This window comes from Phyllobates terribilis, unplaced genomic scaffold (genome assembly GCF_046119375.1).
Source record: "Phyllobates terribilis strain yellow unplaced genomic scaffold, ASM4611937v1 Scaffold_3__8_contigs__length_932513732, whole genome shotgun sequence".
NCBI lineage: Eukaryota > Metazoa > Chordata > Amphibia > Anura > Dendrobatidae > Phyllobates > Phyllobates terribilis.
Window position 1 is genome coordinate 706,430,160 of NW_027362763.1, and position 144,179 is coordinate 706,574,338.

Genomic DNA, 144,179 nt, shown 5'->3' on the forward strand with positions numbered 1-144,179 from the left:
CAGTCTCACTGCTCTTACCGTAAAGAATACACAGTCTCACTGCTCTTACAGTAAAGAATACACAGTCTCACTGCTCTTACAGTAAAGAAATCCACAGTCTCACTGCTCATTAGAGATGAGCGTTGTTCGACTCGAACTGTTCGCCAATCTCAAATTCGAGCTGTTTTGGGCGGTGTTCGAGCCGTTCAGCGAACACGAACGATTTGAGAAAAATTCGGCTGTTCGAGGTTATGTTCAATAACTGTTCGTGCACCAAAATCATAACTGGATTTTTTCTCAGTAATGATGAAAATTAATGTTAATACGCAGTTTGAGTGTACAGCGGGGTGGGGGGAGGGGCAGCGGATGGATCTCTGCAGGAATAATGAAGATCTCCATTTTTTTTCTCTTTCCCGCATTTACAGTGGGGCGGTGCAGTCTGTCAGCCTATCAGCAGCGCACACACGGAGCGAAGTGCTTTTTTTCACACAAGCAAGGGCATGTGTCATTGGCAGTGTATGTCACATGTCCTTGCCCTATAAGACCCAGCCATTTTCCCCGTCGCCACCATTTTCTCACTGCTGCAGCTGCGTGTTAGACGGCACCGCTGTTGCTGTGTGCGCTATACCTTGTTAATTTCAAGCCAATTTTCGCACAAATCTACAGATAGCTTGGGAGTAGGGAATAGCTGTGATTGCAGTCCTTTTAAGGACTAGGTTACAGCATTTCCTACAACTTTTATCAGGCAGGTCTGTGCTCTTAAATAGATAGATTGTGGGAGTAAAGACTAATTGTAATTGCAGTCCTTTTCAGGACTAGGTTACATCAGTTCCTATCAGTTTTTGCCAGGCAGGTCTGTGCCAGTGCTGTGCAAGTTTTTTTCACAGCATTTGGCTGAATCTAGCAAAGCTAATCCTTTTTGGCCTATTGCAGAGTGTGTTAGTCAGTGGAGTAGCATATCTGTGTTGCAAGATATACCACCTGTGTATAGAATACCAATTTTTTTACTGCACCTAGTGAAGTAAAATCTTTTGGGCATAGCATCATTCTATTAGTCCATCTATACTGACCTCCATCAGGTTGCAAATTGAATATAATTTTTTTCTGCATCTAGCTCTGAAAAAATATTTGAGCTTCTAGCAGTGTGTGGGACTTGTTCTATTAGTCCATCTATACTGACCTCCATCAGGTTGCAAATTAAAAATAATTTTTATCTGCATCTACCTCTGAAAAAATATTTGGGCTTCTAGCTGTGTGTGGGACTTGTTCTATTAGTCCATCTATACTGACCTCCATCAGGTTGCAAACTGAATATAATTTTTTAATGCATCTAGCTCTGAAAAAATATTTGGGCTTCTAGCAGTGTGTGGGACTTGGTCTATTAGTCCATCTATACTGACCTCCATCAGGTTGCAAATTAAAAATAATTTTTATCTGCATCTAGCTCTGAAAAAATATTTGGCCTTCTAGCAGTGTGTGGGACTTTCTCTATTAGTCCATCTATACTGACCTCCATCAGGTTGCAAATTAAAAATAATTTTTTGTCTGCATCTAGCTCTGAAAAAATATTTGGGCTTCTAGCAGTGTGTGGGACTTTCTCTATTAGTCCATCTATACTGACCTCCATCAGGTTGCAAATTCAAAATAATTTTTTGTCTGCATCTAGCTCTGAAAAAATATTTGGCCTTCTAGCAGTGTGTGGGACTTTCTCTATTAGTCCATCTATACTGACCTCCATCAGGCTGCAAATTAAAAATAATTTTTATCTGCATCTACCTCTGAAAAAATATTTGGCCTTCTAGCTGTGTGTGGGACTTGTTCTATTAGTCCATCTATACTGACCTCCATCAGGTTGCAAACTGAATATAATTTTTTTCTGCATCTAGCTCTGAAAAAATATTTGGCCTTCTAGCAGTGTGTGGGACTTTCTCTATTAGTCCATCTATACTGACCTCCATCAGGTTGCAAATTAAAAATAATTTTTATCTGCATCTAGCTCTGAAAAAATATTTGGCCTTCTAGCAGTGTGTGGGACTTTCTCTATTAGTCCATCTATACTGACCTCCATCAGGTTGCAAATTAAAAATAATTTTTTGTCTGCATCTAGCTCTGAAAAAATATTTGGCCTTCTAGCAGTGTGTGGGACTTTCTCTATTAGTCCATCTATACTGACCTCCATCAGGTTGCAAATTCAAAATAATTTTTTGTCTGCATCTAGCTCTGAAAAAATATTTGGCCTTCTAGCAGTGTGTGGGACTTTCTCTATGAGTCCATCTATACTGACCTCCATCAGGTTGCAAACTGAATATAATTTTTTTCTGCATCTAGCTCTGAAAAAATATTTGGCCTTCTAGCAGTATGTGGGACTTTCTCTATTAGTCCATCTATACTGACCTCCATCAGGTTGCAAATTAAAAATAATTTATATCTGCATCTAGCTCTGAAAAAATATTTGGCCTTCTAGCAGTGTGTGGGACTTTCTCTATTAGTCCATCTATACTGACCTCCATCAGGTTGCAAATTAAAAATAATTTTTTGTCTGCATCTAGCTCTGAAAAAATATTTGGGCTTCTAGCAGTGTGTGGGACTTTCTCTATTAGTCCATCTATACTTACCTCCATCAGGTTGCAAACTGAATATATATTTTTTCTGCATCTACCTCTGAAAAAATATTGCGCTTCTAGCTGTGTGTGGGACTTGTTCTATTAATCCATCTATACAGACCTCCATCAGGTTGCAAACTGAATATAATTTTTTTCTGCATCTACCTCTGAAAAAATATTTGGCCTTCTAGCTGTGTGTGGGACTTGTTCTATTAGTCCATCTATACTGACCTCCATCAGGTTGCAAACTGAATATAATTTTTTTCTGCATCTAGCTCTGAAAAAATATTTGGCCTTCTAGCAGTGTGTGGGACTTGTTCTATTAGTCCACCTATACTGACCCCCATCAGGTTGCAAATTCAAAATAATTTTTTGTCTGCATCTAGCTCTGAAAAAATATTTGGCCTTCTAGCAGTGTGTGGGACTTTCTCTATTAGTCCATCTATGCTGACCTCCATCAGGTTGCAAACTGAATATATTTTTTTTCTGCATCTACCTCTGAAAAAATATTTGGGCTTCTAGCTGTGTGTGGGACTTGTTCTATTAGTCCATCTATACTGACCTCCATCAGGTTGCAAACTGAATACAATTTTTTTCTGCATCTAACCCAGCCAATAGTTTTGGCCTAATACCACAGTTTGGCCACTCAGCTCTGCTCGGTTCCCATCCATTGTTTTTTTGTGCAAACAACTCCAGAGTTGTGAATTAGTTAACCACCAAAATGAGTGGAAAAAGGCCTGCTGCTGGTGGAAAAGGGAATAGGCGTGTTGGGAAGGGGAAAAAAGGTTGTGTCCGTGGGGTAGGTGTTAAAGCAACAGTAACATCTGCAGAAGAAAGACCATCTTCCAGCCAAACTAAAATGTCTACTTCTTTTAGCGGACAATGTGATAAGATCCCTTTCTTACGGCCACGCCAATCGCTACAAATTCCAGATGAGGCACAAAAACAGCAGGTGCTTCAACGGATATCAAGTGCTCCTTTAAGTGGGCTCTCCTCCACATCAACTTCAACATCACAAATACTCCAGTCCTCAAAGGTGTCACCCCAATCGCACTTGCTTCCTCACAGCTCCCAAATCTCCAGCTGCCCGTCTGAGTATGAGGTAGAACAGATGGTTGAGTCTGCAGAGCTGTTTACTCATACTATAGCCTGGGAATCAGAGGTCGACTCCAGCGCTTCTGTGAATCCAGACGAGGAAATGATCTGCACTGATGCCCAGAATCTTTATGAGTCGGATCCAGGACCAGACGCAGAAGGTTCTGACCATAATGTAGACCCTCATTCCCAAACTGTAACTCCTGTTGGTGGAGACAATGAGGAAGACGATGATTAGACTCAAATACCTGATTGGAGAGACAACTTTAGTTTTTTGTCAGGGCAGGAACAGGTTGGCTCTGAGGACGACGGGTGTGATAACGCACAGGGTGATGATGATGAGGTTGGAGATCCCACTTACTGTCAACCCACAGTCAGCCAAGAGATGAGGTCAGCAGAGGAGGTGGAGGAAGATGCTAGTGACGACGAGGTCAGGTTGCGCCTTCCTGGACAGAGACGTAGTACTGGAAGCACGTCAACAACTGCATCCTCAAACACAACTCTGCCTCTCACCAAAAGTCGTGGTGGCTCTTCAGGTCGCATGGGTGCTAAGCCTTGCATAGCCTGGGCATTTTTTCAGATCGATAAAGATGACCCAACTCGTGTTATCTGTAACATTTGTCAGCAAAAGCTAAGTAGAGGCCAAAAAATACATAGTTTGAGTACTTCATGCATGAACCGGCACATGGACATGAAGCATAAGTTGCAGTGGGAAGCTCAGTGTGCTACAATGCGGCCTAGCCGGCCGGGCCAACCACCGTCTGCCATATCTTGTGCATCCGCGGCCTCTTCATCCTCTGTGACTGGGGGGACAGCAGTCACACCTGTTTTGGGGCGCAGACCTGCCACCTCTTTACCCGCAACAGCCAGCGTGATTGGCAGGTCATCATTTTCTTTGGAGGTGGTAACACCAGCTGGTGTTGAGCGCTGTCCGACATCAATAGCACCACCTTTGGATCAAGGCAACCTAACATGTCCGCCTGCATCTTCCTCACAGACTGGCAGTTTGCCGGGGACACCCTTATCAACCCCGTCTAAGCACAATAGCCAGCCCTCGGTCCCTCAGATGTGGACAAGTAAAAGACCATTTCCTCCTAGCCATGAGAAAGCTAAGAGGTTGAATTTCACCATCTGCAAGCTCTTGGCTACAGAAATGCTGCCTTTCCGCCTGGTGGACACAGAGGATTTTCGAGACCTTATGTCCGTCGCAGTGCCCCAGTACCAGATGCCCAGTCGGCACTACTTCTCAAAGAAAGGTGTGCCTGCGCTCCACCAGCATGTCGCACACAACATCACCGCTTCTTTGAGAAACTCTGTGTGTGACAGGGTGCATTTCACCACAGACACTTGGACGAGTAGGCATGGACAGGGGCGTTACATGTCGCTGACTGGGCACTGGGTAACTATGGTGACAGCAGGACAAGGGGCTGCTGTCCAAGTCTTGCCGTCCCCACGAGTTGTGCGTCAATCATCTTTATGTCAAAGTTCCTCCACTGCTTCTGCCTCCTCAACCTCCTCTCGGTCTTCCACCTGCACCCAAATCCTGTCTGGTCATGCCACAAGCTTTCTAACTGCGCAGAAGGGATCCTGCACACCTCCTTACTATGCTGGCAGTAGGGCTCAACGTCATCAGGCGGTTTTTACATTGAAATGTCTGGGAAATGTGAGTCACACAGCTGAGGAGTTGTGGTCAGCTCTGGAGAACCAATTTCATGAATGGTTGTGTCCACTGGACCTGAAACCAGGGAAGGCCGTGTGCGACAATGCTGCAAACCTGGGTGCGGCCCTTCGCCGGGGCAATGTCACACACGTGCCTTGTATGGCTCACGTGTTGAACCTGGTTGTCCAGCAATTTTTAGCCCACTATCCCAGACTAGATGGCCTTCTGCAGAGGGCACGGTCGCTGTGTGCTCACTTCCGCCGTTCGCATCCCGCAGCTCAGCGACTTACATCTCTACAGAAGTCGTTAGGCCTGCCACTTCACCGGCTAAAATGCGATGTGCCTACCCGGTGGAATTCAACTCTGCACATGTTGCAGCGACTGTGGCAGCACCGACAAGCCCTGGTGCAATACGTTCTGACGTATAGCCTGGGCCAACGAGATCCAGAGGTGGGGCAAATCACGCTGGAGGAGTGGTCTCAGATCAGGGACCTATGCACCCTTCTGCACAGTTTTGAAATGGCTACGAAGATGTTTAGTGCTGACGATGCCATTATCAGCATGACTATTCCGGTGATTTACATGCTGGAGCACATGTTAAACAGAATTCGGAGTCAGGTGGTGGCACAAGAGGAAGTAGAGGAGGAGGAGTTGTATGCGGAAGGGCTAACATCTGCAAGGTCCAGACGGTCGGCAGCACCAAGGCGGCAGGCATGTGAGGGTGGGGGAGATGGTTTTACCAGGGCGCATGGTAGCAGCCAAACTAGTGAGGAAGGTGCAGGAGCCCAGGAAGAAGTGGAGGACGAACTGATGGAAGACTCATCAGATGAGGGAGGCCTTGATCACATTTCTGTTGTGCGAGGTTGGGGGGAGAGGACAGAGGAAGGAAGCATGATTGTTACCTCGCCACCAACACAACAGGGACTTGGTGCTCCTGGATGCGCAACACACATGAGTGCCTTCTTGCTGCACTACCTGCAACATGACCCTCGAATTGTGAGAATTAGAAATAATCCTGACTACTGGGTTGCCACACTGTTAGATCCCCGATACAAAAGTAAATTTGCAGAAATTATTCCTGCCATAGAAAGGGATGCACGCATGCAGGAGTATCAGCAGAGACTGTTGCAGAATCTTACATGTGCTTTTCCACAAAACACCAGTGGTGCACGTAGTGAATCTCACAGTTCCAACTTGCCAACCGTGGGACCGTCAAGTGTTCAGCACTCAAACCGTAACAGAACCACAGTATCTGCTGGTAACATCAATTTTGCGGAATCATTTCACCACTTTTTTAGCCCATCCTTTGCAAGGCCACAGGAGACAAGAAGTCTGACACATAGTCAACGCCTAGAGACGATGGTACAGGAGTATCTCCAAGTAAACATTGAAGCCATGACTGTGTCACTGGACCCTTGCTCTTTTTGGGCTTCCAATCTGGATAAATGGCCGGAGCTAGCCACTTACGCCTTGGAGATCTTGTCATGCCCCGCAGCCAGCGTTCTGTCTGAACGTGTGTTCAGCGCTGCTGGTGGTGTGCTGACAGATAAGCGCACGCGGCTCTCCACTGATAATGTAGACAGACTCACGTTCATAAAGATGAACAAATCATGGATCCGAAACGACTTTTCTACCCCTGTGTCATCCTGGGGAGAGTAAAAGCTTGATGATTGGTTAAAATCACCCTACCAACCGTTTTAAGCTTTCAAATTACTAATCATGTTTATCTGTATCTTGGCTGGAAAATAATTTGGGCTTTGTAGCAGTGTGCAGCACTGATTCTATTAGGCCATCTATAATAAGCTCCACCAGATTTAAAATTACTAATCATGTTTATCTGTATCTTGACTGGAAAATAATTTGGGCTTTGTAGCAGTGTGCAGCACTGATCCTTTTAGGCCATCTATACTAAGCTCCACCAGATTTAAAATTAATAATAATTTTTAGCTGCATCTAGCCCGGAAAATAATTTTGGGGCTCCGAGATGCGCAAGACACATAAGTGCCTTCTTGCTGCACTACCTGCAACATGACCCTCATATTGTCAGAATTCGAAGTAATCATGACTACTGGGTTGCCACACTCTTAGATCCCCCAAACTTTTCGATCAACCTTTTCATTTTAATAAAGACCAAAAAAATGGTCATTTTTGAAATTATAAGCATTAGCAGGTTATTAGAAACTGAAATCAAACAGTTTTCAACTCAAAACTTTATTCTAGGTGATGTTACATTTTCACATAGGACCCCTTGTTCGAAAGGAGCTTCTGAACTCTCTCGTCCATTGAATTTGTCAGGTTTTGGATGGTTTCTGCTTCAATTGTTTTGCATGAGGACAGAATACCCTCCCAGAGCTGTTGCTTAGATGTGAACTGCCTCCCGCCATCATAGACACTCCTTTTGATGATGCTCCAGAGGTTCTGAATGGGGTAGAGGTCAGGGGAGCATGGGGGGTCACACCATAAGTTTGTCCCCTTTTATGCCCATATCAGCCAGAGATGCAGATGTGTTATGTGCAGCATGAGACGGTACATTATCATGCATAAAAATGATCTTGCTGTGGAATACACGGTTCTTCTTCTTGAACCATGGCAGGAAGTGCTGTTTGAGAAACTCCACATACATTATGGAGTTCATCTTTACCCCTTCAGGGATCCTAAAGGGGCCGACAATCTCTCTCCCCATGATTCCAGCCCAAAACATTACTCCACCTCCTCCTTGTTGGCGCTGTAGCTGTGTTTGCATGGGGTGTCCATCAACCAGCCATCCTCCACTCCATCCATCTGGACCATCGAGCGTTGCACGGCACTCATCCGTGAACAAAACAGTTTTGAAATCAGTCTTCATGTAATGTTTGGCACACTGGAGCCGTTTCTGCTTGTGTGAAGTGGATAGAGGAGGTCGACAGGATGGCGTATGCACAGCTGCAAACCTCTGAAGGACCCTGCATCTTGTTGTTCGGGGGACGTTGGAGGCACCAGCAGCTTCAAAAACTTGTCTGCTGCTATGACAAGGCTTTTTTGCCGCTGCTCTTTTAACCTGACGTAATTGCGTGTAGGAAAGAGTCCTCAATTTGCCCTTATCAGCACGCACACGTGTGTACTGTGAATCAGCTACATACTTCTTGATTGCCAAGACACTTCATCCTGATCATCGCACAATGTTGATTGTAGTCAAGCCTTGACCTAAACACTCCACAATTTGTTGCTTCTCAGCAGCCGACACATCCTTTTTCTTTCCCATTTTGGCAGAAAATGTAGGCTGCTTAATAATGTGAGACAGCCTTCTTAAGTAGTCTTGCCTTTCATTGGACACACCTGCCAAACTAATTAGCACAGGTGTCTGCAATTGCTTACAGTGATATAAAGAGCCCTGACACACATCACCATCAATGAGTTTAACTGACAAACAAACAAATTCTTCCCTTATCACTCCTAAACACTTTTTGCATAATAATTTGGAACACAGTGTACATGTGCTTTTCCACAAAACACCAGTGGTTCACGTAGTGAATCTTACAGTTCTAACTTGCCAACCGTGGTCTGTATGGAGTTGTTCAATAAAGGGCCCAAAATTAAGATAACATAGATGGGAGAGGTCTCTATGAATAGGAATTCCTAAGTATTTGATACCCTGTGAGGGCCAGGCAAAGGGAAAGTTGGACTGGATGGAATCCTATATGGATTTGGGGAGGGAGACATCGAGGGCCTCAGACTTCGCTGCATTGATTTTAAAATTTTACCATGTAACAAAGTGATCTATTTCAGCCATAACAGCATGGATGGATATATGTGATTGAGTGAAATATACTAGGACATCATCAGCAAATAGAGAGCACCTAATATTGGGGTTATGGCGAATTGATGAGAGCAGGTGCTCCGTCACTAGGATGTATAAGAGAGGGGACAGAGGACATCCCTGCCTTGTCCCATTGGTGATTGTGAAAGGTGATGAAAATGTTCTGATGCACCCCCTGGGCCTTGGGACACCCGGAGCCGGACCCTTTTTGGTGGATGCTGGTGGTTGTAGTCTTCGTGGCGGCGACCCGGTTCCGTGGCTCAGGGTGGTCAAACCAGTGGCGGAACTATTTATGTGGTTTTGATGTTTAAATGTCCGACTACGCAACCCGTGGATTGCGGTCAGAGTGAACCGCCGCTGCAGGGCAGACCGCTGAGGCTGGTGTTGTGGGTGCAGCAGAGCACAGCATAACTCCCCACGGGAGGAGTATAGCCTCAGGGCAGTGTATGCGGAGGATGGGGGTGATGGTGCAGGGCAGCAGCAGTAACGACACGGAGTCAGTGATGCAGTCCAGGGCCTTTACTCACAGTTCTTATTATCCAGACCACGTCTGCAGGTAACGGCTGCCCACGTCGTACTGTGCTCACCAGGTGAGGGGCTCAGACAACTCCCAGATAACTTTGGAGCGCTTCACAGGACCCCCTTTGTGTGTCCTTTGTCTGGCCTTTCTTACCAACCCTTCTGTCCGGCTGCCTCGGGCCTCCTCTTGGTAAACTTGGCGCCAGTTTCCCTGACCCTATGTGGTGCCTTCCTAGCGGGTGTAGCGAGGGGCTGCGCCACATAAAATGTCACAGCCTCCGGTTTCTAGCTGAGGGTCGTTTCCTGCCTCCACTAGTTTCGGGGACCGGTCTCCCCCTTTGGCCTGACCCCTCCACGCAGGTGGATTCGGGCGTGCGGTGGCGACTCGCCCGTCCGCACCCCTGGGATCCCTTCATTCCTCGTTCCTGGAGCCTTCTCCGCTCCTCTTCCTTCCTTCTCCCTCTTCCAGGCCTGGGCCTCTGTTACTAGGCCTGCCTCCGGAGCAGAGCTCATGCAGAGCCCCTGCTCCCTGCCACTTCTGCTCAGACTTCTCTGCACTGAACTAAGATGGTGCCCACCTTTTATACTACCTTCTCAATGCACCCAGGAACTGCTTCCTCCCTGCTCCTGCACTACAGGGTTCCCCTTCCTCAGTGTTCCGTCCCCCCACTCCAGCCAGGGACAGGGACTGTCGTGCCCATCTCAGAGGCATATTGGTCGCCCTGCCCCACGGCAATGTGGTGTAATGCATGCAGGTGTCGGGTCCTGATCCACACTCCATCCTTACCTGAGAGTGAGATATCACACCTCTGGGTGAGGTGCAATACCTCTGTAGCAACCAAGCCCTCGGGGTGCTACAGTTCCATTTATCTTCAGCCTAGGTGACGTATTGTGATACAGGGCCGTGATTTTGGCTATAAAAGGGTCCCCTAGACCCCTACCCCAAGCTTTTTAAGAGAATCATATATGGCGTGCCAGGAGACTCTATGGAATGCTTTCTCAGCATCCAACGAGAGTATCTAATTACAAATTTTTAACTGCATCTAGCCCAGGAAATACTTTGTGCCTAGTAGCAGTGTCTGCTAGTCAGCGGATTATCCCGGCTGTTAAGCAAGCTACACCACCTGTAGTTTGGACACTTAATTTTTTCAAAGGAAATGCTTCGGGACCACGGGATACTCAGTGAAGAGCATCAGGAGGAACCCCAAGGCATAGGGGCTGGGACTGGCAGTAGGATGCCTTGCGGTGGACAGCCGAGCTTGATCCTTATAAAAGCTTTTTAACTGCAGCAGCTTTAGTGGACGCTACTGGAGCTGGAATTACGCGGCTGCTGGCATGAGACTTGCCCTCCAATAGATTCTTGTAAATGGATTTAAAGTGTATTCATTCAAATTAGAGAGACCATTTAAATTAAAAAGCTTAGAGCTGCCTCCACCACAGGGGGGCTCGCTCGACCCACCAGCGGACAGGCACCAGTATTGGGAGAGGGGGCTGGCCGTCAGGGTTCACCGCGGCTCTGGCACAAACCCGGCGACACGGAGGTGGCACGGGCAGGAGCGGACTGAACGTGTCGGCTTCTCACTTTTTGGATTTTAGAAGGGCATGACATGCCTATATCTGTGTCTCCCCCTCCTTTTACTCCTCCACCTCTTTTCTTTTCGCATGACTATATGTACTTGTCACTTTTCCATGTGTTAGTTGTGTCTTCTGAGCAGTTTGTCAGCTTTTGGACACCTTTGAAGGTGTTTTCTATGTGTTTCTATGTGTTTTTGTTTGCCTGCCATTGGTTTTAACGGTGTTCGAAGGTGTTCGACGAACAGTTCGACGAACAGTTCGGCGAACACACGGGTGTTCGACGAACCGAACCGAACTCGAACACTACGGGGGTGGCTCAACACTACTGCTCATACAGTAAAGAATCCATAGTCTCACTGCTGTAACAGTAAAGAATACACAGTCTCACTGCTCTTACAGTAATGAATACACAGTCTCACTGCTCTTACAGTAAAGAAATCCACAGTCTCACTGCTCATACAGTAAAGAATCCACAGTCTCACTGCTTTTACAGTGAAGAATCCACAGTCTCACAGTTTTTACAGTGAAGAATCCACAGTCTCACTGCTCTTACCGTAAAGAATCCACAGTCTCACTGCTCTTACCGTAAAGAATACACAGTCTCACTGCTCTTACAGTAAATAAAAAATGTGACCAAGCAAAAGAAGACAAAAAAAAAAATACTTCAAAAGATAAAACTATTTGTCGTGTATTTAATATTTCTCTGTACACTTCAAGGTACTTTCTGGCCACATAAAAAAAAATATTTGGAAGTTTTTTGTTTTTTTCTGTTACCTGGGTTTTTCCAACTGTAAGTAAATACTATTAATTTAACATTTTAAGACACCTGCATGCTGTCAGTGAATAGAAAGCATTCCTTATGAAGCCGCCTGGTGAAAGATATTTTAGGTTGTAAGGTACTAGCGTGTACCTGTCCTGGTCTGCATTATTTTTTCATGATGTTTTTAATATTTTGGCTATAGAGTGTGTTAGTTTGTTACGTATCTAGAGTTGAATGTTAGTTTCTTAGTTGTTATTCAGTTTTACTCGTTTTCATGGCATTTGTATTTGATACTAGCAAAGATATATACATCTGTATGATCTGTCATAATTCACTGTCATAATCTGCAATTATGTTTTTCAGATAATTGTGATCAGACTTTCTTAACTTTGAGGAGATACATTTTGCCTTCAGATTATCCCAAAAGTATCTTCTTAATATGTGCTCTAGTGGCCTCTTGTGGAAGATGTGTGCGTTACTCTTTCTTTTTTTTTTTAAAGTGATAGGCCACTATATTTTGCTAGGGCCCTTTCACACTGCGTTCTTCGCCACGTTCAGGGGTTCCATTGGGGCTTATTTCTGAAACCCCCACAAAACGTGAATCGGATGTATGCGCCGACAGGGCCATTGACTATGATGGTGCTGACGGAGTCGATTTTGTGCTCTGTCATGCATCATTTTTCGGCGTACACACTGTAGGGATTTCGCTCTTTGGCAGCCGGTAGCTTACACACAGGAATCCAGTTCTGGTGTCAAACAGCGTGCAGTTTATTACAAAGTCCACAAATGTTCAAAGCACACACACAAATATAGCCTTCCTTTGGCATAAAACAGTTGTGACAAAAATAAACAAAAAACAATTCCCATAGCAGGTACAGGCTCACCCGTTTGCAAACCAGGTCCACACTTAGTCAGACTCTGGCAGAGACTGACCAGCATATCAGAGGTGTTTTCACATCTTCTCACAGACCATGAATAAAGCAGCTGAGCTGTCTTAAATGGGCCATTCACAGACCTAGAGGTAGAGATATGGGAACGGCCAGTCCCACCCAGCTTTAGTGACTGTTCTTAAAACCCGGACCCGTAATCCAGGCCCATTAAAAAACTCTCTCAACACTAACTGTCCTGGATCCAGCTTTTTCATGTTTACATCACCGAGGCTAACCACCTTGGGGACACATATCTCCCATCCAGTTCCTGGCCAACTGCAAGCCTAGAACACCTAATGGAGGCTGGCCCTCAGCCGTAGTAGACTCCACCAGCACCAATTTGGTCAATGGCCCCATCAGCGCAATTACGTTTTGAGGGACATTCAGACGTAAGCCCCAACAGGACCGACGAATATAGGACAAAGCGCAGTGTGAAAGCACTTTTACAGATTATAGGCATGTCAAGCTGGGGCAGTGCTGAGATACAATGGGTGAAGATATTGATTTCCTCACGTATGTACATATTGGACAATATCTAATATTGCATAAATTCGCTGTCACATTAGCTCTACACAGGCAGAAATAAATATCTTTGGATCAGTTACTCATAGCTCCCAATGGGGTTACTGGTTTTACATCCCCAAGAGTCTGAGAAAAATGAGAGCTAGATTTCAATTGGTCTGGACAACAGCTCCAATCTTCTCTTGCCTCAGTTTTGATATATTTAGGCCCCCTCCATTAATAAACCGACAACAAGGGCATGCCTAATATTGAGGCAGCCCATGAAACGGGATATGGAGCTCTTAAATGGTGCCTTGTTGGACCCATTCTCTTTGCTAATGAGTGGCAAGAACCTGTGCTGGACTCCACTACTCTACTCGTGAAGTACATGGTTAGCAAATAAAGGCCAAAAAAAACAAAAATCTAGCACCCTAATCGGCTGGGGTGCATTTTGATCTTTACAAATAGGAACCTTGCTCATCTTTGTACTGAACCTCCCCAAAAATTTAATTCTATGGTTTTTCATATCAGGACAGAATAAAAGAGCACCATGGTCACACACCCGCAAAGCAGCTCTAGTCCCTCTCTACGGAACTGACGGAGATAGCCAAGCTCAGCACTCTCACAACCATTAGCAAACTATGGGCACACACACAATCTACAGTTGTGGCCAAAATTTTGAGACTGACGCAAATTTTGGTTTTCACACAGTTTTCTGCCTCATTGTTTTTAATTATTTTAGTTGGATGTTTCTCTGGTTACAGAAGTACAATTATAAGGATTTCATAAGTTTTAAACTTTTATTGACAAATACATCAAGTTTATGCAAAGAATCAATATTTACAGTGTTGATCCTTATTTTTCATGACTTCTGCCATTCACGCCGGCAGCTGGATATCGGCTTCTGGCCAAAACCTAACTGATTACCCATTCTTGCCTAACCAGTGTGCTAGTTTCACTAGGTGAGGTGGATCCTCAAAGCCCAAGGTCCGGGTGGACACACCGGCCACGGGCATCTGGGCAGTAGACAATTGAAGTACATGGAAAATAGGTAGCAGAGGTATGGTAGACTGCAAACAGGTGCAGAGGTCCTGTAAGCTGCAGGTGGACACATAGCAGAAGTCCTGGAAGCCTCAGGTGGACACAGAGCAGAGGTCTTGGAAGCCTCATGTGGACACAGAGCAGAGGTCCTGGAAGTCCAGGAACAGGTAGCAGACAAAACTCTGAAGCAACTATTAAATCGTAATACCAAGACACAGTTGTGTGTCTTGGTAGGCCATATATAGGCCCAGACAGATGATCACATGGGATCACGCTGGACCATCTGCAAAGCTCAGTGTGTTGCAAAACAAAGTTCAGTGGACTGAGGTGAGGGGAGCACATCCCAGATCCGAAACAGGTGTGTAACACAGTGCTTGGAGTTTATCACAATTTCTGTATTTATGTTTCGTCCACGCACCCGCTTTTTCAGGATTGACCACAGGTTCTCAGTAGGATTGATATCTGGGGAGTTTCCTGGTCATGGATCCAAAATGTCAATGTTTTGTTCACCGAACCACTTAGTTATCAAGTTTGCCTTGTTACATGGTCTCCGAAATGCTGGATAAAACATTGCTCACCGTGGAATTGTTCTTGGTTTGTTGGTAAAAGTTGCTCTTGGAGGAGGATTAGATCCCATTCTTTATTCATGGTCGTGTTCTTAGGAAAAATTGTGGCTGAGCCTTCTCCATGGATGAAAAGTAACCGCACATGAATGGTCTCAGGGTGCTTTACTGTGGATAGAGGACACGCCAAATATCGGAGTTCATGAGGAGTAAGTGTAAATCATCAAGCAATCGATCTACTCGGATTGTAAATTGTAGTGTACCCTTCAAGATCTATTTCCTACACATTATATTAAAATCTAATATAATTGGTGGAGAAAGGTTGAACTTGATGGACCTAGGTCTTTTTTCCACCTATGTAACTATCTACCTATATGTACAATGGTAGTGGTATTTATACTTTTTTAACTATTCATCAAATCTCATCACCTCGTCTGTCCTTTCCTCCAGTAGTAAATTAATTTTACCTTACTACATACAAATAACACGTGAATAGTAAAATCTACATATCGCCCTGCACGAGGCCCTTGGCACAGGATGAACAGCTGCTGGGTAATGTTGGCATAGGAGAACCTGGAGAACCTCCAATGTCCATGGCGAAGCTCCAAAAATAATTGAGGAAATAAAACAAGAAGAACATCACCACCAACCAGAGACTCTATGTGAGGTCCCATTCAGATCCGGAATTGTCTTGTTAACACCTCTGCTCTCCATGTCCGACCCCACCCAAACCCTTAGATTTTCAACATCTTCTTCCCTGGCCACATCTGGGATCATTAAACAAATTCACTAGCCTCTAAAAGGGGATCACTTATTTTTGCAGATGCACTTGGTTACTTCACCTAAATCTGGTGTCTCCCTTCCCTAACATTCATTAATGAATCATATTTTTTAAGTCACTAGGAGACTTTTGTTACCGAGATTCTTCTGTCCTGAAAAAAAGTTTTTCATTAAAGGGATTTTCCACTTTTAGCAAAGACTTTTTGTGATGTTAAATAACAAAATCAGACAATACTCACCCGCTCCTGGTCCAGTGCTTTGGCTACGTCGCAGCTCCTGTCTCAGTGTTTTGGCGGCAGCGGTAACATCATGATGACAGCTACTCGGCTGAGGTTGACACCACAAGCTGCTGGAATCAGTGATTAGCTGCAGCAGTGATGTGTGCTGTCAATATGGCGTCAAAACTGCAGCAAAAGCGTTTAAGTCGGAGCAGCGGCAAAGAGCCGGACTATCTGATTTTGTTGTCAAGCAAAGTATGGATTCCACTTTTCTTAAAGTAGGAAACACCTGTAACCCGTTCACGACCTTTGACATATAGGTACATCAAAGGTCATGTCCCTGCTTTTGATGCAGACTCCAACGCTGAGCCCACATCTTTCCCTGCACATGACAGCTGATCTGATCAGTTGTCATTTGCCTCTATGCGAGATCCACCCGTGGCAGTTAACAAGTTAAATGCCGCTGTCAATCACTGACAGCGGCATTTAACATTCGCCAGACGGAACTGCGTCACAAGTCCCTCCCATTGGCACCCCTGTCGTGTGATTGCAGGGCGCCTATGGGTTGTCATGACAGACGGGGGTCTGCAGAAGACCCCCGTGCCTGTCATTGTGAATCTCCTATGAACGTCGCCCTGTGGCCGGCATTCATAGGAGATCATGATTTCTGCTACACATAGCAGTGCTGAAGCCCTGCTATGTATAGCACAGGCGATCGCTGTTTCAAGTCTCCTAAGGGAACTATTGAAGCAAGTAAAAAGTTTTAAAAAATATTTTTAAAAAAAGAAGTTAAAATACCTACCCCTTTTACCACATTGAAAATAAAACAATTAAAAAAATAAAAAATACACATATTTAGTATTGCTGCATTCAGAAATGTCCAATCTATCTAAATATAAATATATATAAATATAATATAAAATAAATTAATCAGATTGGTAAACGGCGTAACGAGAAAGAAATCAAAAAGCCAGAATTACCTTTTTTTGGCTGCTGCAACATTGCAATGAAATGCAATAACAGGCAATCAAAACATTGAATCTACCCCAAAATGTTATCAATAAAAATGTCAGCTCGGCGCACAATAAGCCCTCACCAAGAAAAACTGATTCTCTACGGGTCTCGGAAAATGACAACATAAGCACTTTTGTTTTCTTACAAATTTCGGATTTTTTTCACCACTTAAATAAATAAGAACCTATATATGTTTGGTATCTGCAAACTCATAATGACCTGGAGAATCATATTGTCAGGTCAGTTTTAGCATTTAGTGAACATAGTAAAGAAAAAAAAAAGAAAAAACAATTGTGGAATTGCACTTTTTTTGCAATTTCACCGCACTTTGAATTTTTTTTCCGTTCTGTTCAAAAGTACAACTTGTCCCGCAAAAAAAAACAAGACAGGAAAATAAAAAAGTTATGGCTCTGGGAAGAAGGGGAGCAAGAAACGAAAGCGCAAAAACGGAAAATCGCAAAGTCTTGAAAAGGTTAAATATGTGTTTATAAAAACTTTGCACTATTTGAATCTATTGTACTAGATTTTTGGTTTTTGAACCTGATTTTTATAGTTTTTTTTGTTCTGATGCAGCAATGATGCTTATACCAAGGCAGGAGTCTAATCCGATGGTCTAGAGAGCTATCTGGTGCCAGATGTTTCTTTTGGGATGGTGGTTTGGTATATTTAAAGGATGATTACCATGACAGTTCCTTATGTAAAGAACAAATATTATCACTGTTATGAGAGGAGACCCCTAAATGACAATGACGCGCCCCCTGGGCCATATTCTTTAGGGGAATACCCGGAGCCGGATCAGATGGGGGTTGTAGTCTCCGAGTGGCTGTGACCCGGTCCGTGCCCAGGGTGTCAAGCTCAGAGTATGTGGCAGTCCTACAGATGTTATAAAGTTCTTAATGTCGACTACGCCACCCGTTGTATTGCGGTCACTATGGCCGCCGCTGCAGCAGGGTCCGCTGAGGCTGATGGTGTTGGTGCAGCTTTTGGTAGTATAACCCCCAACGGGTGGGGTATAGCCTCAGGGGGTCAGGTGCAGAGGATGGGGGTTGTGGTGGTGCAGCATAGATGTTAAGTGAAGACAGAGTCGGGTTGTGCAGTTTAGGGTATTTACTCACTGCTGATGTTCCGGTCACTCTAGCTTCAAGTGACCACCCGAGCCGTGCTGCGTCCACCAGGTCCTGGATTCAGCAAACCCCCAAGCAAGTCCGGAGCGTGACCCTGAGCTCTCCTTCTGTCCTTTCCTCTGGCCGTCCCCACTAGTGATCCACCTAGGTCCAGCTCCCTCGGGCCTTCTGTTGGGAGACCCTTGGCCTTGGGTTCCCTGACCCTCCACGTGGTTTGCCTTCGGGGTGGATGTGGCGGGTGGCCGTGGCAGACGCTGCCCACGGCCTCCGGTCTCTGGCTAGGGTGTGCTTTTGCCCCCACCAGTTTGGGATCCGGTACCCTATTGCCGACTCTTCACCCGGGGATTGAATTTGGGTTCTCAGAGTCCTCTCTTTGTCCCCCTCTGGGTCTTTCCTTCTCTGCTCCTCTCTCTCTCTGCAGGCTCATCTGGACCTCTGCTTCTTACTCTGACAGACTGACCGACTGTGGCAGACTGACTCCTCTGCAAAGACTGACCCTGATCTTTGATGGTGCCCACCTTAAATACTCCCTCTATGTGTGAGCTCAGGTGACCAGCACCCAATGAGCTCCTATCTTTACCCAGGCTGCTCCCCCTATCTGCCCCTACACTACTGGGATGTACCACCCCCCTCCCACTCCAGCCAGGAACAGACTCGGTCGTACCTGCACATTTCTAAGTGGGAGTACCGTCGGCCTGCTCCTCGGAAATGGGATGTGTGTAGTGCATGCAGCCTACCGAGCTCAGGTCCACACTCCATCCTTACCCGGGAGTGGAATATCACACCTCTGGCTTGAGGTGTAATACCCCTGTAGCAGCCGAATCCTCAGGGTGCTACAACAACATCTAACAACATCTTATAAGGAGGGATGAACAGAGGCACGAACCCCAAAAATGTGGCCATGTCTAGGAAATACAATTCTACCTACCACTCAGAGCACAGCCCAGCAAGATAACCACTACGACTAACAGGTGACAAATATCCCCATGTGACTACAAAAAAAAAGAATATGCTAAGTTTTATATTATTCTCTCCTCTATTAAAGCCATATTCTGCAATAATCAAATTCATAAATATCTCAAAATATTGTAATCCTCTCACCTGGCAGAAGTGTAGGAAGACCATTGTATAAGTGATAACAATTCCAGATTTTGGCCAGATTGCGAAGAACAATATCACAAATTCTTTACCTTTGCACATCAGAATCTCCAAAATCAGAGGTCTGAAGCTTTTCTACTAACTTTAGTCTCATTTGAACCCCGTCTTACAGGATTTTTTTTGTTTCAGGTCTGAATTCACAAGCTGCACCCGTTGGCAGGAGAGCTCTCTGTTAACAGATGTTTCTCTTGGTGGGAGAACTTAAGAGAGATCCTGGAGATTCTCATGAAAGATCCTAAAATAAAGACAAGCCTATAACATTCGTCGTAAATGAGAACATGTAAGGGAATGAACAGGTTCATGAATATCAAAATGTGACCATGTCGAGCAAATTCAGTTCTACTTGCCAAATACAGTGCAGCTCAGCAAGGTGAAGACTAGGACTGGAAAAGACGGGAAGAAGGAACCAATGTGACCTCGGAAAAATAACAAACAGACTATTGTGAACTTTAATTCTCCATTATAGCCATTTCTTACCCTTAACAAATTCATAAATATCTTATAACATTGTATTCTTGAAAATAGAACAAGCAAAAAAACGATCAAACAGTCCAAATATATAACAAAATCTTTATTTAGAAAATGCAATACAGGTAAAAGGGGAAGAAAGTGCATATATGCAGTGCAACCTGTGCATGGAGCAATTGGAGATGGAGGAAGTACCTAAACATTGTAGAGTAAAAATACATTAGCACTAGGAAGTACCATAAAGAATATCCATACAATTAGAACTCAATTGTATCAAAGAGTACCAGGTGAGTATATGTGGCTAAGGTACACAGAATGTGTCAAAGTTTTCATTTTACCCATAGTATTTAGATAATGCCATACCTTAGACTGCCACAGCTCAAGAGGAGGGCTCCACACAACCAACGCGTCCGACCCGACGCGTGTTTCGGACCACCTTCTTCAGGGGGCATTGCACAAAACATTGTATTCTTACGTGGAGCTCAGGTAACAAGACCATGTTTGGCCACCTGCATTGCCAAGATGATGGCAAGGCCCGATGTCCAGAATACAGAGAAAAATATCATGAATTCTTTAACTTGATACTCTATGACACTATCTATCCAAAATGTATGCAATGTATAATCACAGCATTTCTGTTATGTGTGCATTTGCCCTGACAGTGGATATGGAAGATATGGGGCTATAGACTATAAATACGAGCATTGAGCAAAACGAATTGCAGGACCCTGGTCCAGGGGGCACGCCAGTAGTCAATAGCTGACAGTCCAGAGCCGTGCAAACCTCCTCCTACCACCAGCATCCCACTGATTAATAGGCCCAATGCTCTGACATGTCTACTAATCAGAAGAGGCACTGGGGATTCTTGCCCTGTAGGAGGAGGTTCTGGTGGCCAAGGACTTCCAGTATGTCAACTCAACTAGAGTCCTACAAATCTCGTTGCTCAACTCTAATGAATATCAATGAGCTGGAGATTATAAATCATCTGCCTGATGATGACTCCTACAGACAAAGCCATTCTGATGGCCGATATACTGAGAGCTGCAATAGGTCCTCTAAAGCAGGGTTCCCCAACTCCAGTCCTCAAGGCCCACCAACAGGTCATGTTTTCAGGATTTCCTTAGTATTACACAGGTGATAATTCCATCACCTGCACAGGCAATAATTCCATCACCTGTGCAATACTAAGGAAATCCTGAAAACATGACCTGTTGGTGGGCCTTGAGGACTGGAGTTGGGGAACCCTGCTCTAAAGGCTTAAAAAAACATTGAATATAGCTCCAAACCAAAATGCCAGGACCACTCCGAATCCTACAATATGGACTTAATGGTTAGATTAGCTGAAACATAAACAGATATATTAGATTCAACTCCTGTAGTAAACTTGATATATTCAGATAGTTCTGCGAGTATATAAACCATAGTTCATCTAGGCTTATGGCTATAGACTGCTCAGATCAGACACTCGGCAGTAGATATCCATCTCTGATTAGTTTTGCGCCATCAAACATTGGCTGCAATGTGTCTAAAAGGGTAGCACATATTTCTTGCAAGTGCGCTGGGTTACTTCATCCAAATCTGGTGTCTTCCTTCACATATATTTATTTATTAATCATGTTTTTGAAGCCATTAAGAAACTTTTTTTACAGTAAGTTTTGATTCCTGAAGAAAAGATTCTCATTAAGGAGGCTTTTCTTAAAACTCTGCACAATATTACTGAATTTTTATTTTGTTTTAGTGTCTGAATTCACATTTTTCTTAATTGCATAGGCAATGATGCCAAGGAGAATGCCTAATACGATGGCCAGGAAAGCCCTCAGGTACCAGTAGTTTCTCTTGTCCTCCATGGCCTTGAAATTGTTGGTGAATGTACGTGACCATTAAAGTTAAAGGTCCTAAAATAAAGAACAAATATCAGCCCCGACCCACAACATGAACCGAAAAATAAGAGCTCGTAACGATGTCTGCTCTAAAGGGATAAATGGGCATGAACCACAAAATATGTGACATTGTCTAGCAAATTAAGTTCTACTCACCAAATATAGTGCAGCCCAGCAAGATAACGACCAGGACTGGAGAGCGCGGGAAGAAGGTCCCCATGTGACTGCGGGAAAAAACAAGAATATTGGGAATTTTATATTATTCTCCATAACAGTCATATCTTACCTTTATCAAATTTATAAATATAAACTGCTCATAGAATGGTAGCTCCATGAACTCCTGTAATCTGATTTTTTTTCTTTTTTTGATATTCAAGGATCGTTTTTACGTGTCCGGATGTAGGTGTAGAAGGAATGATAAATGTCCTTTATTGGTAGCTGTGTCCCCTCCATGGCATGTGGAGGAAGGGGCTCTGGTGTCACCGGTGTGTCAGATGCAACAGAAGGTCACTTTGTTTGGCATTGCAGACGCCTTCTTAATCTGTCAGCTTGTAGGACCCAGCGGATACCTCCCTTCTGTTCTAATTGACACACCCTGGTCTGGGTGTTTAAAACCTCTCAGTCTGCTTCTGGGACTGGGTGATATTTCTATGTTTCTTGGATCTGGCTGGAGTACTAGCAGCTTCTTCTCTGATGCCTTTGGAAGACTGTTGGCATTTCTCCTCTGTTGCCTGCTCAAGCTAAGTTATCCCCTTTTGTTTGTCCCCTTGTTATCTTTAGTTTATAGTGGGGACTGACCAGTGCTCATCTCTCCTTTCCTATCCAGGGACTAGCTCTAGTGATATACAAGGTTTAGGTTTCCTGCTCAGCGATTGGTGTGGAACCAATATAGGGACAGTACAGGAGGCAGGGTGTTATTAGATCTGCCTAGAGGTCTACACTCCCCCTTTCCCTAGTGTCTCTGCTTCCTTCCCCTCATCCCTTCATGTTGCACTCAGTCAGGGCCGGCGTCAGCACCCGGCGTACCCGGGCAAGTGCCCAAACACCCGCCCGCCCACTCACTCACTGTCGGGGCCGGGCCCACACACCCACCCACCCACTCACTGTCGGGGCCGGGGTCACACACCCGCCCGCCCACTCACTGTCGGGGCCGGGCCCACACACCCACCCGCCCACTCACTGTCGGGGCCGGGCCCACACACCCACCCGCCCACTCACTGTCGGGGCCATGGCCGCATCTTCGGCACCTGTTCAGTGACGCAGGCGCTGCTTGATTGCCGGCACTCCCCCAGTCCCAGAAATGGCCGCGCGCTGTCAGGCTGTGTCTGCTAGTAATGACACGGCCGGGTCGACGGCACTGCACCTTTAATTTTGCTTGTGTGTCGCCCCTGCCGCGTCATTACTAGCAGACACAGTCGCACAGCGCGCAGCCATGTCTGGGGGAGTGCCATCAAACACCGTCGGAGCGGAGGTCCTGCACAGATGGGGGGGGGAGCGGCCCGGACCCGACCGCAAGTGGGCCCCTCTGATGGTCCAGGGCCATTAAGTCTGTGACACGCCGGGGGCCCTGCACTGCCCCATACCTGAGGAGCTGCTGGACATAACACTGGACCGGGGACAGGTGAGTGGGGCTTCCCCAATCCCCATATTAAAAATACTTGTAATGGGTCTGTGTGAGTGCATGTATGTGAATGTCAGTGTGTATGACTGTGTATATATATTTGTCTGTTTTATATATGTCTTTAAGAATTTGTGCAAAAATGTGTTTGTCTGTATGTGTACATATCTGTGTACCGTGTGTGCGTGCGTGTGTCTGCGTACCGTGTGTGTGCGTGTGTCTGCGTACCGTGTGTGTGCGTGTGTCTGCGTACCGTGTGTGTGTGTGTGTCTGCGTACCGTGTGTGTGCGTGTGTCTGCGTACCGTGTGCGTGCGTTTCTGCGTACCATGTGCGTGCGTGTGTCTGCGTACCGTGTGCGTGCGTGTGTCTGCGTACCGTGTGTGTGCGTGTGTCTGCGTACCGTGTGTGTGCGTGTGTCTGCGTACCGTGTGTGTGCGTGTGTCTGCGTACGTGTGCGTGTGTCTGCGTACCGTGTGCGTGCGTGTGTCTGCGTACCGTGTGCGTGCGTGTGTCTGCGTACCGTGCGTGCGTGTGTCTGCGTACCGTGTGTGCATGTCTGCGTACCGTGTGTGCGTGCATGTGTCTGCGTACCGTGTGTGCGTGCGCATGTCTGCATATGTGAAGGATGAGGTTGCAGGCTGGGCCCTGTGTACTATATATATATATTTCTCCGCCGTATCTGTGCATCATGAATCGTGTATGTGTTAAAAGGGTCCACTGAGACTCTTTCGCCCGGGGCCCAGAAAAACCTGGAGCCGGCCCTGCACTCAGTCTTTCCCACACTGTGCATGACAACTGGTCAGATGAGACCAAAGTAGAACTTTTTTGGCTAAATGCAAAACACTGTGTGGCGGAAAACTAACACTGCAGATTACCCTGAAAACACCATCCCCACCATCAAACATGGTGGTGGCAGGGACAGGGAAGCAGGTAAGAATAGATTTGAAGATAGATAGAGCTAAATACAGCGTAATACTGGATAAAAACCTGTTAGATCCTGCAAAAGACTTGAGACTGGGGCGTAGGTTCACCTTCCAGGAGGACACTGTCTGTAAACATCCTGCCAGAGCTACTAATGGATGGTTTAGATCAAAGCATATTCATGTGTGTGAATGGCCCAGTCACAGTCCAGACAAAAATCCCATTGTGAATCTGTGGCCATACAATCCCAATACAATTCATTTAAGTTTGTGGGGGGAAACATGAAAAAATGTGGAGAAGTACATGGGGTATGAATACTTTTTCAAGTATTTTTCTATCTATCTATCTATCTATCTATCTATCTATCTATCTATCTGTCTGTCTGTCTGTCTGTCTGTCTGTCTGTCTGTCTATCTATCTGTCTGTCTGTCTGTCTGTCTGTCTGTTTGTTTGTCTGCCTTCCCTGGGAACTTGTACTGCCTTTCAGCCCTGAAATTTGTAATTATACAGACCTATGGTACCCCTCTCTTCCTTCCTCAGATGGGGCTGTCTAGGGGGCTCTATCACAAATATTATCCAGCATCCATATTAAAGTGTGTGTAAGCCCCCCACTGTGCCTCCTTATAGTAATAATATTGAACCCCCTTCGGTACTCATCAAATAATAAAAATAAACTAATGCTCATGTTACCCTGCTCCCATGCTGAGCGGTGGTACAGTTCTCCTCACTGTAGTCTCTGGGCTGGGAGCAGCCTGTGATCTGCCTGAGTAAGTGGTGGAGCAAAGAGCCAATTGTTTAAAAAGTATATTAAAGGGTTTGTGCACACGTTCAGGATTTGTAGCAGAAAAATCTGCTGCAAATCTGTTGCAAATACCAATGCGTTGGCAGGAAAAACAGCATAAAATAGATGCGTTTTTGTATGATATTTTTATGCGTTTTTTTTGCATGAGTTTTTGATGGTTTTTTTTGCATGAGTTTTTGATGCGTTTTTTTACATGAGTTTTTGATGTTTTTTTTACATGAGTTTTTGATACATTTCTTCCATTCTTTAGTATGGGTGAATTCTGCCGCAGAAATCCTAAAATTACTGACATGTGTAAGGTTTAAATCTGCTACAAATTTGCAAGGAATAAATAAGCAATGTGTGCATTAGACTTCTGGAAACTCATTCTCTTTGCTGGTACTAGGAAATCCTTCATATTGTGTGACAAATCTGCGCAGAAAAAATGCGACAAAACTGCAATGTGTGCACAGACCCTAATAATGTAATGGACATATGTCGTTAAACAGCTGTAAATTGCAATTGCAAAACAATCAACACGTTTTCCCGCACTTTATATGTTTGCTGGTTACAATGTTTACTTGTTATAACAATACATTTAACAACAGAGGAAAGTATGACGAAACTGATACGAGCCTGGCATTCCTATGGGCAGGGCTCACGAAAACTATAATCTGTTCTGATTCTGGTTACCTTGGAGATTTATGTATGTAAACACTGCGCTCGCTGAGCAATAATTGCAAGCAAAGCAAATGCTGCTGAGTTGACATCACGAGAGGAGAGGAGGAAGCTGATTACATGTTGATCAACACTATAAATACTGTGGTTTCGTACATATATAATGGCCAGTGAGTTATATAAAAAGTCTACACACTCCTGTTAAAATGTCAGGTTTTGGTCATGTAAAAAAAATCACAGCAAGAATTTTTTCAGAACTTTTTCTATCTTTAATGTCACCCATAATCTGTACAAATTGATTGAGAAACAAACTAAAAACATTTTTAGGGAGAAAATAAAAACAACAAAGCTAAAATAATGTCATTGCATAAGTGTAAACACCCTCTTATAATTGGGGATGTGGTTGTGCTTAGAATTAGCCAATCACATTTACCCTCATGTTACATAATAGTCAGTCCAAAGCTGACGTTATTTACAGTGATTCTGATTAACCCCATATAAATCTTAGCAGTTCTAGGAGGATTTTTCTGACATTTTCTTAGTTACATTTTACAATGAAAGCCATGGTCCGTAAACAGCTTACAACACAGCAAAGGGATCTCATTGTTGAAAGTTATCTGTCAGAACAGGGTACAAAAATTTCCAAGGCATTAGGTATATCTGTCACGGATATGTCAGAAGTGACAGACCGTCGCCCTGCAGTTGGTTGCAGGAGATCTCTGCGTTTGGCATTACTGACATCTTCTTGACGAGAGGCTGTCTTTAGGACCCAGCGGCTACCTCCCTCTGGCTAATTAGCTCTCTGGCCTGGGTGTATAAATACCTGGTGTGTCTGAGAGGGAGGTGCCGGCTATATTCATTTGTTCTTGTGAGGTTTAGCAAGAGCAGTACTTCTTCCTCTCTGGAGCTTGAGACTGTGTGCACATTTGGAGTCGTCTAAAGCTAAGCAATTTCCCCCTGTTTGTCTACCCTTGTAGTCTATAGAGTTTAGTGGAGATCGACTAGTGCTCATCTCCTCCTATCCCTAGCTTTAGCCATACGCCAGGGAAAGACAGGACGAGGCATGCATGCGGTGATTACTAAAGAGGCAATATAGGGATTGGTAGTTGAGACAGGGTGACGCTAGACCAGACTTGGAGGTCTCCACTTCCCCCCTTTCCCTAGTGTCTGGGCTCTTTTTCCCTCTTCCTTCTGTGTTGCTCTAAGTCGCACACCTGGCGTGACAATATCATGCAGCACTGTGAGAACATCATCAAGAAGTGGCTGAGATTTGGATCAATATGACATTAGCTAGAACTGAATGTCCCTCAAAAATTGATGTAAAAGGAAGAATAAAATTGGTCCAGGAGGCTGCAAAGAGGCCTACAGCAACATTACAGGAGCTGCAGAAATTTATGGCAAGTGCTGGTTGTGCACTGCATGTGACAACAATATCCTGTATTCTTCATATGTCTGGCCAGTGAAGAACGGTGACAAGACGGAAACCATAATGAAGTCTGACAAAAATATATGGGAAAACATGTTATTGTCTGATGAGGCCAAGGTACAACTGTTTGGTTATAACCTCAAAAGGTTTGTTTGTCACAAGGTTAACACTGCACATCACCAAAAGAACACCATACCCACAGTGAAGCATGGAGGAGGCAGCATTATGCTTTGGGGCTCCTTTTCGGCAGCAGAAACTGGATTTTTAGTAAGGGTGGAGAGAGTTATGAACATTTCCAAATAGTAGTTAATTTTGCATTAAAACCTTCAGGCTTCTACTAAAAAGCTGAAGATGAAGAGGAATTTCACCTTTAATCTGTCATGGGTGTGTCAGATGTAACAGACAGTCTCTCTGCATCTGGCTGCAGAAGATCACTGCGTTTGGCATTGCAGATGCCTTGTTAATCCTTCTGACTTTGGGACCCAGTGGCAAACTCCCTCCTGTTCTGACACATCCTGGTCTCGGTGTTTATAAACTCTCAGTCTGCTTCAGGGAGTCGCCGGTGATATTCACATTTTCCCTTGTGAAGGCTTGGAGCTATAGCAGTTGGCTAGCTTCCTCTCTGGTGCCCTTGGAGGACGTTTGGTGTTATCTCTCTGGTGTCTGCTCAAGCTAAGTTTTCCCCCTTTGTTTGTCTCCCTTGTTGTCTTTAGTTTATAGTGGGGACTGACTAGTACTCACCCCCTCCCTATCAAGGTCCTAGCTCTAGGGATATACATGGCTTAGGTTTCCTGCTCAGCGATTGGTGTGGAACCAATATAGGGACGATAGGGTAGGCAGGGTGTTATTAGATCAGCCTAGGGGTCTCCACTCCCCATTTCCCTAGTGTCTGGGCTTCCTTCCTCTCATCTCTTCATGTTGCACTTAGTCTTTCCCACACTGTGCTTGACTTAAGCAGAGCAGCGACCCTAAACGACTTCTTCAGAGAAAGATGAAAGTTTTGTAAAGGCTCAGCCAGAGCCCAGACCTGAAGAGAGCTCTACATGCCCTATGCAAATGCCTAGATTCCCATCCCATAGAATCAGTTCTGTAATGTTGCAGCTTGAAGCTAAATTTTCATCAATTTCATCAACTACCACGGGCCTTTAATAATATTAATCTTTTCATATAGGCCAAATGGACCTTTGGACCCCCTAGGCTCCAGGGCCGGAGTGCGACTGCAATATGTGCACCCACTATAGTGACAACCCCTACTGCTCTAAGAGGGCTAGAAAGAATACGGAACAGATTGAAGGAAGTAACACAAGACTGCAGGGCCAGACTATACGCAGGGTTAGAATGTAACAAATATAGGTCTGAAAACAATCGGAAAACAATGTAGTGAATATGGGGAAATCTGTAAGAAGTCATGTACTTGTATGCATCTCCTTGGGGATTTTTTTAGGCAGCTACAAGGTAGAGCACCATTTGGAAGGTTGATTTAGAAACTCCAATGTTTCACACGTGTTTGTTCCTCTGTGAACTGTGTAAATTTTTTCTGTTTCATTTAACTTCCGTGTCTTTTTTTAGTTATATAAAATCCTCAGCAGACCTTTGCTTTATCCTGGGGGCAAAAAAAAAAACCGAGACAGTCTACCAGGGATGATGTTACATCACACAAGGAAGTTAAGAAGGAAAAACAGAGCATTTAGAAGAAGTTACTAGGCTGTATGTACACAATGTAAAAAACCCCTTAAGGTTTTCAAGGAATTGAGTCTACAATAAACCAGACTTTCTTCTTAACCCCTAAAGGCAAAGCCAAGATCTCAAGTCCTAAAATGGTTAAAATTGCAAAGTGCTTGTAAAAAGAAACAACTTTGCAATTTAGCTCTTATTACAAAATCTTCTTGTTATCCTATAGTTTACAGTTTTTTGTCTAGATTACCGGCCACCTTGCAGTCTCAGAGTGGCTGGTTACTTAGGAAAGTAGTGCAGGTTCTATGCTTCTGTCCCTTTGCACCAATCTGCTTCTACTAGCAGCAGGGGAGAAAATTCAGTTCAGACCAGTTGGAGCAGAAATGCCGCTGGTTCCAAACTGTCAATCTTCAGGAGCAAACCACCTCCAGCAGCAAGGAAGCCGGGAGGCAGTGGAGCAGTGTGATTCTGAAAACTAAAGATAAGAACAATCCTTAAAGGGAAATTGTCACCAGCTTTTCCCAATGTAAAGTACTGCCACCACCTTTCAAGCCTCTTCTACAGCATTCCAGAGTGCTGTATGTCTGTCCCCAATCCCCCTTGCAAGGCAAAATAAAGATCTTTCATGACATTCACAGACGGCATGGTCCGTCCGATGGGCGTCTCTGGTCTTGATCCAACCCCTCCTCTCCTCATCCTCATTCCCTACGTCATATGGATGACGCATGCTATGTCATCTACACGGTGTCCCCTATCGCACTCCTGCGCAGACGTACTTCTCTCTGACCTACCACATAAGGCTATGTATACATAGATTTTCTGAGCATTTTTGTTGGATTACATTGCCAAATTCTCATCAAAAACTGCTTCAAAAATGTATTATCCCTATACTGTGACAACTCTGTGTATATTATCCCTATACTGTGACATCACTGTATATATTATCCCTATACTGTGATATCACTGTGTGTATTATCTCTGTACTGTGACATCACTGTGTATATTATTCCTATACTGTGACATCACTGTGTATATTATCCCTGTACTGTGACATAACTGTGTATATTATTTCTGTACTGTGACATCACTGAGTATATTATACCTGTACTGTGACATCACTGTGTATATTATCTCTGTACTGTGACATCACTGTGTATATTATCCCTGTACTGTGACATCACTGTGTATATTATCTCTGTACTGTGACATCACTGTGTATATTATCCCTGTACTGTGACATCAGTGTGTATATTATCTCTGTACTGTGACATCAGTGTGTGTATTATCCTTGTACTGTGACATCACTGTGTATATTATCTCTGTACTGTGACATCACTGTGTATATTATCCCTGTACTGTGACATCACTGTGTGTATTATCTCTGTCCTGTGACATCATTGTGTATATTATCCCTGTACTGTGACATCACTGTGTGTATTATATCTGTACTGTGACATCACTGTGTGTATTATCCCTGTACTGTGACATCACTGTGTATATTATCTCTGTACTGTGACATCACTGTGTGTATTATCCCTGTACTGTGACATCACTGTGTTTATTATCTCTGTACTGTGACATCACTGTGTGTATTATCCCTCTACTGTGACATCACTGTGTTTATTATCTCTGTACTGTGACATCTCTGTGTTTATTACCCCTGTACTGTGACATCACTATGTTTATTATCTCTGTACTGTGACATCACTGTGTTTATTATCTCTGTACTGTGACTTCTCTGTGTATTATCTCTGTACTGTGACATCACTGTATTTATTATCCCTGGACTGTGACATCACTGTGTTTATTATCTCTGTACTGTGACATCTCTGTGTTTATTATCTCTGTACAGTGACATCAGTGTGTTTATTATCTCTGTACTGTGACAACACTGTGTATATTATCTCAGTACTATGACATCACTGTGTTTATTATCCCTGTACTGTGACATCACTGTGTTTATTATCCCTGTACTGTGACATCACTGTGTTTATTATCCCTGTACTGTGAAATCACTGTGTTTATTATCCCTGTACTGTGACATCACTGTGTTTATTATCTCTCTACTGTGACATCACGTTGTTTATTATCTCAATACTGTGACATCACAGTGTGCATTATCTCTGTATTTTGACATCAATGTGTATTATCTGTCTACTGTGACATCACTGTGTTTATTATCCCTGTACTGTGACATAACTGTGTTTTTTATCTCTACTCTGACATCACTGTGTGTATTATCCCTGTACTGTGACATCACTGTGTATATTATCTCTGTACTGTGACATCACTGTGTTTACTATCTGTGTACTTTGACATCACTGTGTTTATTATCCCTGTAATGTGACATAACTGTGCATATTATCTCTGTACTGTGACATCACTGTGTATATTATACCTGTACTGTGACATTACTGTGTATATTATCTCTGTACTGTGACATCACTGTGTATATTATCCCTGTACTGTGACATCACTGTGTATATTATCTCTGTACTGTGACATCATTGTGTATATTATCCCTGCACAGTGACATCACTGTGTCTATTATCTCTGTCCTGTGACATCACTGTGTATATTATCCCTGTACTGTGACATCACTGTGTGTATTATATCTGTACTGTGACATCACTGTGTGTATTATCCCTGTACTGTGACATCACTGTGTATATTATCTCTGTACTGTGACATCACTGTGTGTATTATCCCTGTACTGTGACATCACTGTGGTTATTATACCTGTACTGTAACATCACTGTGTGTATTATCCCTGTACTGTGACATCACTGTGTGTATTATTCCTGTACTGTGACATCACTGTGTTTATTATCTCTGTACTGTTATGTCACTGTGTTTACTATCCCTGTACTGTGACATCACTGTGTTTATTATCTCTGTACTGTGACATCACAGTGTGTATTATCCCTGTACTGTGACATCACTGTGTTTATTATCTCTGTACTGTGACATCACTGTGTGTATTATCCCTCTATTGTGACATCACTGTGTTTATTATCTCTGTACTGTGACATCTCTGTGTTTATTATCCCTGTACTGTGACATCACTATGTTTATTATCTCTGTACTGTGACATCACTGTGTTTATTATCTCTGTACTGTGACTTCACTGTGTATTATCTCTGTACTGTGACATCACTGTATTTTTTATCCCTGGACTGTGACATCACTGTGTTTACTATCTCTGTATTGTGACATCTCTGTGTTTATTATCTCTGTACAGTGACATCAGTGTGTTTATTATCTATGTACTGTGACATCACTGTGTATATTGTCTCTGTACTGTGACATCACTGTGTTTATTATCCCTGTACTGTGACATCACTGTGTTTATTATCCCTGTACTGTGACATCACTGTGTTTATTATCCCTGTACTGTGAAATCACTGTGTTTATTATCCCTGTACTGTGACATTACTGTGTATATTATCTCTGTACTGTGACATCACTGTGTATATTATCCCTGTACTGTGACATCACTGTGTATATTATCTCTGTACTGTGACATCATTGTGTATATTATCCCTGCACAGTGACATCACTGTGTCTATTATCTCTGTCCTGTGACATCACTGTGTATATTATCCCTGTACTGTGACATCACTGTGTGTATTATATCTGTACTGTGACATCACTGTGTGTATTATCCCTGTACTGTGACATCACTGTGTATATTATCTCTGTACTGTGACATCACTGTGTGTATTATCCCTGTACTGTGACATCACTGTGGTTATTATACCTGTACTGTAACATCACTGTGTGTATTATCCCTGTACTGTGACATCACTGTGTGTATTATTCCTGTACTGTGACATCACTGTGTTTATTATCTCTGTACTGTTATGTCACTGTGTTTACTATCCCTGTACTGTGACATCACTGTGTTTATTATCTCTGTACTGTGACATCACAGTGTGTATTATCCCTGTACTGTGACATCACTGTGTTTATTATCTCTGTACTGTGACATCACTGTGTGTATTATCCCTCTATTGTGACATCACTGTGTTTATTATCTCTGTACTGTGACATCTCTGTGTTTATTATCCCTGTACTGTGACATCACTATGTTTATTATCTCTGTACTGTGACATCACTGTGTTTATTATCTCTGTACTGTGACTTCACTGTGTATTATCTCTGTACTGTGACATCACTGTATTTTTTATCCCTGGACTGTGACATCACTGTGTTTACTATCTCTGTATTGTGACATCTCTGTGTTTATTATCTCTGTACAGTGACATCAGTGTGTTTATTATCTATGTACTGTGACATCACTGTGTATATTGTCTCTGTACTGTGACATCACTGTGTTTATTATCCCTGTACTGTGACATCACTGTGTTTATTATCCCTGTACTGTGACATCACTGTGTTTATTATCCCTGTACTGTGAAATCACTGTGTTTATTATCCCTGTACTGTGACATCACTGTGTTTATTATCTCTGTACTGTGACATCACTTTGTTTATTATCTCCATACTGTGACATCACAGTGTGTATTATCTCTGTATTTTGACATCAATGTGTATTATCTGTCTACTGTGACATCACTGTGTTTATTATCCCTGTACTGTGACATGACTGTGTTTTTTATCTCTACTCTGACATCACTGTATGCATTATCCCTGTACTGTGACATCACTGTGTATGTTATCTCTGTACTGTGACATCACTGTGTTTATTATCTGTGTACTGTGACATCACTGTGTTTATTTTCCCTGTACTGTGACATCACTGTGTTTATTATCCGTGTACTGTGACATCACTGTGTTTATTACCCTGTACTGTGACATCACATTTTTTATTATCCCTGTTCTGTGACATCACTGTGTGTATGATCCCTGTACTGTGACATCACTGTGTTTATTATGCCTGTACTGTGACATCACTATGTATATTATCCCTGTACCATGACATCGCTGTGTTTATTATCCCTATACTGTGACATCACTGTGCCTATCTCTGTACTGTGACATCACTGTGTGTATTATTCCTGTACTGTGACATTACTGTGTTTAGAATCTCTGTACTGTGACATCACTGTGATTATTATCCCTGTACTGTGACATCATTGTGTTTATTATCTCTGTACTGCGACATCACTGTGCTTATCTCTGTAATGTGACATCACTGTGTGTATTATTCCTGTACAGTTACATCACTGTGTGTATTATTCCTTTACTGTGACATCACTGTGTGTATTATCTCTGTACTGTGACATCACTGTGTTTATTATCCGTGTACTGTGACATTATTGTGTTTATTATCCCTGTACTGTGACATCACTGTGTTTATTATCTCTGTAATGAGACATCACTGTGTTTATTATCTCTGTACTGTGACATCACTATTTATTATCTATGTACTGTGAAATCACTGTTTATTATCCCTGTAATGTGACATCACTGTGTATTATCTCTGTACTGTGACATCACAGTGTGTATTATCCCTGTACTGTGACATCACTGTGTGTATTATCTCTGTACTGTGACATCACTGTGTGTATTATCCCTCTACTGTGTCATCACTGTGTTTATTATCTCTGTACTGTGACATCGCAGTGTTTATTTCCCCTGTACTGTGACATCACTGTGTTTATTATCTCTGTACTGTGACATCACTGTGTTTATTATCTCTGAACTGTGAATTCACTGTGTATTATCTCTGTACTGTGACATCACTAAGTGTATTATCCCTCTACTGTGACAACACTGTGTTTACTATCTCTGTACTGTGACATCACTATGTTTATTATCCCTGTACTGTGACATCACTGTGTTTATTATCTCTGTACTGTGACATCACTGTGGTTATTATCTCTGTTCTGTGACTTCACTGTGTATTATCTCTGTACTGTGACATCACTGTGTTTAATATCTCTGTACTGTGACATCAATGTGTATATTATCTCTGTACTGTGACATCACTGTGTTTATTATCTCTGTACTGTGATATCACTGTGTTTATTGTCCCTGTACTGTGACATCACTGTTTTTATTATCTCTGTTCAGTGACATCACTGTGATTATTATCCCTGTACTGTGGCATCACTGTGTTTATTATCCCTGTACTGTGACATCACTGTGTTTATTATCTCTGTACTGTGACATCACTTTGTTTATTATATCTGTACTGTGACATCACTGTGTGTATTATCTCTGTACTGTGACATCACTGTGTTTATTATCTCTGTACTGTGACATCACAGTGTGTATTATCTCTGTACTGTGACATCAATGTGTATTTTCTGTCTACTGTGACATCACTGTGTTTATTATCCCTGTACTGTGACATCACTGTGTTTATTTTCTCTGTACTGTGACATCACTGTGTGTATTATCCCTGTACTGTGACATCACTGTGTATATTATCTCTGTACTGTGACATCACTGTGTTTATAATCTCTGGACTGTGACATCACTGTTTAGTATCTTTGTACTGTGACATCACTGTGTGTATTATCCCTGTACTGTGACATCACTGTGTGTATTATCCCTGTACTGTGACATCACTGTGTATATTATTTCTGTACTGCGACATCACTGTTTATTATCTCTGTACTGTGACATCTCTGTGTATATTATCCATGTACTGTGACATCACTGTTTATTATCTCTTTACTGTGACATCACTATGTATATTATCCCTGTACTGTGACATCACTGTGTTTATTATCCCTATACTGTGACATCACTGTGCCTATCTCTGTACTGTGACATCACTGTGTGTATTATTGCTGTACTGTGACATCACTGTGTTTATAATCTCCGAACTCTGACATCACTGTGAATATAATCCCTGTACTGTGAAATCATTGTGTTTATTATCTCTGTACTGTGACATCACTGTGCTGTGACATCACTGTGTGTATTATTCCTGTACTGTGGCATCACTGTGTTTATTATCCGTGCACTGTAACATCATTGTGTGTATTATCCCTGTTCTGTGACATCACTGTGTTTATTATCTCTGTACTGTGACATCACTGTCTTTATTATCTCTGTACTGTGACATCACTGTTTATTATCTATTTACTGTAAAATCACTGTTTATTATCTCTTTACTGTGACATCAATATGTATATTATCCCTGAACTGTGACATCGCTGTGTTTATTACCTTATACTGTGGCATCACTGTGCCTATCTCTGTACTGTGACATCACTGTGTGTATTATTGCTGTACTGTGACATCACTGTATTTATAATCTCCGTACTGTGACATCACTGTGTTTATTATCCCTATACTGTGACATCACAGTGCTTATCTCTGTACTGTGACATCATTGTGTATTATTCCTGTACTGTGACACCACTGTGTTTATCATCCCTGTACTGTGACATCACTGTGCTGATTATCCCTGTACTGTGACATCACTGTGTTTATTATCCCTGTACTGTGACATCATTGTGTCTATTATCTCTGTACTGTAACATCACTGTGTTTATTATCTCTGTACTGTGACATCACTGTGTTTATTATACCTGTACTGTGACATCACTGTGTATATTATCCCTGTACTGTGACATCACTGTGTTTATTATCTCTGTACTGTGACATCACTGTGTTTATTATTGCTGTACTTTGACATCACTGTGTTTATTATCTCTGTACTGTGACATCACTGTGTTTATTATACCTGTACTGTGACATCACTGTGTATATTATCCCTGTACTGTGACATCACTGTGTTTATTATCTCTGTACTGTGACATCACTGTGTTTATTATTGCTGTACTTTGACATCACTGTGTTTATTATCTCTGTACTGTGACATCAAAGTGTGTATTATCCCAGTACTGTGACATCATTGTATCTATTATCTCTGTACTGTGACATCACTGTGTTTATTATCTCTGTACTGTGACATCACTGTGTCTATTTTCCCTGTTGTGTGACATCACTGTGTATTATCCCTCTACTGTGATATCACTGTGTTTATTATATCTGTTCTGTGACATCACTGTGTATTATCTCTGAACTGTGACAGCACAGTGTGTATTATCTCTGTACTGTTACATCATTGTGTTTGTTATCTCTGTACTGTGACATCACTGTGTTTATTATACCTGTACTGTGACATCACTGTGTTTATTATACTTCTACTGTGACATCACTGTGTATATTATCCCTGTACTGTGACATCAAAGTGTGTATTATCCCTGTACTGTGACATCACTGTGTATTATCTATGTACTGTGACACCACTGTGTATATTATCTCTGTACTGTGACATCACAGTGTCTATTATCCCTGTACTATGACATCACTTTGTTTATTATTTCTGTACTGTGAGATCACTGTTTGTATTATCCCTGTTCTGTGACACCACTGTGTTTAGTATGTCTGTACTGTGACATCACTGTGTTTATTATCCCTGTACTGTGACATCACTGTTTATTATCCCTGTACTGTCACATCACTGTGTTCATTATCTTTGTACTGTGACATCACTGAGTTTATTATCTCTGTACTGTGACTTCACTGTGCAGTATCTCTGTACTGTGACATCAGTGAGTTTATTATCCCTGTACTGTGACATCACTGAATTTATTTTCTCTGTACTGTGACATCACTGTGTTTATAATCCCTGCACTGTTACTTCACTGTGTTTATTATCCCTGTACTGTGACATTACTGTGTTTATTAACTCTGTACTGTGACATCACTTTGTTTATTATCTCCGTACTGTGACATCACAGTGTGTATTATCTCTGTACTTTGACATCACTGTGTATTATCTCTGTACTGTGACATCACTGTGTTTATTATTTCTGTACTGTGACAACACTGTGTTTAGTATCTCTGTACTGTGACATCACTGTGTTTATTATCCCCGTACTGTGACAACACTGTGTTTATTATCCCTGTACTGTGACATCACTGTGTGTATTATCTCTGTACTGTGACATCACTGTGTTTATTATCCGTGTACTGTGACATTATTGTGTTTATTATCCCTGTACTGTGACATCACTGTGTTTATTATCTCTGTAATGAGACATCACTGTGTTTATTATCTCTGTACTGTGACATCACTATTTATTATCTATGTACTGTGAAATCACTGTTTATTATCCCTGTAATGTGACATCACTGTGTATTATCTCTGTACTGTGACATCACAGTGTGTATTATCCCTGTACTGTGACATCACTGTGTGTATTATCTCTGTACTGTGACATCACTGTGTGTATTATCCCTCTACTGTGTCATCACTGTGTTTATTATCTCTGTACTGTGACATCGCAGTGTTTATTTCCCCTGTACTGTGACATCACTGTGTTTATTATCTCTGTACTGTGACATCACTGTGTTTATTATCTCTGAACTGTGAATTCACTGTGTATTATCTCTGTACTGTGACATCACTAAGTGTATTATCCCTCTACTGTGACAACACTGTGTTTACTATCTCTGTACTGTGACATCACTATGTTTATTATCCCTGTACTGTGACATCACTGTGTTTATTATCTCTGTACTGTGACATCACTGTGGTTATTATCTCTGTTCTGTGACTTCACTGTGTATTATCTCTGTACTGTGACATCACTGTGTTTAATATCTCTGTACTGTGACATCAATGTGTATATTATCTCTGTACTGTGACATCACTGTGTTTATTATCTCTGTACTGTGATAACACTGTGTTTATTGTCCCTGTACTGTGACATCACTGTTTTTATTATCTCTGTTCAGTGACATCACTGTGATTATTATCCCTGTACTGTGGCATCACTGTGTTTATTATCCCTGTACTGTGACATCACTGTGTTTATTATCTCTGTACTGTGACATCACTTTGTTTATTATATCTGTACTGTGACATCACTGTGTGTATTATCTCTGTACTGTGACATCACTGTGTTTATTATCTCTGTACTGTGACATCACAGTGTGTATTATCTCTGTACTGTGACATCAATGTGTATTTTCTGTCTACTGTGACATCACTGTGTTTATTATCCCTGTACTGTGACATCACTGTGTTTATTTTCTCTGTACTGTGACATCACTGTGTGTATTATCCCTGTACTGTGACATCACTGTGTATATTATCTCTGTACTGTGACATCACTGTGTTTATAATCTCTGGACTGTGACATCACTGTTTAGTATCTTTGTACTGTGACATCACTGTGTGTATTATCCCTGTACTGTGACATCACTGTGTGTATTATCCCTGTACTGTGACATCACTGTGTATATTATTTCTGTACTGCGACATCACTGTTTATTATCTCTGTACTGTGACATCTCTGTGTATATTATCCATGTACTGTGACATCACTGTTTATTATCTCTTTACTGTGACATCACTATGTATATTATCCCTGTACTGTGACATCACTGTGTTTATTATCCCTATACTGTGACATCACTGTGCCTATCTCTGTACTGTGACATCACTGTGTGTATTATTGCTGTACTGTGACATCACTGTGTTTATAATCTCCGAACTGTGACATCACTGTGAATATAATCCCTGTACTGTGAAATCATTGTGTTTATTATCTCTGTACTGTGACATCACTGTGCTGTGACATCACTGTGTGTATTATTCCTGTACTGTGGCATCACTGTGTTTATTATCCGTGCACTGTAACATCATTGTGTGTATTATCCCTGTTCTGTGACATCACTGTGTTTATTATCTCTGTACTGTGACATCACTGTCTTTATTATCTCTGTACTGTGACATCACTGTTTATTATCTATTTACTGTAAAATCACTGTTTATTATCTCTTTACTGTGACATCAATATGTATATTATCCCTGAACTGTGACATCGCTGTGTTTATTACCTTATACTGTGGCATCACTGTGCCTATCTCTGTACTGTGACATCACTGTGTGTATTATTGCTGTACTGTGACATCACTGTATTTATAATCTCCGTACTGTGACATCACTGTGTTTATTATCCCTATACTGTGACATCACAGTGCTTATCTCTGTACTGTGACATCATTGTGTATTATTCCTGTACTGTGACACCACTGTGTTTATCATCCCTGTACTGTGACATCACTGTGCTGATTATCCCTGTACTGTGACATCACTGTGTTTATTATCCCTGTACTGTGACATCATTGTGTCTATTATCTCTGTACTGTAACATCACTGTGTTTATTATCTCTGTACTGTGACATCACTGTGTTTATTATACCTGTACTGTGACATCACTGTGTATATTATCCCTGTACTGTGACATCACTGTGTTTATTATCTCTGTACTGTGACATCACTGTGTTTATTATTGCTGTACTTTGACATCACTGTGTTTATTATCTCTGTACTGTGACATCACTGTGTTTATTATACCTGTACTGTGACATCACTGTGTATATTATCCCTGTACTGTGACATCACTGTGTTTATTATCTCTGTACTGTGACATCACTGTGTTTATTATTGCTGTACTTTGACATCACTGTGTTTATTATCTCTGTACTGTGACATCAAAGTGTGTATTATCCCAGTACTGTGACATCATTGTATCTATTATCTCTGTACTGTGACATCACTGTGTTTATTATCTCTGTACTGTGACATCACTGTGTCTATTTTCCCTGTTGTGTGACATCACTGTGTATTATCCCTCTACTGTGATATCACTGTGTTTATTATATCTGTTCTGTGACATCACTGTGTATTATCTCTGAACTGTGACATCACAGTGTGTATTATCTCTGTACTGTTACATCATTGTGTTTGTTATCTCTGTACTGTGACATCACTGTGTTTATTATACCTGTACTGTGACATCACTGTGTTTATTATACTTCTACTGTGACATCACTGTGTATATTATCCCTGTAGTGTGACATCAAAGTGTGTATTATCCCTGTACTGTGACATCACTGTGTATTATCTATGTACTGTGACACCACTGTGTATATTATCTCTGTACTGTGACATCACAGTGTCTATTATCCCTGTACTATGACATCACTTTGTTTATTATTTCTGTACTGTGAGATCACTGTTTGTATTATCCCTGTTCTGTGACACCACTGTGTTTAGTATGTCTGTACTGTGACATCACTGTGTTTATTATCCCTGTACTGTGACATCACTGTTTATTATCCCTGTACTGTCACATCACTGTGTTCATTATCTTTGTACTGTGACATCACTGAGTTTATTATCTCTGTACTGTGACTTCACTGTGTAGTATCTCTGTACTGTGACATCAGTGAGTTTATTATCCCTGTACTGTGACATCACTGAATTTATTTTCTCTGTACTGTGACATCACTGTGTTTATAATCCCTGCACTGTTACTTCACTGTGTTTATTATCCCTGTACTGTGACATTACTGTGTTTATTAACTCTGTACTGTGACATCACTTTGTTTATTATCTCCGTACTGTGACATCACAGTGTGTATTATCTCTGTACTTTGACATCACTGTGTATTATCTCTGTACTGTGACATCACTGTGTTTATTATTTCTGTACTGTGACAACACTGTGTTTAGTATCTCTGTACTGTGACATCACTGTGTTTATTATCCCCGTACTGTGACAACACTGTGTTTATTATCCCTGTACTGTGACATCACTGTGTTTATTATCCCTGTTCTGTGACATCACTGTGTTTATTATCTCTGTACTGTGACATCACTTTGTTTATTATCTCCATACTGTGACATCACTGTGTATATTATCTCTGTACTGTGACATCACTGTGTTTATAATCTCTGTACTGTTACATCACTGTTTATTATCTCTGTACTGTGACATCACTGTGTGTATTATCCCTGTACTGTGACATCACTGTGTATATTATCTCTGTACTGTGACATCACTGTTTATTATCTCTGTACTGTGACATCACTGTGCATATTATCTATGTATTGTGACATCACTGTTTATTATCTCTTTACTGTGACATCAATATGTATATTATCCCTGAACTGTGACATCGCTGTGTTTATTACCTTATACTGTGACATCGCTGTGCCTATCTCTGTACTGTGACATCACTGTGTGTATTATTGCTGTACTGTGCCATCACTGTGTTTATAATCTCCGTACTGTGACATCATTGTGTCTATTATCCATGTACTATGACATCACTTTGTTTATTATTTCTGTACTGTGAGATCACTGTTTGTATTATCCCTGTACTGTGACAACACTGTGTTTATTATCCCTGTACTGTGACATCACTGTGTTTATTATCCCTGTTCTGTGACATCACTGTGTTTATTATCTCTGTACTGTGACATCACTTTGTTTATTATCTCCATACTGTGACATCACTGTGTATATTATCTCTGTACTGTGACATCACTGTGTTTATTATCTCTGTACTGTTACATCACTGTTTATTATCTATGTACTGTGACATCACTGTGTGTATCATCCCTGTACTGTGACATCACTGTGTATATTATCTCTGTACTGTAACTTCACTGTCTTTATTATCCCTGTACTGTGACATCACTGTTTATTATCCCTATACTGTGACATCACTGTGTTTATTATCTCTGTAATGTTACATCACTGTTTATTATCTCTGTACTGTGACATCACTGTGTGTATTATCCCTGTACTGTGACATCACTGTGTATATTATCTCTGTACTGTGACATCACTGTTAATTATCTCTGTACTGTGACATCACTGTGTATATTATCTATATATTGTGACATCACTGTTTATTATCTCTTTACTGTGACATAAAAATGTATATTATCCCTGAACTGTGATATCGCTGTGTTTATTACCTTATACTGTGACATCACTGTGCCTATCTCTGTACTGTGACATCACTGTGTGTATTATTGCTGTACTGTGACATCACTGTGTTTATAATCTCCGTACTGTGACATCACTGTGTCTATTATCCATGTACTATGACATCACTTTGTTTATTATTTCTGTACTGTGAGATCACTGTTTGTATTATCCCTGTACTGTGACAACACTGTGTTTATTATGTCTGTACTGTGACATCACTGTGTTTATTATCTCTGTACTGTAACTTCACTGTCTTTATTATCCCTGTACTGTGACATCACTGTTTATTATCCCTGTACTGTGACATCACTGTGTTCATTATCTTTGTACTGTGACATCACTGTGTTTATTATCTCTGTACTGTGACTTCACTGTGTAGTATCTCTGTACTGTGACATCACTGTGTTTATTATCCCTGTACTGTGACATCACTGAATTTATTTTCTCTGTACTGTGACATCACTTTGTTTATTATTACTGTACTGTTACATCACTGTATTTATTATCCCTGTACTGTGACATCACTGTGTTTATTAACTCTATACTGTGACAACACTTTGTTTATTATCTCCGTACTGTGACATCACAGTGTGTATTACCTCTGTACTGTGACATCACTGTGTTTATTATTTCTGTACTGTGACAACACTGTGTTTAGCATCTCTGTTCTGTGACATCCCTGTGTTTATTATCCCTGTACTGTGACATCACTGTGTTTATTATCCCAGTACTGTTACATCACTGTGTTTATTATCCCTGTTCTGTGACATCACTGTTTATTATCTCTGTACTGTGACATCACTTTGTTTATTATCTCCATACTGTGACATCACAGTGTGTATTATCTCTGTACTGTGACATCAATGTGTATTGTCTGTCTACTGTGACATCACTGTGTTCATTATCCCTGTACTGTGACATCACTGTGTTTATTATACTTGTACTGTGACATCACTGTGTATATTATCCCTGTACTGTGACATCACTGTGATTATTATTACTGTACTGTGACATCACTGTGTTTATTATCTCTGTACTGTGACATCAAAGTTTGTAATATCCCTGTACTGTGACATCACTGTGTATTATCTCTGTACTGTGACACCACTGTGTATATTATCTCTGTACTGTGACATCACTGTGTTTATTATCTCTGTACTGTGACATCACAGTGTCTATTATCCCTGTACTATGACATCACTTTGTTTATTATTTCTGTACTGTGAGATCACTGTTTGTATTATCCCTGTACTGTGACACCACTGTGTTTATTATGTCTGTACTGTGACATCACTGTGTTTATTATCCCTGTACTGTGACATCACTGTTTATTATCCCTGTACTGTGACATCACTGTGTTCATTATAATTGCACTGTGACATCACTAAGTTTATTATCTCTGTACTGTGACTTCACTGTGTAGTATCTCTGTACTGTGACAACACTGTCTTAGTATCTCTGTACTGTGACATCACTGAATTTATTTTCTCTGTACTGTGACATCACTGTGTTTATAATCCCTCTACTGTTACATCACTGTGTTTATTATCCCTGTACTGTGACATTACTGTGTTTATTATCTCTGTACTGTGACATCACTTTGTTTATTATCTCCGTACTGTGACATCACTGTGTATATTATCTCTGTACTGTGACATCACTGTGTGTATTATCCCTGAACTGTGACATCACTGTGTATATTATCTCTGTACTGTGACATCACTGTTTATTATCTCTGTACTGTGACATCACTGTGTATATTATCCATGTATTGTGACATCACTGTTTATTATCTCTTTACTGTGACATCACTATGTATATTATCCCTGAACAGTAACATCGCTGTGTTTATTACCTTATACTGAGACATCACTGTGCCTATCTCTGTACTGTGACATCACTGTGTTTATAATCTCCGTACTGTGACATTACTGTGTCTATTATCCCTTTACTATGACATCACTTTGTTTATTATTTCTGTACTGTGACATCACTGTTTGTATTATCCCTGTACTGTGACACCACTATGTTTATTATATCTGTACTGTGACATCACTGTGTTTATTATCTCTGAACTGTAACATCACTGTGTTTATTATCCCTGTACTGTGAAATCACTGTTTATTATCCCTGTACTGTGACATCACTGTGTTCATCATCTTTGTACTGTGACATCACTGTGTTTATTATCTCTGTACTGTGACTTCACTGAATTTATTTTCTCTGTTCTGTGACATCACTGTGTTTATTATCACTGTACTGTTACATCACTGTGTTTATTATCCCTGTACTGTGACATCACTGTGTTTATTAACTCTGTACTGTGACATCACTTTATTTATTATCTCTGTACTGTGACATCACAGTGTGTATTATCTCTGTACTGTGGCATCACTCTGTATTATCTCTGTACTGTGACATCACTGTGTTTATTATTTCTGTACTGTGACAACACTGTGTTTAGTATCTCTGTACTGTGACATCCCTGTGTTTATTATCCCTGTACTGTGACATCACTGTGTTTATTATCCCTGTACTGTGACATCACTGTGTTTATTATCCCTGTTCTGTGACATCACTGTGTTTATTATCTCTGTACTGTGACATTACTTTGTTTATTATCTCCATACTGTGACATCACAGTGTGTATTACCTCTGTACTGTGACATCACTGTGTGTATTATCCCTCTACTGTGTCATCACTGTGTTTATTATCTCTGTACTGTGACATCGCTGTGTTTATTTCCCCTGTACTGTGACATCACTGTGTTTATTATCTCTGTACTGTGACATCACTGTGTTTATTATCTCTGAACTGTGAATTCACTGTGTATTATCTCTGTACTGTGACATCACTAAGTGTATTATCCCTCTACTGTGACAACACTGTGTTTACTATCTCTGTACTGTGACATCACTATGTTTATTATCCCTGTACTGTGACATCACTGTGTTTATTATCTCTGTACTGTGACATGACTGTGGTTATTATCTCTGTTCTGTGACTTCACTGTGTATTATCTCTGTACTGTGACATCACTGTGTTTAATATCTCTGTACTGTGACATCAATGTGTATATTATCTCTGTACTGTGACATCACTGTGTTTATTATCTCTGTACTGTGATAACACTGTGTTTATTGTCCCTGTACTGTGACATCACTGTTTTTATTATCTCTGTTCAGTGACATCACTGTGATTATTATCCCTGTACTGTGGCATCACTGTGTTTATTATCCCTGTACTGTGACATCACTGTGTTTATTATCTCTGTACTATGACATCACTTTGTTTATTATATCTGTACTGTGACGTCACTGTGTGTATTATCTCTGTACTGTGACATCACTGTGTTTATTATCTCTGTACTGTGACATCATAGTGTGTATTATCTCTGTACTGTGACATCAATGTGTATTTTCTGTCTACTGTGACATCACTGTGTTTATTATCCCTGTACTGTGACATCACTGTGTTTATTTTCTCTGTACTGTGACATCACTGTGTGTATTATCCCTGTACTGTGACATCACTGTGTATATTATCTCTGTACTGTGACATCACTGTGTTTATAATCTCTGGACTGTGACATCACTGTTTAGTATCTTTGTACTGTGACATCACTGTGTGTATTATCCCTGTACTGTGACATCACTGTGTGTATTATCCCTGTACTGTGACATCACTGTGTATATTATTTCTGTACTGCGACATCACTGTTTATTATCTCTGTACTGTGACATCTCTGTGTATATTATCCATGTACTGTGACATCACTGTTTATTATCTCTTTACTGTGACATCACTGTGTATATTATCCCTGTACTGTGACATCACTGTGTTTATTATCCCTATACTGTGACATCACTGTGCCTATTTCTGTACTGTGACATCACTGTGTGTATTATTGCTGTACTGTGACATCACTGTGTTTATAATCTCCGTACTGTGACATCACTGTGAATATAATCCCTGTACTGTGAAATCATTGTGTTTATTATCTCTGTACTGTGACATCACTGTGCTGTGACATCACTGTGTGTATTATTCCTGTACTGTGGCATCACTGTGTTTATTATCCGTGCACTGTAACATCATTGTGTGTATTATCCCTGTTCTGTGACATCACTGTGTTTATTATCTCTGTACTGTGACATCACTGTCTTTATTATCTCTGTACTGTGACATCACTGTTTATTATCTATTTACTGTAAAATCACTGTTTATTATCTCTTTACTGTGACATCAATATCTATATTATCCCTGAACTGTGACATCGCTGTGTTTATTACCTTATACTGTGGCATCACTGTGCCTATCTCTGTACTGTGACATCACTGTGTGTATTATTGCTGCACTGTGACATCACTGTGTTTATAATCTCCGTACTGTGACATCACTGTGTTTATTATCCCTATACTGTGACATCACAGTGCTTATCTCTGTACTGTGACATCATTGTGTATTATTCCTGTACTGTGACACCACTGTGTTTATCATCCCTGTACTGTGACATCACTGTGCTGATTATCCCTGTACTGTGACATCACTGTGTTTATTATCCCTGTACTGTGACATCATTGTGTCTATTATCTCTGTACTGTAACATCACTGTGTTTATTATCTCTGTACTGTGACATCACTGTGTTTATTATACCTGTACTGTGACATCACTGTGTATATTATCCCTGTACTGTGACATCACTGTGTTTATTATCTCTGTACTGTGACATCACTGTGTTTATTATTGCTGTACTTTGACATCACTGTGTTTATTATCTCTGTACTGTGACATCAAAGTGTGTATTATCCCAGTACTGTGACATCATTGTATCTATTATCTCTGTACTGTGACATCACTGTGTTTATTATCTCTGTACTGTGACATCACAGTGTCTATTTTCCCTGTTGTGTGACATCACTGTGTATTATCCCTCTACTGTGATATCACTGTGTTTATTATATCTGTTCTGTGACATCACTGTGTATTATCTCTGAACTGTGACATCACAGTGTGTATTATCTCTGTACTGTTACATCATTGTGTTTGTTATCTCTGTACTGTGACATCACTGTGTTTATTATACCTGTACTGTGACATCACTGTGTTTATTATACTTGTACTGTGACATCACTGTGTATATTATCCCTGTACTGTGACATCAAAGTGTGTATTATCCCTGTACTGTGACATCACTGTGTATTATCTATGTACTGTGACACCACTGTGTATATTATCTCTGTACTGTGACATCACAGTGTCTATTATCCCTGTACTATGACATCACTTTGTTTATTATTTCTGTACTGTGAGATCACTGTTTGTATTATCCCTGTTCTGTGACACCACTGTGTTTAGTATGTCTGTACTGTGACATCACTGTGTTTATTATCCCTGTACTGTGACATCACTGTTTATTATCCCTGTACTGTCACATCACTGTGTTCATTATCTTTGTACTGTGACATCACTGAGTTTATTATCTCTGTACTGTGACTTCACTGTGTAGTATCTCTGTACTGTGACATCAGTGAGTTTATTATCCCTGTACTGTGACATCACTGAATTTATTTTCTCTGTACTGTGACATCACTGTGTTTATAATCCCTGTACTGTTACTTCACTGTGTTTATTATCCCTGTACTGTGACATTACTGTGTTTATTAACTCTGTACTGTGACATCACTTTGTTTATTATCTCCGTACTGTGACATCACAGTGTGTATTATCTCTGTACTTTGACATCACTGTGTATAATCTCTGTACTGTGACATCACTGTGTTTATTATTTCTGTACTGTGACAACACTGTGTTTAGTATCTCTGTACTGTGACATCACTATGTTTATTATCCCTGTACTGTGACATCACTGTGTTTATTATCCCCGTGCTGTGACAACACTGTGTTTATTATCCCTGTACTGTGACATCACTGTGTTTATTATCCCTGTTCTGTGACATCACTGTGTTTATTATCTCTGTACTGTGACATCACTTTGTTTATTATCTCCATACTGTGACATCACTGTGTATATTATCTCTGTACTGTGACATCACTGTGTTTATTATCTATGTACTGTTACATCACTGTTTATTATCTCTGTACTGTGACATCACTGTGTGTATTATCCCTGTACTGTGACATCACTGTGTATATTATCTCTGTACTGTGACATCACTGTTTATTATCTCTGTACTGTGACATCACTGTGCATATTATCTATGTATTGTGACATCACTGTTTATTATCTCTTTACTGTGACATCAATATGTATATTATCCCTGAACTGTGACATCGCTGTGTTTATTACCTTATACTGTGACATCACTGTGCCTATCTCTGTACTGTGACATCACTGTGTGTATTATTGCTGTACTGTGCCATCACTGTGTTTATAAACTCCGTACTGTGACATCATTGTGTCTATTATCCATGTACTATGACATCACTTTGTTTATTATTTCTGTACTGTGAGATCACTGTTTGTATTATCCCTGTACTGTGACAACACTGTGTTTATTATCCCTGTACTGTGACATCACTGTGTTTATTATCCCTGTTCTGTGACATCACTGTGTTTATTATCTCTGTACTGTGACATCACTTTGTTTATTATCTCCATACTGTGACATCACTGTGTATATTATCTCTGTACTGTGACATCACTGTGTTTATTATCTCTGTACTGTTACATCACTGTTTATTATCTCTGTACTGTGACATCACTGTGTGTATCATCCCTGTACTGTGACATCACTGTGTATATTATCTGTAACGGGTCTGGGAGGCGGAATCTCTGAGCTACTATACAAGGGGGCGGTCCTTGTAAGGGAGCGGGTGGCAATCAGGGATGACGGGCAGGCAGTCACAGCAGGTGACCGGGACAGTCTCTGAGTGGACGGGCTGGAGGTCACGGCAAGTGACCGGGGCAGTCTCTGGAAGAACGGGCAGGAGGTCACGGCAAGTGACCGGGGCAGTCTCTGGAAGAACGGGCAGGGAGTTACGGCAAGTGACCGGGGCAGTCTCTGGATGAACGGGCAGGGAGTTACGGCAAGTGACCGGGGCAGTCTCTGGGTAAAGGGTAGGTACGACCTGTGATGGCAGAGCCTCCGGGTAGGCTAGCAGGCAGATGGTAGATGTGTGCTCCCAGGTGAGCAAGCGAGAGTCTCTGGAATGGTAGGTGGTCACAGCACGTGACGGCGAAGCCTCCAGGTAGGCTAGCAGGCAGGTAACAGGTGGGCGCTCCCAGGTGAGCGGGCAGGAGTCTCTGGAAAGGCAGATGGTCACAGCACGTGACGGCGGAGCCTCCAGGTAGGCTAGCAGGCAGGTAACAGGTGTGCGCTCCCAGGTGAGCGGGCAAGCTGGTCCATAGACAGACTGACAGGAGTTGGAAGGCAGACCGTCGGACCTCAGGCTAGCAGGCAGGTGACTGGATATCAGGCAGGACAAAGGCAGCAAGCTGGCAGGAATCTGGCAGGTAACTGGCAGGTAACTGGCAACGGGACCTGAGGGCTGAAGCACAGGTGAGACACAGGTGCAAACAACATTGCTCGGGCACCTCCATTTTGGAGGAGGTGCCCTTTATATGGGAGGTCCTCCGGCAATTGGCCGGGGACTCCTTAGGACGGCGCGCGCGGTCCCTTTAAGAGACGGGGAGCGCGCGCGCGCGCGCCCTAAGCACACTGCCGGGGAAGGAGCGCGCGCCGGAAGCAGCGGGGAGAGCAGCGCTGGAGGACGCCGCGCCAGGAGCGGGGAGGTGAGAGGGACGGCGTCTCTGCCTAGAACGGGGCAGAGACGCCGATGCTACATTATCTCTGTACTGTAACTTCACTGTCTTTATTATCCCTGTACTGTGACATCACTGTTTATTATCCATGTACTGTGACATCACTGTGTTTATTATCTCTGTAATGTTACATCACTGTTTATTATCTCTGTACTGTGACATCACTGTGTGTATTATCCCTGTACTGTGACATCACTGTGTATATTATCTCTGTACTGTGACATCACTGTTAATTATCTCTGTACTGTGACATCACTGTGTATATTATCTATGTATTGTGACATCACTGTTTATTATCTCTTTACTGTGACATAAAAATGTATATTATCCCTGAACTGTGACATCGCTGTGTTTATTACCTTATACTGTGACATCACTGTGCCTATCTCTGTACTGTGACATCACTGTGTGTATTATTGCTGTACTGTGACATCACTGTGTTTATAATCTCCGTACTGTGACATCAATGTGTCTATTATCCATGTACTATGACATCACTTTGTTTATTATTTCTGTACTGTGAGATCACTGTTTGTATTATCCCTGTACTGTGACAACACTGTGTTTATTATGTCTGTACTGTGACATCACTGTGTTTATTATCTCTGTACTGTAACTTCACTGTCTTTATTATCCCTGTACTGTGACATCACTGTTTATTATCCCTGTACTGTGACATCACTGTGTTCATTATCTTTGTACTGTGACATCACTGTGTTTATTATCTCTGTACTGTGACTTCACTGTGTAGTATCTCTGTACTGTGACATCACTGTGTTTATTATCCCTGTACTGTGACATCACTGAATTTATTTTCTCTGTACTGTGACATCACTGTGTTTATTATTACTGTACTGTTACATCACTGTATTTATTATCCCTGTACTGTGACATCACTGTGTTTATTAACTCTGTACTGTGACAACACTTTGTTTATTATCTCCGTACTGTGACATCACAGTGTGTATTACCTCTGTACTGTGACATCACTGTGTTTATTATTTCTGTACTGTGACAACACTGTGTTTAGCATCTCTGTACTGTGACATCCCTGTGTTTATTATCCCTGTACTGTGACATCACTGTGTTTATTATCCCAGTACTGTTACATCACTGTGTTTATTATCCCTGTTCTGTGACATCACTGTTTATTATCTCTGTACTGTGACATCACTTTGTTTATTATCTCCATACTGTGACATCACAGTGTGTATTATCTCTGTACTGTGACATCAATGTGTATTGTCTGTCTACTGTGACATCACTGTGTTTATTATCCCTGTACTGTGACATCACTGTGTTTATTATACTTGTACTGTGACATCACTGTGTATATTATCCCTGTACTGTGACATCACTGTGATTATTATTGCTGTACTGTGACATCACTGTGTTTATTATCTCTGTACTGTGACATCAAAGTTTGTAATATCCCTGTACTGTGACATCACTGTGTATTATCTCTGTACTGTGACACCACTGTGTATATTATCTCTGTACTGTGACATCACTGTGTCTATTATCCCTGTACTATGACATCACTTTGTTTATTATTTCTGTACTGTGAGATCACTGTTTGTATTATCCCTGTACTGTGACACCACTGTGTTTATTATGTCTGTACTGTGACATCACTGTGTTTATTATCCCTGTACTGTGACATCACTGTTTATTATCCCTGTACTGTGACATCACTGTGTTCATTATAATTGCACTGTGACATCACTGAGTTTATTATCTCTGTACTGTGACTTCACTGTGTAGTATCTCTGTACTGTGACAACACTGTCTTAGTATCTCTGTACTGTGACATCACTGAATTTATTTTCTCTGTACTGTGACATCACTGTGTTTATAATCCCTCTACTGTTACATCACTGTGTTTATTATCCCTGTACTGTGACATTACTGTGTTTATTATCTCTGTACTGTGACATCACTTTGTTTATTATCTCCGTACTGTGACATCACTGTATATATTATCTCTGTACTGTGACATCACGGTGTGTATTATCCCTGTACTGTGACATCACTGTGTATATTATCTCTGTACTGTGACATTACTGTTTATTATCTCTGTACTGTGACATCACTGTGTATATTATCCATGTATTGTGACATCACTGTTTATTATCTCTTTATTGTGACATCACTATGTATATTATCCCTGAACAGTAACATCGCTGTGTTTATTACCTTATACTGTGACATCACTGTGCCTATCGCTGTACTGTGACATCACTGTGTTTATAATCTCCGTACTGTGACATTACTGTGTCTATTATCCCTGTACTATGACATCACTTTGTTTATTATTTCTGTACTGTGACATCACTGTTTGTATTATCCCTGTACTGTGACACCACTATGTTTATTATGTCTGTACTGTGACATCACTGTGTTTATTATCTCTGAACTGTAACATCACTGTGTTTATTATCCCTGTACTGTGAAATCACTGTTTATTATCCCTGTACTGTGACATCACTGTGTTCATCATCTTTGTACTGTGACATCACTGTGTTTATTATCTCTGTACTGTGACATCACTGAATTTATTTTCTCGGTACTGTGACATCACTGTGTTTATTATCACTGTACTGTTACATCACTGTGTTTATTATCCCTGTACTGTGACATCACTGTGTTTATTAACTCTATACTGTGACATCACTTTATTTATTATCTCTGTACTGTGACATCACAGTGTGTATTATCTCTGTACTGTGGCATCACTCTGTATTATCTCTGTACTGTGACATCACTGTGTTTATTATTTCTGTACTGTGACAACACTGTGTTTAGTATCTCTGTACTGTGACATCCCTGTGTTTATTATCCCTGTACTGTGACATCACTGTGTTTATTATCCCTGTACTGTGACATCACTGTGTTTATTATCCCTGTTCTGTGACATCACTGTGTTTATTATCTCTGTACTGTGACATTACTTTGTTTACTATCTCCATACTGTGACATCACAGTGTGTGTTATCTCTGTACTGTGACATCCATGTGTATTGTCTGTCTACTGTGACATCACTGTGTTTATTTTCTCTGTACTGTGACATCACTGTGTGTATTATCCCTGTACTGTGACATCACTGTGTATATTATCTCTGTATTGTGACATCACAGTGTTTATTATCTCTGTACTGTGACATCACTGTTTATTATCTCTGTACAGTGACATCACTGTTTATTATCCCTGTACTGTGACATCACTGTGTGTATTATCGCTGTACAGTGACATCACTGTGTATATTATCTCTGTACTGTGACATCACTGTTTATTATCTCTGTACTGTGACATCACTGTGTATATTTACCCTGTACTGTGACATCATTGTGTTTAGTATCTCTGTACTGTGACATCACTGTGTGTATTATCCCTGTACTGTGACATCACTGTGTTTATTATCTCTGTACTGTGACATCACAATGTGTATTATCTCTGTACTGTGACATCACAGTGTGTATTATCTCTGTACTCTGACATCAATGTGTATTATCTGTCTACTGTGTCAACACTGTGTTTATTATCCTTGTACTGTGACATCACTTTTTATTATCTCTGTACTGTGACATCACAGTGTGTATTATCCCTGTACTGTGACATCACTGTGTATTATCTCTGTACTGTGACATCAATGTTTATTATCTCTGTACTGTGACATCACTGTGTTTATTATCCCTGTACTGTGACATCACTGTGTTTATTATCCCTGTACTATGACATCACTGTGTTTATTATCCCTGTACTGTGACATCACTGTGTTTATCAGCTCTGTACTATGGCATCACTTTGTTTATTATCCCTGTACTGTGACATGACTGTGTATATTATCCCAGTACTGTGACATCACTGTGTATATTATCCCTGTACTGTGACATCACTGTGTTTATTATCTCTGTACTGTGACATCACAGTGTGTATTATCCCTGTACTGTGACATCGCTGTGTATTATCTCTGTACTGTGACATCACTGTGTTTATTATCCCTGTACTGTGACATCACTGTTTATTATCCCTGTACTGTCACATCTCTGTGTTCATTATCTTTGTACTGTGACATCACTGAGTTTATTATCTCTGTACTGTGACTTCACTGTGTAGTATCTCTGTACTGTGACATCAGTGAGTTTATTATCCCTGTACTGTGACATCACTGAATTTATTTTCTCTGTACTGTGACATCACTGTGTTTATAATCCCTGTACTGTTACTTCACTGTGTTTATTATCCCTGTACTGTGACATTACTGTGTTTATTAACTCTGTACTGTGACATCACTTTGTTTATTATCTCCGTACTGTGACATCACAGTGTGTATTATCTCTGTACTTTGACATCACTGTGTATTATCTCTGTACTGTGACATCACTGTGTTTATTATTTCTGTACTGTGACAACACTGTGTTTAGTATCTCTGTACTGTGACATCACTATGTTTATTATCCCTGTACTGTGACATCACTGTGTTTATTATCCCCGTACTGTGACAACACTGTGTTTATTATCCCTGTACTGTGACATCACTGTGTTTATTATCCCTGTTCTGTGACATCACTGTGTTTATTATCTCTGTACTGTGACATCACTTTGTTTATTATCTCCATACTGTGACATCACTGTGTATATTATCTCTGTACTGTGACATCACTGTGTTTATTATCTATGTACTGTTACATCACTGTTTATTATCTCTGTACTGTGACATCACTGTGTGTATTATCCCTGTACTGTGACATCACTGTGTATATTATCTCTGTACTGTGACATCACTGTTTATTATCTCTGTACTGTGACATCACTGTGCATATTTTCTATGTATTGTGACATCACTGTTTATTATCTCTTTACTGTGACATCAATATGTATATTATCCCTGAACTGTGACATCGCTGTGTTTATTACCTTATACTGTGACATCACTGTGCCTATCTCTGTACTGTGACATCACTGTGTGTATTATTGCTGTACTGTGCCATCACTGTGTTTATAATCTCCGTACTGTGACATCATTGTGTCTATTATCCATGTACTATGACATCACTTTGTTTATTATTTCTGTACTGTGAGATCACTGTTTGTATTATCCCTGTACTGTGACAACACTGTGTTTATTATCCCTGTACTGTGACATCACTGTGTTTATTATCCCTGTTCTGTGACATCACTGTGTTTATTATCTCTGTACTGTGACATCACTTTGTTTATTATCTCCATACTGTGATATCACTGTGTATATTATCTCTGTACTGTGACATCACTGTGTTTATTATCTCTGTACTGTTACATCACTGTTTATTATCTCTGTACTGTGACATCACTGTGTGTATCATCCCTGTACTGTGACATCACTGTGTATATTATCTGTAACGGGTCTGGGAGGCGGAACCTCTGAGCTACTATACAAGGGGGCGGTCCTTGTAAGGGAGCGGGTGGCAATCAGGGATGACGGGCAGGCAGTCACAGCAGGTGACCGGGACAGTCTCTGAGTGGACGGGCTGGAGGTCACGGCAAGTGACCGGGGCAGTCTCTGGAAGAACGGGCAGGAGGTCACGGCAAGTGACCGGGGCAATCTCTGGAAGAACGGGCAGGGAGTTACGGCAAGTGACCGGGGCAGTCTCTGGATGAACGGGCAGGGAGTTACGGCAAGTGACCGGGGCAGTCTCTGGGTAAAGGGTAGGTACGACCTGTGATGGCAGAGCCTCCGGGTAGGCTAGCAGGCAGATGGTAGATGTGTGCTCCCAGGTGAGCAAGCGAGAGTCTCTGGAATGGTAGGTGATCACAGCACGTGACGGCGAAGCCTCCAGGTAGGCTAGCAGGCAGGTAACAGGTGGGCGCTCCCAGGTGAGCGGGCAGGAGTCTCTGGAAAGGCAGATGGTCACAGCACGTGACGGCGGAGCCTCCAGGTAGGCTAGCAGGCAGGTAACAGGTGTGCGCTCCCAGGTGAGCGGGCAAGCTGGTCCATAGACAGACTGACAGGAGTTGGAAGGCAGACCGTCGGACCTCAGGCTAGCAGGCAGGTGACTGGATATCAGGCAGGACAAAGGCAGCAAGCTGGCAGGAATCTGGCAGGTAACTGGCAGGTAACTGGCAACGGGACCTGAGGGCTGAAGCACAGGTGAGACACAGGTGCAAACAACATTGCTCGGGCACCTCCATTTTGGAGGAGGTGCCCTTTATATGGGAGGTCCTCCGGCAATTGGCCGGGGACTCCTTTGGACGGCGCGCGCGGTCCCTTTAAGAGAGGGGGAGCGCGCGCGCGCGCGCCTTAAGCACACTGCCGGGGAAGGAGCGCGCGCCGGAAGCAGCGGGGAGAGCAGCGCTGGAGGACGCCGCACCAGGAGCGGGGAGGTGAGAGGGACGGCGTCTCTGCCTAGAACGGGGCAGAGACGCCGATGCTACATTATCTCTGTACTGTAACTTCACTGTCTTTATTATCCCTGTACTGTGACATCACGGTTTATTATCCCTGTACTGTGACATCACTGTGTTTATTATCTCTGTAATGTTACATCACTGTTTATTATCTCTGTACTGTGACATCACTGTGTGTATTATCCCTGTACTGTGACATCACTGTGTATATTATCTCTGTACTGTGACATCACTGTTAATTATCTCTGTACTGTGACATCACTGTGTATATTATCTATGTATTGTGACATCACTGTTTATTATCTCTTTACTGTGACATAAAAATGTATATTATCCCTGAACTGTGACATCGCTGTGTTTATTACCTTATACTGTGACATCACTGTGCCTATCTCTGTACTGTGACATCACTGTGTGTATTATTGCTGTACTGTGACATCACTGTGTTTATAATCTCCGTACTGTGACATCACTGTGTCTATTATCCATGTACTATGACATCACTTTGTTTATTATTTCTGTACAGTGAGATCACTATTTGTATTATCCCTGTACTGTGACAACACTGTGTTTATTATGTCTGTACTGTGACATCACTGTGTTTATTATCTCTGTACTGTAACTTCACTGTCTTTATTATCCCTGTACTGTGACATCACTGTTTATTATCCCTGTACTGTGACATCACTGTGTTCATTATCTTTGTACTGTGACATCACTGTGTTTATTATCTCTGTACTGTGACTTCACTGTGTAGTATCTCTGTACTGTGACATCACTGTGTTTATTATCCCTGTACTGTGACATCACTGAATTTATTTTCTCTGTACTGTGACATCACTGTGTTTATTATTACTGTACTGTTACATCACTGTATTTATTATCCCTGTACTGTGACATCACTGTGTTTATTAACTCTGTACTGTGACAACACTTTGTTTATTATCTCCGTACTGTGACATCACAGTGTGTATTACCTCTGTACTGTGACATCACTGTGTTTATTATTTCTGTACTGTGACAACACTGTGTTTAGCATCTCTGTACTGTGACATCCCTGTGTTTATTATCCCTGTACTGTGACATCACTGTGTTTATTATCCCAGTACTGTTACATCACTGTGTTTATTATCCCTGTTCTGTGACATCACTGTTTATTATCTCTGTACTGTGACATCACTTTGTTTATTATCTCCATACTGTGACATCACAGTGTGTATTATCTCTGTACTGTGACATCAATGTGTATTGTCTGTCTACTGTGACATCACTGTGTTTATTATCCCTATACTGTGACATCACTGTGTTTATTATACTTGTACTGTGACATCACTGTGTATATTATCCCTGTACTGTGACATCACTGTGATTATTATTGCTGTACTGTGACATCACTGTGTTTATTATCTCTGTACTGTGACATCAAAGTTTGTAATATCCCTGTACTGTGACATCACTGTGTATTATCTCTGTACTGTGACACCACTGTGTATATTATCTCTGTACTGTGACATCACTGTGTCTATTATCCCTGTACTATGACATCACTTTGTTTATTATTTCTGTACTGTGAGATCACTGTTTGTATTATCCCTGTACTGTGACACCACTGTGTTTATTATGTCTGTACTGTGACATCACTGTGTTTATTATCCCTGTACTGTGATATCACTGTTTATTATCCCTGTACTGTGACATCACTGTGTTCATTATAATTGCACTGTGACATCACTGAGTTTATTATCTCTGTACTGTGACTTCACTGTGTAGTATCTCTGTACTGTGACAACACTGTCTTAGTATCTCTGTACTGTGACATCACAGAATTTATTTTCTCTGTCCTGTGACATTACTGTGTTTATAATCCCTCTACTGTTACATCACTGTGTTTATTATCCCTGTACTGTGACATTACTGTGTTTATTATCTCTGTACTGTGACATCACTTTGTTTATTATCTCCGTACTGTGACATCACTGTGTATATTATCTCTGTACTCTGACATCACGGTGTGTATTATCCCTGTACTGTGACATCACTGTGTATATTATCTCTGTACTGTGACATTACTGTTTATTATCTCTGTACTGTGACATCACTGTGTATATTATCCATGTATTGTGACATCACTGTTTATTATCTCTTTACTGTGACATCACTATGTATATTATCCCTGAACAGTAACATCGCTGTGTTTATTACCTTATACTGTGACATCACTGTGCCTATCTCTGTACTGTGACATCACTGTGTTTATAATCTCCGTACTGTGACATTACTGTGTCTATTATCCCTGTACTATGACATCACTTTGTTTATTATTTCTGTACTGTGACATCACTGTTTGTATTATCCCTGTACTGTGACACCACTATGTTTATTATGTCTGTACTGTGACATCACTGTGTTTATTATCTCTGAACTGTAACATCACTGTGTTTATTATCCCTGTACTGTGAAATCACTGTTTATTATCACTGTACTGTGACATCACTGTGTTCATCATCTTTGTACTGTGACATCACTGTGTTTATTATCTCTGTACTGTGACATCACTGAATTTATTTTCTCTGTACTGTGACATCACTGTGTTTATTATCACTGTACTGTTACATCACTGTGTTTATTATCCCTGTACTGTGACATCACTGTGTTTATTAACTCCGTACTGTGACATCACTTTATTTATTATCTCTGTACTGTGACATCACAGTGTGTATTATCTCTGTACTGTGGCATCACTCTGTATTATCTCTATACTGTGACATCACTGTGTTTATTATTTCTGTACTGTGACAACACTGTGTTTAGTATCTCTGTACTGTGACATCCCTGTGTTTATTATCCCTGTACTGTGACATCACTGTGTTTATTATCCCTGTACTGTGACATCACTGTGTTTATTATCCCTGTTCTGTGACATCACTGTGTTTATTATCTCTGTACTGTGACATTACTTTGTTTATTATCTCCATACTGTGACATCACAGTGTGTGTTATCTCTGTACTGTGACATCCATGTGTATTGTCTGTCTACTGTGACATCACTGTGTTTATTTTCTCTGTACTGTGACATCACTGTGTGTATTATCCCTGTACTGTGACATCACTGTGTATATTATCTCTGTATTGTGACATCACAGTGTTTATTATCTCTGTACTGTGACATCACTGTTTATTATCTCTGTACAGTGACATCACTGTTTATTATCCCTGTACTGTGACATCACTGTGTGTATTATCGCTGTACAGTGACATCACTGTGTATATTATCTCTGTACTGTGACATCACTGTTTATTATCTCTGTACTGTGACATCACTGTGTATATTTACCCTGTACTGTGACATCATTGTGTTTAGTATCTCTGTACTGTGACATCACTGTGTGTATTATCCCTGTACTGTGACATCACTGTGTTTATTATCTCTGTACTGTGACATCACAATGTGTATTATCTCTGTACTGTGACATCACAGTGTGTATTATCTCTGTACTCTGACATCAATGTGTATTATCTGTCTACTGTGTCAACACTGTGTTTATTATCCTTGTACTGTGACATCACTTTTTATTATCTCTGTACTGTGACATCACAGTGTGTATTATCCCTGTACTGTGACATCACTGTGTATTATCTCTGTACTGTGACATCAATGTTTATTATCTCTGTACTGTGACATCACTGTGTTTATTATCCCTGTACTGTGACATCACTGTGTTTATTATCCCTGTACTATGACATCACTGTGTTTATTATCCCTGTACTGTGACATCACTGTGTTTATCAGCTCTGTACTATGGCATCACTTTGTTTATTATCCCTGTACTGTGACATGACTGTGTATATTATCCCAGTACTGTGACATCACTGTGTATATTATCCCTGTACTGTGACATCACTGTGTTTATTATCTCTGTACTGTGACATCACAGTGTGTATTATCCCTGTACTGTGACATCGCTGTGTATTATCTCTGTACTGTGACATCACTGTGTTTATTATCTCTGTACTGTGACATCACTGTGTGAATTGTCTCTGTACTGTGACATCACTGTGTTTATTATCTCTGTACTGAGACATCACTGTGTTTATTATCTCTGTACTGTGACATCACTGTGTTTATTATCTCTGTACTGTGACTTCACTGTGTATTATCTCTGTACTGTGACATCACTGTGTTTATTATCCCTGTACTGTGACATCACTGTGTTTATTATCTCTGTATTGTGACATCTCTGTGTTTATTATCTCTGTACATTGACATCAGTGTGTTTATTATCTCTGTACTGCGACATCACTGTGTATATTATCTCTGTACTGTGACATCACTGTTTTTATTATCCCTGTACTGTGACATCACTGTGTTTATTTACCCTGTACTGTGACATCACTGTGTTTAGTATCTCTGTACTGTGACATCACTGTGTGTATTATCCCTGTAATGTGACATCACTGTGTTTATTATCTCTGTACTGTGACATCACAATGTGTATTATCCCTGTACTGTGACATCACTGTGTTTATTTACCCTGTACTGTGACATCACTGTGTTTAGTATCTCTGTACTGTGACATCACTGTGTTTATTATCTCTGTACTGTGACATCACTGTGTTTATTATCTCTGTACTGTGACATCAATGTGTATTATCTGTCTACTGTGCAATCACTGTGTTTATTATTAGTGTTGAGCCACCCCCGTAGTGTTCGAGTTCGGTTCGGTTCGTCGAACACCCGTGTGTTCGCCGAACTGTTCGTCGAACTGTTCGTCGAACACCTTCGAACACCGTTAAAACCAATGGCAGGCAAACAAAAGCACATAGAAACACATAGAAAACACCTTCAAAGGTGTCCAAAAGCTGACAAACTGCTCAGAAGACATAACTAACACATGGAAAAGTGACAAGTACATATAGTCATGCGAAAATAAAAGAGGTGGAGGAGTAAAAGGAGGGGGAGACACAGATATAGGCATGTCATGCCCTTCTAAAATCCAAAAAGTGAGAAGCCGACACGGCCAGTCCGCTCCTGCCCGTGCCACCTCCGTGTCGCCGGGTTTGTGCCAGAGCCGCGGTGAACCCTGATGGCCAGCCCCCCTCTCCCAATACTGGTGCCTGTCCGCTGGTGGGTCGAGCGAGCCCCCCTGTGGTGGAGGCAGCTCTAAGCTTTTTAATTTAAATTGTCTCTCTAATTTGAATGAATACACTTTAAATCCATTTACAAGGATCTATTGGAGGGCAAGTCTCATGCCAGCAGCCGCGTAATTCCAGCTCCAGTAGCGTCCACTAAAGCTGCTGCAGTTAAAAAGCTTTTATAAGGATCGAGCTCGGCTGTCCACCGCAAGGCATCCTACTGCCAGTCCCAGCCCCTATGCCTTGGGGTGCCTCCTGATGCTCTTCACTGAGTATCCCGTGGTCCCGAAGCATTTCCTTTGAAAAAATGAAGTGTCCCAACTACAGGTGGTGTAGCTTGCTTAACAGCCGGGATAATCCGCTGACTAGCAGACCCTGCTACTAGGCACAAAGTATTTCCTGGGCTAGATGCAGTTAAAAATTTGTAATTAGATACTCTCGTTGGATGCTGAGAAAGCATTCCATAGAGTCTCCTGGCACGCCATATATGATTCTCTTAAAAAGCTTGGGGTAGGGGTCTAGGGGACCCTTTTATAGCCAAAATCACGGCCCTGTATCGCAATACGTCACCTAGGCTGAAGATAAATGGAACTGTAGCACCCTGAGGGCTCGGTTGCTACAGAGGTATTGCACCTCACCCAGAGGTGTGATATCTCACTCTCAGGTAAGGATGTAGTGTGGATCAGGACCCGACACCTGCATGCATTACACCACATTGCCGTGGGGCAGGGCGACCAATATGCCCCTGAGATGGGCACGACAGTCCCTGTCCCTGGCTGGAGTGGGGGGAGGGAACACTGAGGAAGGGGAACCCTGTAGTGCAGGAGCAGGGAGGAAGCAGTTCCTGGGTGCATTGAGAAGGGAGTATAAAAGGTGGGCACCATCTTAGTTCAGTGCAGAGAAGTCTGAGCAGAAGTGGCAGGGAGCAGGGGCTCTGCATGAGCTCTGCTCCGGAGGCGGGCCTAGTAACAGAGGCCCAGGCCTGGAAGAGGGAGAAGGAAGGAAGAGGAGCGGAGAAGGCTCCAGGAACGAGGAACGAAGGGATCTCAGGGGTGCGGACGGGCGAGTCGCCACCGCACGCCAGAATCCACCTGCGTGGAGGGGTCAGGCCAAAGGGGGAGACCGGTCCCCGAAACTAGTGGAGGCAGGAAACGACCTTCAGCTAGAAACAGGAGGCTGTGACATTTTATGTGGCGCAGCCCCTCGCTACACCCGCTAGCAAGGCACCACATAGGGTCAGGGAAACTGGCGCCAAGTTTACCAAGAGGAGGCCCGAGGCAGCCGGACAGAAGGGTTGGTAAGAAAGGCCAGACAAAGGACACACAAAGGGGGTCCTGTGAAGCGCTCCAAAGTTATCTGGGAGTTGTCTGAGCCCCTCACCTGGTGAGCACAGTACGACGTGGGCAGCCGTTACCTGCAGACGTGGTCTGGATAATAAGAACTGTGAGTAAAGGCCCTGGACTGCATCACTGACTCCGTGTCATTACTGCTGCTGCCCTGCACCATCACCCCCATCCTCCGCATACACTGCCCTGAGGCTATACTCCTCCCGTGGGGAGTTATGCTACGCTCTGCTGCACCCACAACACCAGCCTCAGCGGTCTGCCCTGGAGCGGCGGTTCACTCTGACCGCAATCCACGGGTGGCGTAGTCGGACATTTAAACATCAAAACCACATAAATAGTTCCGCCACTGGTTTGACCGCCCTGAGCCACGGAACCGGGTTGCCGCCACGGAGACTACAACCACCAGCATCCACCAAAAAGGGTCCGGCTCCGGGTGTCCCAAGGCCCAGGGGGTGCGTCAGAACATTTTCATCACCTTTCACAATCACCAATGGGACAAGGCAGGGATGTTCTCTGTCCCCTCTCTTATACATCCTAGTGACGGAGCACCTGCTCTCATCAATTTGCCATAACCCCAATATTAGGTGGATTGAGGTGGGAGGCACCGAGTACAAGTGCTCTCTATTTGCTGATGATGTCCTAGTATATATCACTCAATCACATATATCCATCCATGCTGTTATGGCTGAAATAGATCACTTTGTTACATGGTCAAATTTTAAAATCAATGCAGCGAAGTCTGAGGCCCTCGATGTCTCCCTCCCCAAATCCATATAGGATTCCATCCAGTCCAACTTTCCCTTTGCCTGGCCCTCACAGGGTATCAAATACTTAGGAATTCCTATTCATAGAGACCTCTCCCATCTATGTTATCTTAATTTTGGGCCCTTTATTGAACAACTCCATACAGACCACGGTTGGCAAGTTAGAACTGTAAGATTCACTACGTGAACCACTGGTGTTTTGTGGAAAAGCACATGTACACTGTGTTCCAAATTATTATGCAAAAAGTGTTTAGGAGTGATAAGGGAAGAATTTGTTTGTTTGTCAGTTAAACTCATTGATGGTGATGTGTGTCAGGGCTCTTTATATCACTGTAAGCAATTGCAGACACCAGTGCTAATTAGTTTGGCAGGTGTGTCCAATGAAAGGCAAGACTACTTAAGAAGGCTCTCTCACATTATTCAGCAGCCTACATTTTCTGCCAAAATGGGAAAGAAAAAGGATGTGTCGGCTGCTGAGAAGCAACAAATTGTGGAGTGTTTAGGTCAAGGCATGACTACAATCAACATTGTGCGATGATCAGGATGAAGTGTCTTGGCAATCAAGAAGTATGTAGCTGATTCACAGTACACACATGTGCGTGCTGATAAGGGCAAATTGAGGACTCTTTCCTACAGGCAATTACGTCAGGTTGAAAGAGCAGCGGCAAAAAAGCCTTGTCATAGCAGCAGACAAGTTTTTGAAGCTGCTTGTGCCTCCAACGTCCCCCGAACAACAAGATGCAGGGTCCTTCAGAGGTTTGCAGCTGTGCATACGCCATCCTGTCGACCTCCTCTATCCACTTCACACAAGCAGAAACGGCTCCAGTGGGCCAAACATTACATGAAGACTGATTTCAAAACTGTTTTGTTCACGGATGAGTGCCGTGCAGCGCTCGATGGTCCAGATGGATGGAGTGGAGGATGGCTGGTTGATGGACACCCCACGCAAACACGGCTACAGCGCCAACAAGGAGGAGGTGGAGTAATGTTTTGGGCTGGAATCATGGGGAGAGAGATTGTCGGCCCCTTTAGGATCCCTGAAGGCGCTAAAGATGAACTCCATAATGTATGTGGATTTTCTCAAACAGCACTTCCTGCCATGATTCAAGAAGAAGAACTGTGTATTTCACAGCAAGATCATTTTTCTGCATGATAATGCACCATCTCATGCAGCACATAAAACATCTGCATCTCTGGCTGATATGGGCATAAAAGGGGACAAACTTATGGTGTGACCCCCATGCTCCCCTGACCTCTACCCCATTCAGAACCTTTGGAGCATCATTAAAAGGAGTGTCTATGATGGCGGGAGGCAGTTCACATCTAAGCAACAGCTCTGGGAGGGTATTCTGTCCTCATGCAAAACAATTGAAGCAGAAACCATCCAAAACCTGACAAATTCAATGGACGAGAGAGTTCAGAAGCTCCTTTCGAACAAGGGGTCCTATGTGAAAATGTAACATCACCTAGAATAAAGTTTTGAGTTGAAAACTGTTTGATTTCAGTTTCTAACAACCTGCTAATGCTTATAATTTCAAAAATGACCATTTTTTTGGTCTTTATTAAAATGAAAAGGTTGATCGAAAAGTTTGGGGGATCTAAGAGTGTGGCAACCCAGTAGTCATGATTACTTCGAATTCTGACAATATGAGGGTCATGCTGCAGGTAGTGCAGCAAGAAGGCACTTATGTGTCTTGCGCATCTCGGAGCCCCAAAATTATTTTCCGGGCTAGATGCAGCTAAAAATTATTTTTAATTTTAAATCTGGTGGAGCTTATTATAGATGGCCTAATAGGATCAGTGCTGCACACTGCTACAAAGCCCAAATTATTTTCCAGTCAAGATACAGATAAACATGATTAGTAATTTGAAAGCTTAAAACGGTTGGTAGGGTGATTTTAAACAATCATCAAGCTTTTACTCTCCCCAGGATGACACAGGGGTAGAAAAGTCGTTTCGGATCCATGATTTGTTCATCTTTATGAACGTGAGTCTGTCTACATTATCAGTGGAGAGCCGCGTGCGCTTATCTGTCAGCACACCACCAGCAGCGCTGAACACACGTTCAGACAGAACGCTGGCTGCGGGGCATGACAAGATCTCCAAGGCGTAAGTGGCTAGCTCCGGCCATTTATCCAGATTGGAAGCCCAAAAAGAGCAAGGGTCCAGTGACACAGTCGTGGCTTCAATGTTTACTTGGAGATACTCCTGTACCATCGTCTCTAGGCGTTGACTATGTGTCAGACTTCTTGTCTCCTGTGGCCTTGCAAAGGATGGGCTAAAAAAGTGGTGAAATTATTCCGTAAAATTGATGTTACCACCAGATACTGTGGTTCTGTTACGGTTTGAATGCTGAACACTTGACGGTCCCACGGTTGGCAAGTTGGAACTGTGAGATTCACTACGTGCACCACTGGTATTTTGTGGAAAAGCACATGTAAGATTCTGCAACAGTCTCTGCTGATACTCCTGCATGCGTGCATCCCTTTCTATGGCAGGAATAATTTCTGCAAATTTACTTTTGTACCGGGGATCTAACAGTTTGGCAACCCAGTAGTCAGGATTATTTCTAATTCTCACAATTCGAGGGTCATGTTGCAGGTAGTGCAGCAAGAAGGCACTCATGTGTGTTGCGCATCCAGGAGCACCAAGTCCCTGTTGTGTTGGTGGCGAGGTAACAATCATGCTTCCTTCCTCTGTCCTCTCCCCCCAACCTCGCACAACAGAAATGTGATCAAGGTCTCCCTCATCTGATGAGTCTTCCATCAGTTCGTCCTCCACTTCTTCCTGGGCTCCTGCACCTTCCTCACTAGTTTGGCTGCTACCATGCACCCTGGTAAAACCATCTCCCCCACCCTCACATGCCTGCCGCCTTGGTGCTGCCGACCGTCTGGACCTTGCAGATGTTAGCCCTTCCGCATACAACTCCTCCTCCTCTACTTCCTCCACCTCCTCTTGTGCCACCACCTGACTCCGAATTCTGTTTAACATGTGCTCCAGCATGTAAATCACCGGAATAGTCATGCTGATAATGGCATCGTCAGCACTAAACATCTTCGTCGCCATTTCAAAACTGTGCAGAAGGGTGCATAGGTCCCTGATCTGAGACCACTCCTCCAGCGTGATTTGCCCCACCTCTGAATCTCGTTGGCCCAGGCTATACGTCAGAACGTATTGCACCAGGGCTTGTCGGTGCTGCCACAGTCGCTGCAACATGTGCAGAGTTGAATTCCACCGGGTAGGCACATCGCATTTTAGCCGGTGAAGTGGCAGGCCCAACGACTTCTGTAGAGATGTAAGTCGCTGAGCTGCGGGATGCGAACGGCGGAAGTGAGCACACAGCGACCGTGCCCTCTGCAGAAGGCCATCTAGTCTGGGATAGTGGGCTAAAAATTGCTGGACAACCAGGTTCAACACGTGAGCCATACAAGGCACGTGTGTGACATTGCCCCGGCGAAGGGCCGCACCCAGGTTTGCAGCATTGTCGCACACGGCCTTCCCTGGTTTCAGGTCCAGTGGAGACAACCATTCATGAAATTGGTTCTCCAGAGCTGACCACAACTCCTCAGCTGTGTGACTCACATTTCCCAGACATTTCAATGTAAAAACCGCCTGATGACGTTGAGCCCTACTGCCAGCATAGTAAGGAGGTGTGCAGGATCCCTTCTGCGCAGTTAGAAAGCTTGTGGCATGACCAGACAGGCTTTGGGTGCAGGTGGAAGACCGAGAGGAGGTTGAGGAGGCAGAAGCAGTGGAGGAACTTTGACATAAAGAGGATTGATGCACAACTCGTGGGGACGGCAAGACTTGGACAGCAGCCCCTTGTCCTGCTGTCACCATAGTTACCCAGTGCCCAGTCAGCGACATGTAACGCCCCTGTCCATGCCTACTCGTCCAAGTGTCTGTGGTGAAATGCACCCTGTCACACACAGAGTTTCTCAAAGAAGCGGTGATGTTGTGTGCGACATGCTGGTGGAGCGCAGGCACACCTTTCTTTGAGAAGTAGTGCCGACTGGGCATCTGGTACTGGGGCACTGCGACGGACATAAGGTCTCGAAAATCCTCTGTGTCCACCAGGCGGAAAGGCAGCATTTCTGTAGCCAAGAGCTTGCAGATGGTGAAATTCAACCTCTTAGCTTTCTCATGGCTAGGAGGAAATGGTCTTTTACTTGTCCACATCTGAGGGACCGAGGGCTGGCTATTGTGCTTAGACGGGGTTGATAAGGGTGTCCCCGGCAAACTGCCGGTCTGTGAGGAAGATGCAGGCGGACATGTTAGGTTGCCTTGATCCAAAGGTGGTGCTATCGATGTCGGACAGCGCTCAACACCAGCTGCTGTTACCACCTCCAAAGAAAATGATGACCTGCCAATCACGCTGGCTGTTGCGGGTAAAGAGGTGGCAGGTCTGCGCCCCAAAACAGGTGTGACTGCTGTCCCCCCAGTCACAGAGGATGAAGAGGCCGCGGATGCACAAGATATGGCAGACGGTGGTTGGCCCGGCCGGCTAGGCCGCATTGTAGCACACTGAGCTTCCCACTGCAACTTATGCTTCATGTCCATGTGCCGGTTCATGCATGAAGTACTCAAACTATGTATTTTTTGGCCTCTACTTAGCTTTTGCTGACAAATGTTACAGATAACACGAGTTGGGTCATCTTTATCGATCTGAAAAAATGCCCAGGCTATGCAAGGCTTAGCACCCATGCGACCTGAAGAGCCACCACGACTTGTGGTGAGAGGCAGAGTTGTGTTTGAGGATGCAGTTGTTGACGTGCTTCCAGTACTACGTCTCTGTCCAGGAAGGCGGAACCTGACCTCGTCGTCACTAGCATCTTCCTCCACCTCCTCTGCTGACCTCATCTCTTGGCTGACTGTGGGTTGACAGTAAGTGGGATCTCCAACCTCATCATCATCACCCTGTGTGTTATCACACCCGTCGTCCTCAGAGCCAACCTGTTCCTGCCCTGACAAAAAACTAAAGTTGTCGCTCCAATCAGGTATTTGAGTCTTATCATCGTCTTCCTCATTGTCTCCACCAACAGGAGTTACAGTTTGGGAATGAGGGTCTACATTATGGTCAGAACCTTCTGCGTCTGGTCCTGGATCCGACTCATAAAGATTCTGGGCATCAGTGCAGATCATTTCCTCGTCTGGATTCACAGAAGCGCTGGAGTCGACCTCTGATTCCCAGGCTATAGTATGAGTAAACAGCTCTGCAGACTCAACCATCTGTTCTACCTCATACTCAGACGGGCAGCTGGAGATTTGGGAGCTGTGAGGAAGCAAGTGCGATTTGGGTGACACCTTTGAGGACTGGAGTATTTGTGATGTTGAAGTTGATGTGGAGGAGAGCCCACTTAAAGGAGCACTTGATATCCGTTGAAGCACCTGCTGTTTTTGTGCCTCATCTGGAATTTGTAGCGATTGGCGTGGCCGTAAGAAAGGGATCTTATCACATTGTCCGCTAAAAGAAGTAGACATTTTAGTTTGGCTGGAAGATGGTCTTTCTTCTGCAGATGTTACTGTTGCTTTAACACCTACCCCACGGACACAACCTTTTTTCCCCTTCCCAACACGCCTATTCCCCTTTCCACCAGCAGCAGGCCTTTTTCCACTCATTTTGGTGGTTAACTAATTCACAACTCTGGAGTTGTTTGCACAAAAAAACAATGGATGGTAACCGAGCAGAGCTGAGTGGCCAAACTGTGGTATTAGGCCAAAACTATTGGCTGGGTTAGATGCAGAAAAAAATATATTCAGTTTGCAACCTGATGGAGGTCAGTATAGATTGACTAATAGAGAAAGTCCGACACACTGCTACAAGGCCAAATATTTTTTCAGAGGTAGATGCAGAAAAAAATTATATTCAGTTTGCAACCTGATGGAGGTCTGTATAGATGGATTAATAGAACAAGACCCACACACAGCTAGAAGCCCAATATTTTTTCAGAGGTAGATGCAGAAAAAAATATATTCAGTTTGCAACCTGATGGAGGTCAGTATAGATGGACTAATACAACAAGTCCCACACACAGCTAGAAGCCCAATATTTTTTCAGAGGTAGATGCAGAAAAAAATATATTCAGTTTGCAACCTGATGGAGGTCAGTATAGATGGACTAATACAACAAGTCCCACACACAGCTAGAAGCCCAAATATTTTTTCAGAGGTACTGTAGATGCAGATAAAAATTATTTTTAATTTGCAATCTGATGGAGGTCAGTATAGATGGACTAATACAACAAGTCCCACACACAGCTAGAAGCCCAAATATTTTTTCAGAGGTACTGTAGATGCAGATAAAAATTATTTTTAATTTGCAACCTGATGGAGGTCAGTATAGATGGACTAATAGAGAAAGTCCGACACACTGCTACAAGGCCAAATATTTTTTCAGAGGTAGATGCAGAAAAAAATTATATTCAGTTTGCAACCTGATGGAGGTCTGTATAGATGGACTAATACAACAAGTACCACACACAGCTAGAAGCCCAAATATTTTTTCAGAGGTACTGTAGATGCAGATACAAATTATTTTTAATTTGCAACCTGATGGAGGTCAGTATAGATGGACTAATACAACAAGTCCCATACACAGCTAGAAGCCCAAATATTTTTTCAGAGGTATTGTAGATGCAGATAAAAATTATTTTTAATTTGCAACCTGATGGAGGTCAGTATAGATGGACTAATACAACAACTCCCACACACAGCTAGAAGCCCAAATATTTTTTCAGAGGTACTGTAGATGCAGATACAAATTATTTTTAATTTGCAACCTGATGGAGGTCAGTATAGATGGACTAATACAACAAGTCCCACACACAGCTAGAAGCCCAAATATTTTTTCAGAGGTACTGTAGATGCAGATACAAATTATTTTTAATTTGCAACCTGATGGAGGTCAGTATAGATGGACTAATAGAGAAAGTCCGACACACTGCTAGAAGGCCAAATATTTTTTCAGAGCTAGATGCAGAAAAAAATTATATTCAGTTTGCAACCTGATGGAGGTCAGTATAGATGGATTAATAGAACAAGACCCACACACAGCTAGAAGCCCAAATATTTTTTCAGAGGTAGATGCAGAAAAAAATATATTCAGTTTGCAACCTGATGGAGGTCAGTATAGATGGACTAATACAACAAGTCCCACACACAGCTAGAAGGCCAAATATTTTTTCAGAGGTACTGTAGATGCAGATAAAAATTAGTTTTAATTTGCAACCTGATGGAGGTCAGTATAGATGGACTAATAGAATGATGCTATGCCCAAAAGATTTTACTTCACTAGGTGCAGTAAAAAAATTGGTATTCTATACACAGGTGGTATATCTTGCAGCACAGATAGGCTACTCCACTGACTAACACACTCTGCAATAGGCCAAAAAGGATTAGCTTTGCTAGATTCAGCCAAATGCTGTGAAAAAAACTTGCACAGCACTGACACAGACCTGCTTGGCAAAAACTGATAGGAACTGATGTAACCTAGTCCTGAAAAGGACTCCAATTACAATTAGTCTTTACTCCCACAACCTATCTATTTAAGAGCACAGACCTCCCTGATAAAAGTCGTAGGAAATGCTGTAACCTAGTCCTTAAAAGGACTGCAATCACAACTATTCCCTACTCCCAAGCTATCTGTATATTTGTGCGAAAATTGGCTTGAAATTAACAAGGTATAGCGCACACAGCAACAGCGGTGCCGTCTAACACGCAGCTGCAGCAGTGAGAAAATGGTGGCGACGGGGAAAATGGCTTGGTCTTATAGGGCAAGGACATGTGACATACACTGCCAATGACACATGCCCTTGCTTGTGTGAAAAAAAGCACTTCGCTCCGTGTGTGCGCTGCTGATAGGCTGACAGATTGCACCTCCCCACTGCAAATGCGGGAAAGAGAAAAAAAAATGGAGATCTTCATTGTTCCTGCAGAGATCCATCCCCTGCCCCTCCCCCCACCCCGCTGTACACTCAAACTGCGTATTAACATTAATTTTCATCATTACTGAGAAAAAATCCAGTTATGATTTTGGTGCACGAACAGTTATCGAACATAACCTCGAACAGCCGAATTTTTATCAAATTGTTCGTGTTCGCCGAACGGCTCGAACACCGTCCAAAACAGCTCGAATTTGAGATTGGCGAACAGTTCGAGTAGAACAACGCTCATCTCTATTTATTATCCCTCTACTGTGACATGACTGTGTTTTTTGTCTCTGAACTGTGACATGACTGTGTGTATTATCTCTTTACTGTGACATCACGGTGTATATTATCTCTGTACTGTGACATCACTGTATTTATTATCCCTGTACTATGACATCACTGTGTTTATTATCTCTGTACTGTGACATCACTTTGTTTATTATCTCCGTACTGTGACATCACAGTGTGCAATATCTCTGAACTGTGACATCAATGTGTAATATCCATCTACTGTGACATCACTGTGTTTATTATCCCTCTACTGTGACATCACTGTGTTTATCATCTCTGTACTATGGCATCACTTTATTTATTATCCCTGTACTGTGACATCACTGTGTATATTATCCCTGTACTGTGACGTCACTGTGTATATTATCCCTATACTGTGACACCACTGTGTTTATTATCTCTGTACTGTGACATCACTGTGTTTATTATCTCTGTACTGTGACATCACTGTATTTATTATCCCTGTACTGTGACATCACAGTGTTTATTATCTCTGTACTGTGACTTCACTGTGTAGTATCTCTGTACTGTGACATCACTGTGTTTATTATCCCTGTACTGTGACATCACTGTGTTTATTTTCTCTGTACTGTGACATCACTGTGTATATTATCTCTGTACTGTGACATCACTGTGTTTATTTTCTCTGTACTGTGACATCACTGTGTATATTATCTCTGTACTGTGACATCATTGTGTTTATTATCTCTGTACTGTGACATCACTGTGTGTATTATCTCTGTACTGTGACATCACTGTGTTTATTATCTCTGTACTGTGACATCACTCTGTTTATTATCCCTATACTGTAACATCACTGTGTTTTTTATCTCTGTGCTGTGACATCACTGTGTTTATTATCAATGTACTATGACATCACTGTGTTTGTTATCTCTGTACTTTGACATCACAGTGTTTATTATCCCTGTACTGTGACATCACTGTGTTTATTATCTCTGTACTGTGACATTACTTTGTGCATTATCCCTGTACTGTGACATCACTGTGTTTATTATCTCTGTACTGTGACATCACTGTGTTTATTATCTCTGTACTGTGACTTCACTGTGTATTATCTCTGTACTGTGACATCACTGTGTTTATTATCCCTGTACTGTGACATCACTGTGTTTATTATCTCTGTATTGTGACATCTCTGTGTTTATTATCTCTGTACAGTTACATCAGTGTGTTTATTATCTCTGTACTGCGACATCACTGTGTATATTATCTCTGTACTGTGACATCACTGTGTTTATTATCTCTGTATTGTGACATCTCTGTGTTTATAATCTCTGTACAGTGACATCACTTTGTTTATTATCTCCATACTATGACATCACAGTTTGTATTATCTCTGTACTGTGACATCACTGTGTTTATTATTTCTGTACTGTGACATCTCTGTGTTTACTATCTCTGTACTGTGACATCACTGTGTTTATTTACCCTGTACTGTGACATCACTGTGTTTAGTATCTCTGTACTGTGACATCACTGTGTGTATTATCCCTGTACTGTGACATCACTGTGTTTATTATCTCTGTACTGTAACATCACTGTGTTTATTATCTCTGTACTGTGACATCAAAGTGTGTATTATCCCTGTACTGTGACATCACTGTGTATTATCTCTGTACTGTGACATCACTGTTTATTATCTCTGTACTGTGACACCACTGTGTATATTATCTCTGTACTGTGACATCACTGTGTTTATTATCTCTGTACTGTGACATCACTGTGTTTATTATCTCTGCACTGGGACATCTCAGTGTCTATTATCAGCTGTACTATGAAATCACTGTTTTATTATTTCTGTACTGTGACATCACTGTTTGTATTATCCCTGTACTGTGACACAACTGTGTTTATTATCTCTGTACTGTGACATCACTGTGTTTATTATCTCTGTACTGTGACATCACTGTGTTTATTATCCCTGTACTGTGACATCACTGTGTTTATTATCCCTGTACTGTGACATCAATGTATTTATTTTCTCTGTACTGTGACATCACTGTGTATATTATCTCTGTACTGTGACATCACTGTGTTTGTTATCTTTGCACTGTGACATCACTGTGTATATTACCTCTGTACTGTGACATCACTGTGTTTATTATCCCTGTACTGTGACATCACTGTATTTATTTTCTGTGTACTGTGACATCACTGTGTTTATTATCCCTGTACTGTTACATCACTGTGTTTATTATCCCTGTACTGTGACATCACTGTGTTTATTAACTCTGTACTGTGACATCACTTTGTTTATTATCTCCGTACTGTGACATCACAGTGTGTATTATCTCTGTACTGTGACATCACTGTGTTTATTATCTCCGTACTGTGACATCACTGTATTTATTTACCCTGTACTGTGACATAACTGTGTTTAGTATCTCTGTACTGTGACATCACTGTGTGTATTATCCCTGTACTGTGACATCACTGTGTTTATTATCTCTCTACTGTGACATCACAATGTGTATTATCTCTGTACTGTGACATCACTGTGTTTATTGTCTCTCTACTGTGACATCACAATGTGTATTATCTCTGTACTGTGACATCACAGTGTGTATTATCTCTGTACTGTGACATCAATGTGTATTATCTGTCTACTGTGTCATCACTGTGTTTATTATCCCTGTACTGTGACGTCACTGTGTTTATTATCTCTGTACTGTGACATCACTGTGTGTATTATCTCTGTACTGTGACATCACTGTGTCTATTATCTCTGTACTGTGACATCACTGTGTTTATTATCTCTGTACTGTGACATCACTGTTTATTATCTCTGTACTGTGACATCACTGTGTTTATTATCCCTGTACTGTGACATCACTGTGTATATTATCTGTGAACTGTGGCATCACGGTGTTTGTTATCTCTGTTCTGTGACATCAATGTGTATATTATCCATGTACTGTGACATCACTGTGCCTATCTCTTTACTGTGACATCACTGTGTGTATTATTCCTGTACTGTGACATCACTGTGTTTTTAATGTCCGTGCTGTGACTTCACTGTGATTATTATCCCTGTACTGTGACATCACTGTGTTTATTATCCCTGTACTGTGACGTCACTGTGTATATTATCCCTGTACTGTGACATTGCTGTGTTTATTATCTCTGTACTGTGACAACACAGTGTCTATTATCCCTGTACTGTGACATCGCTGTGTATTATCTCTGTACTGTGACATCACTGTGTTTATTATCTCTGTACTGTGACATCACTGTGTGTATTATCTCTGTACTGTGACATCACTGTGTTTATTATCTCTGTACTGTGACATCATTGTGTTTATTATCCCTATACTGTAACATCACTGTGTTTATTATCTCTGTACTGTGATATAACAGTGTGTATTATCCCTGTACTGTGACAACACTGTGTTTATTATCTCTGTACTGTGACATCACTGTGTGTATTATCCCTCTACTGTGACATCACTGTGTTTATTATCTCTGTACTGTGACATCACTCTGTTTATTATCTCTGTACTGTGACATCACTGTGTATATTATCCATGTACTGTGACATCACTGTTTTTTATCTCTTTACTGTGACATCACTATGTATATTTTCCATGTACTGTGACATCACTGTGTTCATTATCTCTGTACTGTGACATCACTGTGCCTATCTCTGTACTGTGACATCACTGTGTGTATTATTCCTGTACTGTGACATCACTGTGTTTATAATCTCTGTTGTAGCGTCGGCTTCCCTGCCTCCTGCTAGGCAGGGGCGCCATTCCCCTCACCTCTCCGCTCCGTGCCCGGCGGCTTCCTTCCGCTCTGCTGGCAGCACGCTCTGCTTCCCGGCCCCTGCGCTTAGGGCGCGCGCGCATTCCCCCTCTCTTAAAGGGGCTGTGCGCGCCGTCCTAATGAGTCCCTGGCCAGTGGCCGGAGGACTTCACCATATATAAGGCACCTCCTCCAAATGGAGGTGCCCGAGCAGTGTTGTTGCAAAGCCTTTCAACTCTGCTTCAGCCCTCAGGTCCCGTTACCAGTTACCTGCCAGTCACCTGCCAGATTCCTGCTTGATACCTGCCTGATACCTGCCTGATATCTGCTTACCTGCTTGCTATCCTGTGGTCCGACAGTCTGCCTACCAGCACCTGCCAGTCTGTCTATGGATCAGTCCGCATGCGGACCAGGAAGTACCTGCCAGATACCTGCCTGATACCTGCCTGCCTGCTAGCCTACCTGGAGGCTTAGCCGTCACTTGCTGTGACCACCTGCCTGTCCAGAGACTCTTGCCCACTCACCTGGGAGCGCTCACCTGCTACCTGCCTGCTAGCCTACCTGGAGGCTTAGCCGTCACTTGCTGTGACCACCCGCCTGTCCAGAGACTCTTGCCCGCTCACCTGGGAGCGCTCACCTGCTACCTGCCTGCTAGCCTATCTGAGGCTTAGCCGTCACTTGCTGTGACCACCTGCCTGTCCTGAGACTCTTGCCCGCTCACCTGGGAGCGCTCACCTGCTACATGCCTGCTAGCCTACCTGGAGGCTCTGCCGTCACTTGCTGTGACCACCTGCCTGTCCAGAGACTCTTGCCCGCTCTCCTGGGAGCGCTCACCTGCTACCTGCCTGCTAGCCTACCTGGAGGCTCTGCCGTCACTTGCCGTGACCACCTACCAGTCCAGAGACTCTTGCCCGCTCACCTGGGAGCGCTCACCTGCTACCTGCCTGCTAGCCTATCTAGAGACTCTTCCCTGCTGTCACTTGCCGTGACCACCTGCCCGTCTGGAGACTCTTACCCTGCTGTCACTTGCCGTGACTACCTGCCCGCCTTCCCTGGGAGCCACCCGCTTCCTTACAAGGACTGCACCTTTGTATAGTTGCTCAGAGGTTCCACCTCACAGACCCGTTACATCTGTTCTGTGACATCACTGTGCTTATTATCCCTGTACTGTGACATCACTGTGTTTATTATCCCTGTACTGTGACATCATTGTGTTTATTATCTCTGTACTGTGACATCACTGTGCTTATCTCTGTACTGTGACATCACTATGTGTTTTTTTCATGTACTTTGACATCACTGTGTTTATTATCTCTGTACTGTGACATCACTGTGTGTATTATCTCTGTACTGTGACATCACTGTGTTTATTATATGTGCACTGTGACATCATTGTGTTTATTATCCCTGTACTGTGACATCACTGTGTTTATTATCTCTGTACTGTGACATCACTGTTTATTATCTATGTACTGTGAAATCACTGTGTTTATTATCCCTGTACTGTGACATCATTGTGTTTATTATCTCTGTACTGTGACATCACTGTGTATTATTCCTGTACTGTGACATCACTGTGTATTATCTCTCTACTGTGACATCACTGTGTTTATTATCCTGTACTGTGACATCACTGTGCTTATTATCTCTGTATTGTGACATCTCTGTGTTTATTATCTCTGTACAGTGACATCAGTGTATTTATTATCTCTTTACTGTGACATAACTGTGTATCGTATCTCTGTACTGTGACATCACTATGTTTATTATCCCTGTACTGTGACATCACTGTGTTTATTAACCCTGTACTGTGAAATCACTGTGTTTATTATCCCTGTACTCTGACATCACTGTGTTTATTACCTCTGTACTGTGACATCACTGTATATATAATCTCTGTACTGTGACATCACTGTCTTTATTATCCCTGTACTGTGACATCACTGTGTTTATTATCTCTGTACTGTGACATCACTGTGTTTATTATCCCTGTACAGTGACATCACTGTGTATTATCTCTGTACTGTGACATCACAGTGTGTATTATCTTTGCACTTTGACATCTATGTGTATTATCTGTCTACTGTGATATCACTGTGTTTATTATCCCTGTGCTGTGACATCACTGTGTTTATTATCTCTGTACTGTGACATCACTGTTTGTATTATCCCTGTACTGTGACACCACTGTGTTTATTATGTCTGTACTGTGACATCACTGTGTTTATTATCTCTGTACTGTGACATCACTGTTTATTATCTCTGTACTGTAACATCACTGTGTTTATTATCTCCGCACTGTGACATCACTGTGTATATTATCTCTGTACTGTGACATCACGGTGTTTATTATCTCTGCACTGTGACTTCACTGTGTAGTATCTCTGTACTGTGACATCACTGTGTTTATAATCCCTGTACTGTGACATCACTGAATTTATTTTCTTTGTACTGTGACATCACTGTGTTTATTATCCCTGTACAGTTACATCACTGTGTTTATTATCCCTGTACTGTGACATCACTGTGTTTATTAACTCTGTACTGTGACATCACTTTGTTTATTATCTCCATACTGTGACATCACAGTGTGTATTATCTCTGTACTGTGACATCAATGTGTATTATCTGTCTACTGTGACTTCACTGTGTTTATTATCACTGTACTGTAACATCACTGTGTATAATATCTCTGTACTGTGACATCACTGTTTATTATCTCTGTACTGTGACATCACTGTGTGTATTATCCCTGTACTGTGACATCACTGTGTATAATATCTCTGTACTGTGACATCACTGTTTATTATCTCTGTACTGTGACATCACTGTTTATTATCTCTGTACTGTGACATCACTGTGTGTATTATCCCTGTACTGTGACATCACTGTGTGTATTATCCCTGTACTGTGACATCACTGTGTATATTATCTCTGTGCTGTGACATCACTGTTTATTATCTCTGTACTGTGACATCACTGTGTATATTATCCATGTACTGTGACATCACTGTTTATTATCTCTTTACTGTGACATCACTCTGTATATTATCCCTGAACTGTGACATCGCTGTGTTTATTATCCTTATATTGTGACATCACTGTGCCTATCTCTGTACTGTGACATCACTGTGTGTATTATTGCTGTACTGTGACATCACTGTGTTTATAATCTCCGTACTGTGACATCACTGTGTCTATTATCCCTGTACTATGACATCACTTTGTTTATTATTTCTGTACTGTGAGATCACTGTTTGTATTATCCCTGTACTGTGACACCACTTTGTTTATTATGTCTGTACTATGACATCACCGTGTATATTATCTCTGTACTGTGACATCACTGTGTTTATTATCCCTGTACTGTGACATCACTGTTTATTATCCCTGTACTGTGACATCACTGTGTTCATTATCTTTGTACTGTGACATCACTGTGTTTATTATCTCTGTACTGTGACTTCACTGTGTAGTATCTCTGTGCTGTTACATCTCTGTGTTTATTATACCTGTACTGTGACATCACTGAATTTATTTTCTCTGTACTGTGACATCACTGTGTTTATTATCCCTATACTGTTACATCACTGTGTTTATTATCCCTGTACTGTGACATCACTGTGTTTATTAACTCTGTACTGTGACATCACTTTGTTTATTATCTCCGTACTGTGACTTCACAGTGTGTATTATCTCTGTACTGTGACATCACTGTGTATTATCTCTGTACTGTGACATCACTGAGTTTATTATTTCTGCACTGTGACAACACTGTGTTTAGTATCTGTGTACTGTGACATCACTGTGTTTATTATCCCTGTACTGTGACATCACTGTATTTATTATCCCTGTACTGTGACAACACTGTGTTTATTATCCCTGTACTGTGACATCACTGTGTTTATTATCTCTGTACTGTGACATCACTTTGTTTATTATCTCCATACTGTGACATCACAGTGTGTATTATCTCTGTACTGTGACATCAATGTGTATTATCTGTCTACTGTGACATCACTGTGTATATTATCCCTGTACTGTGACATCACTGTGTTTATTTTCTCTGTACTGTGACATCACTGTGTGTATTATCCCTGTACTGTGACATCACTGTGATTATTATCTCTGTACTGTGACATCACTGTGCTTATTATCTCTGTACTGTGACATCACTGTTTAATATCTCTGTATTGTGACATCACTGTGTGTATTATCTCTGTACTGTGACATCACTGTGTGTATTATCCCTGTACTGTGACATCACTGTGCATATTATCTTTGTACTGTGAAATCACTGTTTATTATATCTGTACTGTGACATCACTGTGTATATACCATGTACTGTGACATCACTGTTTATTTTCTCTTTACTGTGACATCCCTATGTATATTATCCCTGAACTGTGACATCGCTTTGTTTATTATCCTTATACTGTGACATCACTGTGCCTATCTCTGAACTGTGACATCACTGTGTGTATTTTTTCTGTACTGTGACATCACTGTGTTTATAATCTCCGTACTGTGACATAACTGTGATTATTATCCCTGTACTGTGACATCACTGTGTTTATCATAGCTGTACTGTGACATCATTGTGTTTATTATCTCTCTACTGTGACATCACTGTGTTTATTATCTCTGTACTGTGACATCACAGTGTGTATTATCCCTGTACTGTGACATCACTGTGTATTATCTCTGTACTGTGACATCAGTGTTTATTATCTCCGTACAGTGACATCACAGTGTGTATTATCTCTGTACTGTGACATCAATGTGTATTATTCGTCTACTGTGACATCACTTTGTTTATTATCCCTGTACTGTGACATCACTGTGTTTATCATCTCTGTACTATGGCATCACTTTGTTTATTATCCCTGTACTCTGACATCACTGTGTATATTATCCCTGTACTGTGACATCACAGTGTGTATTATCCCTGTACTGTGACATCGCTGTGTATTATCTCTGTACTGTGACATCACTGTGTTTATTATCTCTGTACTTTTGACATCACTGTTTGTATTATCTCTGTACTGTGACATCACTGTGTTTATTATCTCTGTACTGTGACATCACTGTGTTTATTATCTCTGTACTGCGACATCACTGTGTTTATTATCCCTATACTGTAACATCACTGTGTTTATTATCTCTGTACTGTGACATCACTATGTTTATTATTAATGTACTGTGACATCACTGTGTTTATTATTTCTGTACTGTGACATCACTGTGCTTAGTATCTCTGTACTGAAACATCACTGTGTTTATTTAATCTGTACTGTGACATCACTGTGTTTAGTTTCTCTGTACTGTGACATTTCTGTGTGTATTATCCCTGTACTGTGACATCAATGTGTTTATTATCTCTGTACTGTGACATCACAGTGTGTATTATCCCTGTACTGTGACATCACTGTGTTTACTATCTCTGTACTGTGACATTACTGTGTGTATTATCCCTGTACTGTGACATCACTGTGTTTAGTATCTCTGTACTGTGACATTTCTGTGTGTATTATCCCTGTACTGTGACATCAATGTGTTTATTATCTCTGTACTGTAATATCACTGTGTTTATTATCTCTGTACTGTGACATCACAGTGTGTATTATCCCTGTACTGTGACATCACTGTGTTTACTATCTCTGTACTGTGACATTACTGTGTGTATTATCCCTGTACTGTGACATAACTATTTTTATTATCCCTGTACTGTGACATCACTGTGTTTATTATCTCTGTATTGCGACATCTCTGTGTTTATTATCTCTGTACAGTGACATCACTGTGTATATTATCTCTGTACTGTGACATCACTGTGTTTATTATCCCTATACTGTGACATCACTGTTTTTTATCCCTGTACTGTGACATCACTTTGTTTATTATCTCCGTACTGTAACATCACAGTGTGTATTATCTCTGTACTGTGACATCACTGTGTTAATTATTTCTGTACTGTGACATCACTGTGTTTAGTATCTCTGTACTGTGACATCACTGTGTTTATTTACCCTGTACTGTGACATCACTGTGTTTAGTATCTCTGTACTGTGACATCACTGTGCGTATTATCACTGTACTGTGATATCACTGTGTTTATTATCTCTGTACTGTAACATCACTGTGTTTATTATCTCTGTACTGTGACATCAAAGTGTGTATTATCCCTGTACTGTGACATCACTGTGTATTATTTCTGTACTGTGACTCCACTGTGTATATTATCTCTGTACTGTGACATCACTTTGTTTATTATCTCTGTACTGTGACATCACTGTGTTTATTATCTCTGTACTGTGACATCACAGTGTCCATTATCCCTGTACTATGACATCACTGTGTTTATTATTTCTGTACTGTGACATCACTGTTTGTATTATCCCTGTACTGTGACACCACTGTGTTTATTATCTCTGTACTGTGACATCACTGTGTGTATTATTCCTCTACAGTGACATCACTGTGTTTATTATCTCTGTTCTGTGACATCACTGTGTTTATCATCCCTGTACTGTGACATCACTGTGTTTATTATCTCTGTACCGTGACATCACTGTGTTTACTATCTCTGTATTGTGACTTCACTGTGTATTATCTCTGTACTGTGACATCACTGTGTTTATTATCTCTGTATTGTGACATCTCTGTGTTTATTATCTGTGTACAGTGACATCAGTGTGTTTATTATCTCTGTACTGTGACATCACTGTGTATATTTTCTCTGTACTGTGACATCACTGTGTTTATTATCCCTGTACTGTGACATCACTGTTTTTATTAACCCTGTCCTGTGAAATCACTGAGTTTATTATCCCTGTACTGTGACATCACTGTGTTTATTATCTCTGTACTGTGACACCACTGTGTTTATTATCTCTGTACTGTGACATCACTTTGTTTATTATCTCCGTACTGTGACATCACAGTGTGTATTTTCTTTGTACTTTGACATCAATGTGTATTATCTGTCTACTGTGATATCACTGTGTTTATTATCCCTGTACTGTGACATCACTGTGTTTATTATCTCTGTACTGTGACATCACTGTGTGTATTATCCCTGTACTGTGACATCACTGTGGATATTATCTCTGTACTGTGACATCACTGTGTTTATTATCTCTGTACTGTGACATCACTGTTTATTATCTCTGTACTGTGACATCACTGTGTTTATTATCCCCGTACTGTGACATCACTGTGTATATTATCTCTGTACTGTGACATCACTGTGTATATTATTCATGTACTGTGACATCACTGTTTATTATCTCTTTGCTGTGACATCACTATGTATATTATCCCTGTACTGTGACATCACTGTGTTTATTATCCCTGTACTGTGACATCACTGTGCCTATCTCTGTACTGTGACAACACTGTGTGTATTATTCCTGTACTGTGACATCACTGTGATTTTATCTCTGTACTGTGACATCACTGTGTTTATTATCCCTGTACTGTGTCATCATTGTGTATATTATCCCTGTACTGTGACATCACTGTGTTTATTATCTCTGTACTGTGACAACACAGCGTGTATTATCCCTGTACTGTGACATCGCTGTGTATTTTCTCTGTACTGTGACATCACTGTGTGTATTATCTCTGTACTGTGACATCACTGTGCTTATTATCTCTGTACTGTGACATCACTGTGTTTATTATCTCTGTACTGTGACATCACTGTGTTTATTATCCATATACTGTAACATCACTGTGTTTATTATCTCTGTACTGTGATATCACAGTGTGTATTATCCCTGTACTGTGACAACACTGTGTTTATTATCTCTGTACTGTGATATCACTGTGTGTATTATCCCTCTACTGTGACATCACTGTGTTTATTATCTCTGTACTGTGACATCACTGTGTGTATTATCTCTGTACTGTGACATCACTGTGTTCATTATCCCTATACTGTAACATCACTGTGTTTATTATCTCTGTACTGTGATAACACAGTGTGTATTACCTCTGTACTGTGACAACACTGTGTTTATTATCTCTGTACTGTGACATCACTGTGTGTGTTATCCCTCTACTGTGACATCACTGTGTTTATTATCTCTGTACTGTGACATCACTGTGTTTATTATCTCTGTACTGTGACATCACTGTGTTCATTATCCCTATACTGTAACATCACTGTGTTTATTATCTCTGTACTGTGATATCACAGTGTGTATTATCTCTGTACTGTGACAACACTGTGTTTATTATCTCTGTACTGTGACATCACTGTGTGTGTTATCCCTCTACTGTGACATCACTGTGTTTATTATCTCTGTACTGTGACATCACTGTGTTTATTATCTCTGTACTGTGACATCACTGTGTATACTATCCATGTACTGTGACATCACTGTTTTTTATCTCTTTACTGTGACATCACTATGTATATTATCCCTGTACTGTGACATCACTGTGTTTATTATCCCTGTACTGTGACATCACTGTGCCTATCTCTGTACTGTGACATCACTGTGTGTATTATTCCTGTACTGTAACATCGCTGTGTTTATAATCTCTGTACAGTGACATCACTGTGATTATTATCCCTGTACTGTGACATCACTGTGTTTATTATCCCTGTACTGTGACATTATTGTGTTTATTATCTCTGTACTGTGACATCACTGTGCTTATTTCTGTACTGTGACATCACTATGTGTTTTTTTCCTGTACTTTGACATCACTGTGTTTATTATCTCTGTACTGTGACATCACTGTGTGTATTATCTCTATACTGTGACATCACTGTGTTTATTATATGTGCACTGTGACACCATTGTGTTTATTATCCCTGTACTGTGACATCACTGTGTTTATTATCTCTGTACTGTGACATCACTGTGTGTATTATCTCTGTACTGTGACATCACTGTTTATTATCTATGTACTGTGAAATCACTGTGATTATTATCCCTGTACTGTGACATCATTGTGTTTATTATCCCTCTACTGTGACATTACAGTGCTTTTCTCTGTACTGTGACGTCACTGTCGATTATTCCTGTACTGTGACATCACTGTGTTTATTATCCCTGTACTGTGACATCACTCTGTTTATTATCTCTGTACTGTAACATCACTGTGTTCATTATCTCTGTACTGTGACATCACAGTGTGTATTATCCTGTACTGTGACATCATTGTGTTTATTATCTCTGTGCTGTGACATCACTGTGTGTATTATCTCTGTTCTGTGACATCACTGTGTTTATTATCCCTGTACTGTGACATCACTGTGCTTATTATCTCTGTACCGTGACATCACTGTGCTTATTATCTCTGTATTGTGACTTCACTGTGTATTATCTCTGTATTGTGACATCACTGTGTTTATTATCCCTGTACTGTGACATCACCGTGCTTATTATCTCTGTATTGTGACATCTCTGTGTTTATTATCTGTGTACAGTGACATCAGTGTGTTTATTATCTCTGTACTGTGACATCACTGTGTATATTATCTCTGTACTGTGACATCACTGTGTTTATTATCCCTGTACTGTGACATCACTGTGTTTATTATCTCTGTACTGTGACATCACTTTGTTTATTATCTCCGTACTGTGACATCACAGTGTGTATTATCTTGGTACTTTGACATCAATGTGTATTATCTGTCTACTGTGATATCACGTGTGTTTATTATCCCTGTACTGTGACATCACTGTGTTTATTATCTCTGTACTGTGACATCACTGTGTTTATTATCCCTATACTGTAACATCACTGTGTTTATTATCTCTGTACTGTGATATCACAGTGTGTATTATCCCTGTACTGTGACAACACTGTGTTTATTATCTCTGTACTGTGATATCACTGTGTGTATTATCCCTCTACTGTGACATCACTGTGCTTACTATCTCTGTACTGTGACATCACTGTGTTTATTATCTCTGTACTGTGACATCACTGTGTATATTATCCATGCACTTTGACATCACTGTTTATTATCTCTTTACTGTGACATCACTATGTATATTATCCCTGTACTGTGACATCACTGTGTTTATTATCCCTGTACTGTGACATCACTGTGCCTATCTCTGTACTGTGACATCACTGTGATTACTATCCCTGTACTGTGACATCACTGTGTTTATTATCCCTGTACTGTGACATCATTGCGTTTATTATCTCTGTACTGTGACATCACTGTGCTTATTTCTGTACTGTGACATCACTGTGTTTTTTATATATGCACTGTGACATCATTGTGTTTATTATCCCTGTACTGTGACATCACTGTGTTTATTATCTCTGTACTGTGACATCACTGTGTTTATTATCTCTGTACTGTGACATCACTGTTTATTATCTATGTACTGTGAAATCACTGTGTTTATTATCCCTGTACTGTGACATCATTGCGTTTATTAACCCTGTACTGTGACATTACAGTGCTTATCTCTGTACTGTGACATCACTGTGTATTATTCCTGTACTGTGACATCACTGTGTTTATTATCTCTGTACTGTGACATCACTGTGTTTATTATCCCTGTACTGTGACATTACAGTGCTTATCTCTGTTCTGTGACATCACTGTGTATTATTCCTGTACTTTGACATCACTCTGTTTATTATCCGTGTACTGTGACATCACTGTTTGTTATCTCTGTACTGTAACATCACTGTGTTCATTATCTCTGTACTGTGACATCACAGTGTGTATTATCCCTGTACTGTGACATCACTGTGTTTATTATCTTTGTACTGTGACATCACTGTGTATATTATCCTTCTACTGTGACATCACTGTGTTTATTGTCTCCGTTCCGTGACATCACTGTGTTTATTATCCCTGTACTGTGACATCACTGTGTTTATTATCTCTGTACTGTGACATCACTGTTTATTATCTCTGTATTGTGACTTCACTGTGTATTATCTCCCTACTGTGACATCACTGTGTTTATTGTCTCTGTACTGTAACATCACTGTGTTTATTATCTCTGTACTGTGATATCACAGTGTGTATTATCCCTGTACTGTGACAACACTGTGTTTATTATCTCTGTACTGTGACATCACTGTGTGTGTTATCCCTCTACTGTGACATCACTGTGTTTATTATCTCTGTACTGTGACATCACTGTGTTTATTATCTCTGTACTATGACATCACTGTGTATATTATCCATGTACTGTGACATCACTGTCTTTTATCTCTTTACTGTGACATCACTATGTATATTATCCCTGTACTCTGACATCACTGTGTTTATTATCCCTGTACTGTGACATCACTGTGCCTATCTCTGTACTGTGACATCACTGTGTGTATTATTCCTGTACTGTAACATCGCTGTGTTTATAATCTCTGTACTGTGACATTACTGTGATTATTATCCCTGTACTGTGACATCACTGTGTTTATTATCCCTGTACTGTGACATTATTGTGTTTATTATCTCTGTACTGTGACGTCTGTTATGTTCTGCTACCAGAGCTAAGGAAATAGAGGAGATCTGTCCCTACGATAGAACTCAGCTTGATCCCTACGATGTAACAGGGAACCTGATCCTGCGATCAGACCTGCTAAAGTCCTCAGCTAGTCTGTACGGAGACCTATAGATGTGGGGAAGGAATCCCTACAAGTACTAGGGACTGGGAGCAAAATGGACACCTCCTAACAGAAATAGTAGCAGACAGACGAACAAACAAAATATATAGAACACAGAGGTCCGAAGACCAAGCAAACTAACAGAGTTAGATACTGAGCACAGGCTAGCTAAAGAGTAGTAATACAATGAAGTCCAGCAAAGCCAGAAGGGCGGAGCAGGACTAAATAGGCCAACAAGGTCATGTGACCAGCAATAGAAAAAACCTAAGAGCAAGGTTCTAGCAGTACCCCCCCTTCTAAGAGGATCCTCCGGATCCCCTAGGACCAGGCTTATCAGGAAATCTCCTGTGAAACGCTCTGATAAGTCTGGACGCGGAAACATCATCCGACCTCACCCATGAGTTATCCTCGGGTCCGAAACCTTTCCAGGCCACGAGATACTGCAAACTACCTCTATACCATCTAGAATTAAGGATGCGAGAAATTTCATATTCCCCGTCCTCCACCACCGGAGGAACAGAGGCAGAGGCGTCACAATCCGACATAACAGCTTTTTTCAACAGAGAGACATGAAACACCGGATTAATCCTCCAACCTAACAGCAGATTGGTTGACAACCTGAAGCACCTTAAAGGGCCCTACAAACTTGGGACCCAATTTCTTAGAAGGAATCCTCAACCGCAGATTCCTAAAGGACAACCAAACCATGTCACCAACAGCGAACAAAACCTCCTGTCGTTTCCTATCAAAGTAGTCTTTAGATTTTCTGTTAGCCTCCTGAAGATTACCACGCACATCCGTCCAAACTCTCTCCAAATCGCCGGAAAAATTCTCCTCCTCAGGCACGGCAGATACCAACTTGGAGAACGACCCAAACGACGGATGTCTCCCAGAACAACAAAAAAAAGGCGAACAACCAGCAGAAGAAGATGTATGATTGTTCAGAGCAAATTCAGCAAGTGGCAGAAAGTCAGACCACCCCTCTTGATTGTCTGCCACAAAACAACGCAAGAACTGCTCAACATCCTGGTTTTTCCTTTCTGTCTGGCCATTAGATTCAGGATGATATCCGGATGAGAACGACAAATGAACTCCCAACCTGTCACAAAAGGCGCGCCAAAAACGAGCCACGAACTGAGGTCCCCTATCAGAAACAATGTCAGTAGGAACGCCATGAAGTCTGACAATTTCCTTGACAAAGGCCTTAGCGAGAGTCTTAGCGCAGGGCAGTTTGACGAAGGGAACCAAGTGACACATCTTGCTAAAACGGTCCACGACCACCCAGATAACAGTAAAACCCTCAGAGGGGGGAAGGTCAGTTATAAAGTCCATAGCCAAATGTGTCCAAGGAGCACTGGGAACCTCCAGAGGGCAAAGTAACCCCGCAGCAGGAGTATGTGAGGACTTAGATCTAGCACATATAGTACATTGACGCACCCACTTAATGACTTCCTTCTGCCATCCAGGCCACCAAAAACTGCGACCCACCAGTCTCTTGGTCTCAGAGATTCCGGGATGACCTGCCAACCGAGATTCGTGACACTCAACAAACAAATCTCTCCTAAAGGTCCCAGGCACAAACAACCTCCCATGGGGAGTGTTAGATGGGGCATTCTCCTGTGCTTTAAGAATCTCATCTTCCAAAACGGAGTCCAAAGCAGCTATCACAACACCTTCTTGTAAAATGTTCTCCTCTTTCTCAGCACCGACTATGGGAGAAAAACTGCGAGACAAGGCATCCGCCTTAACATTCTTAGTACCTGGGATGTAAGTAACGGAAAAATTAAACCGCGAGAAAAACAGTGCCCACCTAGCCTAACGGGCATTCAGGCGCTTGGCAGCATCAAGATATATCAGATTTTTATGATCCGTAAAAACCTGAACGGGAAATTCAGCACCTTCCAAGAGGTGGCGCCAGTGTTCAAATGCGAGTTTAATAGCCAATAATTCCCGATTACCAATATCGTAATTCAGTTCAGTCTCCGAAAAATTTTTTGAAAAAAAGGCACAGGGATGTACTCCATCCCCGTTATCCTGAGACAATACTGCGCCAACCCCCACAGAGGAAGCATCAACCTCAACCAAAAACGGCTTAGTCACATCAGGCTGCATAAGGATGGGAGCAGAGGTGAACCTCTCCTTGAGATACACAAAAGCTTCAATGGCCTCAGCAGTCCACTGAACCGCATCAGCACCTTTCCTGGTGAGATCGGTCAGAGGTTTGACAATAATAGAAAAATTTTTAATGAATTTTCTATAATAATTGGCGAAACCCAAAAACCTCTGTATCGATTTCAAACCAATAGGCCTAGGCCATTCCTGCACAGCTTGAACTTTCACCGGGTCCATCTCAAAACCTTCGCTGGAGATAATGTAGCCCAAAAAACTAATTCTCTGTACAGCGAACTCACATTTCTCCAGTTTAGCAAAAAGCGAATTGTCAATTAATAACTGTAATACTTCACGTACACTCCGCCAATGAGATTCCAGATCCGGCGAATAAATCAAAATGTCATCCAAATACACAACCACATTTTTGCCGATCAAAGGTCTAAGGATGTCATTAATAAGATTCTGAAAAAATGCAGGAGCATTAGTAAGACCAAAAGGCATAACCAAATTCTCAAAATGACCCACAGGAGTATTAAAAGCAGTCTTCCATTCGTCACCCTCCTTCATGCGCAACAGATTGTATGCCCCCCGAAGGTCAATTTTAGAGAACCACTTGGCCCCCACTAACTGGTTAAACAGATCAGGAATCAATGGCAGTGGGTAAGGATTGCGTACAGTAATTTTGTTAATCTCACGAAAATCCAGACAAGGACGTAAACCGCCGTCCTTTTTTTTTACAAAAAAAAATCCAACCGCCACAGGAGACTTAGAGGGCCTAATGTGACCGGCGGCCAAACTTGTCTGTATGTATTCCTCCAAAGCCTTTCTCTCAGGAATAGTAAGGTTAAATAAACGACTTTTAGGAAGAGTCGCTCCAGGGACAAATTCAATAGTACAATCATAGTCTCTATGGGGAGGCAAAACCTGCTATTCCTTCTCAGAAAAAACTCTCCAAAAATCCTGAATAGGAACAGGCAATTCCCCCCTATCCACAGCTGCAATACGCCCGTTACAACACTTGTCATAACATTTATGGCTCCAGGATTTAATTTCATTGGTAGACCAATCCAGTACAGGATTGTGCAATTTTAACCAGGGCAATCCCAACACCACCGGAGAAGGCAAGTTATTCAAAACTACCAAATCCAATTTCTCATGGTGAACACCATTAATAGTGAGAGGAAATTCACAGACCTTGAGAGTAACATTCTTCAAAGGAGAGCCATCCACAGAAACCACAGCAATGGGGGATGACAAAGGTTCGGGTTTTAAATTGAGTTTTTCCAAGAATCCCCCATCAATTACATTCAGAGTAGACCCACAATCGACAAACACCCGAAATTCCATTGATTTATCCTGAGCAATAGTGGAAGCAGCTAAAAATACACCCTTGGAATTTAAACAGGCAATACGGGCATGACTGACCATTTTTTTTTCTTTCTTCATACGAAGCACACAGCTTTTAATGAAATGACCAGAATTTCCGCAATAGAAACACAAACCTTCAGAAAATCTGCGGTCCTTTTCTTGAGAGCGAGGTGCCATCGCTTCAATCTCCATCGGCTCTCCACTGTTAGTACACACATTCTCATGACCAGAAACTGACATAGCAGAGGATTTGCTCTCATTAACCCTTGCACGCAGTCTCCTATCCACCCGTATAGCTAATTGCATAGCCTGTTGCAAATGTGGCACCCCAGGGTTCTGGTTACCACAGTAATAGCAATATTACGTCTGTGAGCAGGTGGGAGGTCTCCTGGTCAGGAACCCTAAGCATGCCACACCTCCTGCCCAGTCCTGGGAGGGGAAGAACTTCCCCTATATAAACTGGGGCTGAGGTGGGGTTAGAGAGGAGAAGAGAAGAAGAGGAGTCCCAGACAGAGACACAGTCTGGTCTGGAGTGGAGCAGATACAGGGAGAGCAAGATCAGGAGCTCTGTGGGAGCAGTGATAAAAGGGGTCAGGGACTGGAAGCTGTAGAGCTCGTCCTGACTGAAGAGATCTCACCGGACACGGAGTCCGAGGCTGTGGGGACTGTTCCATGCCCAACAGCAGAAACCATCCGGCAGGGGATTTCAGGTCCTCTGGCCAAGAAACCCGAAGGCACGGTCACACGCAAGGGACCAGCACCGCCGTCGTGGAGCGGAGGCTACCAGAAGGCCCCGAGTCACCGGCCATATGGGTGAGCACCACACGGTACACTCAGGGACGTGGGCTACTTTTACCCGCTTCTAGCAAGGTAGCCAGGAAGAGTACAATTAGTTGGGGAGGCCTACAACTCCGCTTGGCCAGGGGAGATCCTATCTGCTCACGGACTGACCAGGCCCCGATTGCTAGCCAGTACTCCCGGGAGGGTCTACCTTTGCCACCAGTAAAGACCCTGAACTACACCGCACCGTCTCTGAGTGGTTCCTGGTGCCTGCGTGCAATTCTGCTATCCCCATCATCCACGTCTGCTGCCCTGAGGCCATACCCCTCCCGTTGGGGGTTATACTACCCACGCTGCACAACTGTACCACCGGCCTCAGCGGTCTGCCCTGCAGCGGCGGCTTCATAACCGCATTCAACGGGTGGCGTAGTCGAACACTATAACAACTTCTGCTAAATTCCGCCACTTAGTTTGACACCCTGGGCACGGACCGGGTCACCGCCACGAGGACTACTAACCCCGACAGATCCGGCTCCGGGTATTCCCTGATCATGGCCCAGGGGGCGCGTCAACTTTTGGCGTAGTCGGCAGGATTTCCGTGCCCGCAACCACCGGGTACTGCGTGCCTGAAAAAGACTGTTAAACTTACCTGTGGTGAAGATTCCCGCCATCCGTGGAGTTTTCCCGCCATCCGACGCCATCTTTTGCCTTCTTCCCGCCATCCGTGGAGTTTTCCCGCCATCCGACGCCATCTTTTGCCTTCTTCCCGCCATCCGTGGAGTTTTCCCGCCATTGGACGCCATCTCGAGGACGCCGCGCGGGAAGAAGAGGGGCGTGGACTCCGAAAGCGTGCGAGAACTGAAGCCCCGCCTCACGTCCGGACGTTGCGTAAGGTCCTGGAAGGAGCCCAGCAGACGCCGACGTCACAGGAGCGCGACGGAAGGTCCTCAACCCTGACGATCCACTGCGGAGCCGCGGCCTACGGAAGAGGATCATCGCAAGGTAGGCCACGGTCCACTAGGGGGGAGGAGGATGTCGGATACGGAGGAGAGCTTCACTGCCACAGCCACCGCCAGCACCACCGCTGCTGCGGTCATGCCTTTCACCATGCCCTACATCCCGGGGGCAGCCTGGCTACCCCAGTACTCAGGGGAGTCACATACCCTAAATGACTTCAGAGAAAGGCTGGATAGCCTCTTCCAGGTGTACCCCCTCACAGAAGAGCAAAAAGTGAGCATCCTGGTGGCTCAATTAACAGGGGCAGCCCAAAGGGAGGTAAAGTCCTGGCCACTTGGGAGGAGGAGGACTGCCGCAGAGATACTAGCCCGGCTGAAGGACACCTTTGATACCCGTACCTCAGCCGAGATCAAGCTTAGATTCTACGGGTACAAGCAGCGAGCACATGAGAATATAAGGGACTATGCACTAAACCTACAAGAGGCCCTGAGAGCCATTAAGCAGGCCGACCCTGACGGCGTGGGAAACGAAGACAAGCTGTTGACTGAACAATTTATAGAGGTCTACATTGCAATGCCCACCGAACCCAGTTGCGGGTAATGGCCTTACAGGACCCTCATCTGGACTTTGCACAGTTCAAGGACAGAGCCATCCGGGTGCTCCGAGAACCGGCACCAGGTGGCGCTGTGACCCACAAACGCCCTGCTACCATTTACCACCAGGAGACGGCGCCCTTGTCGGCAGGGCCTGTGGGAGCTGATGTGCAGGCTTTAAACAATGACCCGGCTACAGACCTGCACCATCAGGTCCAAGAGCTAACTAAAAGCGTTGCCGCGCTAACCCGAACTGTGCAGTCTTTACAGGTTTCTACTCCAGGGAAGATCCAGCTGGCATCCGGACCGGAGGATATCCCGTGGCGCCGACCAAGGAGGACCCCACCGGCCAGAGGAAGACCCAGCGACCGATACAACGAGGACGGACAACCCATCTGCCGCCGCTGCAATCAACCCGGACATATGGCAAGGTACTGTCCTTTAAACTGGCACAACCTGGGGTAGAGGGCCAACCCCTAGGAATAAGATCACCAGGCCCATCGAACTGGCGTGACAAATACGTGGGAGGACGTCCAGTCTTGCCTGTGGTACTGGATGGCATTCCTATGAGTGCCCTACTTGACACCGGGTCACAGGTCACCACCATCCCGTATGTGCTCTTCAAGCAGTACTGGAATGACTCGGATATAACTCGCTACCCAGACGACGACTTGAGTATCATCGCCAGCAATGGTCAGCCCGTGCCACAGATCGGATTTAAAGAGATGACCATTAAGATCGGTAAAGTCGAACTGGCAGCACAGGGACTGATCATTGTAGACATTGACAAGCGCGAGAGTCACCCAAAGATAACTCTAGGAACTAATGTGATTGAAAATTGTCTTGCAGAGGTGATTCTCATTTTACAGCAGGTTGCCAAGAACGCCAGCTCCGGCCAGCAGCGAGTGCTCCAAAAAGAGATCCGGGCACTGATGCGACGGCAACAGGTGAAACTCTCCGGTGGTGAGATTGGTAGCGTGAGAATGTGTGACCCTTTCCCTATTGCCATGCCCCCGAAAAGTGAAATGATGATTTGGTGCCGGGCAGCTATTGGTCTGAGAGCTAGAGATTACCAGGCAATGGTAGAACTAGTCTACTCAGACAGTAGGCCCACCATTTTGACGGCACGGGGGGTGGTTGATGTACGCCATGGGAGGGTGCCCGTTCGCATAATAAATATCGGGAAGAGGGAAGTGTACCTGCCCCGGTATGCTACACTAGCCAAATTGTATACCATCAACCAAAATTCTGTACAGTCCGTGGAACCCTTGCCTCCATCTCATCCAGAGGAAGGTAACGGCTCTAAGCAACAAACGGAGGACTGGTGTCAGCAACTGCATTTGGGTACTGACTCCACACCTGCTCACCAAAAGCAGGGAGTCTACCGGGTGATCCAGGAATACGAGAGAGTGTTCAGTAAACACCCGCTGGACTTCGGGCGAGTAAAGGGAGTGGAACATCACATCACCACGGGAGATCATCCTCCCATAAAGGAAAGGTATTGTCCCGTACCCCCTGGGCAGCTCCACTAGTCTTGGTTAAAAAGAAAGACAACACCATGAGAATGTGTGTAGATTACCGGAAAATCAACCGTATCACACACAAAGATGCGTACCCCTTACCAAGGATAGAGGAGTCTTTGGCTGCTTTAAAATTTGCTAACTTCTTCTCCACTTTGGATCTCACTAGCGGGTACTGGCAGGTTCCTGTCGCAGAGGCGGACCGGGAGAAGACCGCATTCACTACCCCGATGGGACTTAGCGAGTTTACCTGCATGCCGTTCGGACTCTGCAACGCACCAGGAACCTTCCAACGATTGATGGAATGCTGTCTGGGACACCGGAACTTTGAGACGGTCCTGCTGTACCTGGACGATGTTATAGTTTATTCCAAAACCTACGAGGACCACCTGAAACACCTGGCGGAAGTGTTTGAAGCCCTGGCAAACTACGGTCTGAAGGTGAAACCGTCGAAGTGTCACCTGCTAAAACCAAAAGTGCAGTACCTGGGACACGTGGTGAGTGCTGACGGAGTGGCTCCCGACCCTGATAAGATCACCGCGATTAAGGAATGGCCAAGACCCTCCAGCGTAAAGGAAGTGCGGCAGTTCCTCGGGTTGGTAGGCTACTACCGAAGATTCATTCCCGGTTTCACCAAAAAGGCAGCTCCTATGCAGGACCTCCTGATAGGCCAGTCCAGGAAGGCCAAGAACCAGAAGCCGCCCTTCAGATGGGAGAAGTCGGAAGAAGAGTCCTTCCGCCAGCTGAAGATGGCCCTCACGGGGGATGAAATCCTGGCGTACCCTGATTACAGCCAGCCCTTTATCCTCTACACCGACGCAAGTAACATCGGGCTAGGAGCCGTACTGTCCCAGATCCAGCAGGGGAGAGAACGGGTAATTGCTTACGCCAGCCGAAAACTGCGACCCACCGAAAGAAACCCTGAGAATTACAGCTCATTCAAGCTAGAGTTCCTGGCAGTGGTGTGGGCAGTCACCGAACGCTTTAAGCACTACCTCGCCTCTTCCCGGTTCACCGTGTACACGGATAACAACCCGTTGACACACCTGGACACTGCAAGACTCGGTGCCCTGGAGCAGAGATGGATGGCCCGCCTGTCCAACTATGAGTTCACGATCAAATACCGGGCAGGACGCTCCAATACCAACGCGGATGACTTGTCCAGAATGCCAAACCTACCGGATGTAGGGGAAGATCCAGAGGAACTGGAAGAAGTTGAACTCCCCGCGTTTCACCGTCATGGGACTACCCAGTATTCCCACCGTGTAAGGGGTAAGCAATCCACTACGTTCAACCCCTTACCTCATTACAACTGGGCGGAAACGCAAGACAGTGACCCCGCCGTCCGACTAGTGAAGGAGATGCTGACTCAGCCAGATGCCCGCCTTGACCCAGACGCTCCGGAGGAGACCAAGCAACTGTGGGCTGAGAAGAGTCGACTGTTTCTTTACAAGGGGAAGTTGTGCCGCAGAATGGTTAACTCCCGGACGCATGAACTGATCTGGCAAGTAGTGGTGCCAAGAAGAGACGCGGCTATGGTACTGGAGGCATACCATGACGGAGCTGGGCACTTCGGATGGAAGAAGCTGGAGTTCCTGCTGCGCGGGCGGTTCCACTGGGTAGGCATGAGAGGGACCATCGAGAGGTGGTGCAGAGACTGTGGCCCATGCAACCTAAGAAGGAAGGACCGTGCCAGCCAGAAGACTCCCCTGCAGTCCATCGTCACCAGGCAGCCGTTGGAACTGGTAGCCTTGGACCATGTAAAACTGACCCCCAGCAGAAGTGGCTACGTCTATGCGTTAACCATCGTGGATCACTACTCCCGGTTCTTGGTTGTAGTCCCCGTCAAGGACTTAACGGCTCAAACAGCAGCTAGAGCCTTCCAGCAGCACTTCTGTCGTCCACACGGATACCCAGAGCAGGTGCTGACGGACCAAGGACCTGCCTTTGAAGCGGAAGTCTTCCAGGAGTTCTGCACTCTGTATGGCTGCCGGAAGATAAGAACAACACCCTATCATCCGCAAACCAATGGACTTTGCGAGAAGATGAACCAGGTGGTGATAGACCTTCTGAAAACATTGCCCCTGGAAGAACGCAGTCTGTGGCCTGAGAAACTGCCTGATCTGGTGGACCTATACAACCACATCCCTGTAGGTTCTACCAACTGTACCCCGGCTTACCTAATGAGAGCAAGACCTGGTAAGCTGCCTGTTGATCTGGATATGGGAGTCCTGACACCCGAGGACACTTCACCAGAAGCAGACTGGGACACAGAGAGGCAGCAGCAGTACCGGAAAGTACAGGAGAGCGTTGAGCGAAGTCTCCGTCAAGCAAGAGAAAGACAGGAGAAGACTTACAACCAGTGTGCTCCCGCTGTTCCCCTGGTACCTGGAGAGCAGGTCTTGAAGAGGAAAAGACGGCTCCACAAGTTGGACGACCAGTGGGAGAAGGACCCGTACACCGTACTGCCATCAAGCCATGAAAACCCAAAAATCTGCACAATCAGTAAGGATGGAGGAGAAACCACAGCCATTGTCTCCCGAGATCACCTGAAGAAGTGTCCTGAGCAGCTACGAAACCCTGAAGAAGATCAAGAAAACCCTCGACCCGCAGAGGAAAGGGAAGAGATGGTCAGTACTGTACTCGGAGACTTCCCTCGGTCTTGGACACAAGTAAATGGCGCTGTTGTGGTACCCGTCCTCACCTTCCTCCAGCCAGCATCCCAAGTGCCTACGGAAAAACAGGTAGAGCTGGAAGAGCAGCCGGTCCAGGAGGCAGAAGACCCCACACAAGCAGACCAGGAGAATCGACCCTCTGCTTATAGTGAGCCTGCCGTGCCCCTAGTGAGCCAAAGAGTCCGTAGACAGCTGCCCAGCTTACCTTTGACAGCTCCTACACCCTGTAGCTCAGGATCGGTCAGTAAGCTCCGTAGGTCTACTAGGGCCAATAGAGGCCAGTTGCCCGTACGTTGGATGATCTAAAGTGTTCAGACTGTCTTATTGGTATTTACCTGTTTACTGTTGCTTGTAAATAATTATGTTTTTCCAGTTATTTTATAGGTGTCTTATGTGGATTAACCGGAACTCTCTTGTATATATGTTTGGAGCGTAACCCAGGAACGGACTAAAGACTGTTAAAGACTCGGGGCAGGACAGACCCCTACCTGGTTACGGCTCCCCGTTCTTTGGTGAAATGGACACCCTTTTTGCTTCAAAAATTGCACCCGGTTGCGGACATTCCGTGACCACCCTAACGTGTTTTTCCTTATTGTATTGTTCCTGTTTATACCCTGTTATGTTTTCAAAAAATATGTTTAGTCCCGGAGTACTAAATTTTACTAGGGGGGAATGTGGCACCCCAGGGTTCTGGTTACCACAGTAATAGCAATATTACGTCTGTGAGCAGGTGGGAGGTCTCCTGGTCAGGAACCCTAAGCATGCCACACCTCCTGCCCAGTCCTGGGAGGGGAAGAACTTCCCCTATATAAACTGGGGCTGAGGTGGGGTTAGAGAGGAGAAGAGAAGAAGAGGAGTCCCAGACAGAGACACAGTCTGGTCTGGAGTGGAGCAGATACAGGGAGAGCAAGATCAGGAGCTCTGTGGGAGCAGTGATAAAAGGGGTCAGGGACTGGAAGCTGTAGAGCTCGTCCTGACTGAAGAGATCTCACCGGACACGGAGTCCGAGGCTGTGGGGACTGTTCCATGCCCAACAGCAGAAACCGTCCGGCAGGGGATTTCAGGTCCTCTGGCCAAGAAACCCGAAGGCACGGTCACACGCAAGGGACCAGCACCGCCGTCGTGGAGCGGAGGCTACCAGAAGGCCCCGAGTCACCGGCCATACGGGTGAGCACCACACGGTACACTCAGGGACGTGTGCTACTTTTACCCGCTTCTAGCAAGGTAGCCAGGAAGAGTACAATTAGTTGGGGAGGCCTACAACTCCGCTTGGCCAGGGGAGATCCTATCTGCTCACGGACTGACCAGGCCCCGATTGCTAGCCAGTACTCCCGGGAGGGTCTACCTTTGCCACCAGTAAAGACCCTGAACTACACCGCACCGTCTCTGAGTGGTTCCTGGTGCCTGCGTGCAATTCTGCTATCCCCATCATCCACGTCTGCTGCCCTGAGGCCATACCCCTCCCGTTGGGGGTTATACTACCCACGCTGCACAACTGTACCACCGGCCTCAGCGGTCTGCCCTGCAGCGGCGGCTTCATAACCGCATTCAACGGGTGGCGTAGTCGAACACTATAACAACTTCTGCTAAATTCCGCCACTTAGTTTGACACCCTGGGCACGGACCGGGTCACCGCCACGAGGACTACTAACCCCGACAGATCCGGCTCCGGGTATTCCCCACGTGCGCAACGCTACACAACACAGGCCCAGGGGGCGCGTCACAAATCTTCAGGTGTGGGATAAGCAATTAGCAGGTCTTTAACCCTTTCACTAAGCCCAGCAAGAAACAGACTCTTCAGAGCAGAATCGTTCCACCCTATTTGAGTAGACCACCGACGGAAATGAGTACAATATTTTTCCACATTACCTGATCCCTGTCTCAAACGTCTCAACTCAGTCTCAGCAGATGAGACACGGTCAGGATCATCATATAATAGCCCCAAAGCAGAAAAAAAACTATCCACTGATCTAAAGCATGTATCACTAGGTTGCAAAGAAAAGGCCCACTCCTGAGGCTCTTTGCGCAAAAGTGACATTATGAACCCTATGCGCTGGGATTCATCCCCAGAGGACCTGGGTCTCAAACGAAAATACAATAAGCAAGCATTTTTAAATGAAAAAAATTCTTGGTGTTCACCAAAAAATAAATCAGGCAAACGTACCTTAGGCTCCAAGAAATGTGCTCCAGGACAGTTACTCACGTGCTGATGGAGCTCGGCCACCTCCAGAGAGAGTTCCTGCAGGCGTTTATCCAAATCCAGAACCGACACCATGATGGAACAGAAAAATCTTTCCTTAGAGAATTTGCAGGCTGGACTTACTGTTATGTTCTGCTACCAGAGCTAAGGAAAGAGAGGAGATCTGTCCCTACGATAGAACTCAGCTTGATCCTAACGATGTAACAGGGAACCTGATCCTGCGATCAGACCTGCTAAAGTCCTCAGCTAGTCTGTACGGAGACCTATAGATGTGGGGAAGGAATCCCTACAAGTACTAGGGACTGGGAGCAAAATGGACACCTCCTAACAGAAATAGTAGCAGACAGACGAACAAACAAAATATATAGAACACAGAGGTCCGAAGACCAAACAAACTAACAGAGTTAGATACTGAGCACAGGCTAGCTAAAGAGTAGTAATACAATGAAGTCCAGCAAAGCCAGAAGGGCGGAGCAGGACTAAATAGGCCAACAAGGTCATGTGACCAGCAATAGAAAAAACCTAAGAGCAAGGTTCTAACAACATCACTGTGCTTATCTCTGTACTGTGACATCACTATGTGTTTTTTTCCTGTACTTTGACATCACTGTGTTTATTATCTCTGTACTGTGACATCACTGTGTGTATTATCTCTGTACTGTGACATCACTGTGTTTATTATATGTGCACTGTGACATCATTGTGTTTATTATCCCTGTACTGTGACATCACTGTGTTTATTATCTCTGTACTGTGACATCACTGTGTTTATTATCTCTGTACTGTGACATCACTGTTTATTATCTATGTACTGTGAAATCACTGTAATTATTATCCCTGTACTGTGACATCATTGTGTTTATTATCCCTCTACTGTGACATTACAGTGCTTATCTCTGTACTGTGACATCACTGTCGATTATTCCTGTACTGTGACATCACTGTGTTTATTATCCCTGTACTGTGACATCACTGTGTTTATTATCTCTGTACTGTAACATCACTGTGTTCATTATCTCTGTACTGTGACATCACAGTGTGTATTATCCCTGTACTGTGACATCATTGTGTTTATTATCTCTGTGCTGTGACATCACTGTGTGTATTATCCCTGTACTGTGACATCACTGTGTTTATTATCTCTGTTCTGTGACATCACTGTGTTTATTATCCCTGTACTGTGACATCACTGTGCTTATTATCTCTGTACCGAGACATCACTGTGCTTATTATCTCTGTATTGTGACTTCACTGTGTATTATCTCTGTATTGTGACATCACTGTGTTTATTATCCCTGTACTGTGACATCACTGTGCTTATTATCTCTGTATTGTGACATCTCTGTGTTTATTATCTGTGTACAGTGACATCAGTGTGTTTATTATCTCTGTACTGTGACATCACTGTGTATATTATCTCTGTACTGTGACATCACTGTGTTTATTATCCCTGTACTGTGACATCACTGTGTTTATTATCTCTGTACTGTGACATCACTTTGTTTATTATCTCCGTACTGTGACATCACAGTGTGTATTATCTTTGTACTTTGACATCAATGTGTATTATCTGTCTACTGTGATAACACCTGTGTTTATTATCCCTGTACTGTGACATCACTGTGTTTATTATCTCTGTACTGTGACATCACTGTGTGTATTATCCCTGTACTGTGACATCACTGTGTATATTATCTCTGTACTGTGACATCACTGTGTTTATTATCTCTGTACTGTGACATCACTGTTTATTATCTCTGCACTGTGACATCACTTTGTTTATTATCCCCGTACTGTGACATCACTGTGTATATTATCTCTGTACTGTGACATCACGGTGTTTATTATCTCTGTACTGTGACATCACTGTGTATATTATCCATGTACTGTGACATCACTGTTTATTATGTCTTTGCTGTGACATCACTATGTATATTATCCCTGTACTGTGACATCACTGTGTTTATTATCCCTGTACTGTGACATCACTGTGCCTATCTCTGTACTGTGACATCACTGTGTGCATTATTCCTGTACTGTGACATCACTGTGATTTTATCCCTGTACTGTGACATCACTGTGTTTATTATCCCTGTACTGTGTCATCACTGTGTATATTATCCCTGTACTGTGACATCACTGTGTTTATTATCTCTGTACTGTGACAACACAGCGTGTATTATCCCTGTACTGTGACATCGCTGTGTATTTTCTCTGTACTGTGACATCACTGTGTTTATTATCTCTGTACTGTGACATCACTGTGTTTATTATCCCTATACTGTAACATCACTGTGTTTATTATCTCTGTACTGTGATATCACAGTGTGTATTATCCCTGTACTGTGACAACACTGTGTTTATTGTCTCTGTACTGTGATATCACTGTGTGTATTATCCCTCTACTGTGACATCACTGTGCTTACTATCTCTGTACTGTGACATCACTGTGTTTATTATCTCTGTACTGTGACATCACTGTGTATATTATCCATGTACTTTGACATCACTGTTTATTATCTCTTTACTGTGACATCACTATGTATATTATCCCTGTACTGTGACATCACTGTGTTTATTATCCCTGTACTGTGACATCACTGTGCCTATCTCTGTACTGTGACATCACTGTGATTACTATCCTTGTACTGTGACATCACTGTGTTTATTATCCCTGTACTGTGACATCATTGCGTTTATTATCTCTGTACTGTGACAGCACTGTGCTTATTTCTGTACTGTGACATCAGTATGTGTATTTTTCCTGTACTGTGACATCACTGTGTCTATTATCTCTGTACTGTGACATCACTGTGTGTATTATCTCTGTACTGTGACATCACTGTGTTTTTTATATATGCACTGTGACATCATTGTGTTTATTATCCCTGTACTGTGACATCACTGTGTTTATTATCTCTGTACTGTGACATCACTGTGTTTATTATCTCTGTACTGTGACATCACTGTTAATTATCTATGTACTGTGAAATCACTGTGTTTATTATCCCTGTACTGTGACATCATTGCGTTTATTATCCCTGTACTGTGACATTACAGTGCTTATCTCTGTACTGTGACATCACTGTGTATTATTCCTGTACTGTGACATCACTGTGTTTATTATCTTTGTACTGTGACATCACTGTGTATATTATCCCTCTACTGTGACATCACTGTGTTTATTGTCTCCGTTCCGTGACATCACTGTGTTTATTATCCCTGTACTGTGACATCACTGTGTTTATTATCTCTGTACTGTGACATCACTGTTTATTATCTCTGTATTGTGCCTTCACTGTGTATTATCTCCCTACTGTGACATCACTGTGTTTATTATCTCTGTACTGTAACATCACTGTGTTTATTATCTCTGTACTGTGATATCACAGTGTGTATTATCCCTGTACTGTGACAACACTGTGTTTATTATCTCTGTACTGTGACATCACTGTGTGTGTTATCCCTCTACTGTGACATCACTGTGATTATTATCTCTGTACTGTGACATCACTGTGTTTATTATCTCTGTACTATGACATCACTGTGTATATTATCCATGTACTGTGACATCACTATTTTTTATCTCTTTACTGTGACATCACTATGTATATTATCCCTGTACTCTGACATCACTGTGTTTATTATCCCTGTACTGTGACATCACTGTGCCTATCTCTGTACTGTGACATCACTGTGTGTATTATTCCTGTACTGCAACATCGCTGTGTTTATAATCTCTGTACTGTGACATCACTGTGATTATTATCCCTGTACTGTGACATCACTGTGTTTATTATCCCTGTACTGTGACATTATTGTGTTTATTATCTCTGTACTGTGACATCACTGTGCTTATCTCTGTACTGTGACATCACTGTGTTTATTATCCCTGTACTGTGACATTACAGTGCTTATCTCTGTTCTGTGACATCACTGTGTATTATTCCTGTACTTTGACATCACTCTGTTTATTATCCCTGTACTGTGACATCACTGTTTATTATCTCTGTACTGTAACATCACTGTGTTCATTATCTCTGTACTGTGACATCACAGTGTGTATTATCCCTGTACTGTGACATCACTGTGTTTATTATCTTTGTACTGTGACATCACTGTGTATATTATCCCTCTACTGTTACATCACTGTGTTTATTGTCTCCGTTCCGTGACATCACTGTGTTTATTATCCCTGTACTGTGACATCACTGTGTTTATTATCTCTGTACTGTGACATCACTGTTTATTATCTCTGTATTGTGACTTCACTGTGTATTATCTCCCTACTGTGACATCACTGTGTTTATTATCTCTGTACTGTAACATCACTGTGTTTATTATCTCTGTACTGTGATATCACAGTGTGTATTATCCCTGTACTGTGACAACACTGTGTTTATTATCTCTGTACTGTGAGATCACTGTGTGTGTTATCCCTCTACTGTGACATCACTGTGTTTATTATCTCTGTACTGTGACATCACTGTGTTTATTATCTCTGTACTACGACATCACTGTGTATATTATCCATGTACTGTGACATCACTGTTTTTTATCTCTTTACTGTGACATCACTATGTATATTATCCCTGTACTCTGACATCACTGTGTTTATTATCCCTGTACTGTGACATCACTGTGCCTATCTCTGTACTGTGAAGTCACTGTGATTATTATCCCTGTACTGTGACATCACTGTGTTTATTATCCCTGTACTGTGACATTATTGTGTTTATTATCTCTGTACTGTGACATCACTGTGCTTATCTCTGTACTGTGACATCACTATGTGTTTTTTCCTGTACTTTGACATCACTGTGTTTATTATCTCTGTACTGTGACATCACTGTGTGTATTATCTCTGTACTGTGACATCACTGTGTTTATTATATGTGCACTGTGACATCATTGTGTTTATTATCCCTGTACTGTGACATCACTGTGTTTATTATCTCTGTACTGTGACATCACTGTGTTTATTATCTCTCTACTGTGACATCACTGTTTATTATCTATGTACTGTGAAATCACTGTGCTTATTATCCCTGTACTGTGACATGGTTGTGTTTATTATCCCTGTACTGTGACATTACAGTGCTTATCTCTGTACTGTGACATCACTGTCGATTATTCCTGTACTGTGACATCACTGTGTTTATTATCCCTGTACTGTGACATCACTGTGTTTATTATCTCATTATCTCTGTACTGTAACATCACTGTGTTCATTATCTCTGTACTGTGACATCACAGTGTGTATTATTCCTGTACTGTCACATCACTGTGTTTATTATTTCTGTACTGTGACATCACTGTGTGTATTATCCCTCTACTGTGACATCACTGTGTTTATTATCTCTGTTCTATGACATCACTGTGTTTATTATCCCTGTACTGTGACATCACTGTGTTTATTATCTCTATACCGTGACATCACTGTGTTTATTTTCTCTGTATTGTGACTTCACTGTGTATTATCTCTGTACTGTGACATCACTGTGTTTATTATCCCTGTACTGTGACATCACTGTGCTTATTATCTCTGTATTGTGACATCTCTGTGTTTATTATCTGTGTATAGTGACATCAGTGTGTTTATTATCTCTGTACTGTGACATCACTGTGTATATTATCTCTGTACTGTGACATCACTGTGTTTATTATCCCTGTACTGTGACATCACTGTGTTTATTAACCCTGTACTGTGAAATCACTGTGTTTATTATCCCTGTACTGTGACATCACTGTGTTTATTATCTCTGTACTGTGACATCACTGTGTTTATTATCTCTGTACTATGACATCACTTTGTTTATTATCTCCGTACTGTGACATCACAGTGTGTATTATCTTTGTACTTTGACATCAATGTGTATTATCTGTCTACTGTGATATCACTGTGTTTATTATCCCTGTACTGTGACATCACTGTGTATATTATCTCTGTACTGTGACATCACTGTGTTTATTATCTCTGTACTGTGACATCACTGTTTATTATCTCTGTACTGTGACATCACTGTGTTTATTATCCCCGTACTGTGACAACACTGTGTATATTATCTCTGTACTGTGACATCACGGTGTTTATTATCTCTGTACTGTGACATCACTGTGTATATTATCCATGTACTGTGACATCACTGTTTATTATCTCTTTGCTGTGACATCACTATGTATATTATCCCTGTACTGTCACATCACTGTGTTTATTATCCCTGTACTGTGACATCACTGTGCCTATCTCTGTACTGTGACATCACTGTGTGTATTATTCCTGTACTGTGACATCACTGTGATTTTATCCCTGTACTGTGACATCACTGTGTTTATTATCTCTGTACTTTGTCATCACTGTGTATATTATCCCTGTACTGTGACATCACTGTGTTTATTATCTCTGTACTGTGACAACACAGCGTGTATTATCCCTGTACTGTGACATCGCTGTGTATTTTCTCTGTACTGTGACATCACTGTGTGTATTATCTCTGTACTGTGACATCACTATGTTTATTATCTCTGTACTGTGACATCACTGTGTTTATTATCCCTATACTGTAACATCACTGTGTTTATTATCTCTGTACTGTGATATCACAGTGTGTATTATCCCTGTACTGTGACAACACTGTGTTTATTATCTCTGTACTGTGATATCACTGTGTGTGTTATCCCTCTACTGTGACATCACTGTGTTTATTAGAGATGAGCGTTGTTCTACTCGAACTGTTCGCCAATCTCAAATTCTAGCTGTTTTGGGCGGTGTTCGAGCCGTTCGGCGAACACGAACGATTTGAGAAAAATTCGGTTGTTCGAGGTTATGTTCGATAACTGTTCGTGCACCAAAATCATAACTGGATTTTTTCTCAGTAATGATGAAAATTAATGTTAATACGCAGTTTGAGTGTACAGCGGGGTGGGGGGAGGGGCAGGGGATGGATCTCTGCAGGAATAATGAAGAACTCCATTTTTTTTTCTCTTTCCCGCATTTACAGTGGGGAGGTGCAATCTGTCAGCCTATCAGCAGCGCACACACGGAGCGAAGTGCTTTTTTTCACACAAGCAAGGGCATGTGTCATTGGCAGTGTATGTCACATGTCCTTGCCCTATAAGACCCAGCCATTTTCCCTGTCGCCACCATTTTCTCACTGCTGCAGCTGCGTGTTAGACGGCACCGCTGTTGCTGTGTGCGCTATACCTTGTTAATTTCAAGCCAATTTTCGCACAAATCTACAGATAGCTTGGGAGTAGGGAATAGTTGTGATTGCAGTCCTTTTAAGGACTAGGTTACAGCATTTCCTACGACTTTTATCAGGCAGGTCTGTGCTCTTAAATAGATAGATTGTGGGAGTAAAGACTAATTGTAATTGCAGTCCTTTTCAGGACTAGGTTACATCAGTTCCTATCAGTTTTTGCCAGGCAGGTCTGTGCCAGTGCTGTGCAAGTTTTTTTCAGAGCATTTGGCTGAATCTAGCAAAGGTAATCCTTTTTGGCCTATTGCAGAGTGTGTTAGTCAGTGGAGTAGCCTATCTGTGTTGCAAGACATACCACCTGTGTATAGAATACCAATTTTTTTACTGCACCTAGTGAAGTAAAATCTTTTGGGCATAGCATCATTCTATTAGTCCATCTATACTGACCTCCATCAGGATGCAAATTGAATATAAATTTTTTCTGCATCTAGCTCTGAAAAAATATTTGGGCTTCTAGCAGTCTGTGGGACTTGTTCTATTAGTCCATCTATACTGACCTCCATCAGGTTGCAAACTGAATATAATTTTTTTCTGCATCTAGCTCTGAAAAAATATTTAGCCTTCTAGCAGTGTGTGGGACTTGTTCTATTAGTCCATATATACTGATCTCCATCACGTTGAAAATTCAAAATAATTTTTTGTCTGCATCTAGCTCTGAAAAAATATTTGGCGTTCTAGCAGTGTGTGGGACTTTCTCTATTAGTCCATCTATACTGAACTCTATCAGGCTGCAAATTAAAAATAATTTTTATCTGCATCTACCACTGAAAAAATATTTGGCCTTCTAGCTGTGTGTGGGACTTGTTCTATTAGTCCATCTATACTGACCTCCATCAGGTTGCAAACTGAATATAATTTTTTTCTGCATCTAGCTCTGAAAAAATATTTTGCCTTCTAGCAGTGTGTGGGACTTTCTCTATTAGTCCATCTATACTGACCTCCATCAGGTTGCAAATTAAAAATAATTTATATCTGCATCTAGCTCTGAAAAAATATTTGGCCTTCTAGCAGTGTGTGGGACTTTCTCTATTAGTTCATCTATACTGACCTCCATCAGGTTGCAAATTAAAAATAATTTTTTGTCTGCATCTAGCTCTGAAAAAATATTTGGCCTTCTAGCAGTGTGTGGGACTTTCTCTATTAGTCCATCTATACTAACCTCCATCAGGCTGCAAATTAAAAATAATTTTTATCTGCATCTACCTCTGAAAAAATATTTGGCCTTCTAGCAGTGTGTGGGACTTGTTCTATTAGTCCATCTATACTGACCTCCATCAGGTTGCAAATTGAATATCATTTTTTTCTGCATCTACTTCTGAAAAAATGTTTGGGCTTCTAGCAGTGTGTGGGACTTGGTCTATTAGTCCATCTATACTGATCTCTATCAGGTTGCAAATTAAAAATAATTTTTATCTGCATCTAGCTCTGAAAAAATATTTGGGCTTCTAGCTGTGTGTGGGACTTGTTCTATTAGTCCATCTATACTGACCTCCATCAGGTTGCAAACTGAATATAATTTTTTTCTGCATCTAGCTCTGAAAAAATATTTGGCCTTCTAGCAGTGTGTGGGACTTTCTCTATTAGTCCATCTATACTGACCTCCATCAGGTTGCAAATTAAAAATAATTTATATCTGCATCTAGCTCTGAAAAAATATTTGGCCTTCTAGCAGTGTGTGGGACTTTCTCTATTAGTCCATCTATACTGACCTCCATCAGGTTGCAAATTAAAAATAATTTTTTGTCTGCATCTAGCTCTGAAAAAATATTTGGCCTTCTAGCAGTGTGTGGGACTTTCTCTATTAGTCCATCTATACTGACCTCCATCAGGCTGCAAATTAAAAATAATTTTTATCTGCATCTACCTCTGAAAAAATATTTGGCCTTCTAGCAGTGTGTGGGACTTGTTCTATTAGTCCATCTATACTGACCTCCATCAGGTTGCAAATTGAATATCATTTTTTTCTGCATCTACTTCTGAAAAAATGTTTGGGCTTCTAGCAGTGTGTGGGACTTGGTCTATTAGTCCATCTATACTGATCTCCATCAGGTTGCAAATTAAAAATAATTTTTATCTGCATCTAGCTCTGAAAAAATATTTGGGCTTCTAGCTGTGTGTGGGACTTGTTCTATTAGTCCATCTATACTTACCTCCATCAGGTTGCAAACTGAATATCATTTTTTTCTGCATCTACCTCAGAAAAAAAATTTGGGCTTCTAGCAGTGTGTGGGACTTGTTCTATTAGTCCATCTATACTGACCTCCATCAGGTTGCAAATTGAATATCATTTTTTTCTGCATCTACTTCTGAAAAAATATTTGGGCTTCTAGCAGTGTGTGGGACTTGGTCTATTAGTCCATCTACACTGACCTCCATCAGGTTGCAAATTAAAAATAATTTTTATCTGCATCTAGCTCTGAAAAAATATTTGGGCTTCTAGCAGTGTGTGGGACTTGGACTATTAGTCCATCTATACTGATCTCCATCAGGTTGCAAATTAAAAATAATTTTTATCTGCATCTAGCTCTGAAAAAGTATTTGGGCTTCTAGCAGTGTGTGGGACTTGGTCTATTAGTCCATCTATACTGACCTCCATCAGGTTGCAAATTGAATATAATTTTTTTCTGCATCTAGCTCTGAAAAAATATTTGGGCTTCTAGCAGTGTGTGGGACTTGTTCTATTAGTCCATCTATACTAACCTACACCAGGTTGCAAATTCAATATAATTTTATTCTGCATCTAGCTCTGAAAAAATATTTGGCCTTCTAGCAGTGTGTGGGACTTTCTCTATTATTCCATCTATACTAACCTCCATCAGGCTGCAAATTAAAAATAATTTTTATCTGCATCTACCTCTGAAAAAATATTTGGCCTTCTAGCAGTGTGTGGGACTTGTTCTATTAGTCCATCTATACTGACCTCCATCAGGTTGCAAATTGAATATCATTTTTTTCTGCATCTACTTCTGAAAAAATGTTTGGGCTTCTAGCAGTGTGTGGGACTTGGTCTATTAGTCCATCTATACTGATCTCTATCAGGTTGCAAATTAAAAATAATTTTTATCTGCATCTAGCTCTGAAAAAATATTTGGGCTTCTAGCTGTGTGTGGGACTTGTTCTATTAGTCCATCTATACTGACCTCCATCAGGTTGCAAACTGAATATAAATTTTTTCTGCATCTAGCTCTGAAAAAATATTTGGCCTTCTAGCAGTGTGTGGGACTTTCTCTATTAGTCCATCTATACTGACCTCCATCAGGTTGCAAATTAAAAATAATTTATATCTGCATCTAGCTCTGAAAAAATATTTGGCCTTCTAGCAGTGTGTGGGACTTTCTCTATTAGTCCATCCATACTGACCTCCATCAGGTTGCAAATTAAAAATAATTTTTTGTCTGCATCTAGTTCTGAAAAAATATTTGGCCTTCTAGCAGTGTGTGGGACTTTCTCTATTAGTCCATCTATACTGACCTCCATCAGGCTGCAAATTAAAAATAATTTTTATCTGCATCTACCTCTGAAAAAATATTTGGCCTTCTAGCAGTGTGTGGGACTTGTTCTATTAGTCCATCTATACTGACCTCCATCAGGTTACAAATTGAATATCATTTTTTTCTGCATCTACTTCTGAAAAAATGTTTGGGCTTCTAGCAGTGTGTGGGACTTGGTCTATTAGTCCATCTATACTGATCTCCATCAGGTTGCAAATTAAAAATAATTTTTATCTGCATCTAGCTCTGAAAAAATATTTGGGCTTCTAGCTGTGTGTGGGACTTGTTCTATTAGTCCATCTATACTGACCTCCATCAGGTTGCAAACTGAATATCATTTTTTTCTGCATCTACCTCAGAAAAAAAATTTGGGCTTCTAGCAGTGTGTGGGACTTGTTCTATTAGTCCATCTATACTGACCTCCATCAGGTTGCAAATTGAATATCATTTTTTTCTGCATCTACTTCTGAAAAAATATTTGGGCTTCTAGCAGTGTGTGGGACATGGTCTATTAGTCCATCTACACTGACCTCCATCAGGTTGCAAATTAAAAATAATTTTTATCTGCATCTAGCTCTGAAAAAATATTTGGGCTTCTAGCAGTGTGTGGGACTTGGACTATTAGTCCATCTATACTGATCTCCATCAGGTTGCAAATTAAAAATAATTTTTATCTGCATCTAGCTCTGAAAAAGTATTTGGGCTTCTAGCAGTGTGTGGGACTTGGTCTATTAGTCCATCTATACTGACCTCCATCAGGTTGCAAATTGAATATAATTTTTTTCTGCATCTAGCTCTGAAAAAATATTTGGGCTTCTAGCAGTGTGTGGGACTTGTTCTATTAGTCCATCTATACTAACCTACACCAGGTTGCAAATTCAATATAATTTTATTCTGCATCTAGCTCTGAAAAAATATTTGGCCTTCTAGCAGTGTGTGGGACTTGTTCTATTAGTCCATCTATACTGACCTCCATCAGGTTGCAAATTGAATATCATTTTTTTCTGCATCTACTTCTGAAAAAATGTTTGGGCTTCTAGCAGTGTGTGGGACTTGGTCTATTAGTCCATCTATACTGATCTCCATCAGGTTGCAAATTAAAAATAATTTTTATCTGCATCTAGCTCTGAAAAAATATTTGGGCTTCTAGCTGTGTGTGGGACTTGTTCTATTAGTCCATCTATACTGACCTCCATCAGGTTGCAAACTGAATATCATTTTTTTCTGCATCTACCTCAGAAAAAAAATTTGGGCTTCTAGCAGTGTGTGGGACTTGTTCTATTAGTCCATCTATACTGACCTCCATCAGGTTGCAAATTGAATATCATTTTTTTCTGCATCTAGCTCTGAAAAAATATTTGGGCTTCTAGCAGTGAGTGGGACTTGTTCTATTAGTCCATCTATACTGACCTCCATCAGGCTGCAAATTGAATATAATTTTTTTCTGCATCTAGCTCTGAAAAAATATTTGGGCTTCTAGCAGTGTGTGGGACTGGGTCTATTAGTTCATCTATACTGACCTCCATCAGGTTGCAAATTAAAAATAATTTTTATCTGCATCTAGCTCTGAAAAAATATTTGGGCTTCTAGCAGTGTGTGGGACTCATTGTATTAGGCCATCTATACCAAGCTCCACCAGCTTTGAAATTAATAATAATTTTTAGCTGCATCTAGCCCTGAAAATAATTTTTCCAAATAGTGGTAGCAATAGAAATATGGGCCGCGCGTGCCTGGCTAACAAAAATATACGCTTCATAACACAAAACACCAGCCTAGCGCACTGCATTAATAAGATGGCATCATCGTCTCTCCCAGTGCTAGGCCTACTATGCAGGCTAGCATTCCTGTGCCTAAAACACAATGTATGGGTCCGCGCTAGCCACTATGCTGAGGGGTATAAAGCTGCTGCTAATGCTTTATAACAATTCAATTGGCAGATTTTCACAGAGCTCTTCCACAACGCCCACCCATCGGGCAACAGTTGCCCACCCTCCCTATGGGATCTAGTGGCGAATAGTTGATGCCATTAATCAGAGCGTCAGTTGCCCCGTCAACGTGGCAAGCATACGGTAAGGCATGGGAAGAGTGGACATGTGGCACCCCAGGGGTCTGGTTTTCCACAGTAATGTAATGTTATGTCTGAGAGCAGGTGGGAGGTCCTTTGGTCAGGGATCCTGTGCATGCCACACCTCCTGCCCAGTCTTGGGAGGGGAAGAACTTCCCCTGTATAAACCCGGGGCTGAGGCAGGGTGAGTTAGACAAGGAGAGTGGAGACAAGAAGCAGCATAGGAAACATCAGAGTTACAAGGAGTCAGGGGCTGGCAGCTGCAGAGCTCGCCCTGACTAAGAAGATTCTTTACCGGACCCGGAGTCCGAGGCTGTGGGGACTAACTCCTACCCAGCAGCAGAATCCGTCAGGCAGGGGATTTCAGGTCCTCTGGCCCAGAAGCCCGAAGGCACGGTCACACGCGTGGGACCAGCACCGCCATCGTGGAGCGGAAGCCATTAGAAGGCCCCGAGTCACCGGCCATACGGGTGAGCACCACACGGTACACTCAGGGACGTGGGCTACTTACATCAGCTTCTAGCAAGGTAGCCAGAAGAGTACAGTCAGTTTGGGAGGCCTACAACTACGCCTGGCCAGGGGAGATCCCATCTGCTCAAAGACTGACCAGGCCCCGTTTGCTAGCAAGTACTCCGGGAGGGTCTGTCGTTGTTACCAGTAAAGACCCTGAACTACACCGTACCGTCTCTGAGTGGTTCCTGCTACCCCCATCATCCACGTCGGCTGCCCTGAGGCCATACCCCTCCCGTTGGGGGTTATACTATCACGCTGCACAATCCTACCACCGGCCTCAGCGGTCTGCCCTGCAGCAGCAGCTTCCTGGCTGCACTCAACGGGTGGCGTAGTCATCAACTATTTACTACTAATAGACTGCCGTCTAGTTTGACTCCCTGGGCACGGACCGGGTCACCGCCACGAGACTACGACCCTCCACTGATCCGGCTCCGGGTAGGCTCCCGCGTGCGCAACGCAGCGCGACACAGGCCCAGGGGCGCGTCAACTTTGGCGTAGTCGGCAGGATTTCGTGCCCGCAACCACCGGGTACTGCGTGCCTGAAAAGCAAAGACTGTTCAAACTTACCAGTGGTGAAGATTCCCGTTATCCGTGGAGGTTTCCCGCCATCCGGCGCCATCTTCTACCTTCTTCCCGCCATCCGCGGAGTTTTCCCGCCATTGGACGCCATCTTGAGGACGCCGCGCGGGAAGAAGAGGGGCGTGGACTCCGAAAGCGCGCGAGAACTGAAGCCCCGCCTCACGTCCGGACGTTGCGTAAGGTCCTGGAAGGAGCCCAGCAGACGCCGACGTCACAGGAGCGCGACGGAAGGTCCTCAACCCTGACGATCCACTGCGGAGCCGCGGCCTACGGAAGAGGATCATCGCAAGGTAGGCCACGGTCCACTAGGGGGGAGGAAGATGTCGGATACGGAGGAGAGCTTCACTGCCTCAACCCCCGCCAGCGCTACCGCTGCTGCAGTTATGCCCTTCACCATGCCCTATATCCCGGGAGCAGCTTGGCTACCCCAGTACTCAGGGGAGTCACATACCCTGCATGACTTTAGAGAAAAGCTGGATAGCCTCTTCCAGGTGTACCCCCTCACAGAAGAGCAAAAAGTGAGCATCCTGGTGGCCCAACTAACCGGGGCAGCCAAAAGGGAAGTAAAATCCTGGCCACCTGGGAGGAAGACTGTCGCAGGGATACTAACCCGGCTGAAGGACACCTTTGATACCCGCACCTCAGCCGAGATTAAGCTTAGATTCTACGGGTGCAAGCAGCGAGCGCATGAGAGTATAAGGGACTATGCACTAAACCTACAAGAGGCCCTGAGGGCCATAAAGCAGACCGACCCTGATGGGGTGGGAAACGAGGACAGGCTATTGACTGAACAATTTATAGAGGGTTTATATTGCAATGCCCACCGAACCCAGTTGCGGGCAATGGCCTTACAGGATCCCCATCTGGACTTTGCACAGTTCAAGGATAGAGCTATCCGGGTGCTCCGAGAACCAGCACCGGGTGGCGTTGTTACCCACAGGCGCCCAGCTATCACTTACCACCAGGAGGCGGCGCCCTTGTCGGCAGGGCCTGTGGGAGCTGATGCGCAGGCATTGGACAATGACCCGGCTCCAGACCTACACCATCAGGTCCAAGAGCTAGCTAAGAGCGTTGCTGCGCTAACCCGAACTGTGCAGTCTTTACAGGTTTCCACCCCAGGGAAGATCCAGCTGGCATCCGGACCGGAGGACATCCCGTGGCGTCGACCAAGGAGGACCCCACCGGCCAGAGGAAGACCCAGTGACCGATACAGCGAGGACGGACGACCCATCTGCCGCCGCTGCAATCAACCCGGACATATGGAAAGGTACTGTTCTTTAAACGGGCACAACCTGGGGTAGAGGGCCAACCCCCAGGAAAAAGATCACCAGGCCCATCAAACTGGCGCGACAGATATGTGGGAGGACGTCCAGTCTTGCCTGTGGTACTGGATGGCATTCCCATGAGTGCCCTACTGGATACCGGGTCACAGGTCACCACCATCCCGTACGTGCTCTTCAAGCAGTACTGGAATGACTCGGATATTACCCGCTACCCTGACGACGACTTGAGTATCATCGCCAGCAATGGCCAGCCCGTGCCACAGATCGGATTTAAAGAGGTGACCCTCAAAATCGGTAGAGTCGAACTGGCCGCACAGGGACTGATCATTGTAGATATTGATAAACATGAGAGTCACCCAAAAATAACTCTAGGAACTAACGTAATTGAAAATTGTCTTGCAGAGGTGATTTTCCTTTTACAGCAGGTTGCCAAGAATGCCAGCTCCGGCGAGCAGCGGGTGCTCCAGAAAGAGATCCGGGCACTGATGCAACGGCAACAAGTGGAACTCTCCGGCGGTGAGATTGGTAGCGTAAGAATGTGTGACCCTTTTCCTATTGCCATGCCCCCAAAAAGTGAAATGATGATTTGGTGCCGGGCAGCTATTGGTCTGAGAGGTAGAGATTACCAGGCAATGGTAGAACCAGTTTACTCAGACAGTAGGCCCACCATTTTGACAGCACGGGGGGTCGTCAATGTACGCCATGGGAGGGTGCCCGTTCGCATAATAAATATCGGGGAGAGGGAAGTGTACCTGCCCCGGTATGCCACGCTAGCCAAATTATATATCACTAATCAAAATTCTATACAATCTGTGGAACCCTTGCCTCCATCTCACCCGGAGGAAGGTAACGGCTCTAAGAAAGACATGGAGGACTGGTGTCAGCAACTACATCTGGGTACTGACTCCACTCCCTCACATCAGAAACAAGGAGTCTATCGGGTGGTTCAAGAGTATGAGAGAGTGTTTAGTAAACACCCGTTAGACTTCGGGCGAGTCAAGGGGGTAGAACATCGCATCCCCACGGGAGATCATCCTCCCATAAAAGAGAGGTATCGACCCGTACCCCCTGCACATTACCAACACGCCAAGGGGATGCTTAGAGACATGAAGGAGGCTGGGGTAATCCGGGATAGTTGTAGCCCCTGGGCAGCCCCATTAGTTTTAGTCAAAAAGAAAGACAACACCATGAGGATGTGTGTAGATTACCGGAAAATCAACTGTATCACACACAAGGATGCGTACCCCTTACCAAGGATAGAGGAGTCATTGGCTGCTTTAAGATCTGCTAACTTCTTCTCTACCTTGGATCTCACTAGCGGGTACTGGCAGGTTCCTGTAGCAGAGGCGGACCGGGAGAAGACCGCATTCACCACCCCGATGGGACTTAGCGAGTTCACCTGCATGCCGTTCGGACTCTGCAATGCACCAGGAACCTTCCAACGCCTAATGGAGTGTTGTCTGGGCCACAGAAACTTCGAGACGGTCCTGTTGTACCTGGACGATGTCATCGTATATTCCAAGACGTATGAGGACCACCTGAAACACCTGGCGGAAGTGTTCGAGGCTCTGGCGAGTTACGGCCTAAAGGTGAAACCCTCCAAGTGTCACCTCCTGAAACCAAAGGTGCAGTACCTGGGACACGTAGTGAGCGCTGACGGAGTGGCTCCCGACCCTGATAAAATCACCGCAATTAAGGAATGGCCAAGCCCCTCCAGCGTAAAAGAAGTGCGGCAGTTCCTCGGGTTGGTAGGCTACTACCGAAGGTTTATTCCCGGTTTCACCAAAAAGGCAGCACCTATGCAGGACCTCCTGATAGGCCAGTCCCGGAAGGCCAAGAACCAGAAGCCGCCCTTCAAATGGGAAGAGCTGGAAGAAGAGTCCTTCCGCCAGCTGAAGATGGCCCTCACGGGGGACGAAATCCTGGCGTACCCGGATTATAGCCAGCCCTTTATCCTCTACACCGACGCCAGTAACATCGGGCTAGGAGCCGTACTGTCCCAGATCCAGCAGGGGAAGGAACGAGTAATCGCCTACGCCAGCCGAAAACTGCGACCCACCGAAAGGAACCCCGAGAATTACAGCTCATTTAAGTTAGAGTTCCTGGCCGTAGTATGGGCAATCACTGAGCGCTTTAAGCTTTACCTCGCTTCTTCCCGGTTCACCGTGTACACGGATAACAACCCGCTGACACACCTGGACACGGCAAGACTCGGTGCCCTGGAGCAGAGGTGGATGGCCCGTCTGTCCAACTACGAGTTCACAATTAAATACCGGGCAGGACGCTCCAATACCAACGCGGACGCCCTGTCCAGGATGCCCAACCTGCCGGACGGAGGAGAAGATCCGGAGGGACTGGAAGAAGTTGAACTCCCTGCGTTCCACCGTCATGGGACTATTCAGTATTCCCACCGGGTAAGGAGTAAGCAGGCTGCTACGTTGAACCCCTTACCCCACTACAACTGGGCGGAAACGCAAGACAGCGACCCTGCCGTCCGACTGGTGAAGGAGATGCTGACTCGGCCGGAGGCTCGCCTTGAACCAGACGCTCCGGAGGAAGCCAAACAACTATGGGCGGAGAAGAGTCGACTATTCCTTTACAAGGGGAAGTTGTGCCGCAGAATGGTCAACTCCCGGACGCATGAACTACTCTGGCAAGTAGTGGTGCCACGAAGAGACGCAGCCATGGTGATGGAGGCATACCACGACAGAGCTGGACACTTCGGGTGGAAAAAGCTGGAGTTCCTGCTGCGCGAGCGGTTCCACTGGGTAGGCATGAGGGGAACCATCGAGAAGTGGTGCAGAGACTGTGGCCCGTGCAATCTGAGAAGGAAGGACCGGGCCAGCCAGAAGACTCCCCTGCAGTCCATCGTCACCCGGCAACCGTTGGAACTGGTAGCCTTGGATCATGTAAAACTGACCCCAAGCAGAAGTGGCTACGTCTACGCGTTAACCATCGTGGATCATTACTCCCGGTTCTTGGTTGTCGTCCCCGTCAAGGACTTAACGGCTCAAACAGCAGCTAGAGCCTTCCAGCAGCACTTCTGCCGTCCACACGGGTACCCGGACCAAGTGCTGACGGACCAGGGACCTGCCTTTGAAGCGGAGGTCTTCCAGGAATTCTGCAATCTGTATGGCTGCCGGAAGATAAGGACGACACCCTACCATCCGCAAACTAATGGACTTTGTGAAAAAATGAACCAGGTGGTAATGGATCTTCTAAAAACATTGCCCCTGGAAGAACGCAGTCTGTGGCCTGAGAAGTTGCCCGATCTGGTGGACCTATACAACCACATCCCCGTAGGTTCCACCAACTGTACCCCGGCTTACCTAATGAGGGCGAGACCTGGTAAGTTACCTGTTGACCTGGAAATGGGAGTCCTGACACCTGAGGACACTTCACCAGAAACAGACTGGGACACAGAGAGGCAGCAGCAGTACCGGAGAGTACAAGAGAGCGTGGAGCGAAGTCTCTGTCAGGCTAGGGAAAGACAAGAGAAGACTTACAACCAGTATGCTCCCGCTGTTCCCCTGGTACCCGGAGAGCAGGTCTTGAAGAGGAAAAGACGGCTCCACAAGTTGGATGACCAGTGGGAGAAGGACCCGTACACCGTACTGCCTTCAAGCCACGAGAACCCGAAGGTCTGTACCATCAGTAAAGACGGAGGGGAAACCACAGCCATTGTATCCCGGGACCACCTGAAGAAGTGTCCCGAACAACTGAGGAACCCTGAAGAGGAACAAGAAGACCATCGACCCGTGGGAGAAAGGGAAGATATGGTTAGTACCGTGCTCGGGGACTTCCCTCGGTCTTGGACTCAAGTCAATGGTGCAGTTGTGGTACCCGTACTCACCTTCCTCCAACCATCATCCCAAGAACCTACGGAGCAACGGGTAGAGCTGGAAGAACAGCCGGTCCAGGAGGCAGAAGACTCCACACGAGTAGAACAGGAGAATCAACCCTCTGCTTATAGTGAGCCTGCCGTACCCCTAGTGAGACAAAGAGCCGGTAGACAGCTGCCCAGTTTACCCTTGACAGCTCCTACACCCTGTAGTTCAGGGCCAGACAGTCAGCTCCGTAGGTCCACTAGGGCCACTAGAGGCCAGTTACCCGCACGCTGGAGAATTTGAAGTGTAAAAATAGTTTTATTTATGTTTATCTGTGTATTGTTGCTTGTGTATAATTTTGTGTTTCCAGTTGTTTTTAGGAAACCTTGGTGGATTTACCGGGAATCCTTGTATATAGTTGGAGCGTAACCCAGGATGGACTAGAGACTGTTAAGGACTCGGGGTAGGACAGACCCCTACCTGGTTACGTCTCCCTGTGTTGGTGAAATGGACACCTTTGCTTTTCTTCAAAGACTGCATCCGGTTGCGGACACGCCGTAACCATCTTATGTGTTTTTCTTATAGTATTGTTATTGTTATACTTTGTTATGTTTTTCTAAATGTGTTTAGTCCCGGAGTACTAAATTTCACTAGGGGGGAATGTGGCACCCCAGGGGTCTGGTTTTCCACAGTAATGTAATGTTATGTCTGAGAGCAGGTGGGAGGTCCTTTGGTCAGGGATCCTGTGCATGCCACACCTCCTGCCCAGTCTTGGGAGGGGAAGAACTTCCCCTGTATAAACCCGGGGCTGAGGCAGGGTGAGTTAGACAAGGAGAGTGGAGACAAGAAGCAGCATAGGAAACAGCAGAGTTACAAGGAGTCAGGGGCTGGCAGCTGCAGAGCTCGCCCTGACTAAGAAGATTCTTTACCGGACCCGGAGTCCGAGGCTGTGGGGACTAACTCCTACCCAGCAGCAGAATCCGTCAGGCAGGGGATTTCAGGTCCTCTGGCCCAGAAGCCCGAAGGCACGGTCACACGCGTGGGACCAGCACCGCCATCGTGGAGCGGAAGCCATTAGAAGGCCCCGAGTCACCGGCCATACGGGTGAGCACCACACGGTACACTCAGGGACGTGGGCTACTTACATCAGCTTCTAGCAAGGTAGCCAGAAGAGTACAGTCAGTTTGGGAGGCCTACAACTACGCCTGGCCAGGGGAGATCCCATCTGCTCAAAGACTGACCAGGCCCCGTTTGCTAGCAAGTACTCCGGGAGGGTCTGTCGTTGTTACCAGTAAAGACCCTGAACTACACCGTACCGTCTCTGAGTGGTTCCTGCTACCCCCATCATCCACGTCGGCTGCCCTGAGGCCATACCCCTCCCGTTGGGGGTTATACTATCACGCTGCACAATCCTACCACCGGCCTCAGCGGTCTGCCCTGCAGCAGCAGCTTCCTGGCTGCACTCAACGGGTGGCGTAGTCATCAACTATTTACTACTAATAGACTGCCGTCTAGTTTGACTCCCTGGGCACGGACCGGGTCACCGCCACGAGACTACGACCCTCCACTGATCCGGCTCCGGGTAGGCTCCCGCGTGCGCAACGCAGCGCGACACAGGCCCAGGGGCGCGTCAGACACGACTAGTAGCAGACAGACGGGTTGACCAATGTGAACAAGCCAGATCACAAGTCACCATAGAATTTCTCCACCAGCTAATGATGAGGGGCATATCAGGAGCGTCAGCGCAGCGGTGTCTGACCGGAGTAGCATTTCACTTCCAACTACTGAATTGGGGAGATGTGACAAAGATTCATCATCAGACAATCCATAAAAGGGTGGAAAAGGGGTCAGCCAAGTCAGGAATGTAGACGTCCCGTCCCGTGTCACTAAAACTGATTTCTCACATCATATCCCTAACACCATTAACATGACACTCACAATTTGAAGCAACACTAATGTCTACTGCATTTGTGATCGCCTTCTTCGGGGCGCTATGTATAAGCGAATTAGTCCCTCAATCCAAAATTACCACCAGTGGAGGCTTATTACACCAGGACGTAGTCATAGCCAATAATGCAATACGTCTACGCATACACCAATCGAAAACGGTTCCCACAAACGGTACACTGAGTCGGGTAACAATAGTAAAAACATATCTAACCATCAGATCACAAAGTAATTTCTTCCTATCACACATTGATGGAACGCCATTATCAAGATACCTGTTCCAAGCTATATTTAATAAATGCATAACATCGGCAGGGAACCACCCCAAAGATTACGGGACACACTCATTCCGCATAGGTGCGGCCACGGAAGCAGCAAGAGCAGGACTGTCAGAAACGGAAGTTCAGAGGATAGGGAGATGGTGATCCATGTGTTTGGCGAGATACATAAGACCGGACTTGTTATCCTAACGTGGTTTGTTTCTTTTACAGGTGACGCTAAGCCAACAGTGTGAGTGATAGGCCACTCGTATATATATTGGGCACAAAAAAGGGCGAAAGTCCGCCCAGGCGGGAGGAAATTAGAGTTTCATAACACATATTTCAACTGGAGAGGTATTAGAGGCCTGCTATGGCCACAGGTACTAATGGAGGTAATCAAGGTAGGGAGAGAGGCAAGAGGTCCGGTCATCTTAGTTATACAGGCCGGGGGAAACAACCTAGGTCATCACAAGAGCGCATAACTAATGGCAATAATGAAACTAGACACTGAGCGCTTCAGAGAATTTTTCACAAAATTAGCTATAGTATGGTCAGAGATTGTGCCGATAGCGGTATGGCAAGGTGCGCGAGACATCACGGCCATCGAATGGACAAGGCGGGTAATAAATATTCGGATGGCAAAATTTAGAAGAGACAGAGGCGGTGTAGTGATACGACACCGACAACTGGAAGGAGATAAAGCAGGCCTCATACGGCCCGACGGTGTTCACTTAATAGATATTGGACTGGACATATTCCTGTCAGGACTCCAGGACGGAGTGGAACAAGCGTTAAGAGTGATGGGTGGGGGTCAGAGTCCTGCATACGAGTACGCTGGATCCTCCGTGGCCTGGAAATAGAAAGGACATGTTGGAGAGTTACACTTGTTGGCCAACTTGCCGGAGTGGGGACCCAGGGCATGCTGCAACAAGCTGAATTATTTTAGAAATAAAATGCCTTTCTAATGGAATGAGTATAAAGAGTTAATAAAGCTGTGACCGATCCTCACCCATCCAGTTGTAAGAGTTACATTATTGTATTGTCCATGAAAGGGGGGCGGTAGGGGGGCTGAGCGTCTGGGTTTGGTTGGGGGTCCCCACAGTCTGCCTAGGCTAGATTCATTTAAAAATTCTTATTAGATACACAGGCGGTGCAGCTTGCTTCGCAGCTGGGCTACTACGCCCAAAGTATTGCCTAGGCTAGATGCAGTTAAAAATTCTACGCTGACTAGCAGACACTGAAGATTTGGAGCAGACCTCTGAGTAAACAGCTCTTCAGACTCAACCATCTGTGTTACCCCAAGCCATAGTGTATGTAGTTTCTTACAGTTAAAAGGGGGGGGTGCGACCCAACCCACCTGGAATTGACGATGCCAACGTCACGTAAGACACAGCAAGGGGACTCCCAAAATTGTGGCACAGACACCACTTAACCCTAGAACGCATACCTGTGGCCTTGCAGGCCCGCCCAGTTAATTGTTTTCTATTTTCTGCAAGATTACTTTAGTTAGAATTTTGAAACTCTAGGTATTCTTCATGTATATAGTTGTTTGTCATTTGAGTTTGAGTTATTCCATGTTAATTGCACGCGGGCCTAAAGGGCCCCAGGTATGTGAAAGTGTAGATTTTTATGGTCATGCGTTCTAGGGTTAAGTGGCATCAATTGCCCCACTGTTGCTTAAAACGGTTGGTGAGGTGATTTTACCAAATCCCCAAGCTTTTAGTCTCCCAAGGATGACACAGGGGTAGAAATGTCCTTGCGAATCCATGATTTGTTCATCTTTATGAACGTGAGTCTGTCTACATTCTCAGTGGACAGCCGCATGCGCTTATCTGTCAGCACACCACCAGCAGCGCTGAACACACGTTCAGAGAGAACGCTGGCTGCATGGCATGACAAGATCTCCAAGGCGTGAGTGGCGAGCTCCGGCGATTATTCCAGATTGGAATACCAAAATGAGCAAGGGTCCAGTGACACAGTCATGGCTTCGATGTTCACTTGGAGATTCTCCTGTACCATCCTCTCTAGGCATTGACTATGTGTCAGACTTCTTGACTCCTGTGGCCTTGCAAAGGATGGTCTAAAAAAGTGGTGAAACGATTCCACAAAATTGCTGTTACCAGCAGATACTGTGTTACTGTTACTGTTTGAGTGATGAAGACTCGACAGTCCCACCGTTGGCAAGTTAGAACTGTGAGATTCACTACGTGCACCACTGGTGTTTTGTGGAAAAGCACATGTAAGATTCTGCAACAGCGTCTGCAGATACTCCTGCATTCGTCAATACCTTTTTATTGCAGGAATTATTTCGGCAAATATACTTTTGTACCGGGGATCTAAGAGTGTGGCAACCCAGTAGTCGGGATTACTTCGAATTCTGACAATCCGGGGGTCATGTTGCAGGTAGTGCAGCAAGAAGGCACTCATGTGTCTTGAGCATCCAGAAGTACCAAGTCCTTGTTGTGTTGGTAGCGAGGTAAGAATCATGCTTCCTTCCTCTGCCCTCTCCCTCCAACCTCGCACAACAGAAATGTGATCAAGGTCTCCCTCATCTGATGAGTCTTCCATGCCCATCGCCAGTTCGTCCTCCACTTCTTCCTCGGCTCCTGCACCTTCCTCAACAGTTTGGCTGCTACCATGCGCCCTGGTTAATCCCTCTCCCCCACCCTCCCATGCCTGCCGCCTTGGTGCTGCCAACCGTCTGGACCTTGGAGATGTTATCCCTTCCGCATACGACTCCTCCTCTACTTCCTCCACCTCCTCTTGTCCCACCACCTGACTCTGAATTCTGTTTAATGTGTGCTCCAGCATGTAAATCATCGGAATAGTCATGCTGATAATGGCATCGTCGTCAGCACTAAACATCTTCGTCGCCATTTCAAAACTGTGCAGAAGGGTGTGTGGCGCCCCTGAGGGTTCAGTCGCCACAGAGTTACTGCATCTCACCCAGAGGTGTGGTATCTCACCCTCAGGTAAGGAAGGCGTATGGCTCGGGACCCTGACTCCTGCATCCAACACATACCCGCAGTGGGGGTAGGGAGAGATTGCTCCTAAGGGAGAGCACAGTCCCAGGTCCCTAGCTGGTTTGAGGGTCCTATGTAGTGGGTGCTTAGGGGAGCAGCTTAGGGGAGCACATGACAAGGAGAGTATAAATAGGAAGCCATCTTAGAAAGAGCAAGCCAGACAGAGGAGGAAAAGTGACAGGAGCAGAGACTAGGCATGAGCTCTGCTCCGGAGGCGGGGCTAGCCTGGGAGGCCCAGGACTGAAGGAGAGAAGAGAGGAGTGGGAGCTGGAAGGCTCCAGGAACCGAAGGGACCCTACGACTACGGGCCGTGCAGAAGGCCACCCGTACTCCCGCTGCTACCAGGAGGTAGAGGGGTCAGGCCAGATAAGGGGAACCGGTCCCTCAACTAGCGGAGAAACAGCAAGGCTCAACTAGAAACCGGAGGCTGCTGCATTTCATGTACTGCAGGCCAAAGTCCACACCAGTCTCACTAAGAAGGTAGCCACATAGGACCCAGGGGACGGAACACACGTCACCCCCAAGGCCCGAGGATACCGGATAGAAGTGTCACTGGGTGTGAGGTGCAGGGAGAAGGCCAGAGAAAGGACACACAGAAGGGGGTCCTGCTAAGTACTCCGGAGCTCTCTGGGGGTGGACTGAGCCCCTCACTGAGTATGCACAGCACGACGGGGGAGATTGCTCTGGTACCTGTAATCTGGACTACAACAACTGTGAGTAATATCTTGAGACGGCATCACACGGACTCTGTGTTCATTACTGACTCCCTGCACTACAACCACCATCATCCACCCACACTGCCCTGAAGCTACACTCTTCCTGTGGTGAGTAATAATACCGTTGCTGCAAAACCACCAGCTTCAGAGGACTGTTCCGCAGCGACGGCCCCTTTGGCCGCACTCCAGATGTGGCGTAGTCAGACATTATAAAATCCATATATACAAATTACCCTTGGATTGACCGCCCCGGGTCACGGACTGGGTCACCGCCACAGTGACTACAACCCCCAGCGTCTACCGGCCCGGCTCAGGGTACCCCATGGCCCAGGGGGCGCGTCAACTTCATAGGTCCCTGATCTGAGACCACTCCTGCAGCGTGATTTGCCCCACCTCTGGATCTCGTTGGCCCAGGCTATACGTCAGAACGTATTGCACCAGGGCTTGTCGGTGCTGCCACAGTCGCTGCAACATGTGCAGAGTTGAATTCCACCGTGTCGGCACATCGCATTTCAGCCGGTGAACTGGCAGGCCCAACGACTTCTGTAGAGATGTAAGTCGTTGAACTGCGGGATTCGAACGGCGGAAGTGAGCACACAGCGACCGTGCCCTCTGCAGAAGGCCATCTAGTCCGGGATAGTGGGCTAAAAATTGCTGGACAACCAGGTTCAACACGTGAGCCATACAAGGCACGTGTGTGACATTGCCCCGGCGAAGTGCCGCACCCAGGTTTGCAGCATTGTCGCACATGGCCTTCCCTGGTTGCAGGTCCAGTGGAGACAACCTTTCATGAAACTGGGTCTCCAGAGCTGACCACAACTCCTCAGCTGTGTGACTCACATTTCCCAGACATTTCTAAGTAAACACTGATGCCGTTGAGCCCTGCTGCCAGCATAGTAAGGAGGTGTGCAGGATTCCTTCTGCGCAGTTAGAAAGCAGGTGGCATTACCAGACAGGCTTTGGGTGCAGGTGGAGGACCGAGAGGAGGTTGAGGAGGCAGAAGCAGTGGAGGAACTTCGAGATAAAGAGGATTGACGCACAACTCGTGGGGACGGTAAGACTTGGACAGCAGCCCCTTGTCCTGCTGTCACCATAGTTACCCAGTGCCCAGTCAGCGACATGTAACGCCCCTGTCCATGCCTTCTCGTCCAAGTGTCTGTGGTGAAGTGCACCCTGTCACACACAGAGTTTCTCAAAGAAGCGGTGATGTTGTGTGCGACATGCTAGTGGAGCGCAGGCACACCTTTCTTTGAGAAGTAGTGCCGACTGGGCATCTGGTACTGGGGCACTGTGACGGACATAAGGGCTTGAAAATCCTCTGTGTCCTCCAGGTGGAAAGGCAGCATTTCTGTAGCCAACAGCTTGCAGATGGTGAAATTCAACCTCTTCGCTTTCTCATGGCTAGGAGGAAATGGTCTTTTAATTTTCCACATCTGAGGGACCGAGGGCTGGCTGTTGTGCTTAGACGGTGTTGAGTAGGGTGTCCCCGGCAAACTGCCGGTCTGTGAGGAAGATGCAGGCGGACATGTTAGGTTGCCTTGATCCAAAGGTGGTGCTCTCGATGTCGGAGAGCGCTCAACACTAGCAGGTGTTTCCACTTCCCAATGAACTGACGACCTGCCAATCACACTGGCTGTTGCGGGTAAAGAGGTGGCAGGTCTGCATCCAAAAACATGTGTGACTGCTGTCCCCCCAGTCACAGAGGATGAAGAGGCTGCGGATGCACAAGAGGGGGCAGACGGTGGTTGGCCCAGCCGGCTAGGCCGCATTGTAGCACAGTGAGCTTCCCACTGCAACTTATGCTTCATATCCATGTGACGGTACATGCATGAAGTACTCAAACTATGGATTTTTTGGCCTCTACTTAGCTTTTGCTGACAAATATTACAGATAACACGAGTTGGGTCATCCTTATCGATCTGAATAAATGCCCAGGCTATGCAAGGCTTAGAGCCCATGTGACCTGAAGAGCCACTACGACTTGTGGTCAGAGGCAGAGTTGTGGTTGAGGATGCAGTTGTTGACGTGCTTCCAGTACTCCGTCTCTGTTCAGGAAGGCGCAACCTAACCTCGTCAATAGCATCTGTGATGCCCCGCTGCGCTTGGTATCACAGATCCTAGAAGAGTGCATTGATGGAATCCTCCACAAGAGGCCCCCATAAACATTCACACATCTCCACCTTCCACCTCAGACCAGCAGAGGGAGCCCGTTAGGGATATAAATAGGGAAGGTGGAGCTAGGCAGTTCAGTTCCTCTGAAGAGTTCCTGCAGTAGAGAAGCCTAAGAGAGGTCAGTCTGCAGTGGAGCTCAGTCTAGTCTACAGAACGCAGTTAATAGTTCAGCAGTGGAGCACGAGGCTCCTGCTTGCTAGATTCAGGGAGCCCAGATAGAGCTTAAGGTGTGCCGGTGCCGTAAGATCAGTGAAGCGCGGCAAGCTGCCGTTAGTGTGTATAGCCTAGTGAGGGCCCGAGTAGGCCGAAGGCGAGTGGCGAGTTAGTACATAAGGGGCAGAGGAGCTTAACCAGCTCAACCCGAAGCATTTACCGGACACAGGATCCGAGCTTACCGGTATCTCTATGACCCAGTAAGGCATAACCGGAATCCCTGGAGAACTACAAGTCCCAGGATCGCTAAGGTGCTGATATGTAACAGAGCCAGGAGACGCTTAGGCCCCGCATACTGGGAGCATGAACTCCAAGAGAAGGCCCTACCGCAAGGTCAGCCAGCGCAGGACAGAGACAAAGTTAGGCCTAGCTCCAGGCAGGTCAGAAACTTACTACGCAGAGGCAAGAAACAGGAGGCCCTACACCCGCTCATTGGGGAGGATCCTGATATGCACCCTTCACCCTACAGTGCTCCGGGATGTGCCTGAATTTCCACCAACCAGACAATGTGAACTGAGGTCTAAGATGGCAGACATACAAGAAACAGAGGCATGTTCACACTAGCAAAAAAGAAGCAAGACAAAAATATATCTCATACCCTACCATAATTATATATAAATGTAAAGCAAAGTTGCATAATAAATATAGGGTACTTAGTGAACTATTTTTGATCAAAAAAAGTATACAAGCCGTCCCACCAGCGGCAAGGTGACCCTAAATTGGGACGGTACCTATACTGCCTATATTAAAAACCTTACTGTATATCAAAGTTGAAATAATGCATATAAAAGGGTAGACAAATAGGACCGGGTCCCAACTCCAGACCACCTAGGCCCGTGGTAAGCTACATATATACCAATCAGCTCAACAAAGGGCATGCCACACCCTTAAATTGCACAGAATGCAAACAAGTCAAAAAACCAGACAATGTGAACTGAGGTCTAAGATGGCAGACATACAAGAAACAGAGGCATGTTCACACTAGCAAAAAAGAAGCAAGACAAAAATATATCTCATACCCTACCATAATTATATATAAATGTAAAGCAAAGTTGCATAATAAATATAGGGTACTTAGTGAACTATTTTTGATCAAAAAAAGTATACAAGCCGTCCCACCAGCGGCAAGGTGACCCTAAATTGGGACGGTACCTATACTGCCTATATTAAAAACCTTACTGTATATCAAAGTTGAAATAATGCATATAAAAGGGTAGACAAATAGGACCGGGTCCCAACTCCAGACCACCTAGGCCCGTGGTAAGCTACATATATACCAATCAGCTCAACAAAGGGCATGCCACACCCTTAAATTGCACAGAATGCAAACAAGTCAAAAAACCAGACAATGTGAACTGAGGTCTAAGATGGCAGACATACAAGAAACAGAGGCATGTTCACACTAGCAAAAAAGAAGCAAGACAAAAATATATCTCATACCCTACCATAATTATATATAAATGTAAAGCAAAGTTGCATAATAAATATAGGGTACTTAGTGAACTATTTTTGATCAAAAAAAGTATACAAGCCGTCCCACCAGCGGCAAGGTGACCCTAAATTGGGACGGTACCTATACTGCCTATATTAAAAACCTTACTGTATATCAAAGTTGAAATAATGCATATAAAAGGGTAGACAAATAGGACCGGGTCCCAACTCCAGACCACCTAGGCCCGTGGTAAGCTACATATATACCAATCAGCTCAACAAAGGGCATGCCACACCCTTAAATTGCACAGAATGCAAACAAGTCAAAAAACCAGACAATGTGAACTGAGGTCTAAGATGGCAGACATACAAGAAACAGAGGCATGTTCACACTAGCAAAAAAGAAGCAAGACAAAAATATATCTCATACCCTACCATAATTATATATAAATGTAAAGCAAAGTTGCATAATAAATATAGGGTACTTAGTGAACTATTTTTGATCAAAAAAAGTATACAAGCCGTCCCACCAGCGGCAAGGTGACCCTAAATTGGGACGGTACCTATACTGCCTATATTAAAAACCTTACTGTATATCAAAGTTGAAATAATGCATATAAAAGGGTAGACAAATAGGACCGGGTCCCAACTCCAGACCACCTAGGCCCGTGGTAAGCTACATATATACCAATCAGCTCAACAAAGGGCATGCCACACCCTTAAATTGCACAGAATGCAAACAAGTCAAAAAACCAGACAATGTGAACTGAGGTCTAAGATGGCAGACATACAAGAAACAGAGGCATGTTCACACTAGCAAAAAAGAAGCAAGACAAAAATATATCTCATACCCTACCATAATTATATATAAATGTAAAGCAAAGTTGCATAATAAATATAGGGTACTTAGTGAACTATTTTTGATCAAAAAAAGTATACAAGCCGTCCCACCAGCGGCAAGGTGACCCTAAATTGGGACGGTACCTATACTGCCTATATTAAAAACCTTACTGTATATCAAAGTTGAAATAATGCATATAAAAGGGTAGACAAATAGGATATATTTTTGTCTTGCTTCTTTTTTGCTAGTGTGAACATGCCTCTGTTTCTTGTATGTCTGCCATCTTAGACCTCAGTTCACATTGTCTGGTTTTTTGACTTGTTTGCATTCTGTGCAATTTAAGGGTGTGGCATGCCCTTTGTTGAGCTGATTGGTATATATGTAGCTTACCACGGGCCTAGGTGGTCTGGAGTTGGGACCCGGTCCTATTTGTCTACCCTTTTATATGCATTATTTCTACTTTGATATACAGTAAGGTTTTTAATATAGGCAGTATAGGTACCGTCCCAATTTAGGGTCACCTTGCCGCTGGTGGGACGGCTTGTATACTTTTTTTGATCAAAAATAGTTCACTAAGTACCCTATATTTATTATGCAACTTTGCTTTACATTTATATATAATTATGGTAGGGTATGAGATATATTTTTGTCTTGCTTCTTTTTTGCTAGTGTGAACATGCCTCTGTTTCTTGTATGTCTGCCATCTTAGACCTCAGTTCACATTGTCTGGTTTTTTGACTTGTTTGCATTCTGTGCAATTTAAGGGTGTGGCATGCCCTTTGTTGAGCTGATTGGTATATATGTAGCTTACCACGGGCCTAGGTGGTCTGGAGTTGGGACCCGGTCCTATTTGTCTACCCTTTTATATGCATTATTTCAACTTTGATATACAGTAAGGTTTTTAATATAGGCAGTATAGGTACCGTCCCAATTTAGGGTCACCTTGCCGCTGGTGGGACGGCTTGTATACTTTTTTTGATCAAAAATAGTTCACTAAGTACCCTATATTTATTATGCAACTTTGCTTTACATTTATATATAATTATGGTAGGGTATGAGATATATTTTTGTCTTGCTTCTTTTTTGCTAGTGTGAACATGCCTCTGTTTCTTGTATGTCTGCCATCTTAGACCTCAGTTCACATTGTCTGGTTTTTTGACTTGTTTGCATTCTGTGCAATTTAAGGGTGTGGCATGCCCTTTGTTGAGCTGATTGGTATATATGTAGCTTACCACGGGCCTAGGTGGTCTGGAGTTGGGACCCGGTCCTATTTGTCTACCCTTTTATATGCATTATTTCAACTTTGATATACAGTAAGGTTTTTAATATAGGCAGTATAGGTACCGTCCCAATTTAGGGTCACCTTGCCGCTGGTGGGACGGCTTGTATACTTTTTTTGATCAAAAATAGTTCACTAAGTACCCTATATTTATTATGCAACTTTGCTTTACATTTATATATAATTATGGTAGGGTATGAGATATATTTTTGTCTTGCTTCTTTTTTGCTAGTGTGAACATGCCTCTGTTTCTTGTATGTCTGCCATCTTAGACCTCAGTTCACATTGTCTGGTTTTTTGACTTGTTTGCATTCTGTGCAATTTAAGGGTGTGGCATGCCCTTTGTTGAGCTGATTGGTATATATGTAGCTTACCACGGGCCTAGGTGGTCTGGAGTTGGGACCCGGTCCTATTTGTCTACCCTTTTATATGCATTATTTCAACTTTGATATACAGTAAGGTTTTTAATATAGGCAGTATAGGTACCGTCCCAATTTAGGGTCACCTTGCCGCTGGTGGGACGGCTTGTATACTTTTTTTGATCAAAAATAGTTCACTAAGTACCCTATATTTATTATGCAACTTTGCTTTACATTTATATATAATTATGGTAGGGTATGAGATATATTTTTGTCTTGCTTCTTTTTTGCTAGTGTGAACATGCCTCTGTTTCTTGTATGTCTGCCATCTTAGACCTCAGTTCACATTGTCTGGTTTTTTGACTTGTTTGCATTCTGTGCAATTTAAGGGTGTGGCATGCCCTTTGTTGAGCTGATTGGTATATATGTAGCTTACCACGGGCCTAGGTGGTCTGGAGTTGGGACCCGGTCCTATTTGTCTACCCTTTTATATGCATTATTTCAACTTTGATATACAGTAAGGTTTTTAATATAGGCAGTATAGGTACCGTCCCAATTTAGGGTCACCTTGCCGCTGGTGGGACGGCTTGTATACTTTTTTTGATCAAAAATAGTTCACTAAGTACCCTATATTTATTATGCAACTTTGCTTTACATTTATATATAATTATGGTAGGGTATGAGATATATTTTTGTCTTGCTTCTTTTTTGCTGAATTTCCACCAGTAAAAGGTACTGAAGTGACTACCGTGTCCGTTCCCGTTCTTGCTCTGACCCAGCTGGGTCTCGCCTGTCCTGCATTCCCCCTGCATACGCTGCCCTGAGACCTAGGTCCACCTGTGGGGAGCTATACAATCGAGCTGCCTTATCACCGGCCTCAGTGGACTGCTGCAGCGCTGGTGCTTGTCACCAGATACCACAGGTGGCGTCATGAACTCTTATAAAATTAACAATTATCCACCCTTTTAAAGAGAGACCCCAGGGTACGGGCCAGGGAGCCGACCACCACGACATCCCCAAGGCCAGGCAAATGCCCGGGTACCGAGTCATCCCCATCCCCAGGGCTAGTCACATCCTCCTCCACCTCCTCTGCTGACCTCATCGACTGGCTGACTGTGGGTTGACAGTAAGTGGGATCTCCAACCTCGTCATCATCACCCTGTGTGTTATCACACCCGTCGTCCTCAGAGCCAACCTCTTCCTGCCCTGACCGAAAAGTCAAGTTGTCGCTCCAATCAGGTATTTGAGTCTCATCATCGTCTTCATCATTGTCTCCACCAACAGGAGTTACAGTTTGGGAACAAGGGTCTACATTATGCTCAGAACCTTCTTCATCTGGTCCTGGATCCGACTTATAAAGATTCTGGGCATCAGATCAGATCATTTCCTCATCTGGATTAACAGAAGCTCTGGAGCAGACCTCCGTTTCCCAGGCTATAGTATGAGTAAACAGCTGTGCAGACTCAACCATCTGTGCTACCCCATACTCAGACGGGCAGCTGGAGACTTCGGAGCTGTGAGGAAGCAAGTGCGATTGGGGTGGCACCTCTGAGGACTGGAGTATTTGTGATGTTGAAATTGAGGTGATGGAGAGCCCACTTGAAGGAGCACTTGATATCCGTTGAAGCACCTGCTGTTTTTGTGCCTCATTTAGAATTTGTAGCGATGGGCGTGTCCGTAAGAATGGGATCGTATCACATTGTCCACGAAAAGAAGTCGACATCTTAGTTTGGCTGGAAGATGGTCTTTCTTCTGCAGATGTTACTCCCCCCCCACCGTGGGGGGCCTCGACCCACCGGCGGACAGGCACCAGTATTGGGATAGGGGAGCTGGCCATCAGGGTCCACCGCGGCTCTGGCACAAACCCGGCGACACAGAGGTGGCACGGGCAGGAACGGACTGGCCGTGTCGGGTTCTCACTTTTTGGATTTTAGAAGGGCATGAAATGCCTATATCTGTGTCTCCCCCTCCTTTTACTCCTCCACCTCTTTTCTTTTCGCATGACTATATGTACTTGTCACTTTTCCATGTGTTAGTTGTGTCTTCTGAGCAGTTTGTCAGCTTTTGGACACCTTTGAAGGTGTTTTCTATGTGTTTCTATGTGTTTTTGTTTGCCTGCCATTGGTTTTAACGGTGTTCGAAGGTGATCGACGAACAGTTCGACGAACAGTTCGGCGAACACACGGGTGTTCGACGAACCGAACCGAACTCGAACACTACGGTGGTGGCTCAACACTAGTGTTTATTATCTCTGTACTGTGACATCACTGTGTTTATTATCTCTGTACTGTGACATCACTGTGTATATTATCCCTGTACTGTGACATCACTGTGTTTATTATCCCTGTACTGTGACATCACTGTGCCTATCTCTGTACTGTGACATCACTGTGATTACTATCCCTGTACTGTGACATCACTGTGTTTATTATCCCTGTACTGTGACATCTTTGCGTTTATTATCTCTGTACTGTGACATCACTGTGCTTATTTCTGTACTGTGACATCACTATGTGTATTTTTCCTGTACTGTGACATCACTGTGTCTATTATCTCTGTACTGTGACATGACTGTGTGTATTATCTCTGTACTGTGACATCACTGTGTTTTTTATATATGCACTGTGACATCATTGTGTTTATTATCCCTGTACTGTGACATCACTGTGTTTATTATCTCTGTACTGTGACATCACTGTGTTTATTATCTCTGTACTGTGACATCACTGTTTATTATCTATGTACTGTGAAATCACTGTGTTTATTATCCCTGTACTGTGACATCATTGTGTTTATCATCCCTGTACTGTGACATTACAGTGCTTATCTCTGTACTGTGATATCACTGTGTATTATTCCTGTACTGTGACATCACTGTGTTTATTATCTCTGTACTGTGACATCACTGTGTTTATTATCCCTGTACTGTGACATTATAGTGCTTATCTCTGTTCTGTGACATCACTGTGTATTATTCCTGTACTGTGACATCACTCTGTTTATTATCCCTGTACTGTGACATCACTGTGTTTATTATCTCTGTACTGTAACATCACTGTGTTCATTATCTCTGTACTGTGACATCACAGTGTGTATTATCCCTGTACTGTGACATCACTGTGTTTATTATCTTTGTACTGTGACATCACTGTGTGTATTATCCCTCTACTGTGACATCACTGTGTTTATTGTCTCCGTTCCGTGACATCACTTTGTTTATTATCCCTGTACTGTGACATCACTGTGTTTATTATCTCTGTACTGTGACATCACTGTTTATTATCTCTGTATTGTGACTTCACTGTGTATTATCTCTGTACTGTGACATCACTGTGTTTATTATCCCTGTACTGTGACATCACTGTGCTTATTATCTCTGTATTGTGACATCTCTGTGTTTATTATCTCTGTACAGTGACATCAGTGTGTTTATTATCTCTGTACTGTGACATCACTGTGCTTATTATCCTTGTACTGTGACATTACAGTGCTTATCTCTGTTCTGTGACATCACTGTGTATTATTCCTGTACTGTGACATCACTCCGTTTATTATCCCTGTACTGTGACATCACTGTGTTTATTATCTCTGTACTGTAACATCACTGTGTTCATTATCTCTGTACTGTGACATCACAGTGTGTATTATCCCTGTACTGTGACATCACTGTGTTTATTATCTTTGTACTGTGACATCACTGTGTGTATTATCCCTCTACTGTGACATCACTGTGTTTATTGTCTCCATTCCGTGACATCACTTTGTTTATTATCCCTGTACTGTGACATCACTGTGTTTCTTATCTCTGTACTGTGACATCACTGTTTATTATCTCTGTATTGTGACTTCACTGTGTATTATCTATGTACTGTGACATCACTGTGTTTATTATCCCTGTACTGTGACATCACTGTGCTTACTATCTCTGTATTGTGACATCTCTGTGTTTATTATCTCTGTACAGTGACATCAGTGTGTTTATTATCTCTGTACTGTGACATCACTGTGTATATTATCTCTGTACTGTGACATCACTGTGTTTATTATCCCTGTACTGTGACATCACTGTGTTTATTAACCCTGTACTGTGAAATCACTGTGCTTATTATTGCTGTACTGTGACATCACAGTGTTTATTTACTCTGTACTGTGACATCACTGTGTTTAGTATCTCTGTACTGTGACACCACTGTGTGTATTATCCCTGTACTGTGACATCACTGTGTTTACTATCTCTGTACTGTAACATCACTGTGTTTATTATCTCTGTACTGTGACATCACAGTGTGTATTATCCCTGTACTGTGACATCACTGTGCTTACTATCTCTGTACTGTGACATTACTGTGTGTATTATCCCTGTAGTGTGACATCACTGTGTTTATTATCTCTGTACTGTGACATCACTGTGTTTATTATCTCTGCACTGTGACTTCACTGTGTATTATCTCTGTACTGTGACATAACTGTTTTTATTATCCCTGTACTGTGACATCACTGTGTTTTTTATCTCTGTATTGTGACATCTCTGTGTTTATTATCTCTGTACAGTGACATCAGTGTTTTTATTATCTCTGTACTGCGACATCACTGTGTATATTATCTCTGTACTGTGACATCACTGTGTTTATTATCCCTGTACTGTGACATCACAGTCTGTATTATCTCTGTACTGTGACATCACTGTGTTTATTATTTCTGTACTGTGACATCACTGTGTTTATTATCTCTGTACTGTGACATCACCATCCCTCGACCAGAACTGCACGGCCAACTACAGACCTGTTTCCAATCTTCCCTTTATCTCTAAACTCCTGGAACGCCTGGTCCACTCCCGTCTAATCCGCTATCTCTCAGACAACTCTCTTCTTGACCCTTTACAATCTGGTTTCCGCTCTTTACATTCTACTGAAACTGCCCTCACTAAAGTCTCTAATGATCTACTAACAGCTAAATCTAATGGTCACTACTCCCTGCTGATTCTCCTGGATCTCTCTGCAGCATTTGACACTGTGGATCACCAGCTCCTCCTCACTATGCTCCGCACTATTGGCCTCAAGGACACGGTTCTCTCCTGGTTCTCCTCTTATCTCTCTGACCGCTCCTTCTCTGTGTCTTTTGCCGGCTCCTCCTCCTCCCTACTTCCTCTTACTGTCGGGGTTCCTCAAGGATCAGTCCTAGGCCCCCTTCTTTTCTCCTTATACACCGCTCCTATTGGACAAACAATCAGCAGATTCGGTTTTCAGTACCATCTCTATGCTGATGACACCCAATTATACACCTCTGCTCCGGACATCACCCCTGCATTACTACAAAAGACCAGTGATTGTCTTTCTGCTGTGTCTAACATTATGTCCTCCCTCTACCTAAAACTGAATCTGTCAAAAACTGAACTACTCGTCTTTCCTCCCTCCATTAATCTACCTGTGCCCGATATTGCCATCTCCGTTTGTGGCTCAACCATTACTCCCCAGCTACAAGCCCGCTGTCTTGGGGTCATTTTTGATTCAGATCTTTCTTTCACTCCTCACATCAAATCACTCGCTCGTTCATGTCATCTACACCTCAAAAACATCTCAAGAATCAGGACTTTTCTCACCTTTGACTCGGCAAAAACTCTTACTGTCGCTCTTATTCATTCTCGTCTTGACTATTGCAACGCTCTACTAATCGGTCTCCCTCTTACTAAACTCTCCCCTCTCCAATCCGTCCTGAACGCAGCAGCCAGGATCATATTCCTCACCAACCGCTACTCAGATGCCTCTTCCCTGTGCCAGTCATTGCATTGGTTGCCCATCCAATATAGAGTTCGTTTTAAACTTATCACGCTTACCCACAAATCGCTCCATGCTTCAGTACCCCCCTACATCTCCTCCCTTGTCTCAGTCTACCACCCTACACGTGCCCTCCGTTCTGCAAATGACTTGAAACTAAAATCCTCCATAATCCGAACTTCCCACTCCCGTCTCCAAGATTTCTCGCGTGCTGCGCCAATTCTCTGGAATGCACTACCCAGGACAGTTCGATTAATTCCCAATACCCACAGTTTCAAGCGAACCCTAAAAACACATTTCTTTAGACTGGCGTATCACCTAAACACACTCTGTCCATCCCAGCTTTCCCCCATATTAAAATCTTCTTCAACTTCGGGTTCAAACCAACCATGCACATAAAAGCCTCTGTCAGGACTGCACACATACTGGCTGGCGACCAGTCCATGTATTATTATTTATCCTATTCAGTATATCAAGGCTGCATTATACAATATATGTACTTTTTACCTTTTGTGTCTCCCCCACTTCCTCATAGACTGTAAGCTCGCGAGCAGGGCCCTCACTCCGTTCGATATGAGATATGCTTATTCTGTATTGTCTGTATAAGTCCCCCCTAAAATTTGTAAAGTGCTGCGGAATATGTTGGCGCTATAAAAATAAACTATTATTATTATTATTATTATTATTTACCCTGTACTGTGACATCACTGTGTTTAGTATCTCTGTACTGTGACAACACTGTGAATATTATCACTGTACTGTGATATCACTGTGTTTATTATTTCTCTACTGTAACATCACTGTTTATTATCTCTGTACAGTGACATCAAAGTGTGTATTATCCCTGTACTGTGACATCACTGTGTATTATTTCTGTACTGTGACATCACTGTGTTTATTATCTCTGTACTGTGACATCACTGTGTTTATTATCTCTGTACTGTGACATCACAGTGTCTATTATCCCTGTACTATGACATCACTGTGTTTATTATTTCTGTACTGTGACTTCACTGTGTAGTATCTCTGTACTGTGATATCACTGTGTTTATTATCCCTGTACTGTGACATCACTGTGTTTATTTTCTCGGTACTGTGACATCACTGTGTATATTATCTCTGTAATGTGACATCACTGTGTTTGTTATCTTTGCACTGTGACATCACTGTTTATATTACCTCTGTACTGTGACATCACTGTGTTTATTATCCCTGTACTGTGACATCACTGTATTTATTTTCTCTGTACTGTGACATCACTGTGTTTATTATCCCTGTACTGTTACATCACTTTGTTTATTATCCCTGTACTGTGACATCACTGTGTTTATTAACTCTGTACTGTGACATCACTTTGTTTATTATCTCTGTACTTTGACATCACAGTGTGTATTATCTCTGTACTGTGACATCACTGTGTTTACTATTTCTGTACTGTGACATCACTGTGTTTAGTATCTCTGTACTGTGACATCACTGTGTGTATTATCCCTGTACTGTGACATCACTGTGTTTATTATCTCTGTACTGTGACATCACAGTGTGTATTATCTCTGTACTTTGACATCAATGTGTTTATTATCTCTGTACTGTGACATCACTGTGTTTATTATCTCTGTACTGTGATATCACTGTTTATTATCTCTGTTCTGTGACATCACTGTGTATGTTATCCATGTACTGTGACATCACTGTGCCTATCTCAGTACTGTGACATCACTGTGTGTATTATTCCTGTACTGTGACATCACTGTGTTTTTAATCTCTGTACTGTGACATCACTGTCATTATTATCCCTGTACTGTGACATCACTGTGTTTATTATCCCTGTACTGTGACGACACTGTGTATATTATCCCTGTACTGTGACATCACTGTGTTTATTATCTCTGTACTGTGACAACACAGTGTGTATTATCCCTGTACTGTGACATCGCTGTGTACTATCTCTGTACTGTGACATCACTGTGTGTATTATCTCTGTACTGTGACATCACTGTGAATATTATCTCTGTACTGTGACATCACTGTGTTTATTATCTCTGTACTTTGACATCACTGTGTTTATTATCCCTATACTGTAACATCACTGTGTTTATTATCTCTGTACTGTGATATCACAGTGTGTATTATCCCTGTACTGTGACAACACTGTGTTTATTATCTCTGTACTATGACATCACTGTGTGTGTTATCCCTCTACTGTGACATCACTGTGTTTATTATCTCTGTACTGTGACATCACTGTTTTTATTATCTCTGTACTGTGACATCACTGTGTATATTATCCATGTACTGTGACATCACTGTTTTTTATCTCTTTACTGTGACATCACTATGTATATTATCCCTATACTGTGACATCACTGTGCCTATCTATGTACTGTGACATCACTGTGTTTATTATCCCTGTACTGTGACATTATTGTGTTTATTATCTCTGTATTGTGACATCACTGTGCTTATCTCTGTACTGTGACATCACTATGTGTTTTTTTCCTGTACTTTGATATCACTGTGTTTATTATCTCTGTACTGTGACATCACTGTGTGTATTATCTCTGTACTGTGACATCACTGTGTTTATTATATGTGCACTGTGACATCATTGTGTTTATTATCACTGTACTGTGACATCACTGTGTTTATTATCTCTGTACTGTGACATCACTGTGTTTTTTATCTCTGTACTGTGACATCATTGTTTATTATCTATGTACTGTGAAATCACTGTGCTTATTATCCATGTACTGTGACATCATTGTGTTTATTATCCCTGTACTGTGACATTACAGTGCTTATCTCTGTACTGTGACATCACTGTGTGTATTATCCCTGTACTGTGACATCACTGTGTTTATTATCTCTGTACTGTGACATCACAGTGTGTATTATCTCTGTACTTTGACATCAATGTGTTTATTATCTCTGTACTGTGACATCACTGTGTTTATTATCTCTGTACTGTGATATCACTGTTTATTATCTCTGTTCTGTGACATCACTGTGTATGTTATCCATGTACTGTGACATCACTGTGCCTATCTCAGTACTGTGACATCACTGTGTGTATTATTCCTGTACTGTGACATCACTGTGTTTTTAATCTCTGTACTGTGACATCACTGTCATTATTATCCCTGTACTGTGACATCACTGTGTTTATTATCCCTGTACTGTGACGACACTGTGTATATTATCCCTGTACTGTGACATCACTGTGTTTATTATCTCTGTACTGTGACAACACAGTGTGTATTATCCCTGTACTGTGACATCGCTGTGTACTATCTCTGTACTGTGACATCACTGTGTGTATTATCTCTGTACTGTGACATCACTGTGAATATTATCTCTGTACTGTGACATCACTGTGTTTATTATCTCTGTACTTTGACATCACTGTGTTTATTATCCCTATACTGTAACATCACTGTGTTTATTATCTCTGTACTGTGATATCACAGTGTGTATTATCCCTGTACTGTGACAACACTGTGTTTATTATCTCTGTACTATGACATCACTGTGTGTGTTATCCCTCTACTGTGACATCACTGTGTTTATTATCTCTGTACTGTGACATCACTGTTTTTATTATCTCTGTACTGTGACATCACTGTGTATATTATCCATGTACTGTGACATCACTGTTTTTTATCTCTTTACTGTGACATCACTATGTATATTATCCCTATACTGTGACATCACTGTGCCTATCTATGTACTGTGACATCACTGTGTTTATTATCCCTGTACTGTGACATTATTGTGTTTATTATCTCTGTATTGTGACATCACTGTGCTTATCTCTGTACTGTGACATCACTATGTGTTTTTTTCCTGTACTTTGATATCACTGTGTTTATTATCTCTGTACTGTGACATCACTGTGTGTATTATCTCTGTACTGTGACATCACTGTGTTTATTATATGTGCACTGTGACATCATTGTGTTTATTATCACTGTACTGTGACATCACTGTGTTTATTATCTCTGTACTGTGACATCACTGTGTTTTTTATCTCTGTACTGTGACATCATTGTTTATTATCTATGTACTGTGAAATCACTGTGCTTATTATCCATGTACTGTGACATCATTGTGTTTATTATCCCTGTACTGTGACATTACAGTGCTTATCTCTGTACTGTGACATCACTGTCGATTATTCCTGTACTGTGACATCACTGTGTTTATTATCCCTGTACTGTGACATCACTGTGTTTATTATCTCTGTACTGTAACATCACTGTGTTCATTATCTCTGTACTGTGACATCACTGTGTTTATTATCTCTGTACTGTGACATCGCTGTGTGTATTATCCCTCTACTGTGACATCACTTTGTTTATTATCTCTGCTCTGTGACATCACTGTGTTTATTATCCCTGTACTGTGACATCACTGTGTTTATTATCTCTGTACCGTGACATCACTGTGTTTATTATCTCTGTATTGTGACTACACTGTGTATTATCTCTGTACTGTGACATCACTGTGTTTATTATCCCTGTACTGTGACATCTCTGTGTTTATTATCTGTGTACAGTGACATCAGTGTGTTTATTATCTCTGTACTGTGACATCACTGTGTATATTTTCTCTGTACTGTGACATCACTGTGTTTATTATCCCTGTACTGTGACATGACTGTGTTTATTAACCCTTTACTGTGAAATCACTGTGTTTATTATCCCTGTACTGTGACATCACTATGTTTATTATCTCTGTACTGTGACATCACTGTGCTTATTATCTCTGTACTGTGACATCACATTGTTTATTATCTCCGTACTGTGACATCACAGTGTGTATTCTCTTTGTACTTTGACATCAATGTGTATTATCTGTCTACTGTGATATCACTGTGTTTATTATCCCTGTACAGTGACATCACTGTGTTTATTATCTCTGTAGTGTGACATCACTGTGTGTATTATCCCTGTACTCTGACATCACTGTGTATATTATCTCTGTACTGTGACATCACTGTGTTTATTATCTCTGTACTGTGACATCACTGTTTATTATCTCTGTACTGTGACATCACTGTGTTTGTTATCCCCGTACTGTGACATCACTGTGTTTATTATCTCTGTCCTGTGACATTACAGTGTTTATTATCTCTGTACTGTGACATCACTGTGTATATTATCCATGTACTGTGACATCACTGTTTATTATCTCTTTGCTGTGACATCACTATGTATATTATCCCTGTACTGTGACATCACTGTGATTTTATCTCTGTACTGTGACATCACTATGTTTATTAACCCTGTACTGTGTCATCACTGTGTATATTATCCCTGTACTGTGACATCACTGTGTTTATTATCTCTGTACTGTGACAACATAGCGTGTATTATCCCTGTACTGTGACATCGCTGTGTATTTTCTCTGTACTGTGACATCACTGTGTGTATTATCTCTGTACTGTGACATCACTGTGTTTATTATCTCTGTACTGTGACATCACTGTGTTTATTATCTCTGTACTGTGACATCACTGTGTTTGTTATCCATATACTGTAACATCACTGTGTTTATTATCTCTGTACTGTGACATCACTGTGTGTATTATCCCTGTACTGTGACATCACTGTGTTTATTATCTCTGTACTGTGACATCACAATGTGAATTATCTCTGTACTGTGACATCACAGTGTATTATCTCTGTACTTTGACATCAATGTGTATTATCTGTGTACTGTGTCATCACTGTGTTTATTATCCCTGTACTGTGACATCACTGTGTTTATTATCTCTGTACTGTGACATCACTGTGTGTATTATCTCTGTACTGTGACATCACTGTGTTTATTATCTCTGTACTGTGACATCACTGTTTATTATCTCTGTTCTGTGACATCACTGTGTATATTATCTGTGAACTGTGACATCACGGTGTTTATTATCTCTGTACTGTGACATCACTGTGTATGTTATCCATGTACTGTGACATCACTGTGCCTATCTCAGTACTGTGACATCACTGTGTGTATTATTCCTGTACTGTGACATCACTGTGTTTTTAATCTCTGTACTGTGACATCACTGTCATTATTATCCCTGTACTGTGACATCACTGTGTTTATTATCTCTGTACTGTGACATCACAGTGTGTATTATCCCTGTACTGTGACAACACTGTGTTTATTATCTCTGTACTGTGACATCACTGTGTGTTTTATCCCTCTACTGTGACATCACTGTGTTTATTATCTCTGTACTGTGACATCACTGTGTTTATTATCTCTGTACTGTGACATCACTGTGCATATTATCCATGTACTGTGACATCACTGTTTTTTATCTCTTTACTGTGACATCACTATGTATATTATCCCTGTACTGTGACATCATTGTGTTTATTATCCCTGTACTGTGACATCACTGTGTTTATTATCTCTCTACTGTGACATCACTGTGTTCATGATCTCTGTACTGTGACATCACTGTGTTTATTATCTCTGTACTGTGACATCACTGTGTTTATTATCCCTGTACTGTGACATCATTGTGTTTATTATCCCTGTACTGTGACATTACAGTGCTTATCTCTGCACTGTGACATCACTGTGTATTATTCCTGTACTGTGACATCACTGTGTTTATTATCTCTGTACTGTGACATCACTGTGTTTATTATCCCTGTACTGTGACATTACAGTGCTTATCTCTGTACTGTGACATCACTGTGTATTATTCCTGTACTGTGACATCACTCTGTTTATTATCCCTGTACTGTGACATCACTGAGTTTATTATCTCTGTACTGTAACATCACTGTGTTCATTATCTCTGTACTGTGACATCACAGTGTGTAATATCCCTGTATTGTGACATCACTGTGTTTATTATCTCTGTACTGTGACATCACTGTGTTTATTATCCCTGCACTGTGACATCATTGTGTTTATTATCCCTGTACTGTGACATTACAGTGCTTATCTCTGTACTGTGACATCACTGTGTGTTATTCCTGTACTGTGACATCACTCTGTTTATTATCCCTGTACAGTGACATCACTGTGTTTATTATCTCTGTACTGTGACATCACTGTGTTTATTATCCCTGTACTGTGACATTACAGTGCTTATCTCTGTACTGTGACATCACTGTGTATTATTCCTGTACTGTGACATCACTCTGTTTATTATCCCTGTACTGTGACATCACTGTGTTTATTATCTCTGTACTGTAACATCACTGTGTTCATTATCTCTGTACTGTGACATCACAATGAGTATTATCCCTGTACTGTGACATCACTGTGTTCATTATCTTTGTACTGTGACATCACTGTGTGTATTATCCCTCTACTGTGACATCACTGTGTTTATTATCCCTGTACTGTGACATCACTGTGTTTATTATCTCTG